The sequence below is a fragment of the Typopeltis vanoorti genome, chromosome 10 (genome assembly GCF_054136105.1).
Source record: "Typopeltis vanoorti isolate ZY-2024b chromosome 10, IOZ_Tvanoo_1.0, whole genome shotgun sequence".
In the NCBI taxonomy this organism is placed as follows: domain Eukaryota; kingdom Metazoa; phylum Arthropoda; class Arachnida; order Uropygi; family Thelyphonidae; genus Typopeltis; species Typopeltis vanoorti.
Window position 1 is genome coordinate 77,234,715 of NC_143558.1, and position 144,179 is coordinate 77,378,893.

Consider the following 144,179-nt stretch of genomic DNA (forward strand, 5'->3'; position numbering starts at 1 on the left):
TTAAGAAAGAATTCCCTATCGAACTGCTAAGTTGTCTAGTTTAAGGAGATAGTATTTATTTAACATTTCTCATAAAAGTGTGTAATCTCTAATGAGTGAAACATGAGTGCAGTTATTTTCCCTGGGAGAAAACATTGAGGTATTGAAATTTCTTTGATTGATTATATATGTACTTATGAATTTTATGATAGAGTATGTTCCTGATGTCATACCATTGGAATGTTTGAAACTCAATGAGGTGGATTGTATAAATATTATTGCCTAGATATATGATTAAGTACTTGAAAGGAATGAGATTCTGAGAGATATATTTATATACATGTATGTTGTATTTTGATAGACACTAAATTGGGAATGTTAAGCGCACCTAACGAATTCATGTTATGTGTATAACTTCCTGATAGTTTTAATATAAAGTATGCTGTTTAAAAGTCTAACTAAGCAAGTGCGAGAGAATTCAATAGAAACCAAAGTTGAGTGATTGAGAAAGATTAAGAATTACCTTTCATAAATGAATCTTGTGATTTCACGTGATATGTATAATTATTTGATCAGAAAATAAACTTGTTGTTATTATTGATACAAATAGTTGTTCGATTCAATCTTTTTGCAATGCACTGATTCAAAAAATAAACTCGGACCTGATAGCAGAACCCCAGTGATTAGTAGTGATTTATGAGTAAATTTTGCCATGACTGCAAACCTTGGCTAAAATAGGATATAAGTGATTAATTGATCTACTAGGGTATAAAATCTTTCTTTTGCCTATAGGGGAATCTCAGAAGCGCAGTCTTCAATCAATAAATATCTGGAGATATCCCAGGCAAGAAAAATTATACTTAAGGTAGAACAATAAAGAAGGGAAATAATAGAAAACGAATATTAAATTGAAGAAACATTTAAGATACAAGAATATATATAGTAACAAACCTCACGGTATTACAGTACATTTTTAGCTGTGGCTTTATAACTTCAGTAGGGTGGAACTTATTGCTTTGAAATAATTGTCAAACATGGGACTCTTCGCTGGTCATTTGCTGCTATATCTGTCACCGTCGGTTGCGCATTTCGTATTTCAATTCGATCTTCTTAATTACATGATATGTAATGGGAACACAACGATGGGCAAATCCTTTTATCATTTCTGGAGAATTTTTATACGACGGCAACTTAATTGAGGAATTTAATTTCCAAATATTGTAGTTATTTAAGTAACTCTTCAAGACCAATGTCTTAAACATCGATTTCCTTACCAATCTCTCGTGGGTTGAAAATAATCCAATGAATTCCAATGCTAGCTAAACATATTCCTGTGTGTAAGAAAAATCTTACTTCACTCTCCCATTACTTGTGATAATATTCAAATCTCACGACGTCATCGTTCTCCAGTTTTTTTGAGTTCACTTTCATATCTAAATCTGCCCTGGCACAATAATATTGAACGAATAGTCCGCTCAGTCTTCTGAACTGACCACTTCCATTCCTTCGTTTCCTCTGTTCATATAAGAAATCGAATTAAGAAATAGCTGCTGGTCAAATCCATGTGCAGTTCAGCTCCAGCGCACAATTCTGATCCTCTACTTTCATTCCGTCTTTTTAATTTCTTTGCAACTGTCTTCCTGATACTTTTTCCCAATGACTACAACTTTCAGCTCTTCAAGAAACACACAACGGTTTCATTATTTCTCCCCGATCACTTCCCCACACACACTGCACTATTTTTATAGGTCTTTTGACTCTTGTGTTGTGGGATTGATATAAAAAATAAGCTGGAAATTAATGCGGCATTGAATGCCTGCCTTTTAGATGTTAATGTTTCATTAATTTAACTTCTTTTAATCGATTCCCTGTTTGGCTCTTCATTTGTTTGAGCTTTATATCGGCTGTGGACAAATGTCCTTCGCACTGTTCTCATGCTTTGTGATATCATACCACTTTTCTCGTGAAGCATTACCGTAAGAAAAAGTGATCTTTCGATTTAGCACGTGCTTGTCATTATCGAATAAGCTTCTACTGTCACGCAGTTCGCTTATTCTGTTTCCATTGTTGAGAGAAGCTAAATATTTTCATAATCAAAAAACAAACATTGAAATAACCGCTTCTAAAGTCAAAAGCTCGTGACAATCCGATATCTTCCCTTATTGTTCAATATGGCTTGCAAATGTCATTTAGCAGTTTCGTCGGAAATTAATGAAAGCAGATCAAATCAATGTGATTTGAACGTTCGTAGTGGTTCGCATAGTGCAATGCAGAGATATTATCGTGGACAGCTTCCTCGAAATATATATTTACAAACGGATCCTAGTATTTTTGAAATGTCAGGGAGAATTGTGCCAAGTGTTGTGGGCCATGATGCATGGCTCAGTTGGGGATTGGGTTTAAAAATATAATTTAGATCCACTATGACCTAGTCTCCTGAAATATTACATAGACTAAACAATTGAAAAATATTTTTTTATATTTTATTCAACTATCCTAATAAATTTTCTTCCAGTTGCGCGTTAGATCTCACTTCTTTAATACTTAAAATTCTTTCCTTTAAATGGGTGTGTGTAGATAAAAATAGCACTCGATAAATGATATTCCCTCGATACTTTAAGAAGGATGAGAATGAACAAGTGCAGTAGAGTGTTTCGCCGTCTTCTACCTGTCCTTTGAGAGGAGACTTAACACCCCCCCCCCTGGATTTCACTCATCGCCAAATACCTAAAAAAAGAAGCGGAAGGAAGCCGCAAACGGCAGCCATCATATAAGATGGAAGAGTTGCCCGAAAACGACTCAGTCAATATTGAGCTCTCCCCAAGGAGATTTTATGTATCAGAAGGAAAAACTTTATGATTAGAAGAAAGCGAAAGTCCAAAATATTTTTATTATCGAGGCTTTTCCGTTCTTAATATCATTTTTTTTTCCCGAAGCAGTCCTGTGTGTTTACTTTGAAATACGTAATTGCTTTGTGTTATGATATGATTACAGTTCCGTTTTTTGGCTGATTTCTTTATTTTAGCAAATTCTTGTTACTCGGTGATAGAATATTGATATAATCATATTCTAAACTTCGTTTAAAAATTGTTGTTACTGTGTTTTTCTCAGAAAGAAATGAGAACAAGTCTAATCATCATTTAAAAATCTCGTCCTGTACTTCTGATTCCTTCACTAAACACTTAAAAGAACCCGTATGTATATATTTATTAAATCATTCTCTGCATCGAGAGGCAGAAGTTTAAAAAAAAAGAAAAAAAAAAAGAGTGACCTTCAGCGCTTAGAACAACGATTGCCGACGGGTTTAACATTTCATCAGTATTTGCTTCTTAAAGATGTTACACAAAATCCGAACTTATTGCTACGGGAAAATGCATGTGCATAGTCACAGACATATTTTTAGCATTCGTCTCAAGCATAGCACTATTTTTTACAGAAAAAAAATGGGCTTCTATGATACGTATAAAATACCCTCTCAAAATACCCCGCCTAGTTGAACGGGCCGAATAATGCATTCACTGGCTTTAGTTTCTAGGTAGCCTTATTATGTTTTTTTTTCTTTATAAGAGGGAAGGCTTAACGCTAACATTATCCGTAGTGCTAGCAGCACTTTCTGTAAGTCTCTTTAATCATCCTCTTCTCGATTCTTGCGGAACTAAGTTACTAGAGGGAGAGGTTTGCTTAAGGAGGTTGCTAGAAGTGGAGGAGATGTTTAACTACTGCATATTCTTGCAGTGTGCTCATTAAATTCAAGTCGCGACAAGAATTTAATGAGATTGGGAATCATCTCCTGGAATGAAAGTTTAGCCTGGCTTCATTATGTTTGTAGAAATTTGCTTTTTACGACCACAACTTCCGTCTGATCGGATTTCAGAGTATAATGATGGGATAAACATTTATTCTTTAAGCAACACAAATTACTCACTAACTTTCTCCGATAGTCTATTTCCTTTATTCCATTCCTTCAAAACGCTCATGTCTTGAAAATAAATCTTCCTGGTACCGAACGACACGGTAGTTTTCGCTGAAACTGCAGGCTTCTCTGAGTGTGATTATTTCATACAACTTTCTTTAAATATAAATCTTATATATCTCGCTTATTTTCGGTTCCGTGGTTACATCTGACGATCCAAGATGTTCTGCAGTAGCGTTCCCGTCCTGTTCCAAGTGATGAACAAAAGAACGACTTGACATTCCAAGATACTTATTACATAAACTTACTTTTTCCTACGGAACTTCATTCCATCCGTCGACCTCGTCACCGGCGTCCAGGACAAAGACGCCAGCACCATATGCTAAAAGCCGAAAAGACGAAGAAACTGTCAAAGAAAGAAGTAAAATTTTCCCTTCGTTTGTTCTTTATCGCTTTTACGGGCGACCCTGAACGTACTTTCCTTGTCAATACGGAGCTTGACAGTAACTTTCCCCCGTCTTTCAACCCTCTTCTCTCTCTCTCTCTGCACAAGGTGTCATTCGGAAGCTTGCCTCACGAGCTTCAACGGAAATTGGTTCACCGATGCCTTAGGGTTTACTCTAACAGCTTTAGAGGTGTTTGTCGTAAAGACGACCTACGAAGTCTTTTGCTTCTTTTTTCTTTAATCTTTCGTTACGCCTGTGTGTGTGTGTGTGTGTGTGTGTGTGTGTGTGTGTGTGTGTGTGTGTGTGTGTGTGTGTGTGTGAGAGAGAGAGGGAGAGGGAGAGAGCATTTGATGGACTTTGCCGGTTGGTACGCGTTTTGTGCCCAACTTTCTCCAAAGTGTTAAGCAGTGCCGACGCAGGAGTTAAGATAGTCTGAAGAGAATATTTATTCTCCTTAGAAAGTTGGACAATTTAAGCACATGAACGCGTGATCTGAGATCGCAGATGGCAACCGAGCTTCTGAAATTGCAAGGACGTTTTCTGAACGGATCTATCATGCCGATAAGTCAGGTCAAATGATGAGGAGGTTTAAAATAAATCGTTCTGCAAATCCGTGCAGTGATTTCGAACATAATAAAGTCAGCTTCCCCTTTCATCATCACTTCCCATCATGCATCGTTTAAAGAATCGGCGGAAATGCGATCCTAAAACAGTCAAAACTGCTCTGCAAGTGTGTTATAAATATCACCCTGCTTTTCGTTTACGAGGATCACCGTATTGATCGATTGTATCGATTTTGTATCTAAATACAGAAACATGTGACTCATTTACATGTATATTGAAGTAACAAAATAAAAGAAAGCATTTTCAAAACAACTTTAGAAATGACTGTAGACAATAAGTCATGCATATTAGACCCGTTTTTAGGTTTGTACTTCGAATATGCAATTGTGTTTTGGCGCCTTTTGTCACTGTGAATGGTCCGAAATTAAAACAGAGAAACAAAAAAAAAAAAATAATAATAATAAAAATGCAGAATGTTATTAATTTTTGTTATTAAATCCCATACTGAGCTGAGTTTGAATAGTTTTGTGAAACCATAATTTACTTTCATGCATATCTTCTTAATATTTGTTATAAATCCAAAATTTTATTAAATTATTTCCAGCCAGAAAAATAAGTTATATTTCTGACCAGTGTTTCCTTTCCCCGTTATGCTCCTGCAAATGGTCCGGTCGAAACAAAAATTGGAATATCTAGACATAATTTTTGTAATAGGAATTTCAAGGGCTACATTTCAGTACGATCCATTCAGACAATTTCTGAATAACTTACGTACAGAACTGACAGACGTAAAGAATTTAATAAGTGTTATAGATTTTAAGAAAGGAGGCCTAAAATGCATCCTTTTATGATGCCTCTAATTTCCAGTCTTCGCAATTATTATATAAAAGTTACTTATTTTGTTCGATAAGTTAACAATAACCGTTATATCCCGCTACCTAACTTTTTTTTCTTCCATGTAGCAGAGACTGTTAAACTTTCATTTTTATTACAGTTTTAGAATAATCTAAGTAGTCATTTATACTGCATTTAGCTCACCTTGCAGTAGATTAATGAGACGCTGATGCCCTTTAACTATGCTAGCTACAGACTGGTAGAGGATCATGGACTATTTTATTGTTAAAAAATAATAAATACGTGTTGATTTTTAAGTGTGAAGAAATTTTTGAGTAGTTCTTGGATTTCTAACGTTATTTTCAGTCACTATACGGAAGAAATAAATAGACAACGTAGACTAAAGTGTTATCGATTGTGTTGGGAGAACCAAAATTATCAGAGACAAACAGAAAGCTGTCAGAATGGTGGTCATGGTAGCAGACATAGCAACTGGCACAATCCCAAAGTCTTCGCTTAACAAGTGCAGTTAGCGGAACCACATTAGCTGAAAACGCCTTCACTGCTGACTACCCGTATACCAAGTACGTTTGGGACTAGTGATTAGTTTTTATACTTTGTCCCCAAAGTAACAAAAAACACTTCGACTCAGTGCATTTCTTTCATAATATAAGAGAAATTTTATGGGTGATTTTTACAGAATCGCTTAGTGTCTTTGCTCACCAAGTAGCTAGAATTGATCGTACTGAAAATGACCTCCTTCACCGGCAATTATATTTTAAGTCCAGGAAGGCATTCATCCCTTCCTTCAAAAAAAAAGCATCTTTTTAGATTAAATAGCATTGTTGAATTGTTTTATACTGTTGTTGGAGCGTGCGAGTAACATATGATACTCAAATTCTCAAACTATAAGATTCCAGTATCACATACGATGTAGAACCGCGTAATGCACGCTCTCGCTTGCAATGTTAGCTTTCGAATTGTAAGGGTAGTTAACATTAATAATGGCTTAGAAGTGCGCAGACTGGCAATGTTTAATTTAATTGCTAGATAACCTTCTTGTATTTTTTCTTCTTTCTTTCTTTACTCTATCGCTTGTGACAGTGCTGTTCATATGGCAGAAGAAAGCATGGTTTGTACCCAGAACTACGATTTCTGTCAGCTTTTACTGAAAATCTTGTCTTCGGTACAAATAACTTTCCACATCTCCAGTAGATTACTTCAAATCATGTCACATGAAGAGGTGCGATGTGTCTGTTAACCCTCTACACGATTTTTGACTGTCAGTGCTAGCTAAATAATACGTAGGGAATTTTAACTACGTCTCTAACCAATACAGGTATCAGTAGTCTTACGATCTATTGGAAGTGAAGACACGTTTCTAAGAAACTTCCACATAGGTTAAAAATAATTTCTGGTCGTACATTTTGCCGAGCAAGCATAACTTAAGTCCAGTCATCTTGAGAAGTTGCTGACTATATCTCGAATCCATCCACGGAAGAATGTGGCACAGAAAGACGTGTACAGAATGAGAAATCCGTAACGGAATACTTATTTGGTCATGCAGCGATCTCTTTATTTTCGAGTGGAACGTTACTTCGTTATTTATGAAGACAATAAAAAGGATCGAGTCTGTGATAGTTCATTTCTCTGTTATTTCCCTGCGGATGACATCCGAAACGACCAGCGATATGGAAAACAGCCTCCAATGAACTTAATATTTTAGTGAAGTTTGAGTACGGACGTGGCATGAAAGGAAAACAACTGATCCTTGTCTACATATAGCGTTTGCCTTCTTCCTCCCTCCCGTCCTGAACCGACGATGAAATGTCAGATAACTTCGCAGGAAACCGCTATTTACGAATGGTTGAAAATTAGCCGGAGAGTAATGAGCGGATTCCTAGAGCCATTCAGACCGTGAGTGGAATCTCAAGTACATCCTTGATCCCGTATATGCACGTTAAAGAAATTAAAAGAAAGAAAGAAAGTGAATTCCCTTGACGATAGTCTAATTAAAACTACTAAGTATTACCATTAAGCCCAGTTAACGCTAAACTCCACCGAACATCTGAGTTTCCTCTGGAGTCAAAAATTCTTCACAGAACGCTAGATAAATAACAGAATTTCACTAACACCCATTAGATGCTAGAAGCAGAGAAATTAGTCCCTTCAGTGGGCTTTTAGGAAAACACTCAACTCTTTAATTAACTCGACGAAAAACTTAGACTCAGGAGGGAGCAAGGAAGAGTTAATTAGTCCGTGGATAGTGGGAGAGATAACAGTTCCATTATAAACATTAGCCGCTACTTTGCTTGATCTGCTCTACTGGAAAACTAATGACGATTGTAGAGATGCGCTTGGAAATACAATGAATGCGCTGGAAGATTTCATTTAAAAATGAAGCTAAGAACTCACCGACAGCTGTAATCTTCCTGCCGTTTCGTTAGTAGTTACATCAAAGTGCAGTACAAGAGTAATGAACTCCGTAATCGACGCAGAACCCACAACTCTCCACGTGATTTTTGACTACGCATACCACATAAAACACTGTGACCATTACTTTGCTACTACGCAGCGTGTCATTCTTTTCGCTGCATCAATGTAGATGCCATAGAGAAGTTCCTTCACTGAATGTCATGGAAACAGCAAGTCTGATAGAACAACGTAGTGGTAAATATGAATAAATAATAGAAGTGTTAAGGAGAATGTTAAGATTGGTTTCGGATAGCAAGTATAAAGAATAGTGAGAAGCGAAATGGTGGAACAAAATAGGAACACGAAAGTGGCGGAGAAATTGCGATATAATCGATGATTTCTTGTGAAGGAGCGTTGCTTTCTGTTCCCGCTTTATATGGCGAGCTGTCTTTAGATTTAATGCCCAGCGAGGGGCGATTTCAAAGCTGCTGTGCGCTGGCAGTGATCAAACATTTACTGTTTACGATCCCTGCAAATATCAAAAGTTTCCATCTCGTAGTAACGACACAAAACACGTAGAAAGGTAGACGGAGTCCATTTATTATCAATCCCTTCCCCAACAGCATTGTACTGTGTTCGCTGTCTCTTTGCGGTTCCGCCCAGGTTGTCTTCGTGCCGTTAGAACGCCCTTTAATCATCCGGATCATATTAAATGTCCTCGCCAAGCGTGAACACTTCGAAATCTTAATTTTTTTTATGCTTCGAACATTCAACGATTCGTAATGCGAAGCCATTTCCAGTGTCAAAAGAAGATATAACCACGCCTCGCTAGTGACGATCTAGTTGGTGCCCTCTCGACCCTGTCAGTCGTCTCGTGTGTGCGATGTGCTACCGAAGCTTGCCCTACTTTCTCGAGCACTCTTTCTGGGTTACGATAAGTCGGGGAATATTTTTTTATTTATTTGTCCCTAGTAGGGAAAACATGCCGTGCTTATTGACAGGGAATGAATCTTGCTGTTGGAGTGAGATGAGATTGATCAGATAAGTGCTGAGACTCATAGGAAAAAAATGTGACTTAACATTTTTATCGCAATTACATCAGGCTCGCGTGACATTTTTATTAGGAAATTTTCCTTTACAACTGTGCAACAAGTTATAAGAGTTTCTCATTTCTTCGTGCTCTGATCATTCTCTTCTGGCATCTCTTTTAAGATCAAAGAATTTCATGCGTAGAGATTTGCGGTATCGTCTTCTGCTTCTTTTCATCCACTGCTGGATGACATCCCTCTCCCATAAATTTCTAGTTGTTTCCGTCTTCACCTAACGTCAGTCATCTTATGTCAAATCTTATGTAGATCGCCCTTCCATCTTGTTCTTTGGCGACCTTTCCTTCTCTTGGTATCCACTCGCTGCTGAATTTTGTCCATATTTCATTAAATGGTGATTTTTTGAGATGATGTTTATGAAAGTTGTTAGATGAATTCGGTAAAACGGGTGACAAATAACTATTCGAAAACTGAATAGGATTCTTCTCTCATGCTCCTCCCCCCCCTCGTTTTTATTTCAACCCCGATTTTCCTGAATTTCTCAGGAGATCTTTAAAACGCAAGAAACAACTTTATATTAAAATTTCATTTGTCGTTGTTCGACCGATTTCGAAATCGGTTGAAAAGTGTGACCTGCAATGCCTACGAAGGACACGACCTTCTCTTTTCCACATCTTCCGTTTTGTCAGATTGTGCTGACATTCCGATAATAAAAAACCCACAGAATAGCTTATTACATTGGTGAAGGGTACTTGATAAGTTTACAATGTTATTTCCAAATTTGGTCGAAGTGGGTTGAACGATGCAATCTGTCGAGTTTTCTACGGAGGAAGCTTTCATTTTAGTCCGATTAGGTTGACTTTCTCAGCAGAATTTCAGCAGCATAAGAAACAACTGTATGCTAGATTCGGTCGAAATCATTGAAAGAATCTCATCTTCCACTTAACATGATAGGCTCAATGGAATGGCACGGCCAAATAAATTGACTTCAAAGAATAATTAAATCTATGACTGGGTGGTTAACTCTGTTTGCATAGTTTGCTATGTCTTCCAGTGCGTGTAACCTCTAGATAGCGCATCTGTTTTGGAGAAAACACTCATTTCTCTATTTTTAGTGTTCTTCTAATTACTATTGAGTCAAGGTAGTGACTCCTAATTGTGATGAAGTACTCATTTTCGTTTCTAATAAGGTAAGTGTTTCATGGTCATGAGAATGCACCGAAGCACAAATGTTTATCCAATCTTTAAGATGTCCTGAAAATCCTTATCCAAGTTTTGATGCTTTCCACTTCCATTGTAGGTGACAGGGAGCGTTGAAATTAAGCCACTCAACAAGTTCTTGAAGAGTTGCTAGGATTCTCTTCCTGTGCGACGAATGTACCTTATTGGCTAAGTTGTAGTCACTAGACCTGAAATTCTTTAATCCACTGTTGGCAGATTGTGGCCCCCTTTTTCCAACGTCTTCGATGCTTTTCATGCAGTTGTTCCTTGAATTCATGTGGCATTGTCTGCTGCTTTATATACCACTGTTAACTTGTCGAAAGCTTGCTTAGATTGGCGACTATCGCGAACATACAAACGAGGAACATATTTTTCCCCTTACACCACTGTTTTTATATATTATTAGATTTCTCTTCTGTTATGACTTTATTTTAAATAAATGCCACTATTTCAATCTCTGTAATTATAATGATGTAATTGCTTTTCATACTATAACGAATTTTGCGTGCATCTAAGAATACAAAAATACGAGAACTGCGATTCTAGCAAAGTTCGAATTGAACACTGAACTTCTCAGTCGTATATTTATTTGCCTTTTACCTAATACGCATAGTCAGGCTTAACTTGACAAGAGTTTGCGGACATTTCCTGTTATCTTTCTCGAGTGTTGAGGTAATCTGGCTATTTCAAATGATCTCATTTGAAATAACACCCGGTTTAGCGGCGATGCATGCCGGATGTTATTTCTAATTAGGTAATTCTAATTAACTGGTTCTTCACTTTCATTAAATTATTTAAAGTAAATAGTATGCTTGAGTTATATTGAACTTGGACAGAAGTCCGTAATGTTAACCAGATAATTGCATTACACCAAACGGTGAATCATCACGAGTATGGGTAGAACTCATGTTACTGATCTAATAATCACTTCGCTGCATCTCTCCATCTGACACAATGCATTTATCTGATCGAACGTTCAGACCTCATTACGCATTTTATATGTTGTTAAATCTCATTAAATTTTATCTCAATTATTTCACTAGTTCTAGATAATGAGAAGTATGAGGGATCGAATATTACTCAACGCCAGTAGGGACGACTGAATTATAACAAGTTGACCAGTAATACTCATCTTGTTTCCCATTAACATACTAGGCTCATTGGCCTAGCACTACCAAATAACTTCCCTTTAAAGAACATAATTAAAGCTATAACTGCTCAGTTAACCTATTTGCATAATCCACAATGTCTGTTACTACCTGTAATCTCTGGATGGCTTGTCTGTTTTACAGGAGAAACAATCATACTCTGTCGTATGAGGTCGGCTAACTTACATAGAAAAGCTTTTATAAAAGATTCTTCATGTCCTAGTCAGGATTCGAATCCAGGTCTTTCGAACAAAGGGGGGGTGGGAATCGTCGTTATAGACTGAGCCATGAAGGCTTTTTACACTAATTACTAATCAGTACTGCTGTTTATTTAAGTTACCGTTAACAGTTAGATTCCTAACAGTGTTTCAAATGACTTGATACTGCGAGAATGCGTGGAAGTATTTTCGAAACAACGTGTCAGAATGATTGCAAAAATTCCTAAGGTCACATGTCTTGTGCTTGAGGAGACCATCGGGAAAACCTTTCTTTACTTCTAACAGTTGAAATGCTGTTGCCTCGTTACTTAATTGAGATATTTGATCATCCTATTAGTATATTTACTGACGTTGTTTTATTAATATTTTTCTGATTGTTCTGCTTATTTTAAAACCTTAATAGAATGCTGATAAACTTTCCTTTTCTTTCCTTTCTTTTTCAGAATACTGATTGAGCGCACACACTCTCTTGCTCTGTTTCTCGTTGAATCGTATTTTAGCAAATCTTTTGAACTAAGCTTCAATAAGTTAACGTAACTATAGCGAGTCTGATCTAAACTTACTTTTCTGTGATCCAATTATCACAATCGCAGTCGATTCTTTCCCATGTGATACTGTCTTCCATTTTATACCATCACGTGAATTAAAAAATTAAATAGAAATAAATATTGGAAAATACTTTCAGTAATTCATGTTTTACGAAAGTGTAGATAGCAGTTTTATTTCCCAAATTTGGACCGAAAAACAAGAGAAGTAATAATCAAATTACTAATAGCTGTTATCACCATATACAAGAAAGTTCATATTAAAGGTATAAAATATTAGTTACTTCTCCCCCTCCCCTTGTAAGTAGCGATGCTGTGCGCTTGTTCGTTTTGCTGTTACTTGATTACAAAGAGGAAGTAAAATCCCTTTTACAAAATGTTCCGAATGGCTTCATTAATTGTGTTGGAGCGAAGAGCGTGCTAGCGTACATCTCCACTGCTTCTCGTTTACTTATAATTTCCAATTTTCTTCTCTGCTCTTTCCTTAACGAATATTCCTTCATATGTTTGGTGTCTAAATTAGGTTATCAGTTTTTGATTCTTATAGCTAGAAAAATTTTCTTATTTCGTACTGAATGAAGAAATCCTTTGCAAATTTAAGTTTTTTTTTGTAATCAGATAGTCGTAACTAATGTACGTATAAAACGTACCTTTGTTAGAAAACGTCTTTCGGTGCTCTCATCTATTTTTTGCTAGGAGGATGTCATTTGTGACTTAAGCTGAACTCGTGCAGATCTCTGAAAAGTAAATACGCCCATTTTATCACCGAACTACGGCGTTTGTTTAATTCTAGACATCGAAACATATTTCGAATATTATGTCTCGTAAGTGGACATCGTTACCATGGTAACATTAGGTCACACCCGTCTTACTGGAACCAAACTATTTCATTATACGATGAGACGAGTATAACGTTGTGAAATTTGTTATTGACGATCAGTGCAACATTAAAATGCGTGAAGCTACATTTTTATGTCTCTCTGCACGTTTATTCGAAGTGTTTTTTATATGTATTTTTGCATAATTAAAAATACCTGAATTTATTAACAAAATTCAGTTTGACTTTAAATATTCCTCAATGACAGTTATTAAATTTGTTCTTATATTCATTGCCTTTTCATGTTTGTAGTCTGTTAGTGATTACTTTTGCGAGAGAACGATAAATTATTGTCACGTGTACAGCATGCGTAATGAAATTGAACGGAAAACTTTGCCAGAAACTTGGAGAACCGAAGTTTTGTATTTTATGCAAGACCCAAAGCAAGAAAAAGATGACTGCAGTTTGTTCCGGGAAAAAGTTGCTATTACAGGCGGACATGCTCCTCAGCAAAGTGGTTGTCATGATTTTTATATGCGCATTGTTGTTCACACCAGGTTTTATTGATAAAGCATTTTGGTATTTTGATCGGTGAGTGTATTACATGCTTCAGACGTTCTTAAAATTTCTTTTGTAGAGCAAACTAATTTCATTGTGACACTTCTTTGAATTTGACACATTAACGTTGTTATTTGTACAACCCGTGGAAGTAACACTGGTGTATGAGTATTATGACCATTAGAAACTTAAACGACTCTCCAGTTAGGGTAATTTTAGATATGAAATTATTTCAGTTTATGCATATTTATTGTTTTACTTTCATTATTCATTTATTTCTTCCGTTTTACAACTTTTCTAATTAATTAAATCTTGTAAACTGAGCACCTAATTAAAAGTATTTTGGTTAAATAACCAGTCAGATATACCCAAAATCTGAATACTTATATAGCAGTTTGTCCTCATTTCATTACTTATTTGCAGTCTAATTATTATATCAAAAATATTTTGAGAAAATTTGGAGAAAAGAGCAAAGCTAATAATAATAGCAAATACCTGTTCGATTTCTGCTCCGGACATGGACTGGTTATTACTAACGCCATGTTCCAACATAAAAATGTGCACAAATTCACAGGAGAGAACAGTCAAGGAATAAGAAAAAGTCTCAATGACTATGTTATTGTTGATAGTGATGTTTTCTTCCTGGTGCAGGACACCAGAGTGTACAGAGGATTTGAAATTGGAAGTGATCACTATTTAGTCTTGATCAGGATAAAATTGAATTTCATATTGAAAAGAATAACATGTAAGAAAGTTTTAAAGCGAATAAAAGTTGAGCAGCTCTCAGATGTGAACTGTAGACTAAAATACACAAAGATTATTGAAGAAAAAATGAAAGAGTTTGAGAACAAGAATCAAACCTTGGAGATTCAGTAGCAAGTCTTGAAGAAACCCTGATTGATTCAGCCAGAGAGGCATGTGGTGAGGTTGTCTGCAAGGATATAAAAATCAATACTCCATGGTGGACATAGGAAGTTAAAGAAGCAGTGAAGGAAAAGAAGAGAGCATATCAAACTTCCTGGTAAATAAATCAGCTTGTGCTCTTAGAGAATACAGAGACAAATGCAAGAATGCTAAACACTGTATAAAACTAGCTAAACAAACGTCATGGGAGGACTTTGGCAAGAATATAGAAAATAAATACCAGGAAGGTGGCAAAATATTCTGGAATTAAAGAAGCTTAGAAATGGAGGAAAGACTGCTGTAAAAGGAGTTAGAGATGATAAAGGTGACATGAAAACAGGAGAAAAAGATATCCTTGAAGTATTATTATTATTACTATTTTGACACCTCCAGGGAGTCCAAAGACTCATCGAGGGAGAGTGTGCCGACAGCATCGAACGATTGGTCCCCTTCCAACTACTAACCGCGCTCAAACTTACTTAACTGAGCCATTAGTAGAAGAGGCTCTACCAATCGACCAACCTTTGCCGGCTGGAGTAATTACTTTGAAAACTTGCTAAATGAAACAAGCAGTGATGACAGCACAGTGGTAAAAAACACTGCCCAGGCATGCAGTCAGGAATACATATTCATACTTGAAGTGGAAAAAACCATCAAAGGCTTGGAATGTGGAAAGGCAGCAGGAGTAGATGATATTCGACCAGAAATGCTGAAGTATGGTGGTATAAAAGTCTTACAGTGACTGCACTGCATAGTTCAGAAATCTGGACAGAGAGACGAATTCCCGATGATTGGAGTAGAGCTCTAATAGTGCCCATATATAAAAAGGGAAATAAAACTGAATGTGAGAATTACAGAGGTATTTCGCTACTGAGTGTTCCTGGCAAGATCTATGCAAGTATACTTGAGAAACGGTTGAGAAGAATTGTGGAAGAGAAGCTTGGAGAAGAACAACCTGGATTCAGCCCAGATAGAGGCTCTTAGTATCAGATCTTCATGTTAAGACAAATAGTTGAGAAATCATGGGAAAATAACAATGATCCTTATTTAAGTTTTGTAGATCTAGAAAAGGCATATGACAAGTGGCCAAGACAGAAGCTATTCAAAATGTTACAGTTATATGGTGTCAATGGGGCATTATATCAAGCAATACTTAAAAGATATATTTCGGTGATTACACCACATTTTTTATTATTCAGTTATACAAAATGCTGAAATAATAGTTCCCGACAAGTTTCGTAAATCGTAGAATTTACATCTTCAGGGGGTAAATAGTATAACTTAAAGTTTAAACAAGAGAATTAATAAATACAAATCATAACTGTCTGTTATTCATAAAACTCAAATAACAGAATGCAGATATGAAACGTTATTGACGTTGAACAATACTGGACGATGTCACGTGTTCTTGTTCTCTTTCATACAGTCCGAGCTCAGATTGAGGTAGATTTTTTATTAGAGCTGACCACAATTGATGGAGAATTAAACTTTGATTTTTATTGCATTGGGTTGGGTTTTTTAGCATATTAGCAGCTTCTTTAAATTTTTTTATATAACTGTTGTTTTCTATGTATGACATCGTTGTTTTTTGCCAGAGTACATCGTGTCCAGTTGAAGTGGTATGGAAAGCAAGACCCGATTTTTGTTCTCTTTTGTATTGTACGTCTTTTTGGTGTTCAGCCATGCGTATTTCTCCAGATCTTCCTGTCTGTCCTACATAGCAAATCCCGCAAGAGCAATGGATTTTGTAGCCTCCTGGTTTTTTTTAAGAGGATGATGAGGTGGTTTGGTGGATGTAGGAATCTTGAGATTTTTTCCATAGGAAGGCTACTGTTATGTTGTGTTTGTTCATTAATTTGGCTAGCTTATGTGTAATAGTTTTGATATAAGGAAGAGAGATTGCGTTTTTGTAATCCTGTTTTATTGTGTTGTTAGTTGGAGGCATTTTAAGGATTCTCTTGATGGTTTTTGTTTCATATCCATTCTGTTTGAGGATTTGTGTTAAGTATTTTAGTTCTTCATTACATCTTTCTTGTGTGCTGAAGATATTGCATGCTCTGTCTCGAAGAGTTTTAATTAAGCATATTTTTTGTGAAGGATGGTGGTGCGAGGTTGCATTTAGAAATCATCCAGTGTTTGCCGACTTCCTATATACTGAGAAGGAGAGTTTACTTTCTTCATTAACTTCGAATAGAATATCCAGAAAAGGAAGTTTTTTATTTTCTTCTTGTTCTAAAGTGAATTTTATGGAGTTGTGCAAATTGTTGAGATACTCTTTGAAATTGATAAGTTCATCTGTTGTTCCACTGAATATGATGAAAATATCGTCCACATAGCATAGCCATATTTTAGGTTTTTTTATGGTAATTCTTAAGAACATTGTTTTCAAATTTTTCCATAAATAGGTTTGCTAATACCCGTGATAATGATGAACTCATGGCCAGTCCTTCTTTTTGTTCCCAGATTCTGTCTTGATAGGCGAAAAAAAGTATTGTTTATACAATGTTTAAAAAGATTTAAGATGTCCGGAGGGAAGAGGTCTTCTAGGAGATTCAAAATGTCTTGTCTCGGGACGTTTGTAAACAAGATGATAATGTCTAGACTTGCTAAGATGTCTGTTGGAACAATATGTATATCTTTCACTTTTTCTATGAAATGTTTACTATTTTTTTATGAAGGAAGATATTTTTCCTATATGTTGTGAGATCATGTTGGTGAGGTATTTCGCCAAGTTGGAAGTCGGTGAATCTCTTCGATCTACTATTGGTCTTAAAGGTATATCTGTCTTATGGATCTTTGGAACACCATATATTCTTGGTATCAAAGGATGTTTTGATTGTAAGTATTTTTTAAGTTCTTCCGTCCAGAGAGGCACTTTTTTTATTAGATCATTTGTTTTTTTTTGTGTGCATGCCAAGTCGGGTCTCTGTCCAAGGGTCTGTAGGTGTTTGTATCTTCCAGGAGACTTTTCATTTTGTTATCATATTCTGTAGCATTTAAAACAACAGTTGCTTTGCCTTTACCCGCTTTTATTATGACAATATTTTTGTAATCCTTTAACTTTTTAAGGCAAGCGTATTCATTGTAAGGTAGATTCCTAAGAGGTAATCTGCTTTTTAATAGTAAAGCTGTACTTTCTATACGGATAAGATCTGCCGTGTTGTCCGGTAGATTTCTAATTGCTTTTTCTATTTGCGCTATGATATCAATTTTTGGTAGGAAACATCGGGTTAAGGCGAAGTTAAAACCCTTAAGTGAAAGGTTATTCTCCTCTTTTGTTAGGACTCTCGAAGAAAGGTTAATAACTACTTTTGAATGATCTGGTTGTTTTTTTATGTATTTCCTTCTTCTGAAGGAGTACGTTGAACTTATGAATTAATGTATGTTTCTTCTGTTCTGAGATCGCTATTGCTTTATTGAATGTAACACTATCGATGTTGTTCCATAGGTAGGATGGAAGAGATGTGGCCAGTTCATTATGAAGAGAAAAAGTGTTATTACTAATTAATGCTAATTCAGCTCTAGTGACTGTAATTCTTTCTCTTAGAAAAGCTAGTTCCATTTTATGATAAATTCTGGAGGCCTTGTTTGTATGGAATATGCGTTTGATTTTGATGAATTTCGTGATGACTTCGTTATCTCTGCATCGGATGAGGAAAATTAGACGGTTAATGAAGTTCATATGTTTAATACGTAGTTTCTCTAGTTGTATAACTTTATGCCAAAAGCACTCACCGTAAGTTTGTAATTGCAGGCGTAGACTTCTGTGGCTAATTGGTTCAAAAGATATATTTCGGTGATTACGCCACATTTTTTTATTATTCAGTTATAAAAAACGCATATTCCATACAAACAAGGCCTCCAGAATTTATCATAAAATGGAACTAGCTTTTCTAAGAGAAAGAATTACAGTCACTAGAACTGAATTAGCATTAATTAGTAATAACACTTTTTCTCTTCATAATGAACTGGCCACATCTCTTCCATCCTACCTATGGAACAACATCGATAGTGTTACATTCGACAAAGCAATAGCGATCTCAGAACAGAAGAAACATACATTAATTCATAAGTTCAAAGTACTCCTTTAGAAGAAGGAAATACATAAAAAAAACAACTAGATCATTCAAAAGTAGTTATTAACCTTTCTTCGAGAGTCCTAACAAAAGAGGAGAATAACCTTTCACTTAAGGGTTTTAACATCGCCTTAACCCGATGTTTCCTACCAAAAATTGATATCATAGCGCAAATAGAAAAAGCAATTAGAAATCTACCGGACAACACGGCAGATCTTATCCGTATAGAAAGTACAGTTTTACTATTAAAAAGCAGATTACCTCTTAGGAATCTACCTTACAGTGAATACGCTTGCCTTAAAAAAGTTAAAGGATTACAAAAATATTGTCATAATAAAAGCGGGTAAAGGCAAAGCAACTGCTGTTTTAAATGCTACAGAATATGATAACAAAATGAAAAGTCTCCTGGAAGATACAAACACCTACAGACCCTTAGACAGAGACCCGACTTGGCATGCACACAAAAAAAAAAACAAATGATCTAATAAAAAAAGTGCCTCTCTGGACGGAAGAACTTAAAAAATACTTACAATCAAAACATCCTTTGATACCAAGAATATATGGTGTTCCAAAGATCCATAAGACAGATATACCTTTAAGACCAATAGTAGATCGAAGAGATTCACCGACTTCCAACTTGGCGAAATACCTCACCAACATGATCTCACAACATATAGGAAAAACATCTTCCTTCATAAAAAATAGTAAACATTTCATAGAAAAAGTGAAAGATATACATATTGTTCCAACAGACATCTTAGCAAGTCTAGACCTTATCATCTTGTTTACAAACGTCTCGAGACAAGACATTTTGAATCTCCTAGAAGACCCTTCCCTCCGGACATCTTAAATCTTTTTAAACATTGTATAAACAATACTTTTTTCACCTATCAAGACAGAATCTGGGAACAAAAAGAACTGACCATGGGTTCATCATTATCACCGGAATTAGCAAACCTATTTATGGAAAAATTTGAAAACAATGTTCTTAAGAATTACCATAAAAACCAAAAATATGGCTACGCTATGTGGACGATATTTTCATCATATTCAGTGGAACAACAGATGAACTTATCAATTTCAAAGAGTATCTCAACAATTTGCACAACTCCATAAAATTCACTTTAGAACAAGAAGAAAATAAAAAACTTCCTTTTCTGGATATTCTATTCGAAGTTAATGAAGAAAGTAAACTCTCCTGAGTATATAGGAAGACGACAAACACTGGATGATTTCTAAATGCAACCTCGCACCACCATCCTTCACAAAAAATATGCTTAATTAAAACTCTTCGAGACAGAGCATGCAATATCTTCAGCACACAAGAAAGATGTAATGAAGAACTAAAATACTTAACACAAATCCTCAAACAGAATGGATATGAAACAAAAACCATCAAGAGAATCCTTAAAATGCCTCCAACTAACAACACAATAAAACAGGATTACAAAACGCAATCTCTCTTCCTTATATCAAAAATATTACACATAAGCTAGCCAAATTAATGAACAAACACAACATAACAGTAGCCTTCCTATGGAAAAAATCTCAAGATTCCTACATCCACCAAACCACCTCATCGTCCTATTAAAAAAACCAGGAGGCCACAAAATCCATTGCTCTTGCGGGATTTGCTATGTAGGACAGACAGGAAGATCTGAACACCAAAAAGACGTACAATACAAAAGAGAACAAAAATCGGGTCTTGCTTTCCATACCACTTCCACTGGACACGATGTACTCTGGCAAAAAACGACGATGTCATACATAAAAAACAACAGTTATATAAGGAAATTTAAAGAAGCTGCTAATATGCTAAAGAAACCCAACCCAATGCAATAAAAATCAAGGTTTAATTCTCCATCAAATGTGGTCAGCTCTAATAAAAAATTTACCTCAATCTGAGCTCGGACTGTATGAACGAGAACAAGAACACGTGACATCGTCCAGTATTGTTCAACGTCAATAACGTTTTATATCTGCATTCTGTTTTTTGAGTTTATGAATAGCCAGACGGTTATGATTTGTATTTATTAATTCTCTTGTTTAAACTTTAAGTTATACTATTTACCCCTGAAGATGTAAATCCTACGATTTACGAAACTTGTCGGGAACTATTATTTCAGGATTTTGTATAACTGAATAATAAAAAAAATGTGGTGTAATCACCGAAATATATCTTTTGAACCAATTAGTCACAGAAGTCTATGCCTGCAATCAATACTTCGTCTTTTTTTGAGTTGTAAGTCAGCAGTTAGAATTGAAGGAAGTACAGGAAGATGGTTTAACGTTAAATTTGGTGTCAGACAAGGATGTACATTATCCCCTCTGTTATTTATTATCTATATAGATCATATTATGAAGGAAAGTGGTATTAATCATGATATCAAAATTGGAGATGTTAATGTCAGATCTTTGCTCTATGCAGACGATGTTATACTTCTAAATAAATCCGCTACAAGTCTGCAAGATTCCCTGACTACATTGAATAGCTGTTGTAATAGATATGGTATGAAGGTCAGCAATAAAAAGACAAAGACAATGAAAATAGGCAGAATCATTGAAAATGTTAACTTGTTTTGAATAGGGAACCTGTGGAACAAGTAAAACATTTCAGCTATTTAGGCACGATTTTTAGTGAATCTGGAAATAGACAACAGAATCAGCAAAGCTGGTATGGTGGGAAGTCAATTGAATAAATTCATATGGAATAAGAGAGAAATTAGTCGGAACACTAAATTATCTCTATACAAGACAGTGTTCAAACCAGTTTTATCTTATGGATCTGAGAGCTGGGTCAGAAGTAAAACACTTGACCAAAGACTAGAGACCGCAGATATGAGAGTCCTGAGAAAGATTATAGGCGTGAATAGATGGCATCAATGGCAATATCATATTAAAAACGAGGATATTGGGAAAGAACTTGACATTGTCAGCATACAGGAATGCATTAGCAGAGCTAATCTTAGACAGAATGGGCGAGGAAAGATTAGCAAAACAAGTGTTCTCTGCCAGGTTGGCAGGAAAACGACCAGAGGAAGACCAAGATATAGGTGGATTGATACGGTGCAAAGTGCCTTAGATGATAGAAATAAGATCTGATAATGTTGGAGTCTTGACAAGTAACAGACTGATTTGGAGGAAAATTGTAGATAGGAAATTAATAATGATGTAATTTTTTTCATGTGGTACTAACATATCCTGTAGACCCCTTGATGTACATGGCAGTAATTTGATGATGATTATTCTAACATTGACGTTTCCTGTAATTGCAAGTCATAGGAACCTATGACTGACGTACTCTTATAATGCTCGAACCGGTTGAAATAATTGACGCAGTTTGATTCAAATAAAACACGTCTGGAAGTAGACTCCAGCACTCACCACAGAGCTGTTTCTTTCTTGACAATGCAAGTTGTCTTAAAAACATGGTAGTATTAGCTTTATACATTTGTCTAAACGCAAATTATTTTATTACAGTATATAGAAAAATAGTGCTTTTAACGCTATGTTTATCTCTGAAAGTGCTCTAATGGTGTTTATGAATGTTTTCGTCTGTTGTCCATTAAAATGTAAAACCGGATGATTAAAAGCATAAAGTAAGGAATTTCGAAGAGATGAATTGAAACTGAATGATGTAAACTTTTCATGCAGTACTATGATCAGTATGCTGTACAACATATCAGGAAGTTTATTTGAATTAAATCACCTTAAATGTGCTTGGTGCTATTACGATCAGAATTTTACGAATGGATAATGGTTTATAAACACTTTTTCACTTGGCTTTGCTACTAATTATATATTGGGTTTTATCCAAGTGTAAGCAAACAAAGTTTGCGCCTGAAGTACTTTCAGGACTGGGACACCTCGTGGTAAAGTTGGTATAAGTGCTCATCACTTGCCTTAATATCTCCCATAATGAAAAGATAAAACCAAATATCTAATTAGTAGCAACTAATTGTATTTGATATAATGATATCGCTGTTAATACACCTCCCGACATTTATACATTTTAATGAAATTTGAACATCATTTTCTTTCTTGGTGTCAGCTGAACTCAAAAGTGTTCTTGGTCACAGAGAAAATGTTTCAGGGATTATCTGACACCCCTTTCAAAAGCGCGTCAAATGTCTCTCACATTTGTAGTTTCTATTGTGTTCATGTCAATGCATTAAGTTATTTTATTTTAAATGTACTTATTCAAATTTTCTTTTCATTTATACAGATTAGTCCTTTTTAATGAAGTTCCCGTATTGTGTTTTGAATGCACGTTATTACGGTATAATTTCACAGACGACTTTTTGTTTTGATTTTGTCCTGCTGTGCATACCTGTAGATATCGTATGAGTGTTTCTTATTGTTATGATTGCAAGAAGTAAGCTTGTTCTTTATGTTCCGACCGAGTTAACTGGTCTCGTGGTATTGAGAGTTCCCCTTCTCCAGAAGTTTTAGATTTCATCCCGCAAAACAGCCAGCTAGCTGGAGAACTCGCGTATAACATTCACGCTTAATTCATAGTTTTGTAACCATAATGATGACTTAAATCTTATTGTTTGGCTTTGTAGTTTAGACAATTTATGAACAGAAGCAGTCAAAATGTGCATTTCTTCCCGATGTTCTTCGCTGTTGCTGTCCTTCCGACTTTCCCATTGTTTATTTTATCTTTATTCAATGTTAGATCAGCAATTTCAATCATAGAAGAAACCTCGCACTGAAATGAGAATACGCAATCGACGCACACACACACTCTCTCTCGGATTCTTTATACGAACTAGAAATTAATGAAAAAAGCTCCGTTACTAAATTCTCAACGGATAAACCTTAAACCATCAACTTAAGATGGATGAGAGACCCTTTCTTAACTTTATTCTGCTCTCTGTATCTTATAACGTATGCGGGAAGCATTAGCAGAGAGAGCATTTGCACCATCCGAAGAAGAATCGATTGTTAATTTGTAGTCGCGGCCGCGCTTGGTTATCATTTTTTAATGCGTTAAGGCGTCCATTATAAGTAATGCAATTACGGCGATGATAATTCCAGCAAAGTGGACAAGAATTTAATATCAAGTAGTCCACCAGCCTTGAGAAACCGAGATTTTTTCCACTTCAAGAGCACACATGAATATTTAATTTCTTCTCCGCTCTTTCGCCATCGTCAGTTCCTATTTATGATCTCTCCTTAGTGCGTATGATAATCCTCAGAACCTCGTGATAATAAAAAAAGAAAATTGAATTTTTCCCTTCAGAATAATTCATACACTTCCTGATGCACTGTACGCATAGATGTAAGAGAATAGTAAATTATTCAAAAGGCAGGAATTTGGGGGGGGGGGGTGAGGGGGTTAATGAATTGGTGTTTGCTTTCATCTCGCTGCAGATTTCTAATGGATTAATTACGGTCTATGAGAGTGTTTAGGAAAGCTTAACTGAGAGGTTATACAATAGCTCAAGTAAAAATATTAATTGTCCCCTTCATCACTTCATTTTAAATTTCTAACTGCAGTGCGTAGCCTTTTATTCCCTTATTATTTGCTTGATTCGTTGCAGAAAGAATTGCGATCATTTCTCATCGAGAGAATTTCTTCCTTCTCAGTTTTCGTTCTTCTTCGTACCCCTTTCGTTTTCTCCAAAAAAAGAGAAAACAACTCATGGAAGATAGCATCTTCATTCCTGTGATTCAAGCAGACTACCCTACGTATACCCAATATTTCGATACTTTTGAGCATTTTAAAAATAGTTCTATACTTTTGAGCATTTTAAAAATAATTTGTTTAATTGCGTATTTTTCTGAGTATGTTCTTTACATTATTGCGTAATAGTGCAATTTGTAAATGGCACGTTGTTGTTGGTTTGGTACAGCATGCACACGCCATCTTGCACGTTCTTTGCTTTATAAACTGCCACGAGGATGCTATTGTTGGTTTCTTTGTCCAGAAGATAAATTTATACATGACATTATAGAGGAGATGTTATATATTTTCAAGTATTTGGCGTGCTTTGGATCCATAAATATATTCTGGTTTCACGTTTTATAAAATTGCATCAGAATTTTCCACAGTATGTATATCTCTTTTGTATCTAAAATGCCAGAATTTTTTGCCTGTTTTATTCTGTACACATAATGCAGTGTTATTAAATACGGTTTGCATTGTAAAAGAATTATAATAAAACGTACTTTTGAGTGTTAAAATTAATTGTAACTTTTTTCACCGTTTTCAGTAATTGAAAGCTGTTAATTAAACTTATTTGTTTTATTCATCATCAGTTTAGTTAACATGGTTTAATATTTATTTATATAATTAGCTATATCTGATACACCCCGTTAGTTAAGCTGTAAAAGGGAACTAGTTACATTATGAATTGGAAAATCAGTTTTTAAGTTTGTTTATCGGACGATATCTCATATGAAATGCCAACGACAGTCCTGTATCTCATTCACTGCTTTCTAAATAGTTTGCCAATTAACGAAATTGCGAATAGTATAGAGGGTTTTGAAAAGGCAGTTTTTGTATTATTGAAAGAAGAACGGATACAAATTAATTGTTATTTTTTTACGAAAGTTATGCGAATTTTTTCATTTCTGTTTTTTTTTTTGCAATAAGTTCTTTCCGATCACAGTTCTCTTAATATCTGTAGGCACACTTCTGTAAAGAACTCAATTCTTTAACAACCTTCGCTTTCCAGAGGTATGCCTATCTCATTTCTTACATTGCACCATCAAATATCTAAACATGCTGATAGCAGAAGAGAGCTGGACGATCAGGATCGATGAATAAATAGATTAAAATATTTTCGTTGAGGATAAATACTAAAATGTTAAGTTCAAACTGGTGCATACAGTTTGAACTTAACATTTTACATATATATATATATATATATATATATATATATATATATTATATATTGCTGGCTGTATTATATATAATATATATAATACAGCCAGCAAACAGATAGCATCTCCGCTCTTTCAATAGCAAGTTATGGGTTCTAATTCTTCTGCGGTTTTTATTTTAATGTGAATATAGATCAACTTCATAATCTGTTTTCTTCTTAATCTATGATTTTTGAATTAATGACTTTCCTTTTACTGAAGGACGTTTCTGCTTAAGCCGGAAGTGACCACTTTTAAATATTTGCTTCTTTTTTTTTTTCGAAAAAGGCTTACAAAAAATAAAGCATGGAAACTCAGCATAATCTCAAATGATTCCAGGTCTTTTCTCTCCTTGATACGACTTATACTTGTTTAGATACGCGACGATAAGTGACAAATGGATTGTGACAAGCATACTTTCCAATGCACAGTTCCAGTATTGGCAGTGTTGTCGTATACACATACGGCCAAGGAGTAACAATTCCTAGAAAAGATCGCATTATTTCATTAGACTACTAATACTTGACATTATGTTAATCATTACATCTTACATTGAGGGTGGACTGGAGAGATGCTTAATACTAAGACTTCAGTTGATGGACTGTATTTCAGTAGGGAACAACATTCAGCTTTACAGACCACGAAAATGAATTTTTATATAAAAGTGTTGAACAAAACGAAGTACTTTCTGAAAGACATAAGGACACGAAGCAGCATTAGTTCGCAAATTCAGATATTCTTTCTTTGTTTCGCGCTTGTGCACCTTTTTTTCTACAACTTGGTTTTCTTGCTATAAGATATCGGAATGCCTTCGATCAACCTGGACATCGTAGTTCATAAATTTGCAAATTATGAAGGAAACCTGTTTGAATTAATTTCAGAAAGGAAATTAAAAATTACAGCACTCATCATTTTTAAATCTAATTTATCTACTTTATTTTCTCGTCGTCATCATATAAACGCCTTACATTGAGAATGACCTTCGAGTTAAGATACATTTTCGGGATTGTGTGTTCCTAAGGGGGGTACCCTCCACGGAAGGGACGAAACCAGGGTTGCTGACACAAGTCTGTAGCAGCTCTGTCATTTCTGCACTTTTAAAATGTTATTCTCAGGGCAAAGTGGGTGTCATAACGACGTCTCCACGGTCACGACGGAGTGCAGGCGATCCACACTGGGTCTCCTCTGATCGGACGGTAAGCTGCGGGCTAGGTCACGATCTGTCACCGAACGTCTGAGTGGCAGGAATAGCGGCCGACTGACCAGGAGGGCATCTTCGTAACTGGGCGGATTTTCCTGAAAGATAGCGATACACCTTGGACACGTGAAAGTCCTCCTCAGGCAGTTGCCGGTAGAGGGCGTGAGAGGTGACACGTAATACACGACGTGCCCATTAGAAAGAGACGAACGACTAATGGACACGGGAAGACCTGTTCTTTGGGCCGAGAAACGCCTGTTGAGGTTATCTGTAGTGTGCCGAATGTTCGAGTGTCGCCTACCCGTCCAATTAGTTTCCTGGGTGGTCCCGTAGTTGTCGGTGACTGGGGACAATGCCACGTTGAGGTTGGAGTCGGTTACACAGATTGCATTAGGAATGTTGCCGTTCGAGTCGAACAGCAAGGCCTCCGAGTAACTGGGAGCGAGGGTGAAGTCGTTGGCGATGTGGCGTTCCAGCTCTGAGCTGTCCACAGTGCTCCCGCGAGACAGCCGACCGGGGACGAGAGTACTGCTCGAAGGCGTGAGGTAGTTTACTCCGAACAGTTTAGTGACCTGGTAGTGGACGTAGGCGGTCTTGCACTCGATGACCACCCTCAGCGGCCATGACAGGAGGAAGAAGGAGAACAGCCAGAACACCATGTGCGACACGTACCACGGCAGCTGATCTGGATCGGCAAATGCCACCATGTACTCCTGGAAGTTGACTCCAACAAGGTCCAGGCCTTCCCTCATCTCCATGTAGTCGTCCAGCCGTTCATTGTCCTGGAAGAACCTCATTCTTTGCTCTTCGAACTCGTTCGCGGCTTCCAAGTTGGCGAATGCGAACCCTTTGCTGAAGCGGATTTTGGTGGCGGGATGCTTCTCCAGATCTACGAGTTTTTTGGAGATGTCCTTCACTCCACAGTTGGTGTACACGAAACATGAACCGGACGCGTGCGAGTTGATACGCTCGTAGTAGATCTGAGTGGTGGTGTAAGCATCTCCGTTGCGATATCGGGTGACTTGACGCGTTCGACGGACGTAGTGGTAGCAGATGGCTTTCCACCAGATCATGGGCTGGGAATCGCGCATGTGCTGGATGTGATCGTACACGGCGGTGGCGTCCACCTTGTACGTGAGCTCGAGGCGCGTGCTGCAGTGCCAGCATTCGACCAAGTACACCAGGTACAGCATCACCATGAAGGCGATCGGAATGTACACGTAACCTTCGTCACACGGACTCATACGACGTCTGGTAGTGATCGGGAAGCTCTGAAAGTTGACCACGAGTCGAGTCACCTCGGCCATGCGGCACCAGGCCAGTGCAGCAAGACAACCCAAGATGAGTAACGTGAGCACCAGACACTTGATGTGGGCGTCTCGGCGGAAACTTTGGCACAACGTCTGCTGCTGAGGTCTTTGCTGTGGGAAGAGAAAAGAAATGCATTTGAATACTAAGAAACACAGAAACGCTTAATAACAGTTACTTGCTGACGACAAGCATAAAAATTATTACACTGAACATAATCAAGAATAGAAAACAAACTAAGCTGAATAACTGATTTTAAACAATTCGAGTCCTTCACATTGAAGAATGCATATTGTTTACGTAATCTTTATGAACTAAAGGAGTGATGTGACCAAGAATTGTTTATTCATTAATTCATTTGGTTAATATCAAACATTCTCGATTCACTATTGGTTCGTCAAGTCAATTTTTTTGTGAAACATTTTAATATATTAAAATTTTAAGAGTGAAAAAAAAAAATGCAATAGAAGAATATAAACTGTGAGATGTATATTTTGTATGCAGCATCTTTTAAAATAAGTAGGAGTTTTTTTTTTCAATAATATTCTATATAGCAGCAGACATATTCTTGCTATGGATGCTGCTTCGCATGGAAAGTTGTACTAAAAGCAGAGTAAATTTACAATGCGCTGAATCATTTACTATCTTGCATCAAAAATGGGAAAGAACTTGTAGAAAATTCTGTTGTAGAGTTGCGATTAATCGACCTTTGTTTAACCGACATAAAGAATTCAAGAGCTGTCGACAACATATGCATTTTTTACCAGGAGCTCGCCGAGAATGTATTTCTTCAGAGACGATAAATATTTCACTTTAACCTTCAATCTTTAAAGTTTTCATATTCGTAATGATTTTGTGGTTGAAATAGAGCTGTTGTAATTTGTGTATACTTTGTATGCACAATTTGCAAATTGTGCCTTCTTTACTAGGTTTATCTGAATCCAGACCCGACTCGCTAATTTTAGTTAGTTTTCTGCATAGTTCATATATCAATCTAAATATAATTCAGCCCGAGATATGCAGATAGTTTGTCCTTTAGATACGTCATATGTTATACTGTTCTTAACCATTGGCACAATCTTGCATATTTTCAAGAACACGTTTCTCAAAGAAACCATTTAACTGTTTCGAATAACTTCAAAGAAAGGGAATGCAAAGATATATTTCATAGAATCCAGAGTTTCTTTCAATGTTATATAACGCTTTGGCGACTCCCCAAAATGCTTTATTGGGAAATTATTGTCCGCTGCTGGAAGCAACCAGCCATTTTGGATCTTTGCCCAGAAACGATTAACGATATTATGAAGATCGCATTTGATTTATATCGTAGCTGCCTGTGATGGTTTAGTGTTTATTGATTGTCCTAATTTATTTCCTCACAATGCCATTTTTAAAATAGATAGCTTACGACTTACAACTGTCATAGTTTTAAAGTTTTTAAATCGATATCGTTACTTCCGCTTGGTGACTTGGAATAGTTTCTTGATAGTGTACTTTGAATTTTGCTCGATAATCTTTTTGTATGATATAGGGTTCTTATTCGAGAACCCTATATCATACTTTTCATATTATTAATATTAATATTTTCAAAAACTGCATTACAAATGAGATAGCGAAAAGAAACAATAGATTTATTTATTGCTAGTTTTTGACATTATTTCAGAACGCTATTTGACCTAACAGTCAGTATATTCCCATTGTTAAACGTGCAATAATGAGATGTAATGAAGTACCAAGCGATTTCCATTGATGCGTAGTGTAGTAGATGAGAGAGAGAGAACTCATTGTAGTTTAGTTTTGTGAGTTTTCACTTTCTCTTTAGTATGGTGGTTAACTTAGGTTCTAAAAAAAGATATATCAAATATTATTATAACTTAAATATCTGCTTGAACATCATACTGTTTGATTCTATTTTTTTATTCAGAGAATCTTCTGTTGGTAATTCCTCAACTCCAGTAGATTTATTATATTTTTGAACTTTTTAATATATTTAACCTTCATTTTTGTTCATTTAAGTCTTGTATATAATTATATAATTTTGAGGACGAACCATCATATAAATAGTGGAATTAGGCAACAGTCCGCTGAGGAGTTGTGTTTACAACTGGATATCTTCAAATTTTCAATTTACCTTTTTCCTGCAATTTTTTTCTCAATGATTGACACGGTGCAGTCTAATCAATGTCTTTTGCCGCTGTTTGTTGTTCCGCCCTCAATTTGGGCGCTATTTTCAGACGTAATAGTTTGGACAATACCCGTTATTGGTTGCCCATTAAATAGGACAACTCTCTATGGGTGAGTGGTGATTTTCAGTGCATCTTGTCGCCCTATCAAACAAACGACGTACAAAGAGTTACGACTGTAATGTGTATAAGGACCTCCGGGAGTAGTTATCGTAACCAGTCGTAGCCACCTTCATTTTCTCACTCCACTTTCGCATTGGAAATTAATTTGCTCACTACCACCAGGGGGACGTATGACTGACGATGGCAATTATCTTTACTTTCCTTGAGGGACCTGCCAGCCAGAGTTCAAGCAGTCGTGAGAGGTTGTAAAGTGTAGGTGAGTTACCAGGTAATAATAGAAGTTGATGACTTTTCTAAGATAAGGAGATAGCTGGAGATGTCATCTACATCCATCCATCCATCCTTCTTTCTCGATCACGTTAAGTGAATTTATAGCACGCTACTTTGTTCTATATGTAGACCATCATTTTTTCTTATATTTTTTTAGCATTTAATCTGCTTTTTTCATACTTTTAGAAACCTCTTTTTTATTATCTGCTTTATTCTCCATCTCTTCCATCACTTCACCATCACTATTAAGATCTTTACTATTGCAACACGCAGCTGTATTGAATCTTGCTTTTCTATTTACAATCCTTTGTCATTAGCACCATCTTTGTTTTCCAGGGTATTATATTATGTTTGTATTGGATCAGCAAGCAAAGCTAAAACGCAGACGATACAAGATTCATTCTTGGACACTATTCTTGAATAGATAATTGTCCTGATTCAACAATTGGACATATTATTATTCGCTTGCTTCGTTTATTTTTTGTGCTGCTTCTATAGTAAAATATTTAATCATATTTGTTTATCTCTACAGAGAGGTAATATCTGAGCCATATAAATAACGTAATCATTTTTACACACACATTAACTTAATACGACCAGATTTCTTTAACATAATCGCTTCGCAAGGGGAACAGCAGTTTTAAAATATTCGTGAAATCAAGTAATCTGATAATGATGAAACATTTAATTATTGGGTTCATGAATGTTCCGCCGTCGTAATTATTGATATTCTTATCAAACAACCAAACGCAAAAAAGCTGTCTTTTTTTTATTTATGTAACCGTATTGTTTAATTTTCTTTTTCTTAATATAATTGGTTGTATTTATGTGAACATGTTTTCTGCCATAAAAAATATTTTACACACTTTTTTAAATCTCTCCTCTGCAATCGGACAACGTTACATACTAAAAACTTATCTACTTTTTCTTAATTTATAGAATTGTAGAAAAGAGCAAACATTTAATTATACAGAATAGTTATTATGGTAATTGTTTCATAACTCTTTGAAATTCAGTACTGAAATATCAGTAAAAGAAAATATTTTTACCCGTTAGATTATTTCTAAAAATGTGTTTGGATTTGACAGACATTCTTTTATAATTTTATAGCATTTCGTGATATAAAAAAAATATAAATAAATCCAACCTTTAGAATATTTTCAAAATCAACGCTGCAGAGAAATGTAAAGGGACTAGCAAGGGATCGATAGCGTCGTTACTGTACTACCTAACTCAGACTTTATTTAAAACACATTTTGATGTCTGATTTTTAAATAATTGTCTTTGTTTCACTTAATTTCGCAGATCAGTTAAATTCATATCTACATTCTTATTAGAACTATTTACAGCATCCTATCTTTTATGTCCAATTTTTGAAAATAAATTCAACTTTTTTCCCCTCTACGACTTTTAAAATTTTATACAAAAATATAAAATAAGTTTTTTAGAATGCAATTTTGAAAATTACAAAGATATTTCCATATAGGAAATATATCAACAACCAAAATGAGAGAAAGAAACGAGGGAAAGTCTAATATCTCCAGACAAACAGCTCCTGTCATGACATCAAACTGCAAAACTGCATTTATATAATGAAAAAAAAATCGTATTTTTATGTCTCTGTCATGAAAACATTTCATGCCAACAGTTCTATATTTCCATGACAACAATGCGTATAGTGTGTGACATCTATCGTTAATAAATGGAGTTAGAAGATAATTTCAATGCACTAGGCACACACAGAATCCGAAGTCATCATCTGTACAGATGATGCATTTATACCAACATTTTGTCATGGAAAGAAAGAGAAAATGAAATGCATTTCCTTCTAATCTTAGTCTACAACCGTCTGGTAATTTACTGTGATTTTGTTAGAATTAACATTTCGACTCTACTTTAAATATTGGGATTCACAAAGCAGCTTTTCCTGCATTTAAATCTTTCCATCAAAATCGATACATTTAATAGTCACGTTAGTTAATTCATTTAATTGCTAATTTTATTACTTTCTCCATCTACGTTTGGGGACCTGTCGCTCGTGAATATTAATATATCAGTAATAAACACATCAAATATTCATCACCAAACCTTTCACCTCACATGTTCATCTCCATCACACCGTGCGCCTTGTTGCTGCATCCTCATTTAATTACTCACCATTGCCGTAGTTAATCTTACTGAAATCTGTTGATCTTAACTGACTTTGAGGGAATTAGACCACGTCCTGATGGTTTCAAACGATGCGATTAAAGTTCGCGAAGTTTGCAGCTAACATCCGGGAATCCTGCGGTTAAAATCTCTTGAATGAATGCAAATACATTTCATTGGTTCAAGTAAGGGAGTGAAAATAAAATCAATTTTATGCATTCTCTCACTCTTTTTTTTTTTATTTAGAGCATTTTCGAAATAGCTACACATGTAGGAAGACACGCTATCCACATGGCTTGGTTGTCGGTGGATAGCGTACCCGCTCTCCAACGAATAGGCGCGAGTTCGAATCCCAGCATGGGCGTGGTTTGTCTGTGACTGTCTTACTAATTCCTTGTGGGAAAGGACAGCGGCACTTTTTTTTTCTTCTAGAACAGACTTCAATCCCAGCACCCTATAAGTTTATAGCGGTAATCATACGGCGTCTGATCGCGACGTGAAGTCAAACGCGAAATCGAATAAGTAAAAGAAGATTGGACGAAACATTTACTAAAGTATTAACGTTTTGTGGTAGGCTTGAAACAACTTGAGGAATCCAACTACTCCTTTGGCATTATCACATCTTTATAATTCCCTCCATATCACGCTAAGGAACCTTCATATTATATGAAAAGAAGACAAAAAAAAAAAACTTTTAAGCTAAATCAATCGCAGCAGTCATCTTAATGGTTGCTAAGTTCTCTTGCCTGTAATTGTTTATTATGACACGTTTTTAGTTCCGGATATCCGGAACAATCTGAAAGTGATTGTTGTTAAGGGCTGTAATATGATGGAATGGCTCACAATTTGAAGTAAAATATTTTTCATTTAGAATAGAATAGCAACAACCGCCTGCACCTTCTGCCGCGGGTTAATAAGGTCATGTGTTTCATATGGTGATCAAGCCCATGGCTACTATTTTGTGGATTTTGTTTTATTCTGCGATGTTTTTATAATTAATGAATTTAAGAGTCCCCAGTCGGTTTCGATGATGTCCTTTGGCTGAAAAGATCAAATCCCCGTGCAGGACGCGAAAACCCTTTATTAGGACTTTTCAGTGGAAGGTGAGTTAGCCCGTCTCATATGGAGCGGAGAATGGTTTCTTTCTTGCAGAACAGGCAAACCTGCCAGAAGAACGCACACACCCATACACACATGGCAGATTATGGGAATAAACATCAATCACCTTACTCCGTCGGATCTGGTTTCGAAAGCCTGCATGGTACTGAGTGGGTCTACGCGTAAGCGTAAAACAAAAGAGGAGGTTTTGATACACGTTAATTTTTTTGAATAAATACTACTTCAGATTTGGAGAGAGAAAACGAGTAGAAAAGACTTCTTTCGAATAAAATATTTTATTCAGTTTTGTAATTTGTTGAGAGATATTTTTAAAATTCCAATTCACGAAGCTATTTAGATTTATGGCATGACGTCTGTAAGTCTGCTTGTACGGTTCATTTACGGCTTATCTGTTCCTTTTTTTTTCAGTTTATTTTGCCACTGGAATATTTCAGTGAAGAAAGAATCCGTTTTTACGCTTCTGATCTTTTGACTAACAAAATGCTTGAAACATCCAACGCGAGTTGCCTTTCTATTAAAAGCTGTAAAGAACTAAACACTTCCGAGTACTTCAGAAGTGAGCTGACTTTACATACTTTCAAAGTATTTGCAATGCTTAAGTATTTAGGCAATATCAAATATTTTACAGTACTATGCATTGCCTTTTCACAATTACTTCAAATGCTACTCGTCTTGGAGCTTATGTAAGTTCGCATTTATCCGGGATACTCTGCTTAACTCTTCCCTCCAATCACATCTTTATTTCACTTTCTCGTACGAAACGCTTTTTTGTACCTTAAGACTATGTTTATTCTTTTTTCTTCATTGCATTTGACTAATAGCTGCCTCATCCTAATGAGTCGCATTTAGCCAATAATTGCTCTTTCTAATTATTTTGTCTTTTTCACATTTGGCCAGCAGTTGCTTCTTTCTATCCCGATCGATTTTTGGTTTACGGCCTTGTTTTTCTCCTGCTCCATGTGGGGTCTGCTTTGATATCACATATTTCCATATGTATTTGCCTATGTTTATTCAGCATAATGTCTTGTCTGTTCCTCTGTGTTCCCATTTCTCACGCTGACTGAACGCCGGACTACTGTACCTTCAAACTCAGGCGTCACGTCGCCACTCCATTACATGAACTCTAACACGCTCCTGCTTCCCCTTGTTGCTGGAGTCTTTAGGGAATTAAACCATTTTTGCTCGCGCCAGTTTCTCGTAGTTGCTTTTCAGATGCTGTTACTCCAGGAGAATTTTGTTTTGATAGCAAAGTTTAAAATAACTAATCCTTTTTAGTAAATTAACTAAAATGACTACTAGTCTCCAGTTTTGTTTCCTACTTATTTGTAATCTAATAGTTGCCGTCCGTAAACCTAGAATTTATTCCAATAATATTGGTAAAAATTCCTTTTTTTTTAAAAATGATTTACACTGTATAATAGTATCTTGTGAACTACTAACAGTTGGTAACCGTCTATCCGAAACAGTTTGATAGTAGAGAGAGAGACTGACTAAACTGGAAACAGAACTAGTCAAGAGACACTTAGAAAGAAACTGAACACTAAGAGAAATAAAAAAAGGAAAACGAAGAAAAGAAATGTAGATTTTAGAATGTAACAGATGCAAATAGAGGTGAATATATAGAAATAAAATGAAAAACAGGAAAGTGAGCATTGAATAATGTGTTAGACATGGACCAGAAATAAGTGAAATGGAGAGATATTTGATAGCAATGGAAACAAACTTGTTCCCATAGCTACCATTGTTGCGATGTACTTCATTTTACAATTATGTCCAAAACCTCAGGATGAACAGTATTTCTGAACATTGCAACTGCAAATTCAGAAAAATAATCAGGTTATGGTGATTTGGATAACCGACGATTTCGAGTAGAAACCGGGTATACATTCACATTTTCGAATCGCACGCAAGGGGGTCACGTGGTAGTATTCAACAGGATAAAAGGCAAAACGCTAAGCGAACTGTGTTTGAAGCTCTTTTCGTGAAGGAATAAAGTTGCAAACTTGGATGTCTTGTAATGCATCAAATACATCATCTAGATGATTTCACGCAGGGAAGAATTATTGGAAAGCTTGAAGAAGGCGCAGAATTACTGATATTACCAGAGACTTTGGAATTTCACATAGCGTTGTATCCAGGCTCTGGGCAAGCGTTTCAAACCAATGGAATGTCTTCCAGACGTTTGCTAAGTGGTCGTCTTCTCTCTTTCTCTTCCACGGAGTATGAAGACAGATTTTTGGTGATAACAGCAAAACATAATCAACCCACTAAGGCATGTCAGCTCCATTCAGAGCTTAGGTATCTTAAGAAACTCTCGTAAGATGTCTGCCACAAGTATCTGTATACGGCGAAGGCCTGCAGTCTGCGTCACTTTATCCCCAACTCGAGCACTCTAGAGTTCCAGTGGTGTTGTATCCATAAAAATTGGACAAGACACTAATTGGTTAATGTACTCTTTACAGATAGTCATTTTAGTCCTTCCTCCGATTCTAGAAGACACTTGGTCTGGCATGAAAGTGGCGTTGCTTACCATCGCGAGAATGTTCTTGAAGGGGATAGGTATGGCGGTCATGGTGTGTGGGTGGCATTATGCTTAATGGAATAACTGAGCTACAAATGCTGGAAAAAGGGACTGTGACTGGTGAACGATTGCAACAAGTTCTTCAACGTCATGTTCGACTGTTCCATGGTACTGTAAGCGAAGAATTTATTGTTATGGATGACAATGCCGCACCACATCGTACACGAGCAGTGGAGATACTTCTGGAGACCGGGGATATTAATCGAATCGAGCCAGAACGCGCTCTCCAGATCTCAACTATGTAGAACACGTTTGGGCAGCAATAGGTAGACGCACTGCTGCTCGAAATTCCCTCTCCCCCCCTCCAGAAAACAAACAAGGTCTTATCCTTGCTCTGAAGGAGGAGTGAGCCACTTTTCCTCAAGAACTCTTCAATCACTTGGTGCTAAGCATAGTATGATGTTGTGAGAGGTACATCGCAGTTTTGGGTGGACAATTATGTCATACTGAAATGTCTCTCCGCTTAGTTTTCGTTAAGCACTGTATATTAATTCCTTAAGTATGTCCTTAAGAAATTTGTAACTTTTGCTAAAAACGTATTGCAATTTAATTTGTACAAAATTTTCAACACATTTTTGTGATATAATTTATTAGTATGCTGACAATACATTTATGCCCACATTTGTATATAGTCATGAAAATGTTTTCATATATAGAGGTAAAACATGTAGTTCGTCCTTAGTTTTTGGATACTAGTATAGTTTGGTTTCCTGTAACAGTTTTTGAATTTTATTGCCAATCTATTAATCTCAAATTCACATAACTTAAAATAGAATTGAGCTTGAACTGTTGCAATAAACTTTGGAAAGTAGAAAGCATTTTATCTTGGGTATAATAAATGTTAAAGATACTAAGATATTTTAAACCTGGTTTTACTCCATTTCCCAAGTAAACAAACAGACAAACAAGTCAAGTTTGCTCCTGCAAGTGTTGCAAGTCTAGCTGACCCTACACGTAGTGCATGACCAAGGCAACTCATGATAAAGGAAGAATAAGCTCTGATCACTACTCTTAATATTTACCCTTAATGCAAAGCACATCTCCTGGAGGAGATGTATGATGCTTTGTATTAAAGGCAACGGGCCACTACCCAGACCGGTTTCGACCTTTATTGAGGTCTCATCAGTGGGAGCCAGGCTAGAAATACCAAGATTTTAGTAATACAGAGCTTATAAGTATTTTACCTTTAATACAAAGCATCATACATCTATCTCCTCCAGGAGATGTGCTTTGCATTAAGGGTAAATATTAAGATTAATGATCAGAGCTTATGCAACCTTTACCACGAGTTGCCTTGGTCTTACAATACCTGTAGGATCAGCTAGACCTGCATCACTTGCAGGCGCAAACTTGACTTGTTTGTCTGTTTGCTTACTTGGTAAATGGAGTAAAACCAGGTTTAAAATAGCTTGGTATCTTTAACAAACTTTGGAAAGGTTCATGATCGAAGGTTTCCTTCGTATTCAATCATATTGAGAAAAACAAACTACAGTATTTTAATTTCAGGAAACTACTCCAGCTGCTTATTCGATCAAAAGGTAATTTGATCTGAGGATGTTTGTGTTCTTAGTATTGCTGAAAGCTGCAAATAATTACAAATAAATACATGTTGTCTTTCATTAAATTCCGTTTGTGAATTCTATGAGTCAGTAGTGTTTTTCACATGTGTGTGTCTCCAAATTCCTAAGTACCTATTTGATTCGTTTTTACATGCATTTTCTGAACTCTTACATTGGAAGGCTTTAACGAAATTCAATATTTGGAATCCTTGGAAAACTTTATTAAGCATCAAATTTTGTTCCCAGTCGAACCATATGCAGAGGAACAAACGCTAAGATGTTTCGAAAGTGTTCACGAACTTCCGTATCGCTTGGATGGATGTTGAATTGTATTCCGGATATACACTGGAATGTGACCATATTGGTAATTTTGGTTTCGATCTGGTTGTTTTGATGACAAACATTGGCAAAGCATAGTCGATATTATTATTATCTGAGACCTCCAGGGAGTCAAGGACTCATCGAGGGAGGCGGTAAATTACCCAACCCAGCTATCATACCTACCCTTGAATTCATTCACACTAGATGCCTCACTACCCGTAAGGGCAAATTATTCCACTCACTCACTGCTCTCTGGGAGAAAAACATAGCTGTTAACTCTTTCTTGACTGAGAACAACCTTAACTTCCATGGATGCCCCCATGTTCTCTCCTCGCCTTTCATATAACGAAAAATTTCATCATTTGAAATGCTATAACACCCATGCAAAAGTTTATAGACCTCTTCATATCACCCCTCTTTCTCCTGTTAACCAGAGTCTGCAATCCACATACTCGCAATCTGTCCTCGTAATCTAAATCCCATAATCTCGATACAATCTTTGTAACTCTTCTTTGCACCTTTTACGCAGCTTCTTTATCCTTTTGGAACCCGGGAGACCAAATCTTCGTACAATAATCCAAGTGTTGTCTTATCAGAGCTTTATAAAATGCAAAATTACTTCCTTATCCTTACATATCAAGGTTCGCTTCAACATCGCAATTATCGTCGGAGTTGTATTTGCAACTTTTGCTGTGTGACCTTTGAACTTTAAATTCTTATCCACCAATATACCAAGATCCCTTCTTTCTTCCGTTTCTTGTAGCATAACCCCGCTAATATAATATGCCGCTGGAACTCTAATCACGCCAAAATGCATAACTTTACACTTACTAACATTGAACTGGCAGCCATTTTCGTTTCCCAGATTTCCAGTCTATTCAAATCATTTTGTAATTTCAGTGTCTTGCAACTGCTTGCTGCCTATATTCGCATCATCAGCAAGCAGTTGCAAATCGGATGATAGACCCTGCTTGATGTCATTAATGTATAGACTGAACCCTGAGGTACACCACTGGTTACCTTAAATCTGGCAAATTCGCACCCACTGTATACCACTTTTTGATATCTGTCTGTCAACCATCTCCTGATCCAAGTCAAGAGATTATATTCCAAACCCATATTCTCCAGTTTACGCAACAGCCTATCGTGTGGTATTCTATCAGATGCCTTAGTAAAATCCAACATTATCATAGTGTATCCATTCCCTTTATTCAACTGTGCCGTAACATTGTTATAAAAGATGAGCAAATTGCTAAAACATGACCTTCCTTTAGTAAATCCATGCTCTTCCCTGCAGAGTATAGAATTCTTATCTACCCATTTCTGTATGCGAGTTCTTACGAACTTCTCTAAAATCTTCTCGACCACACCAGAGATACTAATAGGTCGGTAGTTAGACACATCAGTTTTTGCACCACCCTTGTGCAATGGAACCATCATACATTTCTCCCATTGCTGGGGGTATCATTCCTGAGCTGAGACTCGAAGTTATACAAACACATCAAAGGCCTTGCCAATTCAACTGCACATTCCTTTAGCAAACGGGTTGATATTCCATCTGGCCCCATTGACAAATTCTTATCCATGTTATGCAAAAGCTCTTCAACATCATTTTCATGAACCTCTAACTCATCATCCAACGTAGCAGTAGCACCATGCTGCATACACCTGGTTGATATACCTTAGCAAAGTGAGCACTCATTAACTGAACAATCTCCTTAGCTTCCGACACTCGTGTACCATCTACATTCAATATTCTTCCACATTCATTCTTTCTTTTGCTTGCGGCATAGCGATAAAATTCTTTTGGAGTGCCTTTAGCTTGCATGGCCACTTTCTTTTCATACTTCGATTTAGTTTTTCTCACAATACTCGTTACATTTCTGGCCTCAGCTTTATATATTTCATAACGTCTCTCTCACTCTTATTCTCACGATATTCTTTACACATCATAATCTTTTTGTGGATCTCTTGCTTAATAAGGTTGCACAAGAATAAATAGGTTGGGAGTGAAATGGAATTTCAATCCTAACCTATTTTTTCTTCGAACACTAGGGATACATTCAGATACCGCCTTATTTCAGCACTTTTTCAAAGATTCCCATGCACTGCTGACATTTTTCCCATTCAGTAACTGATACCATGGGACCAAAGATAGTATTCTCCTAATTTGATCATAATTTCCAGCTTTGTAGTTCAGCATGAAACCTGTTTTAATCGGAGCATCAATACAAGTAGATGCTTCCCAAGAAAGCACACCATGATTACTGTCACCAGTAGGTGGTAAAATCGCCATATTCTTGACAGAGACCCCTTCTGACGCTATGAGCAAATCCAACACTCTTTGACCTTGAGTTCCTTCTTTCACATGCTGCTTGAGAAAGTTGTCTCGCAAGCATTCAATAAATTCCTGTTCCTTCTTATGAGATTTCTGAGAGATCTGTCGAGTACTGAAGCCTAAAGCAGTCGACGTTTCATAAACCGGCACTAATTTTTGATATCGTCTTTGGATTTTTACACACCCTTCCACCACTTGATATTTATTTTGAAAACTATGAGGTTGTCGGAAGTATTGTGAGAATTCTCACGAAAAAGTCGGAAATCTCGATATACAAATTATAACAATGTATTTAATGCAGTTTATATTTGATCTGCGCATATCATTATACACTAATGATAAATTATTTCAATTTATTTTTGAAGCCATTGGATTTATATGCAAAACGATTAAAAGATGGCCGTATTACTTTCTCTCTGGTTTGATGGAATTTAATAACATTTAGAATTTATGATCGCTGTTAAATTCTGAGACATTTTAGTTTTCGTTTTTTAGGCGATTTTGGTTTTTAGTAGCGGAATGAGGCAAAAGAAAGTTGTCCACAATGCGCATACAGGAAACAGCCCCAGCTTCAATTCTGATAACGAATTATTACACTCGACAAGAATCCTATTGCGAAACACACCTTTCCTATGATTGTCTATGACTGCTTCCTTTCACGTTTTTAATCCAACTCGATATTTCTTTTCGAGAGAGAATTCCACGAGGAATGAATGCATTCAAGTTTGAACTGTGCACATCTGTTTGTTCCGAACTATCCAACTGTTAATAATGAAAATTCCTAGAAATCTCCCATAATCCTTAGTCTTTATCATAAATTTTCTCGAACGTTAAATAGGCGGATAAAATATTGCCGCGCTCTATTCTTTACAAAAGAAAAGCAATTTCTATAAAGAATCGTTTTCATTATCGCCTTATTCCTTTTATATTTCTCCCTTCTGCAGCTCGTCTGCTGCAACGCCTTTCTGAACAAAGAGTAAAAGCGTCATGAATAATGAAGGCGGGCACAGAGAGAGAAGAAGGGAGACCTCTTTCCCTGCTAACAACAAAAGGAAGAACGATTAGGCACCGTGTTGCTGGTCCTAATTTCGATTCTAATACGCCTGTGGTCAGAGAATTAGTGGACCTCCCGAATCAATCTTTTAAAATGATCAAAAACGAAATATTTCTTTGTGTTCATCATACAAGCCTTGAAATGAGAATGTGTTCAATGCAATAAAACAAATTGCTGCGATGGTGAAATCAGAAACAAGACAAAATACTGAAAAGAGACCGATGTCGCGGGGGGGGAGAGGGGAGGACATTACTCCTGAACACGTTTGGAAAGAAGTGCAAGACACTGAAATGCGTCTGAATGCAAATAGCCGAGGGGAAAAACAGTTTTTGGAAAAAAGAAAAGACGACAGTTAAGTTGTGAACGATGTTAATTAAATATGAAATTTAAACGAACAGCGGAGAGAGAAATCAATTTTAGCTGGTGTGGTAATATCTCTGCAGCCAAATTGTTTAAAATTCATTCGTAACGCTTCAATCAACCGTACTTGCTCGTGATTGTTTTAAGGTCTTTTAACTTTTCACTTGCTAGACCGAATTTCATCAATACTTTGTTGCTAGTGGTGTTTTTTTTTCTGTTCCCAGCACGATTCTAGCCAATGATAAATCTTTTAATGATATCCCAAAGGAATAATCAGAAAATACGAAATTAAACTTGAGCGATCTTGTTGAAAAAAAGAGCAACATTAAGTTCCTTCTGCATTCTTTTCAGCGCTTTAGCCTCTTCAAGTATTTAATTGGGTCCGAATTCTGTCTAGGGTGTACAGGATATTTATGCAGTGAGAGAAAAAAAACATACTGCAAATTAATTGTTGTATTTGTGTTTTATTGATATGTTAAGATTTCCTATCTGATTTATATTTTGTTATAGCAAGAAAGAATACCGCGACAAATAAACACAAATGAAATGTATATATACATCGAAATATCCATTTGAAGGTTACTCTCCAGTTCTCGTGTCCGCTACTAAAAGAAGAGAAAACAATTTTGTTTTTTAATGAGGGTAAACTGAATTTGTCATTGCAGTTACGAAACCTCATTCAGCTTAACACAGTAAAACGTGACTCATTGAAGTAAACGGAAAGAAAGAACAAGTTTTTTTTATTCTACGCAAAAATACTGAATGTTTTGGTCATTGTTGCTAATATAGTTTCATATTATTACGTTATTTAAAACAATGGACTTGAAGAATGAATGGCTTTATTAGAAAATTCCGGATATTCATTTTTATTTCTCCTTTAAATAAAGTTTCCGAAGTTTCAGCCTGAAGGAAAATCATGCATCGATCACAGCGAATGCTCACACTAACGATGATTATTTATGATTTAATTAAAATCACTTATTCGAAACGTAATGAAGCTTCCTTCTCGCGTGCCGCTTCTAAATCAAACGTTAGTTTTACGAACAGTATTAAATAAACTTCGCATATTTAAACAAACTTGACGTCTGAAATAATTAAGAAAATTCTCTGTGGTGTTTTGAAGTGAACGATTTTGTTTCTCAGTTCTATTCCGTTACGTCGCTTTCACTTCTCCCCAACCCCTAAGGAGCTTAATCGATCTTACACTAGATGTGTTCGTTTAATGGCATCCATAGTCATCTTATGGATCGCGTCTTACATCCCAACTCTTCAAAATAGCTCTAGAATAAAAGAAGCGAACAAAAGAAATCGTTAAGAAGAAGCCGTGGGATAGATCTTCAGACTGCTTCTTCATTTAGAATACCTCGATGGTGACGAGATTTTTTAATTAGAAAACCTGAGCTCCATTCCTATCATAGCGCGAGAAGAACCTTTGTGTGGACTTTCAACTGAGTTGAACTGTCTCATACTAAGTAACCACAGTTTTTCATGCCGCAAACATAAAAAGTGAATTCCATTCTAAGAATAGTCAGGACTTAGAAATACGTTATTCCCAATCTTTAGTGATTCGGATAAACACAAAAAGATCCAATCTAATTGCTCCTCTTAGCAGCTAAGCAAAATAAATGACTCTCCATTAATCTCGAACCAGCCAAACTTCTCTTAATGCATAACATTAAACCACACGGCAGGCTCTTAGTCAGTTTTTGACTATTTATAATCTGATGACGATTCCCACGAAACGGCCAGCACACCGTTATCTTGCACTACTCTAAATTCATTTGCCTAAATCATAATTTAGTTCAAGTTGAACTGTGCAACGCTAAGCCATTTTGTTTCATCATTAATTTGTTCCATACATACATCACATACAGGAATGGCATCAGGCAGGGTCTAACATCAGATGTGCAATTGTTTGCCAATGATTCGAAGATAGGCAAGTCAATCAGTCTATTCAAATGATTTGAATAGGCTGGAAATTGGGGCAAATGACAGTGGTTACCGGTTTAATGTTAGTAAGTATAAAGTTGTGCACTTTGGCGTGATGAGATTTCCAGCGGCATATTATATTAGCGCGATTATGCTACAAGAAACTGATAAGGCTAGGGATCTTGCGTATTGGTGGAAAGGATGCAAAGAAGAGTATCCGGATTATGGGATTTAGATTATGAGAAGACATTGTATGTAGATTGCAGTCTCTGTTTAACAGGAGAAAGAAGAGGGGGGGTGATATGATAGAAGTTTATAAACTTTTGAATGGGTGTTATAGGATATCGTCTGATGAAAGTTTTCGTTATATAGAAGGTGGGGAGAGAGAACACAGGGGGCATCCATGGAAGTTAAGTTTGTTCACAGTCAAGAAAGGGAGTAAGAGCTAGGTTATTTTTCCCCAGAGAGCAGTGAATGAGTGGAATAATTTGCCCTTAGGGGTAGTGAGTGCATCTGGTGTAAATGAATTTAAGGGAAGGTATGATAGCTGGGCTGGGTAATTTACAGCCTCCCACGATGAGTCCTTGACTCCCTGTAGGTCTCAGATAATAATAATAATAATAATAATAATCCTTTATCGGGGTAAGACCTAATACAGAGAGCAGGAAAACTAGATCATCATGGGAGGAATGGGAGTTTGTGTAAGTTTAGCTACTCAAATGATGATACGAATGCCATTGAACACGGAGTTGGAGAAAGCGAAGGGATGGAATTTGAGTGTATTTGGGGAGGGAAGACAGTTCCCCAACGGCCAAGCAGACTGTAGATTTAAGTATAAGTTGGTAACTTGTTATGTCTATATACAATTGCTGGAGTATCGGTAAGAAAGAGATTAAGTTTGGAAATACATTGGGGTCTAAGATTGTTGGCATTAGTGAAACTTAGCTATCAGAATCATATGTAGTAACTGGTATCGATTGTATGGGCATAGTATTTTTAGAAAGAAGATGAGGGAGTAGGTGGAATATAACGTTACACGCAGCAGTGAGTTTGAGGCTATTTAGGGTGAAGAGGCCAACACCATTAAATATATGGTGAGGTGTGACTACAGACCAGATCTGGTGGTTCATTTGATGGAGAGGATGAAATGCAGCGACAAATTATCCTCTGGGTACTAAGCGAGTAATCTTTATGGATCACTTAAATTATGCCAACAATGGTTGGACAGTAGGTGAGTTTATGGATTATGAGTCAATAAACTTATTGTCTCATAAGTTTATTGAGCTGTTGCGAGACGATAAGGAATCTCAGTTAAGAATGGGAATGTTTTGCCACCAGTTGGTGATAGTGATCATGCCAAACTGACCTATGTGGAAGTGCTAATTAGGAAAGGTTACATGCTGAGCTACAAAGCTGGAAATTATGATAAACTCAGAAGAATGATGCTGTGTTCAATCTCGTGGTATTAAATGGGAAAGAGATCAGCGACGGGAAGCTTTAAAAAGGTACTTAAATTAGGCAGTATCTGAACGTGTCCCTAGAGTTCGAAGAACAAATAGGAGTTAAATCGATGTGCGACCTTATTAAGTAAGATATCTATAAGATGTGGAATATTGTGTAAGAAGCAGATGAAATTGTTCAAATAATGAGTTCTCCATTTAGATCTATCAACCTGGCGTGTGCACCATAGCGTACAGTGTTACATTAGATAAAGAGATAGAAGTGCATGAGAAGGGGGGGGGGGTTCTAGAGCATTGAATAACCTGGATGAGAATTCGAACAGATGGAATATCAGCAGATCTACTAAAGGAGGAATCTTTGGTAGAATTTGCTAGACTTTTGACGTTTGTGTAACTTGTCTCAGCTCAGGAATGATACCAGAGGAATGGAAGGAATGTATGATAGTTCCATTGCACAAGGGCGGTTCAAAAACTGATGTGTATAACTACCGAACTATCAGTATCTCTGCAGTGATTGTGAAGATTTTAGAGAAGTTGGTAAGAATTCGCATACAGAAATGGGCGTGCAAACAAGCTATTCTCTGCAAGTGGCAGCATGGGTTTACTAAAGTAAGGTCATGTTTTAGCAATCAGCTCCTGTTTTATAACAATGTTACGGCTGAGTTGGATAAAGGGAATGGATACACTATGATAATGTTGGATTTTACTAAGGATCTGGAGAATATGGGATTGGAATATAAACTATTAATTTGGATAAGTGGGTGGTTGATGGACAGGCATCGATGTGGGATTGCCAGATTTAAAGTAACCAGCAGTGTACCTTAGGATTCAGTCCTTGGACCATTGTTGTTCAGTCTATATTAATATTTTGAAGGATCTGACAGCAGATGTCCAGTTCTTTGCTGATGATGCAAAGATAGGTAGCTCAATCAGGGAGCTAATATCCATCGCTTTCAGAACGATTTGAGTAGGCTGGAAATGTAGATAAATGATAGTTATCAATCCAATGCTAATAAGTGTAACGTTATGTACTTTGACGTGATGAGATAGATATCTCATCACGTCAATACCGTAATACCGCCAATATATATATATATATATATATTGGCGGTATTACGCTAAAATACTGATGAAGCTAGGGATCTTGAAGTTCCAAAGGCCACACTACAAAATTGCGAACAGAACTCAGTTGTTAAATCAATGTTTAAGTGAACTAACATGTAATGAGAAAGTCGTTTGGTCTCTTAATAAGACCTTGGTAAGAACGCACCCGGACTACTGTGAACAGATTTGGTCTCATGGGTTTCAGGGAGATAAAGAAGCTGTGGTAAGGATGCAAAGAATAGTTGCAATGATATCAGAATTATGAAATGTAGATTACGAGATTTGAGAGTATGTGGGCTGCAGACTGTGGAATAGGAGAACGAGGGGGTAGAGGTCTATAAACCTCTGAATGGGTGTTATAGGATATCGTCTGATAAAATTTTTCGCATGGAAGTTGGGGAGAGACCACGGGGACTCCACAGAAGTTAAGTTTGTGCGCCGTTAAAAAAATGGGTTAGCGTTTTATTTCACTGAGCAGTAATTGAGTAGAGTAATTTGTATTAGCGGTGAGTGCATCTAGTATGAATGAGGTTAAGAGACGGTATAACAGCTGGCGTGGGTGATGTACGACTTCCCTCTGAGTCCTTGACTTCCTGGAAGTCTTGAATGATAATAACAATAATAATCCTCTAAGAAAAAAACAAAGTCTTGTGGTTTGAAATTACAGTAAGCGTATGTTGTCTTATCATTGACATTTCCAGCAAGATCAGTTTCATTCGTCAGTTCTGTGAACTGCAGAAAAACATCACCAAGGCAATATGGTTTCCTGTAGGTTTATGATCCATCTCTTTCTGTGTGCGTTTCGGATTACAGGTATGCGCTGCAGTGTTAGCTGCGTAAGATCTCGGCAGATTATTCATTAAATCAAATAAGAATGTTGCGACGGGCAGTTGAAATTCCATACAACAGAAAAGTGTCGGTCCCAATAAAGTTAGGGAGTACTTCCAGCTATGTAAATAGGCTTGATGAAGTCCAATTATTGTCTGGTCTTTATTATTTGGCTTCAGAGATTAATGAATGCATACATTTCCGTAATGATAGATCATCAAAACTAATTAATGCGAGATCATTAGGGCTAATTAGTGTTTACGTGTTTCACTGCTTCCCAGATAAAAATGCAGCAGATTAACGCGCTGAAAGTATGCAGCATCTAGCAACTAGATGCGAACCTTAACAAGTTCAGTTGAGAGATCCCAAAATATTTGAAGTGCTTCGACAACATAATGAGTTATCGCATCGCCACTGAACCTTAATATCGGGGGACCAGAGGATGCTCTAGCAGTCATGGGCGTACATCCATGGCAGCACTTAAATAATGCCCTATAATAATTATGTTCATGCAGGTGGTAGAGAGAAAGTTCTGATAGAGAGAATGTTAAGGACGTAGTGGAGATGACAGCCAGTCAAGGATTAGTTGTTGAGGGAATGTCGAAGTATTCTCGAATTGTGGTGGAAATCATTCGTTGAGCACTGATACAATAAATATCCTGCTTTCATCAACAGATTAATTTTTCATCTTATCCTTACTTTTTCCCATCATCTCCCATGACATTGATGTGTTGTAGATCTTGCATCCTTTCTTGTGTGTACAGTGTTAAAGTACACGTTCAAAAATATGACATGTGGAAACGCATTGTTTTCGTGGGGGGAAGGGATAGCTTTTGCGCCGTTTCTTCATACGATCACGAGATGGTGTTATACTAGGAACCATCAGTTGATATGTAGAAGTATGAATAAAATATGGTCATACATATAGGTGCACATCGTGATCCGATACATATTAAAGGGTGCATTTAACAGCGTAACCGTAAAAAAAATCGTTAACATTAGCGCCCATTGTTTTCCCCAGCAAAAATTATGAAAGCAACGCTATGCAATAGCAACATCATAAGTATTTTAGGACCATACGGATGCGACTTTTAACTAGCGCGATAGTGTAAATCTATCTATCTTTCGTGGGCATCTACAGATGCCGTATGGTCACTCCGATGCTTGATGTGCCACAGCGGACTCGCCATGTAGTTCTGTTATTTGCTTTACTGGAGGCTTCAACTCTCTGAAGATCAGTCACTCCACACACACACACACCATCCATCCATCCATCTCATAGAGAAGTCCCCCTTCCATCCTTTCTATGTGTCCAAAATATTTAACTTTTTTCTGTCAATTAAAGGCGTACAAATGAATGGGTGTTAGAAAAGGTCAGTTCTACTGACCTTTTCTAACACCCATTCATTTGTACGCCTTTCACTATATGATATCCTCAACAGCCTTCTTTAACACCCATCTGAAAAGCAGATATCCGTTTCTTATCTGACTTCTTTAGGTTCCAAATCTCACATCCATAAATCGCTGTTGGAAAAACAACTGCATCCAAAATCCTAAACTTTGTTCCAGTAAAAATAGATCCATCCTTCCAGAGTTTAGACAAGACAAGTCTCTGAATGTTGTTTCAGCCATTCATAATCTTCTTCTGACGTCTTCTGAACAGCAATTCTTCACATTAATAATGGATCTTAGGTATTCAAACTTGCTGACTTCCTCAATTCTTTTCCATTGAAGGACACTTGTTTCTCAAGAGCTTCCCTATTTTGTATTTCCTTTGAGAACCATAATCTTTGTCTTGCTAGGATTGAGTTGAAGTCCTCTGTTATTACTGATCTTGTTAACGTTGTCAAGAATTAGTCCTAAATTTTGAGGAGGTAGATTGATTAATGATCAATCTATCTCCTATCGTAATTCCTGTCTGGAGCTCATCCAATGCTTCACGCATGATGTCCTCCGGATATATACTAAACAAGTGAGGAGAAAGTAAACATCCTTGTCTAACTCATTTTTCAACTTGAAGCCAGTCAGTCAATCCAACACCTGTTCTTACCGTGGCTTTTTGCTCCTTATACAAGTTGGCTATCAACTTGATAGTGTGTTGAGGAAAACCCATTCTTTTCGTTACTTCCCACAGTTTCACATGCTGAACACAGTCAAAAGCTTTAGAGTAGTCTAAGAAACACATTACCAGAGGGAGTCTGAATTCTTTATATTTTTCTATAATCTGTCTAAGGCAAATGATCTGATCTCTGCTGCCCTTACTTGTCTTAAAACCTGCTCGTTCCTCAGGCATCTCTGCTTCAACTTTGACCTCAATCCTATTTAGCATGATCTTCAATAAAATTTTTCTTACAGTATAGTGTAGATGCTAAATGTTAATGTTACTGCAACAAGGTTGCTCAATTACGATAGACATTTGTTGCGTGGAGGCGTTATGCTGTATAAGGCTGTGTGCTACATATGCACGTGATGCGTGTGGTGTTTAGTTCGTTGCTGTAGTGCTATAAGTAAGAAGTTCTGCACCATCCCCATCACGGTACTAATCTTGCACCAGTGCAAGAATACACGTATACAATGAATACACGTTCTTCTATCAGAAAAGTCATACATACGCTTAATCTATTTTTGAAACACTCTTAGTTAGGTTAGAAACTTGGGTGTGTTCATTAATTTTCCTAATTATTTTAATGAGTGTGGTAAAAATCATAAATATTAAATCAGACTGTAGTTTTGACTAGTATTAATGGATAACGCTTACTCCGATAATCAGGATTTTATTTATTAACATGGATAATTGTATTTTCGTTTTGACTAATTTTTTTACTAAAAATGAATGATCTTATGTGCAAAATTCAGATGCCTCGATGATTATTAGAAAGAGCCTGATATTTCAGGATCAAAATAATTCTATTGAAGCCACATTTGAGGTGACTAGGAAAATTTTAGATCTCCAGTGCCATTCAATAAAACTCATCCAATAGGACAAAGTTCTTATATGCGTATAGAACCAATTTGCACTTTTTGCGCATATGAAACGTACTTAGAATTTAAGAACAGAAAAGCATTAAAAACATGCCATTTAAACTCATCACTGAACATACAAATCTATATACTCGCGCGAGTTCGCATTCTCTCGCTCTCTTTCTCTGACTAGTTAGTTATGCAGTTGATTGTGCTTAAAATACACTCACGGTCTCAGCAATTGGCTTCCAAAGAAACTGTCAAAACAGTCAATAGTCCAAACTGAACGGAAACCGCAACCTGGCACGTGCATATAAGAATAATTCATCATAATCTAAGTATGCTTATATGCCAAGGAGTATTTCCTTTTAAATCTCTTCTCCGAAAGCTATCCAATCCATTCGGTAACGTAATATTAAACTAAGAGAGTCCCTGTTTTACCAAAAACTAGAAAGAGTGCGATTTCTTTCCTTCTATACAACTATTCGCCAAACTATTTTAACGAATTTACCAGAATAATCATGCACTATTAAACAACACAGCCATCGAGTAATGCCACATTTTTAAAGTTGGAAAACTATGCAATGTCGCATTTGCCTCACTGACCGACACAATATTCGTAGAAGTGCTACCTTCCCACAACGAAATTGACGCTATTCTCTACTTCAAATTTCTTCATTATGTATATATTTAAGAACATTGTTTTCATATTTAAATAGTCATTGCATCCGATCATCGTATAAAAGTTGCACCAACACTTAAACACAAGGAAGAAGAGAAAGTGGAGCGAGGAGAAAGCGGAGATTGACTTAATACAGCGCAGCGTTTGACCACAATGAGGAGTAATTGGGATACACATGCGCTGCATGTTTCGTGAAGCGACATTGTTCAGCAATTAATTGAAACATGACTTCGCTTGTTAACCATCTAATCGATTAAGTTAAACAATCCGCCATGCACCTTGACCTTTGTTCTCTCCTTTCCTCTTGCCGTGGTTACTAGTGAACAGATGTACAGGTGACGTTAAGTAAACCACATATTAAGATTCTTAATCTATGGAGCATAAAACTTTTTCCGTGCGCTGTTCAGAAATCAGGTGTGTGTGTGTGTGTGTGTGTGTCTGGTTTATCAAGTGTGTAAGGTAATCGTGTAAAATAAGGCTCAAAGAACTTGTCGACGGCAGATTGACTAAGAATAAAGCTCTAAGGAGTTTTTAGGTTTGGAAAAATAGCATAAATATATCTTTTGCCTAAATACATAAGCTGTGTTGTAGATATCGAACAGTAATAACAATCATTGGTCGATATTTTCTTGTAACTGTTTACAATAATTGTATTATACTCGTACAATGCAAGCTGTTTCCTTTGCATTAATTCTGCTGATTTTGTGCATGTTGGCCTTCTAATTATGAATTATGTTTTTTTTTATTTATTTATCATTTTTTGTTCATAAATTTACATTAACATCGCACTGAAAATACCCATAACATTGTTCAAAGACGGCCATAATACACATGCAGAAAGATTGGGTCACTAGGCGAAATGTATTCCACAACAACATATTTCGAACGAGTCCATAATAGATGCGATTTTTTTTGTTTTATATTTAACTGAGTTTTGTTGGAAACTATTAAATAGACGTTCTCTTGCTCTTATTCAGAGATTTAATTATTTGGGGAATGAATTTTTAAGGATATGATAATAAAGCTAAAATAAAAGAGGACATTTTATTGGCCCACAAATACGGACGATTTTGAAGGACACCACGTTAAATGAATAAATAATAATAATAATAAAAAAAGAAACTCATCATGGGTTGGTTGGCTGTTTACTCGGTTTATTCGACCTTCATTGGTAATATTGAGTCTGTTAATACTGTGAAATAGATGATATCGTTAAAGTGCATTTCCTGGTTCATCTGGATTTCCGACAAACCGATAAGCACGGCGAAAGGATTCATCAAATGATGGACACCACTGGTAAAACAAGTTACAAGGAAAAATGGAATTCCAGAAGTTACATACTTATGAAAAACATCAGTAGACAATATGATTTGGTTCATTTGGTAATAATTATATTACTTTTTATTAAACTTTATTTGTATGCAAGATTTTCTGTTGGCTCACACAGAAATGTTAGTTAGGAATTAGTGCATCGGAACTTAATCTCACCGAGTATCAGAGCAGATGTAACAGAACGGACTATGTAGAATTCATTTCTGCGATTTTTACGATTGTGAAATTGTGTGATATTAATTAGTAATTGTTGTACGATATTAATAAATATCACACAATTTCATAATCGTAAAAATCGCCTGAAATTCTCTGTTACTGATACATCTGCTGCATAGGTATACGATGCCATGAAATGGTGTTGATTATTATCTAGAAATAACATCGCTCATTCTAATTAATTTTAAATACTGCTTTACTAGACCTTACTACTCTACTTTTACTATCTTGCTTTTATCGGTAAATAAAGTGATTTAGGTATCGAGTGCCTACTGCATGCCGTACCTAAATTGAAAAGAGCTGGGTTCGAATCCTGTGTAGGACTTTAAAACTAAAGGTGAGTTAGCCAGTTTCATATAAGTAACAGGGTTTTTACTTCTTTGAAGCAAGTTTTTTTTTAACTTTTTATATGAATTCCACCTAAAGGTTAAATACCCCGAAATCCGTGTTCTGTAAATCAAATGGAACTTTTTTCTTGTCACTTCGGGCCTCTGCTAAGCAGGATGATCATTTCACACCGAGTGAAAAAAGTTATCTGCCACCCAAAGGCATGCCCGTGCGACATTCGCACCAACCTACCTGTTGATTGGAGCGTGCAAATGCTATTCACTCAGCCAAACGAAGCTGGCACCTTAATTGAAAAAAAAAAAAAGAGAGAGAAATTTGCATTAAAACAAACGCCGTTAACAGATAGTACATTGGCTTCAATTCAAGCCAACCCAGTCCATAACTAATAGTTAGTTATTTCAGATCAAATCTTTTTGCTATAAGCATCGCTGGTTTTGCCAAAGATCATGGCTGATATGCTGTAAATCGCGTGTTACCGAAACTGGGCCTCATTATGCTCCATGACCAACACCGTTATTAATGCACTGAAAAAATATTAATGGTGCGAAAAAAAAAAAAAAAAACAGGCGGCATCAAAACAACTCCTTTTTATTGTTGTGATTAAAAACAGCTGTGAATTTTCTGCATTAAAAATTGAATGTCCTTTTGCTTCTGAATATTGCTTCGCTCTTCTGATAAGAAACTTCTTCCTAAACGTAAATCCACTTGTGTGTGTTAACTCCTGTGAATACGTTATTACCGCCGAGTTCTGCAAGATTGAATTTTACAACTCTGAAACGTAATAAATGTCCGATTTTCCGGAAAATTTGATTTAAAAGCTTGCAGTTTGCTTATAAAAGCGAATAGAAACACTTTTCCATTTAATCTAAAACGAGGTGATGCTCCGATAAATGTTTATTTTGACAGTTTCCGTGTTCCGAATGAGTAATATTTGAGCATTGAAAAGAGTTGCCAGGAAATTGCGATCGGTGTTTTCTCAGCATCTTCGCAAACACAAAAGTTGGGATTGTTTTCCAAGGCCTTTAAAGGATACCAAGCCCGCTCTGCTCTGCCCTTTTACCATCTTGCTCTTAGTTCGCTGAAACGTGCCCTCCCCCCATTCGGAAAGCTGTCGGCAAGAGACCAAACGGAAAAGTAATCCCTAATACCCGGAACTGTTTTCTTTGGAGTTTCTAAGACAAATTTATCTTGGGTCACTCGAATAGCATCTTAGCTTCGGTTCGCTTTCTTTGTTCTAACTTCACCGTGAAACGTATTTAAAGGATCGGCATATTCTTGAAGGGATGATAAACCAAAGCTGGAAAAACTACATTTTTTTTTTTTTTTACATTTCGGTTTTTTACTGATTATGATCATCGACTAGATGGCTACTTTATTGTACGCATTTCTTGAATATCTATTTTATAAGCAAATAATTTTAATCTTATTAGATGCATCCGAGTTACCTCTTTCTACTTTAATACGATGTATTGTTTATAACGAAACAGATGCTTACAGTTGATGGGTCTTCCAGTTGAAGTGTTGGTTTGCTTCCTTTTAAAAACAACTAGTAAAGCAATTATATATGAAATGCAAAAATAATTACGTTACATTAATTTTGGGTGCCTTTGAAAGCAATCAGCGCCTGTTGGCCTCAGATATCGAAAACTGATACCGCAAAATAGTCTTATACTTTTTTGCACGCTTGGAATATTAATGCTGCCAAGTGAACGTAATCTCGCATCCGTCTGCTTGCCTTTTGTTTATTAAGCAGTCGTTAAGTAACACATCTTAATATTGCTAAAGTGCGTAGAGTATTAGGCTGTATGTACATTCCCTAATATATTTGGGCATATCGAGATTGGTTGTTAAGTGATAGCTGCGTATGTAATGTTATATTGCGTGTAAGAAGAGAAACGGTTCAAGTAAGTACAAAGGAGTGGATCTGATGGTGATCACAATCATCATCAGCAGAGCGAATATGCACATGGTGCTGATAACTGTACTTGTGTAGTATACAAACGTGCGTCAAGTAGAAAAAGTGGTGCGCAAATATAAAACCAGTGAAGTGAATGAAAATCGACTAGACACAGTGTTTGCGAAAGCGATATGACCGTGTGGATAAAAAGCGAAGTTGCGAGAGGACAGAATGAACATTATTGCTGGAAAGTTCAACTTGAAGCATACGAAAACCAGGGTTAGATAGATTGCTATACACGATTACACGAGTTCAGCGGAACAGATGAGTATAATGTACAACACTTTCCCGTGGAAGACATCACCCTCTGCGACCAATTCCTTTGCTGGCTACATGCAGTGAATGAGCATTTCACATTCGGTGTTATCTTCAGTGAACCTTGCATGCAGTCACGCGTGCTCTTGCAACCTAGATTTCTCTCCATGGGCGTTATCATCATCAGATAACATGGCATTTCTGCCTTCCGCAATATTTTCATTCCAAATTTTCTGGTTTTAAGAATCATTTCTATTGTTAACCATTGAAACTTCATCAGTCGAATTTCTGTAAACCCTTCCAAAATCGTCCTTTTTAAATTTCAGCGTAACTGAATTTGTTGCTTCGGTATTCCAAGACACAACACCAATGATTTTTGTAACCATCGGAGAGTTTTTTAAAAAAAAAACATAAATAAAGAATGCTAACCGGAACTGCTTTATAAAACTCTTCGCTGATCTAACAGTAGTTCCAAACAATTAATGATAACTGGAAGCGGACAGAAAAGCTCAAAAACGGTATTATTGAAGGGGATAGGTAAAAGTCTAGAAACATTTTCGGATACTTTCTAAAAGAAAAAGTTTTTCCAAAATTTCTCCCACTCATCTGAAGAAAGAGCTCTGTCAGCTTCAGCTCTTGCATAATTGATAAGGCTCTTTGGAAAGGAAGAAAGAAAGACAAATATTTGAGACTTTTCAAACTTTTTCTGACTCTTTCAAAAGAAAAAAAAAAAAACTGGAAAAAAACTTAGGATAAATATTTATTCACTATTTGGCTGTTCCATTTATTGGGATTCACCTGACTTACACCATATTTATTATTCATTTTTTATTTATTTCTTCGAATGATTTCCGATATTGTGCGCGATCTGTTTTCCAGTATGGTTCTGGTTTTAACTTACTTTAGTCATCGGATGCGCTCTGCATCCGATTTTATTCTATCGATGCTTTTCTATCCATAATTGAAACAGTTCCAAGTTCCTAAGAATTCTGTGATTATTTTTTATCATTTTACTTATCATTGTGATATTTCTATCATTGCTCTTCGATGAATTGTGTGTTAGTTTTAAATTTTCTGTTGCTGCAGTTTCTTATTCTGCAATTGCATCTGAAAAACAAAACCTGCCATTTTTATTTATTTTTGCAGTGAAACTAAATATGAGAAACCTTTTAGATGGATAAAATCCTTTGGTATCTTCCTTTAGCTGTTTGTGAAAAATTCACCGTATATCGATAAAATATGGTATTCATACATTTTATTGATCGAGTTGACCACGTTGCCAGAAAAGCATCACTCCAAGATTATACTCGACTAATTATACATATAATTATTAACTGTAAAATACATTTTGAGATTGTACTAAACTTTTAGATTTGTTTTTAACAGTAAATGCGGATTTGATAGGCTGTGGTTACTAAAATATGTTTCTGTTGATGGAGAGAAAAATCCAATAGTGCAGATGTAAAAGATTGAAAGTTTACAAGTAAAGAACTGTTTGTGTTGAGTAATATGATTACTTTTCAACATTTAATTCAATGCTGTAGTATCGCTAACCTAAATTATTTCATTCTTTTCATATTTACTTTTGTTTTCTCTAGATTTGATTAAATTATCTTCAATTCCTATGTTATTTAAAACCTCAATACCCCATTTCAATCCACTATATCTTACGCATCTCACTATGTTTATAACTAGGTCATCTTTAGATCCTCCCCCCCCCCCCTATAGGTTGGGCTGGACTAAAGGTTCACGTGTAGAGAGCCACATTTTAACAATATTTAGTATCATAAGTAGACATTAATCGTTCCCCTGGCGCATAATCTAATGTCTAGCCCAAAACTCTACCCACTAAAATCACCACGTTATTTTTATACGGGCTGAAAATTTCTTAGAATAACTAGGCAAGAAATGGAGAACAGAAAAGAGTGTTTGTCACTATCAGAAGTGCAGGGTTCACTCAGCTAGAATTAGATGATATCCCAGGGGTCGCATTACCCCTATTAAGCACAGCTGCATCCCCACTTGGCTGTCTTCGTTTGCGTGATTAATACAAAGAAATGATGACGCTGCGTTATTTTATCGCATTTCTATCTACATTATTCGGATGTTCATGAGAATGGACTTCATGCATGCAATGAATTCTTGCAAGCCATGTATGTATAAAAGCTTCATTTGTATTGATGGTTGTTTTGAAAGTTAGATTGGAATTACCGATGAAGGCGCTAAACTATGAGGTCAATGTACTATGTTTAGCTTGTTTTACGAGACAAAAAACTCGAGTTCCCAAAACTTATCCAACACAAAATTTTATCGCATAATAGAATTGGGTGTGCATCCACACATCAATGGATTGTTCTAGTCTACGATATATCATCATAAGTAAATGTAACAAATACAAGACTTCAAAATGTATTCGCCTGTTTGAACAATTCGAAATGTTTAGGACTAGAAAAATATTTTATCGTCTGCGGAAAGACCTCATAAAAGCCAAAACATGTCTGTTTAGTAATTTTGAAAGAAAAAAAACTATCCGATGTTGCCACCGTGGTCTTGTTGATAACAGCAGTTTTTCTGGAAATGAACGAACGGTTTGCATGTCCAAAATGTTTTGTTGGGTCAACTTTTCTAAATTGGTGATTCCTCAACTATTTTTTAACGCTGTAGCTTTTAAGGACCGATTCAGGATTCCTACCTCAAAAATAGTTTATTTTACATATGATCTGTAATTGGCGATTTCTTCTACTCTAAAATATCCTAATCTATACGACGGAATGAGTTCCGATATTTGGAGAGAACCAGGTGGGTGCTCCAGAGTATTGGCCACGAAGTATGGACGGGATTTTGAAGGAATCGACGTAAATTGCATAGAATCGCGGGACAAGCATTTTTGCATCCATAATCATGAAAATTTAAGTAATAATTTGTTGAAAATCGAACTTTATTTATACCAGGAGGCTCGTAAACCATTACTAACTTGATAGTAAGAACACTTCCATTGTTGAAATGGCGAACAAAGCAAGGTTAACCTTCCAATACTTATCAAATTACAACTTTTTATAATCAGTAACTTTCAGAGCTCATCCTGAGTGAAAGGGTAGAGTTTATATCGCTTCTCAAAAATCGATTTAAAAGGTATATGTAAACTAGCTACGACAGTCTGAAATGATTCCACAGAACGTAAATATTCCCTTTCATTTAAGATTTCTCCTTTCCCCTCTCCATACCCCAAAATGAAGAAAAAAAATGAAATTACAGAATGAATGCAATAATATGACAAGAAAATTCCATGGGAAAAATTAGGAGTTGAAACATACGAGGTGGGGGGGTGAAAAGTTCGGATAAATACGTAGAACAAGAATGATATTAAGGAAACTGATAAAACCACAAGAAACAACATTTCTTAAAAACCTTTAACCCCTATGTTTCATCAAATTGCAATAATTTATTCTTTTTCTTTTAGGATATATAAGAAGACATGTCAGAGGTTTCAAGAAATTTGAAGACACAGATGTGCAGGCTGTCATCAAGGTTTTCGTGTTGCAAGAAAAGATTCACCAAAACTGAGATTCACCAAATTTTGTGTGAGATTTTAGGGGACTGTGCCTCAGCGTATCCAACAGTTGCTAGATGGCCAAGTTTAAAACTGGTCATCCTGAGATGACAGATGTCCCCAGGTCAGTGAAGACCTTCCACATCGATCACACCTGAAAACATCGATGCAGTGCATGCCATGATCCTTGATGATAGAAGAATACCAGCAAAAGCATTGCAAAGACTCTGGAGATATCCAGGGAACGGGTAGGGGTCATTATCCACCATCTAGACATGCAGAAGCTCTCAGCGAAGTGGGTCCCTAAATGTTTGAATGCCGACCAAAAGAGAGAACGTGTGCAAGGGATTTTGAGTCATTTTGACAAATCAGGTGCAAATATTTTCGCTTGTATTGTGACTGTTGATGAAACATGGCTCCGTCACCATGACCCAGAGATCAATCAACAGTCAATGGACTGAGACACACAGGTTCTCCACGGCCAAAGAAGTTCCGAACCCAAAAGTCAGCAGGGAAGGTTCTCGCAATTATCTTTTGGGATATGGATGGTATAATCCTTACCAAGTACCTCACGAAAGGTGAAACTCTTCCAGCAGCAGTTTATTCATCAGCTCTGAAACAATTGAAGGAGATACTGAAGGAAAAATGCCGCGGGAAACTGAGCACAGGTGTGTCGCTTTTGCAGGACAATGCACCTGCTCACTGCTCATGAAGCCAGTGAGCAGGTGCAATACACAACTTTTGATTTCAATGTATGCCTCACCCATCCAATTTCTAGATGTGGCTCCATATGACTATTTCCTATTCCCAAATTTAAAGAAACACTTGAGCAAAATTTACCACAGATGATGAAGTCATATCTGCAGCTGAGGACTGGTTTGTGCAACAAGTTGGGAAAAGCTTTTCTCAGAGTGTTGCAAATAATGCAGCAGGATTGTAACAAGTGTATAACACTTCATGAGGAATACGTAGAATAATGTGTAAGTTACATGGTTTTACCTCAATTCCTTCATGGTGATTATCACAACTTTTCAGCTACCCCCCCTCAAAGTTGTGTATCGCACTGAGAAGTACTGCACATTATATGCCGTTGCCATTAATTTGTGTGTTGGTAGGAGAAAAATAGGTCCGTTTTCCCCCTCGTATTTCAGTAAAAATTGCAATATTGATTTTTTCCCAACCTACACACGCCTCTCCCTGAGCATCACCCGGTTGAGAAATCCTACTTAAAAGAATTTTGAAAAATTTTCTGCATCTAACGTCGTTCTATTTTTTGCCTCGCAGTTCAGTTTTAACTTTTCCATCACTCTGCGTGTAGAAGTATTACAAAACATATTACAACCTGAAATCCTATTCAGATATCTTCAGTGATTTGTGAACTTTCGCTGTTGCAGACATCTTCAAGCAGTTACAACTTTTCAATATGATATTTAATAAAAAACATGCGTAAAAATTGCTAAGAGTTTAAGGCCATCTTACGACATTTTGTCAGAATAATAATCACTGGGGAATCGCTAATGCGATATGTCTTTCTCCGAATATCAGTCTAGTCTTATTTGCTTTGAAGTCTTTTTCAAATAGACTCCATAAACACAATTCCTTAAAGACAAAACTTGAGAGCGAAGTGCTTTTCTATAAGGAACTAATTTCTTACTTCGCTCTCCGTCGACTTATGTGTACGTCGTAGCGCAGTGATCCCTTCAGGGATTGACGAAGATGCATTCCATTTCTTTATCTTCCATCATGTTTGGTCTCGGTGGAGTGCGCGAGAAAAGCTGCTTGAGAAGATTCCCGAAATACACTGAAGAAATTCAAATTGCGTACACTCTTTCTCCTTTGATGCCTGAACGTCGTGTGAGAGAGAGAGAAAAGGAAATGTCGTCATCGCCTCTTTTTTTTCGATCACCTGGAAAAGCGTCATCTTCATCGGTTTGGATTTGACGCCGCTTTCCTATTTCTCGCTGTTCTGCACTTTCAAGACTTTACGGGGGAATAAGAGACATTTTCGGTCGACTCAATAGCGAAAGAATAGCCTCTGAACACCAGACAGTAATAACCGAGTGGTTTCGGTATCATTCCGCTGGCGTCAGCGAGGGTATATCTTTGTTGTTTGAAACTGTCCAGTGTCAAATGATAGCGGTAAGAAAAGTTATTGGCAGCAGCAGCATCCCTATCGTTTATTACGGTCTTATCCTTTTCATCCCCTGTAGATGGGTAAATGTTTGTTGTGTTCCCCCCCCCTCTCCGTCCAGTACTTTCGGCTAAACTCTTTACTTAGAACAAAGGCTAGCCTCGCACATTGTACTGAAGCGAAATCTTTTGAGAATTTCAGCGGGCGGATTGTACACTTTTTTATAGCGAACCGCAGTTATGAAACTTTTAGGAGGCTGTCGTATAGGTTCGTAAGTCTTTTCTACCAAACATCTGAAGGGAGTTTAGAAATCATGCTAGTTTTATGAGTTAATATCGATCGGTTTTTCCTCAAAACTCGCCAGTTTAATGGAGAATGTCGCATCGAAGTTCCTTCTAATTAGGTTCTATGGCTTCTGTAATAGAGAGAGAAAGAAGGCTGGCCTCGGTTTACTTCATATAACTATTATGGGTATAAATTAATATAGTAGCTGTAATTAAAATTGAGTTATCTTAGTGTTGTTTAAGCGAATGTTCTGTTGCTTCGATCAGTTGTTTTAAATACCTGGTTTGACGCTTTTGGATTCCAAGGAGATTCAACGTGGATGTAGAACTTTTTTCTAAATAATTAAACGTAATAAATATAGAAGGATTTCTCATTTTACACTGCATATAATAATTATAGAAGAATTGGGAAGGCTGGCCTCGATTTCCAGTGCAGTCAAAAAAGTACTTAGCGTCTCACATTTGTGGTCTATTGTTATATTTATCTTTTTTTTTCAGGATTTTTACGTTGAAGCATGTTTGGATTATATAGACCACCACCCTTCTAAAACAATTCACAAGTACTGTCTTAGACTTTTGGACTGAGTGCACGCTATCAGGTAAAATTATATGTAATTACTTACGCACAGATATTCTACTGTACAGTACTCTTGTGGATGGTAAGGGCTGGACGACAAATAGTACTCGCATGCAATATAGGCGTAGCAGAGTTGGCAATATTGTGTATCTACCAATGCTTTTGGTGTATTTACGCTTTTGTTTTTATTTATAAAAGTCTCATAAATAAAACTTTTAAGGAAATAGAATTTTAATAGGTTAGATATAACTTTAGAAAAAGTGTTTGTTGTTGAAGGCATAAAGGATTAGGAACACCCGTTAAATACAATACTTCTCTGTACGCGGCACTGAATTCAGTCAGTCTTTGCATTTTTCGATTGGGGTGCTAGGGACAATTGAAAACGTACGTCAAAGTAAGTTAATAAGAATTCTTATTTCTTCTGAGTAGTATAAATCACAATGTTCGATGATATTGTTTTATGAGTAGACAATGAGAATTAAATGTGTCGGTACGGACTTTTGATAATTACTGAGTTGAGTGATGGCGATTAGCGACAGCTTTAGTGATAGGAAAACATAAGGGCGAGCGAGCGAGCGAACACACACTCATAATAGAAAACAACAACTCTAATTTCGACTTCAGACTAATGATTTTGCATGAGCTAATGATGTATCAATTTGAAAACGACCGCACGAGACTTTCGATCTTCATGAGCGTTCGTTGCATAGTTCGTGCTAGTGGCTGCACGTATATAATAGAATCTTGCTAGGTATACAACTGGATTTTTTCAAATACTTCTGGATTCAACATCATGTTTTGAATGAGCATTTTAGAGACAGGAGCGATCAAAAGTTTTTTTTTTTTTTTAAGGTTTATATCCTGTTTATTGTCCTGCTTGTCTTAAGAAACTGATCTTTCGGGGCTATTCAAATCACACATTGTTCCACCGGTAGTTGATTGCTAAGTCTCAGTAACTATTATAATTCCAAAACATTAACCACTGGATAAGCTGTAACATTTCAGCGATAACGAAAATGTCTGGATTTCAAAATTGAAGAGACACACGAGCTACATTGACGCCTTGCGAAATGAAATGATTATCTGAAAGCAGCTTTATTTTTGCAGCTAGGTGGCACCACAGTCGTAAAGCCTTTGATTTTAACCAGCTTCATCATCATCATCGTTATCCATCTAGCAGTTCAAACTTTTAACTGTCTGGTCAGCACTTGTCAATTGGCAATCTTTTGACTTATTTTATCTTCGCTGGGAAAAGCTGAGAGGCAACATTTCAGGTGTGTTTCACAACAGTGCATATTTAGGATCGCTTTTTAGTCCACATATAAAAACGTTGCGCGATAGGCAATCTTCTTTCTAAAACTCATCAGGCGTTTCAGTTTTGGTTTAAATTGGATCGAGTTATTTTATAAATGAAGCGAAACGGTACACAATAATACGAAGAAAGTTAATGATGGATATTGCGGCAAATGTATAAGCTGTTCACAGGCATCTAAATGCTCGGAATTGCTCCAATAATGTTATAACTGCACTTCAACTGCTGGGTCACAATAGTGCCTACCATACAGCTTTAAAAATGTTGTCAGATTATCGGGATCTAAACGCACTATTTAATAAATTTCAAAAGAGCGTCATGAGTGGGAAACATCAGAAGTTCGTTATAAATTACAGATAGTGAATACAGAAATAGTAAAATCCCGTTTTGCAAGACAATATAATTTATATCGGTTGTAGAGAGACAGCAAATGATATCAGTTGCAGAGTTTTCCGTAAGGTAATGTTTGATTTTTTTCATTTTAATGCTTGATTTGAATTTTTGATTGAATACTCTCCTTTTAAAAGTGTATTTGTTTAAATGTGTTTAAACATTTACAAAATACAAAAGAATTAAATGGTTTCTGACTAAAAAAAAGTCATTCTGTACAGTCCGTGATCAGAGCTCGCGTGTATATTGTAATAAGTGTAAATGCATTTAATTGCATGTTATCCAATGCAATTAAATGCATTGGATAACATTCTGAATTGGATCAGTGTCTGCCAGATAGGTATCAGAAAGTTGTTTATGAGAGTGCAGTATCCCGAAAAGGAAACTTTAAAGGAAGTAAAGGAGATGAGAAATCTAAGACTAATGGTGAACAACGACCTGAAATTTAGGGGCTACATTGCTCAAGTCGTGAAGAGATCACATCGTATAATGACAGTGATGTGGAGGACCCTTACATGCAGAAATAGAGAGAGGTTGTGATGCCATTGTGTAAGGCCTTGATCAAGCCTCGTATGGATTATCGTGCTCAGATTTGGTCACACGACGTCATTTCATGGACGAGGATATGTTGGAAAGGATCCAGAGAAGATTCACAAAGGCGGTCAGTGGTCTTTGGAATGTGGTGGACGAAAACAGAATAGCAGGAATGGGGGGGGATATGATTGAGAGATATAAGCTAGTCAGTGGTTGTTATCGGGTTAAAATAGAAAAGATTTTCATAGAATGAGAGAGAGAATAGAACAAGCCATCGCTGTAAATTGTATATAAGGAGGGAGTGAGCAGAAGGTTCTTTGCATGAAGAATGGTTGGTGAGTGGAATGCATTGCCTGCGTGTGTTGTGAATGTAGACGCATTGAATCAGTTTAAGGCACGGTTGGATGAGCATTGTGTGCAATAGAGACTCCAACGATGAGTCTCTGACCCCATGGAGGTCAGATGATGATAATAGTAATAACCATAATAATTCCAAGGAATACGATACACAGATCAAATAAAATCAAATGTAAACAAGTTCCTCCTTTCCCAACCCACTACCCATACACGGTACTAATGTACTGTAGGTTGATCAACCAGCCTCTCGTGTATGGGCTCAATATTATATATTATATTATAATAAATAAATAAATAAAACCCAACAGGCCTCGGGTTCAAACGTTTGCCCTTCCCACGATACAAATGTACTGTAAGTTTACAATATCCTTTTGTGGGTAAAAGTCACATATATTTATTTATTCCTTTTTGGATGGAAGTGGCATCTCTGTTAATATTTAGTTACACTTACAGAAAACTGGTTAAATTAATTATTGATTAGTATGATTTTCCGTAGGTCACACGTCAACGGTCTCTAATCCGACAAGAAGGCAAATTATTGTAGGCAATTATGAAAAGCGCATTCATTCTTGTATACGCTATTCATTAACAAAACAGTTTGCTTTGCTTTAGACATAAATTTCCTTTTGCCTAATTGTGTCACTAAAATGGTCCAATTAAACGGGGAGAAAAATCTAAATGTCATGTGTTCACTCGAACACGTAAAGTAATCTTCTCATATAATTGTTTATACATACAGTACAGTATTGCATTGATCAGATTGGAATTTTCGATTTGTTTTCCCTAGAAATTTCTCTGATTCGTGTTTTTAGACGTTTTACCAAGAGAAATAGTTTATCGAAACCGAAATTGAGAAGGATTTCAAATATCAAGTTTGAGTAAAATTTGTCCGGCCAGAGTTGCGAACGGATGGACAAAAACGACTTCATGTAATTTGCAAAATCTACCTAACAGTGGGTGTGGAAGATTTGAGTGGACTGAAAGGTCTGACACTATTCATGAGCCAACGCGACGGTTGCTAAGAACAGGGTTGCCGGAAATGTACTTCATATCATTTGCCATTATTTCATGTTTATGCCAGTGTGTGTGTGTAAGAAGATGAATTCACAAATAATGCCAGAATATGACGGCTCGTCTCTCCTGAGGCATTTATTGCGAACTTCCATTTTTATTAATAGTGAAATTCATCGACTTACATTTTTTACTCTGGTTTAGTACCATCTAAACTTTCCACTATCTAAATGTTGAACTTAAGTGTTTGAAAAAAGGTATATAAACTAAAGTAGGTTGTTCCATAAGGGCATCGAACTCTACTGTGCGATGAAGTCAGTACTGTGTGTCATTAGTAGACATCAACGTTTGGCCGCCATCCCTCTCTTGTGCTGTATATTCTTACCTAAATCAGCACACAAAACTTCACTCTAAAATTTTCCCTATACGTGGAGAGAATCACTGGATGAATTATTTACTCAATCACTCTTGTACAGCAGTGTTTAAAATGGATAATTTCATATGAAGGATGCATTGATATAGTTTACGTTAATAATCAGTTTATTAAAATCAGAAATACACTCAGTAAACACTAACCCTATCGTGACTAGTTATGAATCATTCAGGAGTAATTTATCCATAACTAAAGGTAACGTGTTCATAATAATAATAATAAAAAAAAAAAACATGTTACAGAAATTGCATCGATTTTTGTCGCATATAACCTGGATGTGTTTGCTTCAAATGATTACCTTTTGAGTAAACTTTTTCGCCAAATGATCTTTATTGCATTAACGTTTCTGAAAATCTCTTCTTGAAAGATTACATACCTGTAAAATATTACTGATACAACGTGTCCAATGGTATTTGATCTACTTAATCAATGTAAAATGGAATTGCTATCTATAACTGGAGAGAGAGAAAACTGTCGCTTTGTTTTTATAGGATTCTGTATGTTATAATTTGTAGGACATGAATACCAAAGAGAATTATTCAAGAATAAAAAAAAACATGTGACGACACATCAGCGACATTAATTGCAGCCAGTGGAATTATGGGCTGGAGCTTCAATAGTATTAGTTGATATTGGATGTCATTGCATTACTTTTTTGTTGCACTTTGATGGCAACTGTTCGAACTCAGAAGCAGCCGATGTTGCGGCACTAAGGAAGAGCGGAAGTAATTTGATAGTTAAGGAACAGTAATGAAAACAGTTATTAGAATTATAAGCTTATTCAGACTTTTTACTTTAAAAATTAATATTCCGTCACATGGTTGCTTTCGAACATCTTGAGAATAAAGCGAACAGGCTGCATTTCAAAGAATCATCAAATCAAAGTTTACTTTTTATGCAACCTTTTTTTTTTCAAATAATGACTGGAAAAAATGAAAAAAACTTTCAATGCCACTTCCATAGTAGTTTAGGATGGCATAGATCTGATAACCAATAGTAAGAAACAACAAAAATTGAAGGTGAAATTGAGTATTATTTTTTTTAATTAATGAATGGCAATTTTATTTTCCTGGCAACATACCATTCCCCTAATGCGAATTAGGGGAATGGTATGTCGGAATGATTCCCGACACAGAGTAAAAGAGACAGAAGGTGTTTTTTGAATTGTATTGTGAAGTCACAACAAGATGGGTGGCAATAATCAGTTCCACGAGGAGTGCAAAGAGCAAGCAAGGAAGGTGACTCAGTTGGTAAGGATGCAGTATGAACAGCAGTTAGCAAATGAGGACAAAAGGGAGTTTTTGCCCGACATTTGGCCATTATAAGGAAGGGTGATGTTGGTTAATGATAGATTGATGACCACTGAGGAGGATGTAGTAGAGATGAGATGTTAAATGAGCATTTCATATTTCTTCATCGTGAAAGTAACATAATGTCGAACTTGAGAACAGTGGAGAAGAAGCCACAGATGACGATTGAGCCGAAGGTATATGAGGAATTGAGTAAACCCGATGTCAATAAGGCTGTAGGACTTGATGATATACACCACATTTATTGAGGGAATGTTCCAGGGAATTAACAACAGCATTGACGCATCTCTTTAACATGAATGTTAGATTGACCCAAGTTCCAAAAGAGTAGGAAGAGGGCAGAATTGTTTCGCTTCGTAAAGTGGGTGATAAGACTAAGGCTTTACATTAGAATGGTGGTCAAGGTATTAGAGAAGCTGATAAGGATTCAGAACTGGATTGCCAGCAGCAGAATTCTCTTTAATGAACAGCCTGGAATTGCTAAAGGAAGATCGTGCTTTAGCAATCTGCTTACTTATTATAACAAGATGACAAATGCATTGGACAAGGAAATACATACACAATAGCATATTTACATTTTGCAAAGGCCTTTGATAGATTGCCACGTGACAAGCTGGTAATTAAATTGAAACAGATGGAGATTAGATAAGTGCGTTGAACTGGAGACTGCCTGTCTAATGGGCATAAACAGATTGTGTATTGGAAGCGAAATCTCAGAAGAAGAAAGTCACTAATAATGTGCCCGAAGATCTGTTTTAAGGCCACTGTTGGTTTAATTTGTATGTATTTTAAAGGACATTGGGAAGATCTGGAATGGTGATGTACAGTTGTTTGCAAAGTTGAGGAGAGCTATGTAGAGTACAACGGGTGTTGTAGCCTTGCAAGACGACTTGAATAGACTGATCGAATGTGTTGGGATGTCAATTTAATGTAGAAAAGCAAGTTTTTAAAATTTTGGATACAAAGGTGATGAAAGATCTGGGAATGATGGTGGATAGGGACCTGGAATTTGGAGTAAATTTTGCTGAAATTGTGAGAACAGTACAGCGGATTATGGCGATGATGCGGAGAACACTGACATGTAGAAGTAAGAATGTTATGAATCCATTGTATAAGGATATGATCAGACCGCATACAGGTTACTGTGCACAGATTTGGTCACCTAATTGAAAAGGATGACGAATTGTTGGAGAGGATTTAGAGACGATTGACTGAATCGCTTTCGGGTCACTGGACTCGAGTATGAGGACAGTCCCAGATTAATGTGGATGGTATTTTTCATAGAATGGGCGGAGAGAGGGGTGAGAACAAGAAGCCATCGTTGGAAACTGTATAAAGAGGGTTGTGAACGGGGGGGGGGGGGGGAACTGGGGAGTAATTTTTTTGCGTGGAGAGTAATGAGCGATTGGAATGCAATACCTGAAAGTGTGGTGAGCGCAGAGCAGTGAATGCATTTAAGCTAAGGTACGATGAGCTCTGTGTGTGAGAGATTGGGATTTCCCGCGATGAGTCCCTTGGAGGTCTGATGATGATAATAATAAGAATAGTTAAGACATAATTCTTTCGTTGCTTTTAAACATAGAAATTAACATAAGTGATTCATCTTACAAGAAAATAGTCTGGAGATTAGTTATGAACGAGCGTCTTAATTTTTTTTGAAATGCTTGTCAGTTGGAAAAGAAGAGTTCAGTATTGTGTTACAGTAGAATCGTGAATTAAGAATAGGGTACAGTTCACACTTCGTCTATATTTTTGTATCATCCGAAAAAAGTAATTCATGTGTCTGAGAAAGAAAGAACTGAATTTGAGGTATTTAATTAGGATGTTTGAGAATAAAGAATAATCTTTACGTAATTGCTAACTGATGGAAATATCGTTTTTAAAATAAAAAAAATAGCGAGAGCTGTTTAACTCTTAAGTTTTTCATAACATATTTCATAACAAGAATACTGGTTTTCAAAAATACACTATTATTTGAAACAGGGTGAATACAAAGTGAAACAGCGAGAGCTAACGATGGACAAGGTTTCTTAAGGAAGGAGGCATTTTTCTATTACCATGGCCGACCGAGTAAAAGCGTCCTCTTTGCCAATTATTCTTTTTCATTGTCCTGAAAATTATATAAGAGGTTATTGTTTCTTATTGGAGACTAAAGTGGCAAAATCATTTGGACTCGACAGTAGTTAACGTTTATTCACTTAAATGCTTTAGACGCCAAGAATCAAGCTTTTCGATGATGATGGTGAGACGAATACATTAGTCATTGTGCTAGGATTTGACGAAAATAATGATATACAATAGAACAGCTTTGTTTTTTAGATAAATTCGAAATAAATCAACAGAATGTTTCTTCTAACATTTTCACATTTTCGTTTTCTGCGCAGAATTCAAAAATCAGTAAGACCTTAGTGGTGGACACAAGTTACATTTTTTTTCCTCCATTTATTTTCTTTTAAAAAGATGGGGTCAAGTTTGATTAAATAACAAGTTTGCAGTTACGTTTAAATAGGAATAGACATAATCTTAAGGCATGTTAATTATTATATGTTTTCTTATATCGAAAAGCAACGTCACATGCATCGAGAAACTAAGTTATAGACGGAGGAGCATTTAAAGTAGAATGAGATGAGTTTTCGTCTTTATGTTCAAGATCTCACTTTAAGATAGTGCGACGAAGAAAAAAATTGTTATTTTTTTTCTCTTTGATATCAGGATAGTACTAAGCAACTCGTCCATGCTAAGTGAGCGTTCAACCCAGTATTGTATGAGAGAGCAGAATTTTCTTCCACAAAAATGCCACATCTCGAACTTAGTCCGTATTTTTTCACTTTTTTTTTCTAGAATAGAGTTACTAAGCATTAATATGTTGTGTTTTACTATCTTTGTTTCAGAATTTGATGATATTGTAAAGATATAGGCAACGATGTTGATAATAGCAGGATTGGAATAGATTGGATTTTATCGAAATTTTGCGCACACCTCCCTGCACTTAGCCCCCTCATACGTTCATGCACTTTCTTCATAAATAGGCTGTGTTTGGGTGAGAACTGAAAAGTACAGAAAAGTAATTACTGCAACGGGGGTGGGGGGACATATCTTGATAATGCTTGAGTACTACACTAGTTTATTTTATTTATTTTATTTTATTTTGTCAAAATCACTGGATATTAAAGATCAGATCAGTTATTAGTGAAATATCACTAATTAATGAAATAAATATTATCCATCTTTCAATAAAAGGTTGACAATTCTGGAAGACAGTGGAAGTTGGAATTTTAAAAATGAATTCTCCTATCATTGAAAACAAGATAGTTTGGAAAGCGTTCTTTCTCTCTGATATTTGTATTGATTGCTCCCTGCCATACACACCTACCTACCCACGCGCGCGCACAAATTCGTTTATGAATCTAAGGAGCTCATTCTTCAGCAAACGGAATGAATCGTATTTATCGTCATCCGGTTGCTGACACGTGAAACCTTAATGATATGGAATAGCTATGACGCTGTCCTCTGCTTAAGTGGAAATTCACAAAAGACCATGAGAACGAGAAATACAATGAGATTAAAGAAGTTTTTAAGTTGGACTTTTAAAGTCCAAACCTCCTGCTTGAAAACAGTATTGAAGAAATCTGTTTTGAAAGATTGCACCACACGTTACCATAGAGATCTTTGTCTATTTTGTTTTGAATTTTTCTATTGTATCTTTGCCGTACTATATCATGAATAATATTAAATATCAGATCGCTGCCGTCTCGATTCCGCACGCGCGAGAATGAGACCACTTTTGTCCTTTGGTTAGAAACATTGGTGTCCTCTAGAGGTCATGATTATTCTTTATTAGGATTTTCGGCAGAAGGTGAATTAGCCAACTTCGTTCGCTAGTCGATGTTTTTTCCTCCACAAAGTCAGAAACCGTGCGTAGAATCTGCTCAATTAACAGACATTATAGCTTCAGTTGCTTCCGTTGTAAGTCGTTCGAACAATACCAAAATCAGGTCGCCATTTACTCCCGGTGACGCAATATGCTTGCTTCATTAAGCGGAAATCAATCAGTCAGAAAATTAGCGCTAAGTTATTTAAACGCCAGAAGTATTGAATTGTAATTATTCGGTGTTCAATGTGCTCCATTTAAGAAAGGTTTGCGAAAATAGTAAAACTACAGTGCGTGCTGCGTGTTTCAGCCATCCTTAATGTGGCCTGAACTATGTAAGAACCTCGACTACTGGTACGCCAGACACGTCGGCGTACTAGTAGTCGAGGTTGTTTTGATAGTTGCTTGTCATTGCTTAATTGTAATATTAATATATTAGAAAATATTTAAATATTGTGATTTAAATGTGGATTACAGATTATAAATACTATTTCTAAGAGAAATTAAAAAAAATAAAAATACGGAAAAAAAAATGAGCCAAAGGCTTCAATCCATGTAAAATATCCATTCAAGTTCTAAAACCAGATTTAAAATTTCCTGGGAACTTATGAGAATATAACGTTCGCCATGCCAGCTGCCTCTGCACTAATTAAAAGGCATGACCTCAGTCCACGAGCCCATATATTCTCATTTTATTAGTCGGATTATGTTTCACTGGTCTGACAGCTGTTTAGTTCTCATCAAAGATCAGGAAGAAACCAAAGAGGGCAAAAACCTCTTTAAAGTCGAATGGATATATCCATTACATGAAAGAAATTAAAACATTACATTGAAAATGTGAATGTTGTGAAAAGTTATCCCATTTGAGATCCTGGAAAATCGGGCTTTTCATCTTTCAAAACAGACAAATGGAGCCAACTAGAAAAACGCACGCGATTCACATGAAAAATTTAAAACATTCCAAATTGTTAAGGCCGAATAGTTATAATGGGAACATTAGCATTTGAATATTGATACAATCTCGACTTGGCAAGTTAGAAATATTTGGATTGCTTTCTGGAAAGACTTGATAACTAATCACAATCGTACAATCCACAGTCGTATTTGAGCCGAAAGTGTGAATGCATCATCGTACAACCAAACTGATAACACAGTTCTGGAAAACAGCGGACCCTGCAGGATAGGCTAACCCATTACGCTGTCCTTCAGGAGTGGTGATATGCAATCGATTCCTAACGATTTGTGGCCAACAGGGGAGGCTCGTGCATAGGTACTGCGGAACTGCAGCACCCCCAATTGTTATATGGAAGGTGGGGAGAGAAAACGGGGGCGTCCATGAAAGTTAAGGTTGTTCTCAGTCAAGAAAAGGGTAAGAGCTAGGTTTTTCTCCCAGAGAGAGCAGCGAGTGGGTGGAATAATTCGCCCTTTGGGGTAGTGAGTGCATCTAGTGTAAATGAATTTAAAGAAAGGTATGATAGCTGGGTTGGGTCATTTACAGCCTCCCTCGATGAGTCCTTGACTCCCTGGAGGTCTCAGATAATAATAATAACAATAATAATAATATAAATATATTAATTTATTTATATTTGCTTGTAATATTTAATTTTATCATCAACAATCCTATACAATTCTCTTATTTTGTATAAGAAATAATAAAAATCCATCTTGTAGCACTTAGGACGGCGAAGGACGCTAGCAGCACTGTGTTTACCACAGTGTCATATTGCTACGCGCGCAAGCATATGCACATCATAGTGAGATGCGAGCTATTAGCGTAATGCGGCACTGTCTGTCGCGCAGTTCCACTGTTGTTTATATGTAGTTTGCGCCAGTAGTAGAGTGTTCGTAGTGCTTATCGTGTTTACTCCGTCTCTTTAAATATTTCGACATTACAATTAAAGACATAACATTTGTTATAGTTTTTATTTTAGAACATTATTGGGGTTATGACAATGGATTTTATTTTTAAGTAATTTTGAATTATACTAAACTGTATAATTTTATCGATTATAAACAATATTTTTTCGTGTTTAATTTTTATTTAATTTTTACCATAATTTTGATATTTTATCCAAACACGTATACACTGTACTTACAGTGTGTATGCATATTTCGAGCAGCCACTGGTGGCCAGCATAGCAATTTGATATATAACTGTCAGATATAAGCTCGTCATTTATTTAAATTATTGTCAAAACAGGATTTTAAAGTAGTGCTAGCCTAAACATTTATATGTTTTGACGCAGACTGTAAAACAGCAGTTTGGATAGTAAGTGTTGTTTTGTAGACCGGCGTGAAACTACCACCTTCCTTATCGTTGGCCTAAAATTGCCTTAGGAGCGGAAAGAAGTACCATATTTCGTCTCTATGATATTTCCAGTGGGTTTTACAATATTTTGTGGGTGACATTTCACGCATAAATAACAGTTATGTTAATTTGGTGTGCATGAACTTAATGGCTGTTTGTCACGATGTCGTAAGACTGTTAAGCATGATATTACGGGAATGAAGAGATTGTGTATGCGTGCGCGCGTGATTTGCAATATTAGCAAAATATTAGCTTAGTCTTGTTCATTAGTTAAAATTGACGTATTTCTGTTTCCAGCATTTACAAAGGAAACAAGAAGTACGATGGTATTGCCACACCAATTTCAATCTATATTTTATTTATTTGAAGTATAATTATATAATATTGATAAAACCAGACCATGCACTGATAACTTCCTATGCATCCTCTCACTTAAATGATAAAATAAAAACATGTAGCTTAAAAGCATCTACGTATTCCAGTTATAAGTTCCAAGTAGATTCAGCAGTGTACAGATGTATTATACTGCGTGCAATAGTCGTTTTTTTAACCCCAAAGCCTTTAAAGTTCAGTGTTAGGTTAATTATTGCTGGTCACTCAAAAATCTACAAACTGATGAGATTTCTGAAGCATTTGTTGTTGCATAAAAATTACCAGTATTTATAAATTGATAATGACATAATGTGAGGGAGTTCTTACGTGACGGAAATGCTATGTAGTACTATTGTTATGTTTGATAACATCCAGTATATTGATTTAGTCTGTGCCTCATATAAGTCGCTTTTCATGAATCTGTTGCAGTCCCATTCCTTAAAAAAGCGCATTCTCCATGCATCAGTGATTTCTGCAACTCCTGTGCATTTCTGTGTCTGCCACTAAGTTGAAGAAATCCTGACAAATTGTGATCCTTCATCATATCCCTCAGTTCATCTTTCTGTAATCTCTTTGCCATCTTTCGGAATTTGTCTCAATCCTTCCTTCCATTATTATTCAGATAAAAATCGTTTTGTCTTTATAATTCTATGCTTTGTCAGATATTTTCTATTTCTTTCTTTTAGAGAAAAAAGTCTCTCTTGTTTATAGTGATTTCAGCTGTCAGCATCTCAAATGACTCGGTCATCAATCAAGATTTAAAATGGGCTCCGTGCCAGATTATTTTTAAAAAGAATCTTTGTCTTTTTCACGGTAGATACCGTAATAAGAGAATAGGAAAAGAGTAGGAGACTGGCGTGTCAGTGAATGAACGTGTCTGTTAGCATGTTATTAGAATTTGCTGTCTGCAGGGTGTAATGGTCATTAGGAAACGAGTCTGACCTACTATGCGTTTTATCATGCACTACTTCTATAATAGTTTCATGTTTAAATGGATGGAAATTTTACATAATACCCCAGAAAGAATTTGCCAAACTTCAGGGATTGATGTACGGGGATATGGTAATCTTAAAAAAAATCGTTTTATGTTTTCGACTTAGGAGTTAAAATGCTTTAATAATATCTCAAAATTTACTCATAAGTTGGAAAATCAAACAGTCACTTTAAAAAATTAATAAAACTGATGTACTTGTTACCTTTTTTATTTCTCTGAGCCTCAGACACATACTGTAACGGATAACATTGTGACGTCAGTATTCTATTATTGGTATTAACAATATAAAATAATGTCAGTAGTTCTGTCAGCAGTTATCTTGCATTTTTTCCTTTAATGATTGAGTTGTTGACCTTCAACAAAATAAACTAATAGTGTCATGATATCCTGTACATCCTTTGAGGACACATGCCGGAGAATAAGGTTGGTTGTTTCAGGTTTGAAAGTTGTACTTTAAACTCTTAACTTGACTTATTGTTCTTTACCTATAAGGTGCATGAGGCGACGAGTTTAGCGTGCCATCCTCTTCGGTCCAGTGCTGCTTCTCTTGCTTTTCCCCAGTTCTACCATTCTAGTTTGTTTCGTTCTTGGATTACCATCCGGAGCCATGTCATTTTGGATCTTCCCCTCTTCCTTTTACCATCAGGCGTCCATGTCAATGCTATTCTTGTGTGTTCTGATGTTGGCATTCTCAATACATGGCCTATTCATGTCCATCTGCGTTTCTTTAACTCTGTTGTAATGGATTTGGTTTTGTTGTAAATTTCAATATTTGAGATTTTACTTGGCCAGTAAAGTTTGAGAATTCTGCGAAGACATTTTGTTTGGAAGGCATCTATTTTATTTTCTTGTTTTTTGGTTAATTCCCATGATTCACTTCCATAAAGTAATACAGATTTAACAGTTGAGTTACAAATTTGCACCTTTAAGTTTGTTTTTATATTGGATGATTTCCAAATTTCAGTAAAGTTTTAAATGCATAGCAAGATTTTTTTATTCTTATTGCAATGTCTTCGTTGGTACCACCTTCCGTGTTAACAGTTGCTCCGAGGTAATTAAAAGTGTTTGTCACTGCTACTTGATTTCCATTTATAAAGATTGGCTCATGCTTTCTACTGTTGATTTTTAATATTTTGATTTTCTTCTCATTGATGTGTAAGCCTATTTGTTTAGCAGTTTCCTCTAACTTAATTTTCATGTCTTCAAATCTAGATGATAATAGTACAATGTCGTCAGCATAGTCCAATTCTTCTAATGTGGTGTCAATGTTTCATCTTGTTCCAGTTTTCAGGTTTTTCAGGGTATGCCGCATTATCCAATCTATGATAATGATGAAAAGTGTTCCAGACATGACACAACCTTGCTTAACACCAATTTTGATGTAAAATCTTTGGGAAGCTGTTCCATTTAATACAATTTGTCCTTTACTTCCATCATACAAATCTTCATAATATTTATTATTTTGTCAGGAAATCCATAAATTTTCAGGATTTTCCATAGACATTCTCTGTCTATGCTGTCGATAGCTTTGGCAAAATCAATAAAACTGAGATACATAGTTGAATTTAGTTCAACACTCTGTTCAATTTTGTTTCTAAGAATAAAAATTTGATTCATTGTGCTTCTTCCATTTCTAAAGCCTGCTTGTTTTATTCTCAGAATTTTCTCAGTACTATTTTTTATTCTGCTTATTATGATTCTAGTGAAGATCTTTGATGGTACTGACAATAGGCTGACTCCTCTTCAATTGGTTCATTCTGTAAGATCAACTTTTTTTTTGCGATTTTGACTATTTGGGATTCTTTCCAGGTGCTCGGAACCTTCTCAGATGCCCATATGATATTAAACAGTTTATACAGTATGGTTGCTGATGTTTTTAGGTCAGCTTTGAGCAGTTCAGCACTAATGTTATCATTTCCACCTGCTTTTCTATTCTTTTGGACCTTGATTGCTTACATGATTTCTTGCACTGTGATCCCTCCCATGTTTGCATGAAATTCGAATTGATTTGGCATCTCGAAAGGGGATTCGATATTTGGATTTATAGAGTCGTGTTTAACATTTAATAATTCTTCAAAGTACTCTTTCCATCTTTGTTGGACTTCTTTGAGTTAGTAGTTGACCATTTTTATCTTTAATCCTATATTCATTCATCTGATAGGTTTCTCCAAGTTGTCTTATAATTTTATAAACTTCTCCAAGATTTCCAGTATCATTCGCTCTCTGAGCATCCTAAGCCAACAGCTGATAGTAGTTTCTCTGGCGGAGCGCTTTACCATCTTATGTACTTCTTGGAATTGTTTCTGATATTCTCCACGTAATCTTTCTTATTGGCAGGTGTTTATTTTCTCTTTTATCTTCTTCCTTTCTTCAGTTAGGTTTAATGTCTTTCCTGTAATCCATTCTTTAAGTGACTTCCCACTTCTCACTGCTAAAATATCTTTTGCAGTTTTATTGAAGGCTTCTTTATACTTTTTCCAGTTGGCTTCAATCTTATTTTCTTCATAATTTTCATTTGATTCTTCCAAAACTGAGAATCGATTCTTCAGTTCATTGGTAAATTTCTCGTTTATTTTATTTTTCTTCAGTTTATGAATGTTATATTTAATTTTCTTATTCTTTTTTTTTAGTTTTGAATTTCTTGCTAGCTTTAATTTAACTATCGCGTTTAGCAGAAAATGGTCTAAAGCTGCATCAGCTCCTCTTTTAACCCTTACATCTTGTAATGTCCTTTTGAAAGTATTACATCATAGCAATGTGATCAATCTGGTTTTTGTTTTGCCATCGGGGGAGATCCATGTTAGTTTGTGAATTTCCTTATGTTTGAAGATACTATTAAATAACCTCATTATAGTTCACAGAAGGGTGTAAAAAGTTCTCCATTTTCATTTTGCTCACCACGCGCTTCGTTTCCTATAGCACGTTCATCCTCCGTCTTTATTTTCCCTACTTTCTTAAATAACGAAACCTGTGGTGCGTTCATAATTAGAAGAAACACACTTATAAACCACAGTGAAAATTATTTAATTGTAAATATTTCCAAAAGAAATCTGGCATTATTAAATCACTTGTTTCCAGAGCACACAAATTCTGCTCCTCTGAAGAATCTTTAAACCAGGAATTAGAAGTTGCAGCCATCCTAAATGGATATAATCCCAAAACAACTCAAAAAATCATCAGTAGTCACTTCTGCTTATATCAAACCAGACAGGAAGAAGTGCATAGGATTCCCATACCTTACGTTAAAGGCATCTCAGAACGTCTTTCTAAAATTATGAAGAAATACAATTTTGCCACTACTTACAAACCTATCAACCAAATTTACAACTTATTACCTTCTCCTAAGGAAAAATTCTCACCCTTGATGTTACCTGGTGTTTATGAGATTCCATGCTCATGCAAATTATCTTACTTTGGAGAGACAGGTAGGTCTGTTCAGAAACGCATCTCGGAACATCAAGACCACATTCGTCGTCTTAAACCGCAGAAATCTGGCCTCTCTCAACACGGAATTGAAAATCCAAACCATAGGATCCATTGGGAAAAGGCTAAACTTTTACATAGATCTTTATTTAAACATGAACGTTTATACAAAGAAAGTTCTGAAGCCCTACTACACAGACCAAACCTAAACCGCAACGACGTTCTTACTATTCCTAAAGTATGGGAAATTATCATACAAAATTGTGTTAAATAATTAACGATTTTTTTTGTACTACTTTAGCACATTATGCACGTTTTCATGAGATTCTATTGTAATCATGCGCCCTAACTGTATGTTATTCCTAATTTTGTTTAAATACTGTACTGATGATGTCCTAAGATACTTAGGATGAAATATTTACAATTAAATAATTTTCACTGCTGTGGTTTATACGTGTGTTTCTTCTAATTATTTCCCTACTTTAGCACGCATGTCTCCCATCAAAATTAACAAGTCGTGTTTAGGGACTTTATCAATCACTTTTTGGAGTTGTTCATAGAATTGTGCTTTCTCCATTTCTTCGGCATCATTTGCGGGTGCATATACTTTCACGATGGTCAATTTCATGAACCTGGAGAAATATCTAGCTTTAATTATTCGGTTATTTATTGGTTCCGATCCATCAGACGTTTCCTTGCTTTCTCACTTACAATCACTGCAACTCCTTTCTCATGTCTTTCATCTCCCAAATACAATATGCAATATTTGTCGGTCGGTCGTATCTCACCGAAACCTGTCCATCTTGTTTCGGCAATTCCTAAGATATTAAGATCGTATTTACTCATCTCGTTGACTGTCTGCCTAGTTTTTCCAATTTGGTACATTGGGCGATGCGAACGTTCCATGTTCCAATTTTAAGTTTAATTTTAAGGTGAGTGATTGACTTCATCCGCAAGTGAAGTTCCATGAGGCTTTGTCCCACCTGCATCATAGATGTTGGCTCCCCTTTAAAGTCCTGTAAATATTCGTCTGTTTGGAGACCACAGGTCGTAGCACTCTGCCCCAAGGGATTTATTGCTTCACTCGTGGTTTCTGTAATCATGGTTTTTTATGAGGATGGGTGATTAGCCCGTCGCTCAACCTTCCTCTTTAAACCGGGCTTAGGACCGGCATAGGGACGAGCATACGCTCCACCTATGGCAGAGTTTTAAATTCTTAACGGGTGTGTGAAACACAAATATTGAGGAAATTAATCTGAAAGGCTTCAGTTTCGTATCAAAAATCATTAAAGGAAAGATATGGAAATTTCCAGTATTGTTTTTATAGCTAAATAACAAAACAGCGTTTGTGTTTGAAACTTAAACACGTTTCCAAGCTTTGGCTCTTTTCTTCAAAGCTTATGTTGCACACTTCATCCGAGAGTTCCCTTATTGAAAATGCACTTTTAAGACAGATTCTGTGCTATTCCAAGCGCTAATAAAACCATAATTAAAAGCAATAATAAAAAGCGAATAATATGCAGACTCTTGGCCAGAGTTTTTCATCTTTTGATTGTTTAAGTTTCGCAAATTCTCCGTCACTTGCGAAAGTTAGTTTCAAAGGCAAACATTGCTTTTCTATGAAAGTAATTTTTATATCTTCCTTTAATATCCTGGATGTCATAATGAAGTCTTGAGAAAATTTTCTTTAAATATTTTTTGTTTTTTTAAGACGATATTTCTTCAGTGTTTTCATGGGAGCAGTTGCTTCTGTTTGCGTCTACCACATGACACGTGACAGTAGATATCGTATATGCTAAGCGTTAACAGCAGAACCTCTCATTCGGTGACGACAGTCCCCTGTGAGTGGACAGACACCAATTCGAAAATATTCGCGGGAGGACAGGCTCCCCCCCCCCCTCCTCTTTCGGAATATCTGATTTTTCCATCCCTCAAAACAAGCCTTTCAGAGAATGCACACTATTTCCATGTAAAATACATTATTACAAACATTAGTTGAATTAATACTTTACTCCTCCTCTTCTTTCCCATATATTAGGCCCTCGTGGCCCGTTACGTTCGTATTAAGCATGCCCTATTACAATTTGAAACCGCGACCGCTTCGAGGATAAGGTTGGCACGATGTGTCCTATGTTTGTGTTCACGGGGGCTGGTTTGCCTGTTCTGAGAAACGAAAAACCAGAGTTTCCGGGTGAAAAATCTTCCTACCTCCATATGAGACCGGCTAACTAACCTTTAGTCGAAAGAGACCAGATAAAGATTCCTCACGTCTTGGACGGGAATCGAACCTAGGTCTTTCCGACCAAAGGACTCTACCGACTGAGCTACGGAGGCTCAATACTGTGCTGTACCTATCCATTGTAGGCCTCATGGATGATCTTACGTTTTCAAGAAGTCAGTTGACGAGTTGTCCATAGCTCAGCGGTAAGATACTCAGCGCTACTTCCAAATGCTCTGCCTTTCAGTCCGATTTAGGATAATTGTGAAAACCGCGCTTTTAAATTATTTGTTTACTGAACAGATTGTTTAGCAAACAAGTCGTGTATGAGTTTAACACGAATTCCCATTCTGTTTATTTACTATTTATTGATATATTATTATAAATATCAATGTATATTTATAGTCTATTTATAGAATAAATAGTAGTATAATATATTTATATTATAATATATAAATATATTATACTACCATAATATTTTATTCTAAGACAAACGTTTTGGTCCGCCATTCCCCCCCCCCCCTCTGAACCAAGTGCCACTCAGTTTGTTCTGCTTTACGCTTACACGTGCCACGCAGGTTATTCTTTCGAAACTAAATCCTACGAAATGTATGAGTTAATCCTTATTTCCGTATGTCTGTATTTTGCGTGTGTACTTCAGACCTATGAAAAATTCGATTTTCGGAGAGGGGGAAAACCCTGCCATTTCTATATCAGACCGGCTAACTCAGATGAAAATTCGTAATGAAGGGTCTTTGCATCCTAGACGGACTCTGAACCCAGTATTTCCATCCAAAGACCATCGTAGAAACCTGTTGAGCTACGGAAGCTCAGTCAATTTATAATTTGTTAGTGACAGTTCGCTTTATTTGATAGTGAAATTCATAGCTTGTATGATGTAATGAGATTCTCCCACGAACAGTCACTATAAATAATTCTATATTGTGTTTGTATTTTGTTATTTTTATCTATTTCAAATTGGTATTCTCCGGGATAAAAAATATTATATGAATTACATGTACTGCATTAAAAGTAATTTTTTTGCTTGTAATAATGCTGCAGACAATCACAAAATGGAATGTTTTTGCCGAGTCGGTCAAAATCATATAACGACATCTCATTAAGGTAAATAAATCCATTCTCTGGGGGAGTCTCTGGTTGCGTATACATTTCGAAGCATTTCTTGCTACATCCATCCTAAAAAAGACAAACTAGAGATGTGCGCTCTTCCATTAAAGTAGGTACTGAACGTTTCTTTTGGGATGGGGGGGGGGGGGGGCAAGAACGTGGAAGAATAACCTACCGGTAGGTTTCCCAAGCGCGAGACTCGAATCATCCCACACATACACCTGCTATTCTCCTTATTAAGTGCATCAAAGAATAAGCAATTTACTTCGTGCTTGCAGGAAATTACTTCCATACCACCATCCGGGCTTTCCCACCATTTAATAAGGGCTAGAGAACATCCTTAGTCGAAACAACAACCATTATGTTTTGCTTGTCTTCACTTACGCTCGTGAAGTTTGGCATTCCCGGTGATGAAATCGCTTCTGTTTGTCTTCTTTTGTGCCTTCGCAGTTCCTGGAGATTATAATTATTTAGTTTCATCAAACATTATCCAGAGGTTGAAGAAAAGAAAAAAAAAACCTTAAATGTTAGTATTTATTCTCCAGTTATTACACGGAAATAAAACTCGGCGATGAATCTTTTTCCCAGATAATTCATATATTAATTTAAGTTCCCTTATTCTCTATTTGATGGTTTTAAATTAGAATAAATAGAATTATTGAGCTGTTTCACTACAATTGGTCTTAAACAGGTGAGTGGCCGTGTTATGCTCTGTCATTTCGTAAGTTACGCGTTCGTAATTCGCCAGAATCATTGATTGAAGTAACGATATCAGATAAACCTTAGCCTAAAACTGATTACCAGATACGATATCATTCAGGAAGGCCATCAAGTGTCGGCCTTTTGTAGCCTGACAACGTCATAATAATCCAGGCGAATATAACAATGTGAATGAAGCCAGTTCCGCACGTGCTTTCTGACGAATCCAAATCTGTAAGATATGGATTCTGACGAATCCATATCTTACAGATTTGGATTCGTCAGCCACTCTTAAAAAAAAGTGTCATAAGTTTCAACCATCAGGAAGATATCTGAATATTCCTGTTGGAACACAGAAGAAAGCGTTTTGGAGAGAACTTGATCAAAACGCTATTGGTTCGGAAGACGAAGTTTTGCTTTCAGTAAGATTTGCATTTGTTCGATCTCATGCAGCTTAAAACTTCCAGGAGATTGCTTACAGAAAACCTAAACATCTAAAATGGAAATTCTGTAGTGTTTAAGGATTAAGTAGTAACTTTATAAAAGCATTTAAGGATCGGAAGTATTTTAAGAATTAGATCGTGACCTCGGTGACGACGTTTAACTGGATGGCGTCCATATAACCGCAGTTGAAAAGTTCCGATTCGCACAGTAAGCGGTAGAAGTTCCTTCTGTTTCGCTTGAATTGCACGCTGGAATAGATTTCAGCGGATTGTGCGTCAGGGTTTACTCCTTTTGTCGTTCTGTCATTAGCTGACATGTTTGTCTTGTCCTTTCCTAAACCAGCCTGAAAAGGAGCTCGGAGCAATGAAAGGAGTAGTTCCTTTGCAGTCGACGTTAATTCCGACTTGGATTCTCTCCTTGTACATTGAAAGGGGTTCGCAAGTGAAGAAACCAGAACACTTTTCTTTCCAAAGAGCTAATGATGACAAAGAACCATTTTCCGTGTTTCTCAGGTTATTTCTTTCTTTTTTTTTTTCCCTTCCATCCTCGCTTTCTTCATCCGACGACAGAATGAGAAGACTTGGAAATTGTGTGTTAGGGAAAATAAATAAAGAAAGAAACGGTTTTCTCTTCAAAGCCATTCTGCCGGTGTAGCTTAGACGTAGTGATGTATTATTCATATAATCTCGGTGGCGGGCCGTACATCTGAATAAAGAAGGAACGCATTTAAGAACTAAGTGGTCTTTCGAGGACAGGATGGCACAAGAAGAAGAAGCGAAGGTGAAAGAAAAGGAGCGGAATGAATAGAGAACAGGTCGCAAGTAAATTTTCAGGGTGTTCAAAGGAATATGCAGAGTGAGGAAAAGTCGGTTTTTGTAGAAGTGGCTAATGGATGTTAGATTCTCGTGATACTGAGCAGTGTTTGCGTCAGCTTTACGTCTACGTGTTCATCTCACTCAACTTTTTTTTTAAAAAAAAACAGTTCTCTTCTTTAGTGTGTTATTTTTGTAAGAGCACCACGTAATGAACATTAATTGAATTGAAGCCAGACTAATCGTATGCGTGGATAGATTATTTCCTGTTGCCAGTACAGTTCCTGCTTAATGAAAGCAACTCTGCGTGAACTGAATGTGATTCAGTTCACGCTGAGTATTGGACAGAATTCCTTAACTGGCAAGAATGTTATGCATATAAAAACACTTCAAGCAAATGACTGTCACGAAATTGATTCCTGGTGTTCGCATTACGTTAAATAATCCATTGTTGTTATTCATCGCTTTATTGTAACAATTAAAATAGTATTCTCATTAAGCACAGTTATTCTCGTGGTATTATGGCACGAGCCGTTGAGGCTTTATAGTAAACAATATTCGTAGTATTATAATAAGTTACATAATATTGCAAAGCTTAACACCATAATATCAACAATCGTATTTTAAGTCGCGCTGAAATGATTTTCGGCAGTTTGATATTTTTAATTTTTTGAAACAGTTCTTTTTTATAATAGTCTGTGTTTGTCCTATCATTAATAGTTTTAATCTACATCTAGTGTTTTAAGTTTGCAGAGCGACCGCCTTCTTGTGTGGAAATCTGAGATTTCGCTTTGCGCCTTTAAATAAATGTACGTTTTTTTTTTGTGTGGAAATTAGCATTTTAAATATTTAAAAGCTTCCCTGGCCGTTGTAGTGAATGTTGGATGATTTATTGCTTATTTTTTTCTGTTCTCTCTCTCTCTCAAGATTGTACTAGAAAGACTAAATCAGCCTTTTCCGCACGCATAATAAGAATTCTGCATGATGAATTCTTCGCATTCTCTTTCTCCAATTCCCAGTTTCGCTTTCAGTGATGTATAGTCTTTGCGCGCGCACACACACACACTGCAAGTGCTCGGGGGACGCTTCTCTCACACTGACCTCATAAGGCGTCGTTAATGACCAGAGAAAACTCCATTCTGTTCTTCTATCCTCCCCCCTACTTATCAACTGCCGTGCGACTGATAGTTTTGTCGTAGTAATTGAGAAGTGCTCTAGAATTCAGTTGGGTTGCCATCAGGGAAATATCTTCGAATTTCTCTTATTAGATTTGCCTTTATAACCAGATAAGTAACCGTCGCTCTATCCTTGCATGCGCCGAGTAGAGGGATGGAAAAAAATAAAATAAAAATAATAAAAAAAAAAACATTCGGCGTTCCTCTGGGTAGTCTTAGTTTAATTCCGTAGCGATTCATACGGGTTTGTCTGTGCACATCGGACTTAAATTGAATTGTACGAAGGCATCTGTTTCTTTTTTTTTTTTTTAATTGGCAGATACAAAACACGCGGGTATAACGCAGGCAGGATACAAAGAATGTCATTCTGTATTTTCAAGTAGTCCGACTATCTCGAGCCTTGTTATTGTAATGGCTTCGTTCAAATTCTTTCAAAATGCTCGAAAGCCTTTTAACATTATCGTGTCTCACGAGACGGATTCACCATTTTGTTCTGCTTTGCTGTTTTTTTTTTTGTGTGTGTGTGTGGGGGGGTATTTTATATTTCCATTCACATAAGCGCTTATCAAAAATCAAATATTTTTATTTATATTCATCGTTTCTTTGGCATCCACGTTTTGTTGTTTTTGCGTAAGAATGCATTGTCTGCTCATTGTTCGTTATTTGTTTGCAATCCATTGTTTATCTCAGGAAGAAATATGTGTTTGTCTGTCGGGTAGCGAGATTTACAGACAGCTAAATTTATTTCAGGACTTGAGTGTGCATGCAGATACACAGTACTGTGGCGCATTTTTCATTTGACTAACTTGATGTTCTTGGAGAATAAGAAGTTGTCAGATGTCCTTAAACAGGGATAGTAATACAAATGTGCGAGATAGCCATCGTATTTGTCTGTAAACAACTGACAAATATTGTTGATTGTCGTTATTACCAAAATATTTATTGAAGCAATTGTGTTAACAGAAGTCTCCGACAAAGAGAAGTTTGAACCCGATGAAGGAATACGGTAAGTAGTTGAACTTATGGATTGCAATGTTGCACAACTTATAAAAACAAAGGCGCGCGATTACTTACTAACAGTCATTTAAATTATGATATCTATATTAGTATCTAATTAGTTAATACACATCTTACTTCTGTGTCATTACTTCTTGACCCAGCATTATTTTCCCTAAAATAATTCATGGCAGCATTTGTCTTCACTAGTGCGCTCCATACTATATCGGAATTTTTGAGTTTTGAAAATGTATCTAACCTTTAGTGACGTAAGGTTATAGATTTTTCAACGTCGAAGGAAATCAGCCTTTCTCGTTTCTATTTAGGTATAATATTACTTTTATTTTTGAACAATTGTTAATTCTGTACAAACTAGATCACTGTGGTCGGATTGTTTTGAATTATGACTGAAACACTAAAGGCTATGAAGGCAGTATATTTTAGCCTGTTATTATTTTTTCTTCTGGCTGGTTTGCCAAAAGAATCCTGCCATCCATAATTGACCTTCAGCTAAAAAGTCCATATGAAGGTTATTCGCGTTCTGGAATAGATTCATCCTCCGGTTTTTCCATCCAAAGTGCATCATCGTTACTAACTCAGTTATCGAGGAGACTCCCCCACTGAAATAAATTCATTTATTTCAATTGGGAGTCTCCTTAGTACTTTTTGTGGTTATTGCTTATGCCGAACAGGCCATAACACTCAAGTCTTGACTATAAATTTTAATATGAATCCTCTAAGAGCTTGCAAAAAAAAAAAGAGATAAAGAACCAAATGCTGTCCTTTCTGCAAAACCAAACAATAACAACAATTAAGGATGGCAAAAACTAAATTTAAATTATTGAATATTGATTAGAATATTCTTTTTTGGCTGAATATCCAGTGAAGAATAAGTGAAGTATTCGTTTCGGCTTCAATTTCTAGCTCTTTCATTCTTTTGGTTTTAATTAATAATTTAGCGCGTGTTTTTATTCGTTCAATATCGCACGCCCAGCTTTTTTCGAATGCAGTCTTTGTTATGTCCTCGTGTGTGGCCAGCCGAATTAAAGGAAATCTCTGAGGATGAATCAAATGGATAATCCGAAACTCTGCTCTAGATATTAAACGCGAATGTTTTTTCGAGCTGCTTCAAGTCTCTCATTTGCGGGACTGTGGCTTCACATCGAGCGTTGAAAATCAACTACCACCTAAGGATATTCGCAAACATTTGCCACAGTGGGCGTTTGAGACCAGATAGCTCTTTAGTTCGAGAGAATGATTAAGAGAAATTATTGGATGAAGGGAGATAAGAAAATTAATTGGCCGGCGGACAGGGACATCAAACAGCCTGGGGAGCATTAAGCCCTTCCCGAGGAGTCTTTCAACTGCGCTTGACGCTCTTCAGGTGGAACCATTTGGTGTAAAGTTATTTCTAAGTCTTTATAGGGGGCGGTATACTTAATTAATACTGACATATACTTAGGACACTAAGATTTCTTTTGCTACCTGCCTTATCCTTTGCAATTTCTAATAACGAAAATGTAAAAGTTCGTTATGTAGAATGGCAAAACATACTCACCTCTTCCTGTATGTCATCGACTGCAACACTCATGTCGGAGAACCGGGGTCACCAGTAAACATGGGCATCGTGGGAGGCAGCAACTGCTCCACCCTAGGTCAAGGGAACACCATTACGCAATCACACGAACTATGATGTGACGTGAGTACCCGAACGAAGAGATGGCGAGATACATCTCTGGTCAAGCTGGTCGTCATCGCGAGTTTGTGCACGGAGCGAGCCGGGAAAGAATGCGGTACGTACAGATCTGTTAACATCTCTGGATGGCAGTGAAGATGTCGAGGATTCCGGCATCGTTTTTCTGGTCAATTCCACCATCGTGTAGCAACCACCGTGTCTGTCGTTACAGGGAACACGCTGATAAATTGCTGCAGACGACGTGTTGATGCTGCAGCAGCCATCTGGCGAACAAATGTTATCTGTTGGTGTCTTTTGTCTGGTCGATATACTTGGGGCGACCTCTAGCGTGAGGAGTATTCACAATCATGGTTATCGCCAAGTGACAACAATGAACCGCTTTTCCCGTGCTCCCGTTCAAGGACTCGACTGCGTATTTGTCCACGCGCGCATAGAGCATGGATAGGGAGTTCGAGCGTGAAAGCCACAGTCAAAATCATTCCACATAACAGATCTTGAAGCAGTGCATGAATCAATAGCAGATTTTACCTTAAGTAAGCGTATTTTCCTTTTTTTTTTAAAAAAAAATATTATGCCATGTTAAAATCTCACATGTTTTTTTTTTGCTTTTCAAGCTTCTTTCCTATCACGTGACTTAAAATAATAGCCAGGATTTCTTTATGTGTGTTTGGAGCCAAATAGCGAATTCAAGAGCATAACAATTGAATTTATAGTGCGAGATGTATGATATCATGTCGATCACGAGATATATATCAAACTATGGTATTGATAGTTTGATTGTTACCGTATTGTTAGCGATGGAAATCTGGCACAAATAAGCATTCCACGATTCGGTTTTAAATGAATTTACACTACAACGATACGATTTTTGTAAGTACACATATTTACGCTATTAAGAGGGTTAATGCTCGCACTGCACAATTATCCCTATACGCTTTATTTCCGAACCACTCGTGTTTTCATTGTGTATTGTTGCTAAGCTTATTACCAACCGTATCATTCATTCCCTTACTTCCTGTGGAAACTTATTTACTACAGAGGCGCTTACGAAGAGCTTACGTCATTAAAAGTTGATTTCTCTCTAAAGACTGCTTCACCAAGTGATAAATTTATGCTACTAAATTAAGATAATTTTTCAATTGCTTGAGATTAATTAAATGGCTCACATGTTTTTGTTATAAATGCCTGCCACGTAACAAAACATCGATTTAAGGGCAGTGTTATTAATCTTCAACAAACATCATGAAAAGGTGATTAGGGTATTGTTTATTTTTTTATTATTCCTCATGCATTATTAACAAACAATGTAGACTCCGGTATCCAGTACAAAAAAAAAGTACTTCCTGAACACAAAGGACCAACACGCATTTCCCTACCTAATCTTCTGGCTTCTTCAGAGGCAATTATAAATATGACAGAACTAAAACTCTCGATCATGGCGCAGGCAGCCACGTATTCTGTTAACTGACAATGGCAGAATAAATTGAATTGAAACGTTTCACGTGTTTAGGGCGTGAATGTCAATCCATATATTGCTTCACGTGAGAGCTGCAGTTAATTGTTGTTATTCATCTGTTTTTGGAAGTTATTAACTTATATCAAATGATCTGGGTGTATTGCGCCCTTTACATTTAGTAAAGTGGTTGTATACTGGAAAGTACAATTATGACGGGTAGCAACCATTGTGCAGAGGTATGTAAGTAAAACAGACAAAAGGAACTGTTAGGCTTCGAACTACTTGATGTTCATGTTATGATTTGTTTTGTTTTCAACTGAACAAATTAAAATATTCGCTGGAGGTTTTATCGTAACATGAAGTAGCGTGATAATTTCTTGAGGAAAGAATTTTTGTGCCTGCCACATTAAATAAAGCGCACAAATTTGGGCTACAGATTAATAAGTACTTCAACCTTAAAAAGTACTTTTAGGTCGTGAGTGTTGTTTTCCACATACAGTAGTTAGTTGGACTTGAAAGTGCATGCTTGATGAACTGTCAGTAGAAAATTCCATCTATGAAGGACGCGAAGAAATTTACAAGAGCTTTAGAATGGTGGCAACACACTGGGCAGTGAACATTATTTATGACCTAAAAACTATGGAAGATAAAGATCATTATCTCGTCTTTCATGGTATAACATTCACTGAATCAATTCATGTAAGGCCACACATGAAATTCTAGCATGCTAAAAATCTGATTAAGGTAGTGACTTCTGTAGATCTTTACGACCGATCAGACTTTTAAAAAACTGCGCTGTCAGTGCCATTCCTAGTGAAACTGTTGTGTGTTCCTCGCTTTGTTAGTGGCACATCTGTAATCACGTTCACGTAGAAACATTTCCTCAAGACCTGCAGTTCATTTTGCAAAACTCCAAAACGATTTAACGTCCAATCAGCTGCTTACTGAAGACACTTCAAATTTTCATAAAACAATATGTTGTAAATTACTTTCTACTAATCCTCTTGAGTTTTCGTAAAGTCCATAAATGAGTACTTTCTAGTAATTTTGTAGCTTTTACATGCTGTCGATATGGTATTTTTATATTAAAGCATTACTGGTTCAGTGCGTGTAATTAAAAAAAAAAACTTGAATTTTTACATAAGAAAAAATATCACGAAGGACTCTTGATTGTTATATCGATGTCAGAATTTGAAAATTATCTGTGAAGTTCTTTTTACGCAGAACTGATAATGTTCATTACTGTTAGCAAGGGTAATTATAAGCATTATACTCTCGGTTTCGTTTTAAATAGAGAGAGAGAGAGAGAGAGAGAGAGAGTGTGTGTGTGTGTGTGTGTGTGTGTGTGTGTGTGTCAGTTGCTAAAGATGCAGAGCAAGCAACTTTAACTGGAATTTCCTTCCTTCGACCGATGTTTTTGTGCCGTATGTTGGTGAGATGTTGCTACACCAAGAAAATGCAGTTGCGGGTATTGTTTGTAAGCCCATAATGCGATTATTTAAAAACTAAAAGAAGTTCCGAATGTTATGGAAAAAAGCAGATTCTCTTCTGCACAACTGAAAAGGTAAACTCGCGACGCAAGTTCATCTTTTTCAAATGCACAGAAGGGAGTTTGTTTTAAAGTTTGAACCATAAAATGCAAACCTGTATAATGTAGACTACTTTTTTTTCGGGTTAATAAAGCGCTTCTTGGATAATAACATTCTCGGGGTGTTGTTACTATAGCTTTTAAGCTTTGTATTAAAACAATACCGAAATCTCCTCGTCTGACGTAATTCAGTCGTAAAAATTCCCTTTCTTAAGTAGCCTTTATTAACATTAGTGGATTTCTCTGTGTTAGTTACGATACGGTGTACGAAAGAAGTATGAAGAGATTACGTTTGCGAGATTTTTATAATCAACATTTTTATCTCTCTCTTCAATTTTTAAACACATTTTATTAATTGATTGTTGATGAAAATAGAAAAATGACTTCGCACTTGGCAGTCCATAATAAAGAAAGAATAAAAACTATTTGTTTTTATTTTATTTTACAGCCAAGTAAGCCATAATTTCAGTGTCAAGACAGCGAAATCCTTAGAAGTACTAATAAAGAACAAATATGTGCGGGGATTTTTTTTTTTTGGCATAACTCTTGTGTTTTACGAAACGTAATACCGAGGCACCTGATGCCGATGGTTCAGTTCTCCACCTTTCAAAAGTATAAATACAAGCAAATCTTGCTTCTCTTCCTTTTTTTTTTTTAAATATTTTATTCTTTGTCGTGTATTTAAAGTTCTCTGGTTTACGTCTAGTTCCTAAATGTTCGCACTGAGGCGGTTAGTTTTGTCTTATTTTTTGTAACTTTACTTTACCTCGACAGCATTTTACTTTTTCTGTTTATAGCTTTTTACAGGAACTTCTTTCAGCCTTGATTTATGATCAGTTGTTATTTTAACGTTTTACTCAATTATCTATAATTTGCTTTGGTAATCTCATTAACGAAATACAAATAAACGTAATTAAGTTGAACAATCTTTACTCTCATTTCTACCCTTAAGTTCATCCGGTAAAAGTCCTGTTCTTTCTTTATTGCCAAGAATTATTTCTTTCATGAATCTTGTGCTGTAATATTTATAATGTATGTGACTATTACCATTTCTCTTTTCTCGATTAAACTGTGTGCGCAACAAGACAGGCGCACATTTATTTCAAGCTTAAAGAAACCCACTTTCGTGCCACCTTCTATTCGCGTATTTCGTTGAATGACAGTAATTCTTAAACCTAATTTATGCTAAGCAGTTAAATGTTGTGTCTTCCTACTAATTACGTATGATTTCTGCGCTGTTTGTTTGACGGAAAAGGCGTTTCTGCGTGCATTTTCCTTCCTCCACCTCCTTACCAGACCGACTACTTCGTCTTAAAATTGAAAGCCCGTATAAATGGCTGTCGTCTTGTGTTGAATTTAATTCAGCAAAAGTTATCAATGGTCCCGAATGACGGAATGAAGGAATCAAGCAAAATCCGTTGCATCAGCACAATAGCCTCGAACCCAAATCACTTCTAAATTATTAATTGTTAATTGGCGTTTTCTCGTTTGCTTCTTGGATCATTTCTGCCATAGCATTGTCGACATAGATATCTAACGGTAGAGGTTAAGAATAATCCGCGTGTTCATCTTCAATTCCATGACCAAGTTTTCGGTTCATTTTGTGAAAGAGTAAATCTTAAATGGCGGCCGAAGACAAGGAATTATTGATGAACATGCACATTCGACCTCTTTCTAAACTGTTTGTAGATAAAAAAAAAAAAAAATTCCAAGGTTGAGTAGAAACCGGAAAACCTCTTCCTTAAAAGCAGCTTCGTATTTACTAAAAATAAAGAGCCAAAAGGCAGCTTGTTATGTTTGTAATTAGTTGAAGATTGAAATCCTCATTTTGAGAAAAAAAAGGGAAAAGTTTTTAAGATTTCAAATCATACTAAGAATTTCAATTTTCTGATCGTCCTCTGAACGTTCGTAAAAAGCTCGAAATAGCGCTGTCACCTCATTGGGAAAGTGATTCTGTGCTTTCAGAATTAACAGAAAATATGGCGCCCAAAGCAGCCATCTCATCCCATCCCCAAATTCTTCACTAGGAAACATGAATTTTTTTTTTACTCTTCTTGACTAAGCGCAATTTCACGAAGCCGTTTAAGAATTCTCCTCAAGAATAAGTTTTTGGACCATTCCAGAAAGTCATGCCAAAATATTTGTTTTACTTTTCATCGATTTCTCGTCGTTCTTCTTTGTTTTGCCACGTGCAGGCAGGCTCTCCGATCTAGTATTTTCTTAAGTTATTTATCTTCATTTATCCCCGCTGTTTGTATTCACGGGTGTTCTTCGTCAAGTTTAGTTTCAGTATTGATTCGACATTAGAAAACTTCGATTATTAAATTTGAATAAAATAGTTTTGTGTGTTTGTTTCCTGAAATGGTTCTGAGAATGATAATTTTATGCTCTGAGCGTTCTTCTGACTATTGGGCGCATATATGTTTTTGTTTATTTTTTTTCTTATTTTTGTATGATTTTATTTATAGTTTTTAGCAATGTAATCTTGTTTTCCATATCCGGAAGAGTTAGTGGACGTTTTAAATGTTTTGAAGTACCTACGTGGGGAAACGAACCGATTTGGTGCTTCTTTTTTAAATTAATATCCGTTAAAGTAAACAAATATATTGTTTTTATTGGTTTTGTATTTAAAGGGTTTATTTCTTCTATAGAAGCATTTTTGCGACGAAGTAGTTTAAGGAGGGTTTGATCACGCCTATGATTATACGGTTTTATTATTTTCAGTATTTCTGAATATCAGAAATTAAGAAATAAGTAATTTAAGAAACCCAGCATACATCTCCACTAATAATAACTATCGTGATCTGCATCGGATTAGAAGGTTGTCTAAGGGATCGTTCTTATAAGATGATGCACGTGATTGAGAACTCTTGGACTCCTTTATCGTAATCCGCAGACCGCCAAACTAAGAAAGTATTCTCCCGTTTTCCATTCACCTCATAAATTCAAAACAGAGTTCGAACCAGTTCAAAAAGCATCTCTGACAGGTGAAAGAGTGAGCCTTCACTTAGGACCGATCTTACAGAAACTTCTTATCTACGTTCATAAATATTCCATTCTCCTGAATCCATCTTGTTTTCTGATTTAGAAACTGAGATCTTAGCCATTGAATCTGAAGACAATTTTAATTCAGAATTTTATTCAGAAAACCAACTAAAATTACTTATCCTAACCACTTTTATCTGTATTTTTAATATTTCCCTTCTTCAAAAAAAGGAGGATAAACTTGGGCAATAAGATTAATTCTCTTCATTTCTAATTTCACATCCTGGACGAGATTATTTTTATGGTGATTGCGTTTTTAAGAAACGACTTGGGAAAATCATTAAGTTGGGTCTGTAGTAGAGCGATTGATTTAATTTTCTTTATAGAAGTTTTATGCGATTCTGGACGTTCCTCTTCCGGAAATACGTTATAAAGTTTGAGAAAGATAAAGCCACTATTTCAGACATGGCACATCCATAAAATGGAACGGAACAGTTCTTCAGATGCCCCATATGCTGTGATCTAGTTTGGATATGTATAGATTAAGTAAGGGGATCGTTACACGCAGCGGCCAGTTCTGATTCTATTTCCCGGAAGATAAAAACGCAGATCCAATGATTACTTGCTTGATAAAGGGAGAAAAGTCTATATTGGCTTATTTTGTTTCCCTCGCCGTGTTCTACGCCTAAAATCTTTTAACGTGGCGGGCGAAAGAAAGCTATTTGCACTTTACTATGTTCTGTTTTACAAGTGGATTAAACCTTCTTTTTGGATAAGACACAACCCTAATACTAATGCGTGTGTGTGTGTGTGTGTGTGTGTGTGTGTGTGTGTGTGTGTGTGTGTGTGTGTGTGTGTGTGTGTGTGTGTGTGTGTGTGTGTTTATTTTTGTCGCGTTGCAAGAGTACTTCCTGAAATATTACTCCTTCTATCTCTTTGTTCTTAGTAGCTTTTATAGACCATAAAATTCTGCGCGTGACTACCTCATCTCTCTTTTTTACTTTGATTTTATTTAGGAACTTTGCGGAGAAGCTTCTCTTCAGTTTCCTCCAAAATTCTGCCTGAAAAGCTTTAGAGTGCAACATTTACTGAACCATCATGCATTAGTATTTACTGACCTATTTATCATGATTGGTTTAACTTTTACTGCTTACATTGCTATCTTTCTTCTAGTTTAAGAGTAAAAAAATAGTCTACCACAAGATTTGCAACGCAGTTTAGAATTTTCAACTTCGTTAAATTTAGGATGTTAATAAGCTTAACATTATCGTTTATACTTCAATTTTAGGAACTTATGATTCATTAATGTTTCGAACTTGTGATACTGTTGTGTACATTTACGAGTAAAAGCAAAGACAGATCTCTAGAATAACATTTAAAAAGCATTGAATGTCGCTATCGTGTTAGATAGAAAAACTGTCGAAGTTTAAATTTCGTTTATGCATAATAACACTTTGAAATTAATGTTATTAGTAAAGATTTTTAGTAAATATAAAAATGAACGCGAGAAATTGAGAACGTTATCGAAATCAATTTTAGATGTATTAAATTGTCCGTTGTATACACTAATTAAAAAAAAATAAACAGTGTTATTAGATTGAAACCATCTGGCGAATAATACTGATCCTAGTGATGCCAATGGTGATCAAGATATTTGTTTTGATCCACAGGTTTGCTTTAAACACGCTGAAATGTTAACTTGATAATCTGCAATGGTTCGTGCAAATCCAAGCGGTCTGAACTCATTCCACAGTCAAGAAGGTCCGCCAATCTCATACAAAGGGTGGCAGGATTCTTTCGGCCTTGAATTCGGCTCTCACCCTGGTTAACAATATGATGTACTTGTCATGGCTTCGGCTTCTTCATCGTAATCCAAACAACCAAAAGTTGCTATTTTGAGTAATATTTATGCCAATATTTGTATATGGGCTTGTTCTTTAAGTATACGCTAAAAACAATCAGTACTTAACAGTTGAAAAATGAGAGGAATGCGGTTAGTGTGTTCCTCTATTAATGCAGTAGTTTGGAACATAATTTGAGAATAATTCATGATCTGTATTGATGATAATTAAGTTAATATTGATCAACTAAAATATTGACGTTATCGTACAGCAGAGGATACTTAAATGATCAAATACAATTCAGTAATAGTAGCTAATATATTTCGAAACAAATTACGTTTGGCTTTAGATTTATATTATTTGAAAAAAAAAAATAAAAGGAAAAAAATAGCCTCGGTACTAATGTAGGTTTACAACCTGCTTGTGAGAGTCGCCTAAAAATTAATTAAGGTATTTTTAACGCAAACGGATGTATCATTAGTAAATAAAACTGTCTCTCTAATAATATTGGAATAACTGCTTCAGAGAAGGTGAACTACATTTATAGAAATTGCCTTGTTTAATTTTACCACTTTGTTTGCGTTTTTATCACAGTTATATATTTAAACGCATTTGCTGTGCATCGCAACAAGCATGTGATTCAAATACATTGCGAATTCTGAATAAAACGTGTGATGCATATTAAGCTCTGTTAATCGCTCAATTTTGTCATCTAATCTTATTTTTGAAGATTAAATTTACATAATTTCACATGAAACCATAGACAACCTGCAATATTCTTTAAAGAAATGATAGCAGCAATATTGCCGTTATTTCTTATTTCGATGCAGTTGTGGTCGTTTCAGGCAATTTTTGAAGCGAATGAAATTCATATTTTAATGGATGTTATGAAAAGTGCTTCATTTCACAAAAAAAGAAACGTTAGCCATTACAATAAAATACGGAATGAACAATACGGCTTTCTTTCATTCAGCGAGTTATTTCTAGGGCCCTGCGGATAAGCAATTCGTTGTTTAAATGCAGTTGGAACCACTCCAATAGATACCCGAGATTTCTGCATCTTCCCAAATGCTCTAAGAAGATTACGGCAGCAACATCGTAACTTTGTTCATCCGCTTCCCCTTTCCCTGCGTGGTCGCTCCTGATCGCGAGTCCACTAAATCATTTTAATGGGGATTCCTTTTAAATTAAAGGATTATTTACGCAGAGAATAGTGAAGATAGTTATCTCATTATTGATAGGAAACTCGGGCCGTACTTGAGGCTCGAATAAAACGCCGCAAAAATATTCCAGAAATTCTTGAAACATCCCATCTAGCAGCAAGAAGTGATAAATATGCCCAATAAAAGTTCGTGCATGCGCGCACGCACACACATGAATAATACCCTATACTCTGCGACAAAATTTACTTTGCTTTAAGAAATAGCATCTTAAGAATTCGATAATTTCAATCGTTTCATTCATACGTGGGTTTCATGTTTGTTGAAGATCTTCGCTGTTATGAAAGTTTGCTGATAGTTTAATAGCGATTGATGTTAACAGTTGTTTCGTTATTTAACAGCTGTTAACATTTCTTTAAGCAATAGCTAATTGCTACTCGATTTCAGTGAGGAAATCTCTTTTCTTTCAGAAGAATCTCATCTTTGGGAACTGAAAGAAGTCGCACAAGGGTACTTGTCGAGTGTAGAATTGGTTTTAATGCTGTGCTTAGCGAGAAACTAACAGATAAGGTAGAATGAGCGTGAGCATTGTAATGGTTGCGAAGGCAGTTTCCATTTTAGTAAAATTTCACGTGAGGACTGTGGTTCGCTTTCCAGCAGAGACCCATAAACCTTCTCGTATATTTTATCAAATCTGCGCAAACGTTAATGTCCACAGCTGTTCTAAAGTCGGCATGTTGGAACACGTAGGCAGCGCTAATCACAAGTATACAAAAACAATGCCAAAATACGACCAAATCAACGCAGGCATGTAACAACGGATGCGGCGACTCGTACTTTATACAAGTGCAGTTTTATGACCCTGTAGCAGTGTTTGTATGAGGTTTAGAACAAATCCGGAAGTTTTTGAATAAAATCTTATTCTTGGACACTAAGAAATCTTTAGTTGGCTTATATCGATAATATTACAAACTATAAAGCGGATTATAATGGACATATGTAAGTTGTTGAGGGAGTCGGTGGATCAAACTTCATGCGTTGAAGCATATAATATGTTGAATAGAGAAATTTTGACATTCACAGCGTTCTTTTGAGTTACTATATGAACAGATTTCATCAATTTTGATTTCTGGGTTTAAAATTTTGTTGAAGTTGTTATAAATTTGGTATGCAGTCCAGGCTTTCTCCCTTTCCTGAAAGCAAAGACTCTGCACCGAATTTCTTTCTAAAATTAAGTTACTTCTATGTTTAGCCGTAAACTAATCCTTTAAATGAGAAACGTAATAGTTTTTAAAAAGTTAAAATGTGATATTTTAAAAAATGACGAAATTCTTGAGCTCCTGAAGCAAGAAACAGTTGAATTCATTCAGCTGAATGAATAACTTCATAGAGCTCCAATCCCATATGGTGTCCTATTGACAGTTTTTTTTTTTTTTCCTACAGTAGGCTTCGCATGTAATTCCATCATATTGGTAAAGCTGTTAATTAAACAGCTTTCCCTCAACGAAAGTACTGCGGACGATGTTTATCAAACAAACCGTTGATTCTGATAACCTTAGGAAATTCCCGTACTAGACGAGACCGAACTCGGGGGGTGGGGGGCGTCGCAGTGTCATCTCTACGGCCATTGAGTGGATTACGTTCTGAGATCGCTTTTTAATTACTTGTAAGATCCTCATTACAGGATGCGATCGCCTCTTGTGGACGTCACCGTGAGTTCAAACGCCAATCTGCCCACATCGCTTGCACATGCCACTTTCGCTAATTAATTGCGGCAGCTCCGATTTTAGTAATGCGCGTACACATACACATAGCTGTATAGTAGCAGACAAGAGGCGTATTAGTTGAGCGAAATCGCAGACTGATGCATCGTTGTTGGATTGCGTAATTTGAACAACGTCGGCTTTTGGTTTAGCGAACGTGACGATATTTCTAACTTTAGTCTTCGGTAACCCCTTGTTAAGTTTCCCTAAATGCCTCTCATAATTAATGCCATTAGACGGGGAGCACGTTCAATACGAAGGGACTATCATCACACCCTCCCATCGCGGCCAAATTACTTAATCACACCTTCGTTCTCTTTGCTGTAAACCTTCCCTTTCGAAAGAAAACATCCCATAGTGGCGATGGGCGGTGCGGTTGCTTCGTTACAAATGTGATTATAGGCTTTGGGTTAATCCTAGAAGGCTCTTTAAAATGAAATTATGCTAAAAGGCTTCGGCGAAAAAAAGCAAGCAATTTAGCGCATCTTTTAGAAGATGCTTGCTTCCTTTTATCGCAACCATGAGAATTCAGTCTCTGCGTGTGCATACTCAATTTTATTCCGATAGTGGAAGTTTATTTCGTTTGACTATTTTACCGCTCTATAGCTTTCCTCATTTAAATGACTGTGTTTAGATTCATGCAGAAACATTAACCGTAAATCATAACACCCGATCAAGTTGACTTATGTAATTGTTAAACTGAATGAAAACTTTTATATCTTAATAATGGGTTTGAGTTCATTGTTGCAACGTCTGTATTAAAGCTTTTGTTTTTTTTATATATTAATAACATAAAGTTATAGCTGTGATTACCAGTAAGCATCCACGATGCAATTCCTATAAAAACATCAACTTTTTCAACGCTAAATTTCTGCAGCTATATATTTCTAAAAACATTAAAGCACTAGGTGTGTAACATCACTTTAGGATTATTTTATAGGAGAGTGGGAAATTATAAACTATAAATTGCTGTGAATGTAAGGATGTGCGTGCGTTATGGAGTGGAGTGAATCAAACTCCCAGCTTGGTTAAAAACCTTACTCTCCATACAAAAAATAATAAATTTTAGGGATACTATTCTAGATTGTATATGTGGATGAAGCTGATTTCTTGCAAGAAATAAAATAGAACTGCGGTTTATTTGAGAATTATTTAATTATATTTGAGAATTGAGATCAAATGAAAATTAGAGAAAAAAAAACACACACTTAAAATTGCTTTTTTCTGATTTTCATACGCTAAGGAGTATACGTTTATCATTTAGATATTTTTCTCACATCATTTAATAGATCCTAGCGATTAAAAAAAAACAATCGGCAGAGAAGTGTGAGAAGAGAACTGATCCAAATGATGTTAACTGGCTGACATTGATATGCTCAATACCGATATCCGAGCGCACGTGACAAGTATTGTTTGACTCGATGTAAAAAATAAATAAATAAGAAGAGCAAAATCGAAGTAGCGCCAAGGAAACAACATTAAATCGGATCTTGATTGTGCTTTGTTGGTCATTGAATGCGAGTAAATACACTGGACGTTTACTTAAATAAGTTTCTGTTGTCACAAACGAGAAACTAATTTTTGATGACTTGCTTTCCCTGCAATTTTACTAAATATATTTTCCTAAACAAAGCGTCACAGCAGACACTGGTGTTCCAATTGCTTCTTGACATTCCCGGATGTTATCGATTTCGGAATGGCATTGTAATCTCTAGATGGCACATCAGTTTCGATTTCTGACTCACAGCTTCCATTTTCTGAATGTAAACGATTGATCCTCCGCTAATGTTGAAATTATTCAACTGTTTGTTTTTGACGTGGTAAGACACTTTGCATTAGAACTGTGACGTAATCCATTTGAAACATCTTTAGCAATTTATGTATGCAGACTTCATTTTATGCTGTATTTGCTATCAGATCGGATATCACTTTCTATTCGTGTAAGCAGTTTATTGGTTTTCCATGTCTGGGATTTCAGCAGCAATCCAGAGGAGTGCATCGAAACATTGCTATTATTAAAGTTCTGCTACAGAAATTTAAAAACTCGCAGTTTTTTTACGATCCTACAGAATATCATCTTAAAAGGCAGGTGTGAAGAGCATTTCTAGAGACAGGTTGAATCACTTATTTTAACGAGGTCAAAGGTCATTCTTCACGGTCTTGATAGCGGGATTAAAATTCTGCTAGCATCTTTGCTGTTTTCCTTTCGTGTCACAAACAACTGAGTGAAGTTGGTTTGGGGACATTACGGGGGAAATATCGATCGATTGAAGCTGATTAATTTTTTTTATTATTTCCTATTCCTGACTTTTGCCTCCATTTATCTTCTCCGTCAATGAATTTCTTTTATCACACTGCACGTTGCTTTCGGCTGATGGAACAGTTTCACCAACGCTAACGCTACGTAAATGTTTATTTTACGGAACACGCGCCGAAGATTAATCGCAAGCGCTTCCATCACTTTTCCGGAGACTTAACGCTTTTCGCTGGACGAGTTAAGAACAGGGGAAAGCATATCAGTGTTCGGGCAAACCTCTTCATTTAGAGCTCTGTATCCCATCTGTATAAATAAACAGCCGACCTCTCCACCGTTCTGTCCGTCCGTCTCTTTCTTTCTTTCTCGTGTTCATCTCCCCCCCCTTCGGTTGTACAGAACGGATCATCACTCTGATGGTTCAAGTCCGTAGTGTGAACTCTAACAAAGTGATTGTTTTCATAGTGGACCATTACCAACTTGATTTATAAAGTGACCGTAAAAGTACTTCCTTGATAATGTTAACTTAAGGTGCTAACACGTTGATTATTGTGCGTGTTTGTTTGTTTATTAAATCCGTTAAATGATTTCATCGTCTGGTGTGATATCATTGCGAAGTGATTTAAAAAAAAAAAACATGTTGGATCAAGGAAATCCAATCCAATTCAACCACGATGTTGACAAACAATATGTTTTAAAACTTGGAAATGTGGAATCGATATAATAAATAAGTTCACAATACTACAGTGCTCGGGGGATAGCTCACAGTGATAATGAAAAAAATGTCGGATTTCATAATAATTGTAATGCCATTCTTTATTCTGTCTTCCATTGTTATTAATTCATTGTCGATAAGAATGAAAATTGGGGGCTAATAATGTATCTTCTCCTTATGAATGTTTTAAAAAGCAAATAAATATTAATGGCGTATCTCATTTCATCCAGTTTTCCTTTGCATATTGAGCCACACAGCGCCTTAAGTCGAGTAACTTGGTCTGCTATAAACATATGTTTGCTAATGATGGGGGTATTTAAACCAAACGTCGTGGTCTGCTATGTCTGTTAGTGCGTATTCAGGCTGGTTTGCCAGTTTTCAACCAAACTTTCCCTGAGGAAAATCTTACCACCGCCAACACCGGATAATTTGCCTTGGGCTGATTTTTTTTTTTTTTTTTTTTTTTAAATAAACGTTCTTCATGCATACACTGAAATCAATTCCTCATAACTATTCTGTAATGTCTTCGACACTACGGGGCTGAAAACGTATTTACGGAGTCATTATTTTTAGGGTTTATTTCTGATATTGCCATGAAACGAATAGAAAAATTAAGTGACCAGGAATTGTCTGCTTAGAAAATATGTAGTATAATGTTGTATCATAGCATTATGTGTGCTGCCTGTTTATCGTTCACATCTAAGTGAAATGCTGTGTTCTTCCTTTGCTGTAGTCGCCAGATACCTCTAATCTTCTGCGACAAGTCAGACAGCAAGAAACAGTCATTATGGCAACTTTGCCTGAGGGGAAAGTCTTTCTTCTGTTGCCTTCTTATCTTAGCAGTTCTCTAGAACTGTTTACGTTTGAATAAATTTCCTTCGGTCGCTATTTTTCTTCCCAGGTAACGAATTCGTAACGTATTTCTAGCATTACCTTCCTGTTGCTGTTTGTGTAATTCAAGAGTCATTGAAATTTTTTTTTTGTAAATCCAATATCGTGGAGTAAATGATAAAAACAAGAACTTCGTCTTTTGTTTGATTATCTGTTGTGGGAATATTACTTAGGACTATTTCAGAGTAATTTACGCAATACATCGTATCGCTTCACTGCTTTCCTTTCTTTCAACCTGGAGCACGTTATTAATATAAGTAACAATTACATTAAGTGAATTTCTTGATATTGCTTTTCTGATAAGAGCTCCTTGGATTCTTCTTGAGAATAAAATTGAACTTCGGTTATATTACGATATATTGCATGACGTGTAACACGATTCATACCCCCTGTCTTCCTTTTTTATTACTTGTGGAACTCGGAGACGGACTGTGACACTGATGGTATCATTTTAGTTTTGTCTTGAAAAGCTCGACTGTTATTCTGAATCATTGCATTGCTATGATCGGTTCGATGTGTTCCTCGGCTGGTTTGTCTGTTTTATTGAAGGGGAAAAACCTGAGTTTCCTCAGTAAACACATTTTTTTGTTGTCTGGGACTAGTTGATTCGTCCTAATATAGTTTGCGTGGCTCCCACCGGAAGCTTTTTTATGTAAACCTATAGTACATTTATACCGAGGTCGACTCAGAATCTTTTTTAGAGTTTGTGTTAATTTTTATAATTATTTATTTTTATTTTTTACATATTTCGAAAACCCTGCTCCATAGATCGAAATACGAAACAACTTTTTCAAGCTACTTCAGACGTCCAGAAATGTAACAAAATATTTTTTACAAAATACACAGTAAATTGCAGTTGGAAGTAAGTGTGAAGGATTTCTTCTCGGAAACCTTTTAAAACTGAGTGTTTTAAACACTAGTCTCATAACCTTTCACCGTAATTCGAAATAATAACCCAGCTAACCCAATTTACCCTCACAATACTCAACCTGAAATATGTATTGCACTGGAAACCAAATAGTAATGGAAAGAAAGAGACGTTTTGTTAATTTTTTTCCGGATCTCTACGATTAGCCAGCACCTCTTGATTTATTATTACTATTATTAAGAGACCTCCAGGGAGGCTACACGCACCAGCTATCATACGTGTTTACACTGCTTGCACTCACAACATCCAATGGCAATCCATTCCAGTCACGCACCACCCTATAAGATAAAAATCTAGCCCCCCCCCTTCTTAGCTTCCAAGAATGCCCTCTCGTCCTTTCCCCACCCTCCATAAATTGAAAACTTCCATCAATTGAAATCCTGTATGACCTTTCAGCAGTTTGTAAGTCTCAATCACATCCCCTCTCTTTCTCCTGTTTTCAGTCTACAAATTCTCAGTCTATTTTCATAATCAGTATTCCACAATCCTGATATCATTTTTAACACTATCCTTTGCACTGTCTTCAATATATCAGAATCAGAACGGAAACCAGGAGACTGGACCTGCGCACAATAGACTAATTGAGGTCTTATCAAGGCCTTGTAAAGAGGCAAAATGACATCCTTATCTTTACACATGAAATTTCGTTTCGGCATTGCAATTACATCTCACCAATACAATACGATATTGGATATCTAATCACGCCGAAGAGCATGACTTTACATTTACTGACATTAAACTGACCTCCGTTTTCACATGCTCACACTTCCAGCCTATTCAAATTATTCTGCAAAGACTGCATATCAGCACCATTCCTGATAGATTACCCTACTTATCTTTGCATCATTAGCAAATAGCTGTATGTCGCTTGTCAAACCCTTCCCAATATCATTAATGTACAGATTGAATAACAGTGGATTAAGCACTGATCCTTGTGGCACACCACTGGTTACCTTACATCTTGCAGACTCACATCCCCTGTAGATCTCTTTTTTGATATCTGTCAGTCAGCCATCCTCTTATCCATGCTAATACTGTAAAACCCAAACCCATTTTCTCCAATTTATGCAGCAGTCTCTGCCATGCTGTATTCTGTCAAAAGCCTTAGCAAAATCCAAAAGTATCACGGTGTATCCATTCTCCTTGTCTAGTTCAATGGTAACATTGTTCTAGAATGTGAGCAAGTTGCTAAAACACGACCTTCCCTTAGTAAACCCATGTTGTTCATTGCAAAGTAGAGATTCACTGTCAACTCATTTCTGAATGCGATCCCCTAGCAATTTTTTCAAAATCTTCACCACCATTCCTGAGATACTGATTGTTCGACAGCTGGATACATCAGTCTTCACACCACCCTTGTGTAATGGGATTTTCATATATTCCTTCCATTCCTGCGGAATCTTCCCTGTTCTGAGACTCGTGTTAAACATCCTGGTCAAAGGAATAGGCAATTCAGCTGAACACTCTTTTAGCATCCTTGCTGATATCCTATCAGTCCCTATTGCTGAACTGTTATTCAGTATGTGCAACAGCTCTAACACCTCGGCCTCATACACCTGAGTTTCTTCATCTAGTGAACAGGTAACAGTAAGCTCAATGTTGCATACACCAGGTTATTAGCTTTTAACAAAATGGGCACTCATTAACTGAACAACCTCTTCTGCATCTGTAACTCTCACGTCATCTTCATTCATTAGTTATTCTTTCCTACTTATTCTTTCTTTTACTTGCAGCATATCGATAGAGGTCTTGTGGGTTGTCTTTAGCTTGCAGAGCCAGTTTCATTTCATACCCAGACTTAGCTTTCCGTACAACAGTTGGGACTATTCTAGCCTGCTGCTTTTAATTTTCATAACGGACGTCATCCTTATGCACGCGGTGTTTGTTACGAATCTCTTGCTTAATAAGATTACACATCCATTTGACTCCTACCTTTATATATTCTTCCAACTCTCGGAACACATTCTGATATCGTATCATTTAAGTATTGTTGAAATGCTTCCCATGCACTTTCGATATTCTTTCCATCCAGCAACCAATCCCATTCCACCGAACTCAGTATACTCCTCAGTTGGTCATAATTTCCTGCTTTGTAGTTCAGCATGTAACCTTTCCTTAATAAGTAATTATATAATGCACCTATGAAATATCAACCACAGTAATAATTTCCACAACAATGTTTTCCAGTCTCAACGTGATATCAAAAGTTAATGGTTTGCTCCTAAGCGAAACTGTTTGAATGTTGCGTGTGCCACGAGGTTCGTGAACTCTTACGCAGATCGAATATTGAGTGAACTCATGGCACGTCATACGTTTTGTTTTATTTAAAGGTGATCAAATATCACTTCTATGAATATTAAAATTCAAATACTAGCCGTCTGTAAGCTAACATGTTAATGGCATAGCTACATATTTAGACTCGGTATTTTAAAACCATATGTGATCTTCAATTACAGATGACGTTAATTACTGCAGAGTCGCATGTCGCGCTTACTGAATTTCAAAAGGAGAATATACAGTTAAAAATTAGATGAAAGACGCGTAGATATATACACGCATTCCATGTATCTCAGTTATTAAAATCTAATATATTTGAATATTATAATTAAAATAATTATGTTATAATCATGTACGTCGTGTAATTAATAACTTGAATATTCTCTAATAAAGTAGAACTTCTCTCTCTTTTCTCTGAAAGGGCGAAGGAAGTATCCTTCAACGTGCTAGCTAAGATCCATTGTCAGGAGTAACTGCAGCTTCATAAATAGCGTTTAAAAAAAAAAAAACCGATCTAAGCGCGAAACAGATACAAGTTCCGTTTTAATGCTTCTAAAGGAGAATTCAATTCTGTACAGATAAATTATGTAGTGCGCTATGGAGATAACCTGATACATCCAGGATATTGCACAAGAAAACACGTGAATCACTTTGATCTTTTTAAAAAAAATACGCATTGATTTTGTATGATTTGTATGTGAAACAATACAGATTGCGTTGTTTGAGAACATCTTGCGCAAATGTGCGCAGTTTAAATAAGGGCCCACACAGGAGATGGTGTTATCTTTTTTGGTAGTCATTTATTCCTCTCACTCGAGGGGGGGGGGAGTTCTGTGGGCGCGCGTGCGATGTCAGTCCTCACATAGATAACAGCGCAGTAATAGTAACAGAATGCCTGCGAGTATGACAGAATTTCCTCATTCGCTTATTCAAAATGTGACCGAATTCGACTGATAAGAGACAGGAAATAAAACAGTAGAACTCGTTAACTCGGTGATTTAACTGAATTTCCATAGCTGTGGACGAAAAAGATGCGTCATCTGCTATCTCCAACCAACCGGATCGCAGAAAATAGATTTACGCTACTCGCCCGTTATGTGCATCAGTTTTGTTCATTTTTCTGTGTTTTCAATCTTCCAGTTATGCAAAAATGTTATCTAATGGATTACCGATGTCATTGGTTTCCGCTATCTTCTGCATTTTTCATGTCTTATATCAGAATATTGCTTGTTATAGTGTGATCTGATGTTCATTAGTTCCAACCTCACTTGTCAAAATCGTGTTTGGCATTATTTAAATAATTGCAACCTTTGTGTTCCTTACCATACGGAAAGGGCGCTTATTCTCTGAGAGATTAAATATGAAATGAGTTTATAACATTCGATTGGGACTTTTTTGCTGAGTAGTTTTAAAGGCGAAGCCGAAGCGGAATTTGACTGAGATAAGAAGGGAAATAATTTCTGAAATTGCGCGGGGGAAAAAAGAATATCGTGGAATATTCCGTAGGCATTGGGGAAAAAAGAATATCGTAGGAATATTCCTCGCGATGCGAGGCAAATCCCAAACGAATAATTTGAAAAATGAACTTGTTATGAATACTAACGAACGTGCTAAATACTTCAGTAATTATCACAAAATTTCTTTGTCACAATAAACAAATCACAGTATTTTCTACAATGAGGAATACCTTATTTCTTGATTAGACACCATTATTATTATTATTATTATTATTATTATTATTATTCCGGGCAACTCCAAGGAGTCGACAGACTCATCGAGGGAGGCCCTAACATCATGTCAAGAACAACTATTCGACATTCACACAGTATCCATCATAACTTGCCTTGAACTCATTCACGGTCGTAACACCCACAACAGACTCTGGAAGCTTATTCCACTCATTCACCACTCTCCAAGTAAAACACCTAGCTCTAACACCCTTGTCAACCACATTCTTGCCCAGCTTCCATGCATGGCCCCTAGTCCTCCCACCACCAGTGCTATTTTCAAAAATATCTTCTGGATTAATCTTATAGAAACCCTTCAGTAATTTGAATGTCTCAATCATATCACCCCTTTCCGGCTATCGACCAATTTCTGCAACCCACAAATCTTCAACCTATTCTCATAAGGTTCATTCCACAGACCTTCTATCATCTTGGTCACTCGTCACTGGATCCTCTTCACCTCCTCCCCATCACGAAGAAACCCTGGCACCCATAACTGGGCACAGTAGTCCAGATGGGGTCTTATCAAGGCTCGATACAGAGGAACAACAACTTGTTTGTCTCTGCATGTTAAAGTATTTTTCAGAAGCCAAGTGATTTGATGAGCAGATTTAGCCACTTTTGCAATATGCCCCCTAAACTTCAATTCCATATCCACCAACACTCCCAAATCCCTGGCCTCATCAATCTCCTGGAGTACGGTTCCACCAATGCGATATACTGCTGCTATTCTTTTCACCCCAAAGTGCATAACCTTACACTTTGCCACATTAAATTGACATCCATTTTTCCTAGCCCAGTCCTCCAAACTATCCAAATCATCCTGTAAAATTTTGACATCCTGTGCACTCACAGTTGCTCTACCCAACTTTGCAGCATCAGCAAACAAGTGAACACTTCCTCTCAGATCCTTTCCTATATTGTTAATGAACAAATTGAACAGTAGTGGTCCAAGAACAGAGCCCTGCGACACACCACTAGTCACAAGCCGTCTTTTAGACTCAACTCCTGAATAAACCACTCTCTGCTATCTCTCCAACAAAAACCCTCCTATCCATCTCACCAACCCTATATCCATCCCCATCTGCTCTAGTTTACTGATTAGGGTTCCATGTGGTATCCTGGAAAAGGCCTTGGCAAGGTTCAGTAGAATCACCGTAAACCCATTACCCTTATTCCGTTCAGCCGTCACTGTGTTATAAAACGTGAGCAAGTTACTGAGGCATGATCTACCCTTCACAAAGCCATGTTGTCTCCCATACAGTATCCCATTTTCATTTATCCAATCCTGTATTCTTTTCTGGATTAATTTCTCTAAGACCTTGACAACGATTAATGATATGCTAATCGGTCGGTAATTTACAACAGCAGTCTTGGAACCACCTTTATACAGTGGAACTATTTCCCTCCTCTTTCCACCCCCTCGGGACTAACCCAGATCCGAGACTCAAATTAAACAAAATGGTCAAGGGTACTGACAATTTTTAGCCGCTTCTCGTACGACACGAGCTGGTATACCATCCAATCCCACAGATGTATTGACATTGAGGTTATGCAATAGGCTACTCACCTCCACTTCATTCACCACAATTCCCGTATAATCTACTGGTTCATTCGTTTCTGCAATGTCACCACCTGGATGATATATTCTTGCAAAGTGCTCACTCAGTAACTTAACTATATCAACTGATTCAGTTACCTCCCTACCATCGGCATTCTTTAACACTTTCATTGCCAAACTGAAAATTGGAATTTCGTGTGGTGGCCAAATTTTTTTTTATTTTTTTTTTTATTTAGTTAACCACGTCCACGCGATAACGCGTGATTGGCCGTCTGGTGGGAGCTCGCATCGCGCGATATCGCGTGATTGGCAATGAACGTGTTAAAATCATTCTGCCATATACATTTTTCCTTTTACTTGCAACATATCGAAAAAACTGTTTAGGATTCTCTTTAGCCTGCATGGCCAATGTTCTTTCGTAATCCTTTTTTGCATTTCTTACCACACTCGTTACCCTTCTGGCCTGCGCTTTATACCGTTCATGTGCCTGCCGGTCACCTTTCTCCTTAAATTCCCTCCACAGTTGTTTCTTTTTTTGCAGCTCAAGCTTAATGGTATTATTATTCCATTTAATCCCTACTTGATTTATTATTCGGACTCTAGGTATACAGTTAGCCATTGCTTCATGCAAACACTTCTTAACTGCCTACCATGCACTATCAACTTCTAGTCCTTGCAGTTGTACATGCCATGGCACTGAACCAATCAAACTCCTAAGCTTGTCATGCTTTCCAGCCCGATAATTTCACATGTACCGTGTCTTAATTGTAAATGCCACACCTTTAGCCACCTCCCAGTCAAGACCCTATGATCACTCTCACCAATTGGTGGCAATGTGGTCATATTTGTTACAGCCAAATCCTCAGATGCAATTACTAGGTCAAACACTCTCCGACCCCTAGTATTTTCCATTACATGCTGTCGCAGATAGTTATCCCTTAATAACCGCATAAAATCCAATTCCTTCCTCCCGTGTGTCCTCTCCTCACTCCAATCAATGCGACCATAGTTGAAATCTCCCATAATAATTACCCTCCTTCCACTCATTTCTTCTATTTGCTTGTGCATACTGTCACCACCATCTTTTCCATCACCTGGTCTATAGCAGCACCCAATTTTATATTTTGTTCTGCTAGCCACAATCTCACGCCAAATGGCCTCAAATGTACTCTTTTCTCTATCCTGCAATTCAACTTTTATTCTCCTTGGCTGCAGCTCATCAGCTATCATCAACAATACTCCTCCCCCATTTTATTCTCCATGTCATTCCTGAACACACTATACCCATCACATTCAATCCCACTAGTTATATCATCTACAGTCAGCCATGTTTCACTAATGCCAATAACCTGTGGTCTGGAAGTGCCAACCATGGCCAAAAACTCTTCCTTCTTGTTCCTAATACTCCTAGCAGTAGTGTACATGAATTTAAGACCCCCCATTAGCCCCATCCCTACCATGATGCCTTATATTAACTATCCCATTCTGATTTGTTGTCCTTATTCGCTCGCGCATATTATACTCATTCATACATTCAACTGCCTCCCTAAGGTCTGCATATATACTCCTCCCCCACCTTAATAAATCTAGTTTCCCTGAATTTGCACATCCACTACATTCAGCAACACTTTTTCAAGTCTCCTTACACCGAATCCATTCAAATGCAAGCCATCCATCTTATACAGATCCTTTCGCCCATCGAACTCACTCCACACGTCCATAAATTCCACACCACTCGTCATACATAACCCACGCATAAAGTCATTTGCAATTACGTCCCTCCTTTTAAACACTTCACTGTTATACTGCGGCAAAAGACTAATCATCCTAACACTCTCGCTCTTTTCTTTTGCTACCTCAAACAATTCATTCAGGTCCTCTATCATTTCCATTTTATCTCCTTTCAAATCATTCGTACCTGCCACAACAATCATTTCTTTCACCCTTTCCTTTTGCTCTCTAATAGACTCAGTTACATCCTTTATGGTCGCACCAGGTAGGTACGATTTTGTCAAATCCTCTACTAAAGAAAATAATGAAAGTTCATACAAAGTATTTTTCTTTAATTATTTATGGTGCTTCAAATAATGCGAAGATTATTCCTTTAAAAGTAGAAGGAAGTCGCGTTTTCCATTTATACACATTTACTCTAATCGCAGACTCCACTAAGTGATAAGTTTAAGATACAAAAAGTAAAATACGAACGAAATCTTATTTCATTGCATAGCACCCACATATGTGCATCCTTATGAATTAAAACTTGTTAGGTTTTAATTTGTAAAGAATTATTCATATTCTTTACAGTATATCATAATTAAAATGCAACCAGCGTTTGAAACACAAAATCATATTTTTAGATCAAAATGTAAATTATTCACCTTGAGCAATACTAAGCTAAATCCGATTGTTACTACGGTAAACTGTTTCTCCTTCACCAGACGATTAAAGCTTAAATGAATTATCTATTGTTGTCGTTTTGTAATGCAATCAAATTGTTACTTACTCCTTTTCGTGTTTTTTATTCCCCAACAAACAAAACAATTAAAAATGTTCATAAATGAACTTTAAAAAAAAAAACTCTCCAGAATTGCAAAAAAGTACCAAGAGATCTAAGTATTGAGTAAATAATGGAATTAACTACCTTCAGCCAACAATAAAAAAAAAAAAAAAAACGAATCAGCGAAAACTTTCCGATGTATTTAGTAAAATCAGTTATCGTGACATTGTAGAAAAGTTAGCACACTTGCTAATCAGTAACAAATATTCTCCAGACGCCTTTGCGGGACAGTTGCCATAGCAACGATGTCCATCACTTACAAAGCCCAACTAGATGGTGATGTAGGGGAAAAAAAGCAGAGCTGTAATTACGGAGAGCTGTGACAAGAAAGAAAGAAAGTGCCGATTTGTAGAAGGAAATACATTAATAGATATTGCATTGTAGTTCATAGATTAACGCTAGCTATAAACTTCATTAGTGAAGTTTGTGTATTCGTATGTAATAAGTCCGAGAAGATATTTGCGTCTTCTCAAACTTATATACCTGATTAAATAACATGTACCTGATTATTTTCCTCTGACGAATAAGTGGTGCCTTTAGGGAATGTACGGCACCTATAAGTTTGAGTTTGCGTGACCATTTTGCGTAAAGGTCATTAAGGTATGGCTGACCAATTAACCCATGCGTTCATCCACTTGACGTGCACATCGTACGATTATGAGAAATGCATAGCAATTGTACAAATACTTGCTAATGTAGAGTATGTCACTGACACAAACACGACAGAGCAGTGATAGCATTTCTTTCTAAATAATGTCAAAACATATTTCCAGGCAGAAGAACAGTTTATTAAGAAAGTATTTTCGTTCTTATCGCCGAAATAAATGGATCAAAACTTTGGACTCCTTTGTGAGAGCATTGCGTTTTGTTTGTGTGGAATAAAAGCTACACAGCATGAAGGGAAAAAGTACTTTACACACCCAGTACAAAAGAAACAATTTCTTCCAGAAGAAATGTTCGTTTAATTCGTGTATTGTGCACAGTCGGAAGCATTTCAGTTATTTTGGTAGAAAATAAAGACCTTGCAAGTTCTTTTTAAAACTTACTGCTCTTCAGAGTTTCTTTTCGCTATTATAACCGAAACACGGTTCATTGTATCCCAAATTGTATGAAATAGTGTAATATGAAAAACGTTTTTTGGAGTTTGTTTATAGAATACAAGAGAATATGGCAAAGCATTGTTGCGAATTCAGAGAGTTTTATTGTTAAACAATTTGTGTTCATATAGAATTGAAGCGAATATTGCAATGTATTGTTGTGAATTCAGACAGTTATTGTATTCTTAAACTATGTGCATTTTATGTATGGAATGCAAATTATATTGATATTTAACAGTAAACAATATGCTTTACTGTTAAACCAAATGTTATTTATTTAGCTTTGATGTAGTTGGATGAATAGCTTCATCTGAAGCAAATCTTTAATCATTCTTCTTAATTTTTTTCGAACAAGAACTGAAATACTGATATCGTTGAAAATATCAGTAATTTACCGCGTTGCTAATTTCTACACATAATTAAAATCGTTACGTAAATCAACAACGTTGTAAATTGGCATATTCCTTCAGCTGGTGTTTGGTTTTTACATCTTCCAGGTTTTTTTTTTAAGAAAAAAGTAAATGACAAAGTAAAGTCTGGTATGTTGTTAAACGTTAATACGTTCTCGAAGTTCGGCATTAGTTTTTCTACCATCTTTTATATCATTATTTTGATAGTGAATACATTCTGTTTGTGTAGAATTTGCACATTTTTCTTAACGTTCTGGAGTTTTATTCTTTATTAGTTAATTAAGAAGTTTAAAGCTGTCTGGAGCTCAGATCCCCTAGGATTAAACATTCATAGAAACCTTTGGAAATGCATATATAGTAAATGCATTCGCTTAATAAGAGCAGAAATAATCTCAATGTTTGAAAGAGAATATGTAAGAAAAAGTTTAACTTATTTTAATAGTTGGGATAAATTAATGGAATTAATGGCTTCTGTTATCATTTGCTAACGCACACACATGTACCAATGATAGTTAACGTTTGTTAATTTTCTAGATCTGTCTGAGAAGACAGAATTCTTATGTTGAAAGATATCGAGGAAATTAGACATTAGTAGTAGTAGCTAAATTTCCTAAAACAAACATGTGAATCATTCTGTGAAACTAGCTCGATGAAAGGAAGAGAACATCTTGGAGCTATTGGATGTGAAGTTAAGCCTTGTCTTGTTAGTATTTAGACGGCATGTAGTTTCGTTGTATATTTTTTTTGCCTTTAACCTGGTTAGAAATGCAGGTGCTTATTCTGTTTCGCTTAAGTCTCTTACTATGCAAACATAAATTCTGTCTTTGCAAGGCGCCACTTTTAAAAGTTTAAGAATATGGCTCAATTTAGACCAAGAGACCACTGTGAAACACGAAAGCCTGGTCTGTGACGCAATAACATATTCAGCGCACGCGAGGAACATGTTAACAGTCGTTAGCATATTGTTGTGCCCATTTTTACTGATATCACATTATTTACCAGTCGAATGAATAAACTTTTAATACAATGGGATAATATTAAGACTCCATATGGTGAATCACCATCAAAGAAAAATTAGTGTGTTTTAGCAGAAGTTTGATAATATAGAAATAGAGGTGAATGCTTCATGAGTTAAGGTTTCTTTAGGGTTCAGGTTTCTAATACTACTTCATAATCTCGTGTTATACTTTTTAAACGTAAATGTACTGTGTCGTATTCTCAGTAAGAAGACAGTACAGTACACAAGCGAATCTGATTCTCTACTCCTAAACTATTGTGACTTTAATGGCGTTAAATGAAGACAAATTAACACATTTTAAGCTTGACAGATCAGTTATTTACCTTTCTATTACGTCACTTTTAATAACACTTTTACATGGAAACGTATGAGTATGAATAGGATGCATTAGGAGAATATGTTGTTAATGCAGGGAGTGTTAAGGATTTTAAGATTCGGTATGTATGATAAATATGTTGTCTGTTGAATGAACCTCCCGAGATGTCTGCCGACTCCATGGAGGATGTAATAATAATAATAATATGTGCTTCGAAAATTGGTGCTGGCGAGATTCTGTGTCTATATTTGGCGTGGCGGAATACTTTTTTTAAAAGTAACGCATGAATTAAACAAACATGAAAATGGAAATTATTTTCATCATCCCTATGCATGTGTTGATGCACTTCGGGGAGAGTCACGCCGTTTATCCGATGGGTATGATTTATTCATGGAAAATATCTGTCTTCGTTTCTTCTTCAGAAAACGTGAGGATGCTTCTAATTGTACGCACAGTCTTTGTTTCAACTCTGAATATACGTTCAGGCTCTGAAAGTTGCCTTCAATCGGCTTGTCTTTCCTAAGATGTCTTTCCATCTCAAATCGACTTTCAGCTTCTTAAGGAGTGGCAGATAGGACATACTTTTATATTTACTATTTTAGATGGGAGGGACACAATCCTTGAAATTTTGTAAAATGCGTTCTTATACGACGCAATAGCATTGGGACTGATTGAAGGGATCTTCCCAGTTACAGACTAAACGATCGGTAATTGTGTACAAAATTCACATGTTCTTGATGATGTCTTAATCTTCTTAACCTCGTACATTCATGTGGATGAGCAGATTTAATAAGCCGATTTTTTGTGATCCGTTGAATTATTGAGGCTATTGTTAGATTTTTTTTATTTTGACCTCTTTCCTTTATATTTCTCTTTTAGTTTTCGATTCTTTCATCTTGTCTTGATATTTTGCATTTTTCAGTGACCTTCACAATAGCGTTATCTGTTAATGTCGTAGGCTTGCTTATCTGTACTTCCTCGCACATCACAACGGTTCTGATCAGAACCGTTTTTTTGTTAATTTTGTTTTCAAATTTCACATTTATAAAATTCATTTTGGACCACTATCAGATCTCTTCTACGGAAGCTATCTCAGCACTTTAAGTCTGTACTTTAATTCGATTTTTCAGGATTTTTTTTTAAAATAATTTTTAAATTATTTTTCCACATTTTGAATTAAAATTTCCAGTTGGTTCAATGTTGCATTCTGTGCATTGTTTATTATTTGTTATACCTTTAATTTTAGCTTTTGGTTTTTAGGTTTCTTAGTATTATGTTATGTCTTTCCAAATCTGAATGTGGTGTTATGAAAATAGCCTTCGGACTCGTTGACGTTTTAATTAATTGCCCGATGAACTCTGCATCTTTAAAAAAAAAAAAAAAAAAAGCACTTCAAGTAGTCTCCAGTGATCACCACCCGTGTCCATACATATTTAGCATTCCAACTCTAACGTCATTATCCTGCGTTTGTTTCCATTGCTTTCGGTAAACACCTCATTTATTGCATTGTGCTGAATTTGGCAAACTCGTTTGTTTGATTAACTTAATGCTTATCAAAGCATTGTTGCGATAAAATCCGTTAAGTAGCATTTTATTTCGCGATAGGGGAAATAGTTTCGTTTGTTCAAATAACAGGTATTCAGTTAGCCTCAAATTATTGTTATGGAAATGGTGTTTTGTGCCCGAACCACTTAGCGATAACATCGACCCATAAAAGGTCTAAGGTTTGGATAACGATCGCACCACTAGTGAGCTCAAAATCGTCGGTAAATGCTAACTCCAGTCGTGCTTTTCGGTAAGCATCAATAGAAACGTGTTAAAATAATAAAGCTTGTCCGTTTGCATTCATTGACGTGTCCAGTTTTGCTATTGTAAATACAGGAATTAATTCGTATGTATTATTGCCTATATAGGTATTATTACGTCACAGTAAAGTGTGTTTTTGACACAGTTTTCTCGTATTGTACAAGACGAATGATTTCTGTAAAATGGTCTCTTTCACAATTCAGTGTTACGTTGTTGTTGAAAGGGGGGGGGAGGAATGGAGAAAAGACAAAGCGAGTATAGAAATAATAGAACAAGTTATCATAGAAGTCGATAAAATAGTATCAGCGGATCGGTTCGATCCGCTGCTGCTATTTGAAGTTATCTCACGTTCTGGCATTCCTCCCACAATGTGCGGGATTAGCGTTAATGCAGATTTAGATGTCCATTAAGAAATAAGATTTCCACCGAAGACGTTAAAGCTCGCATCTTCATCAATCATCGGCTTAAATTCCTTTGTTTCCTAGCGGATATTAAGACTAATGTCACCTGCAGAGGGAGCCATAGTCACAGGTCAAGTATTGTTAAGCAGAGCCATCATCAGGGAAACAGTAAGTAGTATTAATGATTCTTAGTTTCCATAAATTAGCTCAAACATTACGCCTTCCATTAAGCTTGTTTAGCTGCTGCATCCGTTGACATAAATGTAATCGCACCACTCATAGCTGCACCGAGGCATCATCGTAATTGACGCACTTAGGCCATTTCTAATTATAACCTTAAAAAATCTTATTAAAAACCGAGTATGTACGAGCAACCGACTAATTGTTTCTGTGTAAGGAAGATAAGAACAGCAATAGTATAATTCTGATTTTAAGAGGAACCTGTGGCATAGTAAATTAAATAATAAAGAAACACGTAAAAACCACAGTTACTGTAACAGACACTGAAGATGTGCTATTAATTTTAGTACGAAATATTTGTCCTTTTACTAATTAAAGATATCACTGTGGTTTTTACGTTTTTTATTATTTAATTTACTATGCCACAGGTTCCTCGTAAAATCAGAATCATCGTCCTTCACGGGGAAGGATTTTACTAAACTAACAGGAAAATTAGAAAAATTATCGGTTCTACAAGGTAAGCTTCGAGCACGGATCGCCTTCCTCAAAAAGTGCCGTGATACTAAAGTTATTCCCACTCTCGCTAGATTTAAAGAAACAATTCGGTCGCCTGGAGCCAACTCTATTTATATACGTGCAAGTTTTTCCTTAATTCTTAATCAACTTCGTACTGCCAAAAAAAAGAATTAGCTTCTAATAGCAATTCTATATCAGTTCTAGAAGAAGACATTTCAGCTGTTCTTAATGAAGATTTATTGGATATTGTTCTTCGCTTATCAAAACAGTCTTATGATAGAAATTTTCAAAATCTTATGCAAAAAATACAATTCTTTATATAGCAAGCAAAAGAAAAACCTTACCTCTGACAGTACGTCTACAAATAAATGGATTGTAAACATTTCCAATCGCCCGTTATCCAACGCTGAAACCAGTGCTTTAGCAATGGGACTTGATTTTGCTGTTATTCCTTCACGCATTCCTTATCTTGATTTCTTACATAATATAGAACGCAATCTATCAGGACTTCCTAGCGAAGATGCCAACAAACTACGGTTTGAAGCTGCGACTTCGTTATTCAAAAGCAAATTACCTCCATGCAATTTATCAAATGCTGAAATCAAAGGTCTAACTTCTTTAAGAAAAGATAATACAATATCCATTTCTAAGGCCGATGAAGGAAACGCTATTGTAATCATGAATAAGACTGACTATGAGACAAAAGTATTCAGCCTATTAGAAGACACCTCGACCTACCAAGAGATCACATGCAATCCTACTAATTCACAAATTAAACAACTAAATAAATTATTTGACGAGGTTATCTGTTGGGATCCTAACTACGTGGAAAAAATACATACCTACTTTGGAAGAACTCTTCGTGTATATGGATCCATAAAGAAGGCTGTCCTGTACGAGGTATCGTGAATTGCATTGATTTTTCCAACTTACCGGATTGCAAAAGTATTATCACGTTCCTTAAGTGCTTTCACTGGTCATTCCAGATCCTATATACAAAACCGAACAGATTTTCTTGAAAAAAATCAAGGATATTAAAATTACAGATTCTGAAATGTTAGTCAGTTTTGACATCGTTTCTCTGTTCACGAATATCCCATTAACCGACACGGTCAATTCTTTATATGAAGATTACCCTCCAGATATCGCAAGGATATTCGAATACGTCATCCACTCAGGTTATTTCATTTGGAAAAACAAAATTACAAACAAATTGAAGGAACTGCCATGGGTAGCCCTCTGTCTCCACCTTTGGCAAACTACTATTTGAAACAATTCGAAGATACTATGTTCTCATCCATTCATCCTCAACCATTTCTTTGGTACCGTTACGTCGATGATGTTTTTGCTGTTTGGCCACACACTGAAGATGAACTTTCCACTTTTCTACAACGGATAAATAACCTTCACCCACGCATCCAATTCACTATGAAAAAAAAAAAAAAAACTCTGGGACTTTATCATTTTTGGACATCCTCCTTACTAGAACGTTTTCTGGTACCTTATCTACAAACATCTTTCGAAATCCCACATTTACTGGAAGATACATTCACAAAAAAGTCTGCGCACCACACGTCTCACAAATTTGGCATTCTTAAATCTCTAATTCCTAGAGCACATAAAGTTTGCTCTTCCCCAATAATCTTACAAGAACTTTCCATCATTAAAAAGTTAATGGAATCAAATGATTACAACTCCAATCAAATCCAACAGATAATTGAATCTTATGTTCCAATACCTACAGTTTCTTCAACAGTCCGCAGAGTTCAAATCCCCTACATTCCAGGAATCTCAGAACCTATAGGTAGAATTCTGAAAAAGTATCAACTGATTCCAACATATATTCCTATCAACAAAATTTCTTCTTTATTACCTTCTACAAAGGATAAACTGTCTTCTCTATCTTTGACTGTCGTTTACCAAATACCTTGCGAATGTGATGTCTCTTATGTTGGACAAACTGGCCGTTCTTTGAGAAAAAAAGAATAAAAGAACATCAATATTATATTGATTATAGCAAACCTCTGAAGTCTGGTCTGGTGCAGCACAGTATTGACTCTACTCCTAGTGTCCAGTGGGATAAAGCAGTTCTCCTCCATAGATGCAGATTCAAATATGAACGCTTATTCAAAGAAAGTTGTGAAACTATCTTACACCGACCGAATTTAAATAGAAATGACTGTATGTCTTTCTCTCAAAGATCTGGGAGACTTTTATCTTATGTAAAAAACCATTTATCTTAATAGATTAAATTTGTTATTTCTATTATTTCCTAGCACGCGGTAACAATTGTATTGTAATAGGTGATCCACCGAACGTTTGCTTGTATTTCCATTCTCATTACTGTAACAGACACTGAAGATGTACTATTAATTTTAGTACGAAATATTTGTCCTTTTACTAATTAAAGATATCACCGTGGTTTTTGCGTGTTTCTTTATTATTTAAGCAATAGTATAATATAATAGCTTCAAATGGTGTTGAATTCAGATATTGTTATCATAAGCGGTGTACGATTATTCTCAAAACGTCTGCAAATGGAAAAGTGAGTTTGTGTGTGTGTGTGTGTGTGTGTGTGTGTGTGTGTGTGTGTGTGTGTGTGTGTGTGTGTGTGTGTGTGTGTGTGTGTAATAAACCTAGGAAGAAGAAAAAGATTATACCTAAGAGGCATCTCTGCTCTACACCCTGGTAGCAGTAACCCTGCAATATCTTTTTTAATGCTTCAGGTTACTTGTTTGCTATTATTGTAAGCAGGATTGATTAATGCGTTCTTTCTTCCATTGCAGCAATAACTTCGTTACAAATGAAATAGACTACACACGTGGTCATTACATTTGTAACGCGAGATCGAGTCTAATCTGATCACTGAACTACACACGCGCGCGTGTAGTTCAGTGATCAGATGTTTTCTATTCTTTTCATATGCTGTGTTAGACCCGATCTCGCGTCACAAATGTAATGACCACGAGTTTATCTCATGGACACATTGTTAAGATGACTGGGGAAAATAGCAATTGGAAATATACTGGACCCGTCTTAAAAATTTAGTTCTTTTGAATTAAAAAAAAAGTATAGCCTATATTAAAAAAAAAAAAAAAACATTGTCGGCTTCACTTGAGGAATCGATATCTTCAAAAGGTGCACTTTTTTGAATAATTAGTGTCATATCTCTTTGTGATCCTAGATTGCTTTGTCTTATTTCCAGAGGAAAAATTCTGTTAAATTCATCGAAGGTCAATAAAGGACTAGTGAAAAGGCTTGGGTGGTTTCATCTACAGTCGGGATGACGCCTCTCCGATACATTCAGAAAGATTAATGCACCATAGTTGAAAATAAGGACGGAGAAATTACTGATTCAGTGTGTTGCCCGTACATTTATAGACATTCGTAAATGATACGAATGTCTATATATATACATATATATATACACGGCGTGAATACTGTTGCACAGCATGGAGTCTTCACAAACGCAATCTTATTGTGTATATTTACCGTAACATACAAGAAAACGTACATTTTAACACACATTTCTCTTCATCGCCTGCATAAGATGCAGTTTCTGCATCCGAACACCCTCATAAATATCGTCTTCCGATTCCGTATAGTAAAACAGTTTCATAGAAGAAGCAGAACAAACCCAATTTTATCTTCTAATTTAAGAAACCAAGAAATGCTACTTTGGGAAACATCAATGCGCAGACCCCGCCCGACCTCTGCTGTCCCGATGCATTAATGATTTGATGTCGAACGTAGGCAGTCATTCCTGATCTCGTTGCCTTTCTTACATAACGGAGGAAATGTCTTTTGAATACTTCATCAGTGCGGTTGCCAAGGTAACTCGACCGGAACTGGTTCGCTGTACCACTCAGCACCTTATCACTCTTTTCATCGTATGTCGTGAACGTTTCTTATTTACCGCACTTTATTTCCGCTTCATTGACTCGGTATGTCCTGCAGGTGATTTCTTGTCTATCGAAACGAGAAATAGGAAATCGTTGCCATAGTAAAAGTGCCATAGCAACGATTTCATGGTTAAACAGAATACTGAATATGCCCAGGATATCACTGATGACGCAAATGCATGCGAAGAACTCGGTAGTTTTATGCACTCGAAGTAGTTGTGCTAGTAATCATAACTTCAGCTCAGCTTGACCTTTTTCAAATGTTCGGACCGTCTTTGACTCTTTGCAGCATGACTTCAGTTTACGACCTGACTAAAAATTGCCCCACTGTTGATACTTTATATCGTCTGATTATGATGAAGAAAGAGCTGATGACATAAAAGAAAAAAAAGGTCTGGAAATAAATTTAAAAAAAAAGAGGAAAAAACTTTATTTCTTTTAAGCCACACACTCTTCTTTCCCCAAAAGTGATCATATTATGAAAGATAATGAGAACTGTGTGTGTATACAGAAACTCACGTGTTTGTGTGTGACATTAATTACTTTTCTCCGACTGTCTTACCAGCTTGCTGCCGGAGCGTTTCATTTAAGTGCGCGTAAACAGAAACTTAGCGATACGTGACACTGTCGGTGTCTGTTATACGCTCAAGAAGGAAGAAGCAAAAGGAATTCCGATAAATGGGTCCTGAAGGAATTGGCGTGGCTGTGCATCTTCTCGGGTGGTCATGTCTAGTTGCCGCCTGATCACGTGACATCGTCGTCGGTACGAAAAGCGTTATATTCACACCAGCTCTCCCTCCCTGATGTATTAAAATTAAATTAAACGAGTAGAGGGCAATGCTTGAAAGGCACACGAAAACACCCCGCCAGTTTCAATATCGGCCGTAATGATTCAAAGGAGTCGCCGTGTGTAATGCGAAATGCAATATTCTGCACAAGTGGAAAGAAAATCGTATCGATAACGCCAGCAATAAACAAAGTCACCATTTCGATTCATTTTTTTTTTTCATTACTTGAACGCTGTGTATTGGTGGAATAGTGCAATGTATGTGCGACGTATTATTGCGCATGCTCAGTGACTACAGTGATGCAGTTCTGTAATCGCTATAGTTCACTGAGAAGAGGAAGGGAGACCGCGGAGATTGTCTCATCCGAATTACATAGATTTTCTTATTTATTTCTGACGAGCTGTAAAAATTGGAAACGAAACAGCTCTAAAGATGGAAGTCTGAATTGTTATTCAATGTTTTCTTCTTGATTTGTTGTTGACTATGAATGGCGATTCGCTGATGCTCTAATATCTTCAAAATTGATTTTATTGATAATGAACTTAAAGTAAATTTTCTTTAATTTCCTCGGGAATAAAGATTTGGGATTTTTACCTTTGTCTTACAACGGAAACATTTATCAGGCATATTTCAAACATTTCTTTCCTAGGAGCCGGCAGGGTTTTTCAGCGTGAGTTGGATATCCCATTCTCCGCAAAAAAAGACAAACCAGTCGATTAACACACACACACACACAAAAGATTGGTGTAGGAATAATAACCGCTAAATTAGGTTAGGAATCCTTATTATCGCCAAATCGCAATTACTTCTCATGTGTAAGGCTTTAAATAGACATTGAAAAAATTCTAAAGAAAATCTTAGCCATTGTGTATTATCTGTAATTAAAAAACGAGTCGGCTTAACAGCAACTGCATTATGCACTTGCTGCTAAGCCAACCGGATTTTTAAGTAAATTGATTTTGTCGTTTAAATAGAATCGACGGGAATTGAATTGGTTATATGGTTTGTGTCAAGATAACGAAAGAAAGACGAATGGATTTTAGATAAATCTTCGGATAGACTGCGGAAGGAAGTATTTCGGGCATTCTCTAAAAGCAAGGTCTGGTGAAGAAACTCCCCTTGACTTGGGAAATAAAATACGCGATTAAGTTAGGGAGTGAAGGGGACCGACTGGGACGGCTCTGGTGAGTTACTCGTGTCAGCGGTAGGGAAAAGGTCGTTCGCATCATCCGAAAAAGTGTCTCACCTGCAAGTGCGACATTTACTTTCATCGCCAGACGACTTGACGGAAAGTATTTTTCCTTGGTCGCCACTTCCGTGTCATCGCCTTATCATGGTTCAACTGTTTCAAGGGCTAAAAACGATAAGTGCCGCGGTGCGCGTCATGCTGTTAGCTTCACAGATTCCTGGAATGACTTCCACATCCGATCATGGAAAGAAAAGGCGGCGAAAAGGAAGAAAAAAAAATGCACGGCGAACATTCTTTTCAAGTTGAAATTACTGCCGCAGAAGATCACCTCTTTAGAGATTCTCGGGTAAAAGTTGGGATGTTGCAAGGTGCTACGGAATTCTGACCTGATATGTAATTTTCTGCTTTATCCACTTTCTTGTACGTAAAGACCGGTGCTCCCTCTGGTGGCACATTATCATCAGCGGACTTTATTAGTGTAATAATAAGGCTAAATATTTTCGTTACACCACTTTTGGAATGTGCGTGAATGGGGGGGGGGATGCATTGAGATCTTTCCTGGAGTAATCTGACGTGTACGCAAATTGGCTGTGGAGAAACGAATAATTTTTAGAATAAGGAGCTCTTCTGCGAGTATCTTTAATGCCGAAGTAAGCATCGTGTGTAATATTCAAGGAGTGATATTTATTCTTTTACTATTTGAAGTAAGAAATCTGATGTTTCTGCTGTTCGAAAGAAAAACAAATAGACGAACTGTTGTTGTGAATCGGGAAAAATGATTTTTAAGACACGTTTTGGAAAGATTTTATAAAAAAAATCCTTTTAGAAGAGTGAAGTTTCCTAATCTTCAAAATTTGCAGTAAAGGTTTTTGCGTTGCTTCATTTACTAAGCAAATTCAGCAGCTGTAAAATCATTAAGGAGAGTAGTTCAGTGCTTTCTTAAGGACATATTTATTTTCGATATACATGATATAAACAGAATAAATATAAATCCACCGAGAAAGTAAAAAAAAAACTTAAAGAGAATTATTCCGTAGTCTGTGAAGCCTGGCCCAAATTGACATTGAATGTTGCGTTAGTAACTCCATCTGTCTACACATTCTTTAAGGAATCACACGTCTGAGAAATACTTCTTAACAATTATAAATGTCGGGCTTCAGTTAAAAATATAACTTCCAGCCAGCACCTTTCTCCGTGCTTTGTTTGATCTCTAGTGTTCAAATTAAGACGTCCTCACGAAGAAAAGTACGATGGCATGGAGTGCTTCAGGTGAAAGTTCAAGGGTTTGAAAGGATTAATTTTAAACAGTTCTCAGCATATTAAACTATCTTCTCGGCTCTTCTAAGTTTTCCATTTGAAGCCACAGCAACGTTTCGAAGCCGTGTGCCACTCCGACCTTGCAGTAGCAAGTTTGTATCGGCAGTCAGCAGGGCGTTAAGAAAATAGTGCGCACTTCCAAAGAGATGTGACAAGACACTTGACAGGTGTTTAGGTGGCTTCACTGAGCATGGATGAGCGGTTTCGCTCTGGGAATTCCCAACTGTCAGTTGATGCTAAAAATAACTTCCCTTTGGCAGCACTGATTTCTCGAGATGAGAATACACTTTGGTGTGTTCCTCAAAGTTCTACTTGAAGTAATCAGTTGAATCAAGTGTCCACGAAGTCCTTCAAGTAGGACTTCCACTCACACTAATGGGGACGTTCCAAAGGCGTTTTATTTTCCTCCAGACATTTGAACCTTTTAGTTGTGATGAAAAATGAATCTAGTCAACTTCAGCGCATGCTTGACTTGATGGGTCCAAATTGCTATCCGATACTTTTTCCTGAAAGCTCTCGGGAATAAAACTTGCATTTTCACAATATTGAAGGTTGGATCGCTGTAGCGCTCTCATGGTTTTATACAAAGGTTTTCGAATATTTTAGATCAAATTTCTATCCATTGGTTTCTGAAAAGGAAATTGGGGAATGTGATCAATACTTAGCGCTGGAAAAGGAGATCATTGCAATCATTTATCACTAAGCATTGATGAAAATCGAAAGTGTATTCAGTAACTAGAATGTTAACCAGATGCTAAAACACATTACCATTAAAAAGCATAGACTTTTTTTCCCTTTATTTTGTGTTGCGCATGTTCAGTTCATACTATTCCATATCAAACGACTCGTGTGGAGTCGGACTTGATTGTAAACAAATCTATTTGAATGCATGAAAAACAATGATCGAATAGACGCCAGTACTTCTTACAAGCCGAGAACAAACATCCAACTTCGGCGAATTCCTTCTAGGGCTGGCACATCATACTACCCTCATGGGTAGCATAAAAAGACTCGTTTTTCATCTACGTCATTCTCGTGTGGGTTTTCTTTTGTATCGCGTATAATTGGCAAACTCCTCTGCATCGAATCGTTTTTTACCACAACGTTCCCAGAATCGTGACGTCACACTCTATTCCCACGCGTTCAGACGAACGCTGGCATAGCAGTCACCATTTATATTGGGTACTTAATGTGTCAAGTACTATGTCTCGAGCAATCTTCAACTCTACCAGCTGGTGGTGGTGCTTGATGCAGCCTACGGAAGATCTTCATCCGATTAAAAGGACAGCCTGTCACCGTCAGGTCATGCCAATGTCGTCAGCAGCCTCGTTTCATGTTAGCGTTCTGTTTGTGCCATTAGAATCCCGGCGTCGCTATGGCGGCGTCCTTCAGACAGAGCGAACTCCTTGCGCAGACTCCTCTTGCCCTTCTACTTGAGAAGAAAAAAAAGCGAAAAACAGTGAAAAGGAATAAATAATTCAGGGAATGTTTAGGATTAGATTACAAGAGAACTCTCAGCTTTCTGAAGATCATTGAAAGAGTTTACGAAGCTTTGAGCTGTCTTTAATTCTAGTGGAAGTAGAATGTATTACAGTCGACCACTTCACCGGATTTCTGTTTTCAATTTTGAGTTTTTTTCGAGTTTTTCAGTTATGAGTTGTGTTTGTCAGAAATGTTCATAATTCTTCTGACCAGCTGATGTCGCTTACATTCCAAAGCAATTTAATTTTTTATTATAAAGATAAGAATGCGAGAACCCTTTTTTCTTCAGGTTTTGCTAAATAAACGGGCATAAATAGTAGGAAGTGGTGTGGTTTTGAATTAAAAAAGTTGTAATAATATTCACCTCTGCATCGAATCGTTTTTGCTACCAAGTTCTTAGAACAGTAACGTCACACTATTCCCAAGCGTTAAGGCGAATGAGGCTCCTTCCCATCTGATAGACTACATCATTTTATCCTCCTCTGCAAAGGCAGTAACCTGAGCCTGTAATAGTGCATAATTTGCAGACAGTGCGTCCCTCAATCTGATGTCCTTGTTTCTCCTCCCTCGCCGATCACAAAATATTGAAGTATTTTGTTATAAAAAATTGAATGGCCTTTGTTGGGAAGGGGGGGGGGGGGAGGGGGGTTGATGTATCGCTTTACTCCGTAACGCCATAAGTGGCCATGACCACTCATAACATAATCTGTTTTGGAACCATATATATATATATATATATATATATATATATATATATATATATACTGTATATGGCTACAAATATTCTTTGAATTGGAGGAATAGTCCTATTTTAAGCCTTAAGGGTTAATTGTATATACAGAGGAGCAAAGCCTCTTTGACCAGAGATACAGAGGTATCCAATCCTAGTTTAATTCTTAGTATATTCTCGACATTCCATACAGTAGAGGATATTTGGAGCTGTTTGCTTAGAGCCTGTTAAGAATCTAGAACTAACCTTGCTTTGGGGGGGGGGGTTAGGAAATGCACATAACGTTTCAAACAAGTTCTTGGTATTAAGGTATCGCTGCCTTATAAACCAAAGGCGATCTGCTAGTGCAAGATTATGTTCGCTGGTTACAAATAATATTCAAGGGAGAGTAAAATTGGTTGCCCCTATGAGTAAGTTGCTGCATGTTTCACTCATTTAATGAAGTTCGTCTCGTTTGTACAGTTAAGATGTAGTTTTTGCCTTTCTGTAAAGAGGGATTTATTATTGTCCGATTTTCACAAACATTAAAGTTGCTCACCAGTTTCTTAAATTTTCAAATATTCAGTTTCCTGAAAATCGGATTTTGAGTTGAGTTCATGCAACATAGAGACCTGACGACGCTAATGGTAACTGCTGTTTCATCTTAAAGTGGAGAATCGCCGACCTCTTAGATACTTCATCCCACCTTCAGTTCAATGTACCATAATAGGTTTTGTTTACCATTTTGAATATAGCATGACGTGCATCGAAGCACGTCAGTGGATCACCAACAGTTTTGAAAAATCGGGTATTGTTGATTTTCTCCTAAAGGCATCTCTAAAGAGGTAACAACAACTTCGCAGGTTATGTCAGTGAACGCAGTGTTTGACGTGTTTTCCTCGAAACAAGTGGAAAAAAAAACTTCAGTAGCAGATTGGCCAACTAAGGCAGTTGTTCGAAGAAATTTCGAGGTCTCCATTTCAACGAGAACATCTTGATTTGAAAAAGAGGCGCGTAGCTGGGCTACGAAACAGGGGATTTCGACCAAGTTACATATCTGAGAGAAGAACTTATCGGTACATAATCCTCCTATTCGAAAATAAATGCTCAGAATCGTTTTGCTGTGTTTGTCACACTCAGACGTTTTGCGATTGAAGACATCGTTGTTTGAAGGATCATCTTCAATTTGCAATCAGTAGCCAGTAACAAAACAGTCTTATGATGCTCTGTTTTAATCTTGAGATTAGAGAATTTATACTTATGGAGTTGAATTTTCTTTCGCTTGTTTATTTTAATAAATAAAAAAATTCGCAAAGTCAAAGATCACATGCATTTGTCCCGATTTCATGTCGCTTATTCACCCGAGTCGTATGTTAGAGCATACGAAGTATCAAGAAGCAAAACTATGTCTGATATAAATCTTCTGTTTTAAATCTATTTTAAAATTAAAAACGCATTTTATGCAAACCAGGCATACACTAACCATTCTCAATCTATACAAACGTGCATGAAAAAGTTATAAAATCTCGGAATCATACGAGGATCGTCGAGGCCTTTTAATTAATATTTATTATTTAAAGAAGATGGGAGGGGGGGGGGAACTAGTTTTATCTGTGGCTGCTTACTGTTTGTGATGGCGCAAGACACTTGAACTTCTAACTGTTCTGAAAAATACTGGAGTATCAAGTCCTTTCCAATTCTTTCCTTTTGCATGTCACTTACTTTTTTTTCAATTCACTACGAACTTCTTTCGCAGTTTTGCTTGTTGCATTTTTTTCTCATTTGGCTATTGTTGCAAAAACAGACATAACTTGTAGAGTTTGCAAAACTGATTATTTCAGTGCCGATCTGCAAAACAAGAAAAGAGGGGTAACGGCATTAATTACAATGACATTACCTTCTCTTTTTTTATTTAGAAAATATAGTTATTTAAAATAGTTTAATATTTGAAAGAGTCAAGAATAGATTCTTCTATGTAGAAAACATGAACCTCGAACTTTTCTTAGGAGAAACATTATAGATTTTCTGATTTGTTACTTTTCTTTTCAATAATCTTTTCAATTTTTGTTTTGAATTCTGTTCCGACCTAACATACTATACAGATAAGAGGGATTAGATTAACCAGCGATATTTATACTTCAGCATTGCACTGCAAGGCCAACGCGACGGTTGCTCTTCGGTTGTGAAAAGCTAGATTTGGATCATCCTATCTAGAACGAAAGTAACATTTATGAGAACTTTTCATCTGAAGATGAGCTGAGGTGGTATGCTTTCCTTCTGCAAAACATAAAAGCCGTAAGAAGTTGTTAATCTCTTCAAATGTATCAATATGATGTTTATTGTTTACTGGTGGTGCATAAAATATTATGAATAAAACGAATATTGTTAAATGACGGGATAGATAAAATAGAACTATTCTCGATCACAGAGAGCAATAATAACATTAGATTTGTTGAGGAATTACGTAAGAAGAAGCCGTAAACGCACATGTTACTTTATACATGGACACACTGATAGCATAGCCTTCGTTGCCTTTACATTATTCCAACTAAACTAGTTGGTGGATTGTATTTTGCATATCATTTAACACATCATTCTTCTGTCGGAAGGAAGGGACTGTAGTGGACTTTTATGATGGCTTCCAGTTGTATCAACATTCTGATGATTCCGATACTTTCTTCTGAACTAAAACAAGTGCAGCAATCATTTCACGACTTCATCATACTCATCGAAGTAAGATGCCTTTTCTTCATTCACTCTGTTTCCATTCTTTTTTGCGTTTTCTATTCTAGTTCTTGAAGTTAAAACTGCATATATTTAAATACATTGATAATAACTTTTCTTCTGAATTTCCTACGCAATACACCAGCACCCAAAGGAAGACTGAAACGTATCAGATTAAGGTTTTTAGAATGGATCCGATGCATGCTAAACATGGTTGTTTGACAAATGTGTACGGAACTAACTCTCCATGCAGTCAACATTGGTTTTAATGGAATATTTTGGATTATTTACAATTCATTTTGGTGACCAGAAATTAATTCCATCTCCGGTTGTATTTGCTGAAGAATTGCATTTTATAACGTAGATTGTCGAAATTGTAAACGTTATTATTGCTCTCTGTGGTCGAGAATAGTTCTATTTTACCTCTCCCGTCATTTAACAATATTTGTTTATTCATAATATTTTGCGCCACCAGTAAATATCATAGCGATAACTTTGAAGAGATTAACAAGTGTGAGCGTCTTATCTTTTAATTTACATTAGAAACAGCTGATAAAAACGCTTAAATTGATAGTTTTGAAGAAACAATCTACGGCATTGTTTCTTCAAAATTTTCGAATTCTTCAGCACTTTGAAAGAGACGTATTTATACTTCATGTACTGGGTCAAAGGTAACATACCCTTTAATGCGGTACTGTAATGTAGTGATGCATCTCTCCATGTCTTAGGAGGGTGAGGGGGGAAGATTGTTTTTTTATATATGCTTTATAACTTATGTTATTGATATGTTCATAGCCAAACGCATACATTTCTACTATAATATTATACTTGTGTCTGTCAGATTCAGTTAAGTTAAAAATAAATTATAAGGTATTTCTGTCAAAATGGTTCATGGTTCGATTCCCGTCCATGACGTGTGGAACCTTTATCTGGTCTCTTTCGACTAAAAGGTGAATTAGCCAGTCTCATACGGAGGTAGAGGGTTTTTCATCCGGAAACCCGGGTTCTTCGTTCCTCAGAACAGACAAAACTGTCTCGTGAACACACACAGATCTACAATCAAAAATATATAGAGAGATTTGTCCCCTGCACTTGGTTCTTGGGGGCCCCTGTGCAGTATTAGCCCCAGTGTTGTTGAAATCTTAAGGGTAATTTTCAGAACTCGGAATTTATGATAGACAAATGGCGAAGACTGTTTTTGATCACATGTTTTCTGTCTGTTGTACGTTGACGCGTAAAACCACGCCGTACCATGTAGGCTTTTAATAGATTCGACGGAGTAGTGTGGTTAATCCTTATTCCCGTTGTCTTTTGTGTGTGTAAATTGCAAGTTTTCTTCTGTCCGATTTGCCTCTTTTGCGGGATGAAAAACCTGAGATTTCAAGATAAAAAAAATTCCTGCCGCTTTCATACGAGAGAGCTAACTCACGTTCAATTATGAAAAGCCACGATAAAGGTTAGCGTCCTAGATGGGTTTCGAACCCAGATCTTTCCAACTAAAGGGCATCTTCGTCACTGACTGAGCTACTGAAGGCGATTCTGTTGTACTAAGCAAAATAAAAAAAAAATAATAATAATAATGATGTTCGTAAAACTCATCGCTCTTATCTGATGAAATATAAGATACCCTAAGAAGCAGTGTCTGGAGAAGCTACATAATACTTTTCCGTTAAATAAAACCATTTATTCTGTTTGAATAGGAAGGATTATTCTGTTCATAATCAATGCTAGAAACATTTCCTTGTATAACTGCTCAGAACCGATTATTCTGAATCTCTTGGATTCAGCTATCGTAGGACTTTTTAACGCCTAGGTTCGTGTCGAGAGGAATTATTCTGGTTGTCTCTAAATAAACCGACAAATCAGTCTTGAAACAGGGTGCAGTTTATAGAGTTGAATAACTCGTGATGAATAATTAACGATAATTCATTCACTAAATATTCTGCGATTTTCTGTTTTCTAAATTGCATTATACGTTATTTTAGTGTAACTGCGCGTGGTTCTGCCATTTGTATCGCACAATAAACGAGGAGCGACGCGGGTTAGGAAAGCACATTTTTAAACATTCTTTCCAGAGTACGAAGGAACAAATTGGATGTCCGCTATCCTTCAGGCCACGGCGGGAAGAATGGATGGTTGCTTTTTTCTCAAAACTCGGTCTTGAGGGAAGCAGGAAGGGTGTGCGTCGCTTGACAGTTTAGTCCGTGATCATGAATAAAATGTCAAGACTTGTAGACTGAGAAAACCTAGAACAGCTACAGACTTCTTCCTTCCTTGTCATGGAAAGCACGCGGAAGGCCAGAATTAAGTTACACGAAGCTGTAGAGACTACCCAATCTTATTTTATCTTCCTTCACGAACTCAGAAGTGGATTACTTATTCGGTATAAGAAATGTCGAAGAAAGATTACCTAAGAGGTTGGAAAGATTGAAATCTGCGTACAGCACGAGAAAACTAAAATTTTTCGACGTCTTCAAATAATGCTAACTCTAATGTGACTAGGTGAGAAGGACAACTGATAGATTTTGTTAGTGTTACCAGAGTCAACCGATGTTTTACATGTATGAATATAAACAGCACTGGGATAGCTGTACTAGCGTGGTTTTATCGGTGTTTCCCCATCAGCAGATAAATCACAAATTCGATGCTATTTTGCAAAAGGGGATAGCTTTTAGATAGTATAATAGTGTCCCTTAGTTCTTCCAGGGTTTTTAAACCATACATGATCAGCACTCATCTGCATCCAATTAGATAAGATGCAGTTCGTTGCCTCTGTTGCACGAATATAAGAACTACACCACGCTTTATTTTATCCTTCCTTTATAAAAAATTGAAATTGTTACTCTGTAAACATAGACATGTCGCTTCAGTCTGGATCTGTTTTTTTGTTTCTTGTGATATGCAGCATACTTTAATCTCATTACATCTACCCACCACGTACCTTTTTTCCCTTTTATTTGCAAACATGACAAATCTGAATTTTCAGTATCTCATTACCGATTTCAATTTTGAATGTTTTGTAACTCTTAGCATACATGTTTTTATATATACACTGATTGCGCTTTTATCTAAAAAAATCACTTTCTAACAGAGCAAATATGTTTACTGACCAATTACGTTTTGAATGGTTTACACTGGAATCTTACGCCAGAGAAAACGCTGAAATGGATTCGGAGGCTTTTCAGACTTGTAGTATCTTTTTTACTGCTTTTGTATGTTAAAATGCTTTTATGCCTGACTCTTGGGTATTCCGTGACCGAAATGGAGACGTCACGTAGAAAGACAAATGCTTTTTAAATGTTAGTAAATAAGAAATAAGTGAATATAAAACTACCGATTCATTTTCTTACTGTCTTTCGTTTAGTTTTATCGGTATTTTAAAAGCAGTTGATGGAAGATTAAGTTACTTTCCTTTTAGCAATCCCCTCCCGCTCTGTTTTTCTCTCTTAAGATAAGTAAGAGAAATCAACGAACACTTAATGCTAGGCCCGGAAGAAAATAAATATCAGAAAATTGTTGAAAATCAGATTTTGTCAAACATGCAGCGAGATCAAAATGCATGCAATAAAACACACACATTATCGGAATAAAGAAAACCATAAATCTTTCGGAGTAATAATTTCAGGTTACATTTAGTTTAGTTGTTAACTTTAAAACTGTTTTAGTTTTTAAAATATTTTAAAGCAAATTTAAAAAGAAACGAACAGTGCAACAATTTAATTTTTGAACGAAAAATATTCTTACACGCATTTTGTATTTGCGTTCTCTAAATGGATTTTTTTATTAAAATTAATTTATGTCAGAGTACTTAATTTTACAAATTTGTCCAACAATATTTCGTTCAGATTAGTTCATTCAAGGGATTATCTGTTGTTCTTCTGTTTATGTCGTTCTCTGTCGTTCGAGTATTCTATGAAAATTAGCCTGGGAATATTAGCCCAAAAGTAATTGTTTCAGCTCTCTGTGCTGAGTTAAAGCACTTCTAAACTGTGAAAGCCGAATACCTGCTATACTTCAGAGTAATGCGGCAAAGCTACGTTTACAGAGAATCTGTCAAACGAGTCTAGTTTGTACCATGCATCGAGGTTTATGAGGGAGAACCAACATAGAACGCATCAAGCATATTTACATTTCGTACATGTTTGACGAATGCTTAATTCACGTACATTAACTACGCAGTTGTTTAGCAAAGTTCGTGTCACACTAAAGAGTATGACGGCCTCGTATCGAAGAGGAAATTTAAGTTGGGGGTATGGATTCCGTAACACTGAAAACCACAAGTCGACTCAGAATTATCTTTCAAGAACATAATATCATTTCATTGTATTAATTACCGAATAATTAGTCTATATTTAAAGAAATTAAATTAAATATTGACTAATGAGATGATTCAGGTTGTTATTTACAGTAAGGTACTTTAAAATGACATTATTTTGTAAGAATGATTTCTTTATTTTTAATTATTTTTTGCGAGCCTGTTAGAATTACCAAATGTGCCGGCTCATGAATCCCTATCCCCCCCCCCCGCCAAAAAAAACTACAACATAAAGATATCGGCAAAACTGTGTTCATTAATCAAAAGCAACATAACATACTGGTATCCGATCTGCTTTATGTAAGCACACAATACCCGATAATGATGGCGAAAATAAATTTTAATCTTATTTTCACTCTGGAATGTATTAAATTTTTGCTCCTCTGCTTCGTGTTTGGAGAATTTCATAAATCATTTTATCAAAAACGTCATCCAGAAATTTTTTCCTTAGGGTTTGGTTCTCGCTATTAAGGGTAAAGTACCACGCTTGATCAAGAATGCAATCAAATCTTTGAAAGGTGGAAATAAATTAGTCTGTTTTGTGATTTTTGAGCAGTCCATTTGACTGTTGAAGTCTGTCACTATCTGCGTTGATAACGTAAAAAATGTCGATGAAGAAGAGACCAGAAAAAATATACATTAAAGGGGAGGCAGGAACTACTGTGAATTTTCAGGAAAGTGGCCTACTGAATAACTGTGTATATGCAGCAGTTTTCAGTGGGATGAGTAAAATGCTACTAAGAAACAAAAGAATAGGACAACTGTGATAAAACTGTTTGTAGTTGTCAATTAAGTGAAGGGTTTTATTTAATAACAAGCCGTAAATCTTGCATATTCAGGAATGAGCATTTAAAGTACATGATTGCCTTGCTGTTGAATTAATTTGATTAAATATGTTCCATAATTCTTATGAACTAGACTCGTAAAGAGTTAAAAATTTTTCGCATCGCCTACCGAAGTGATTCAAAACAGTAAATCGAACAGCCAAGAGACCTCCAACATTTAAAAAAAATGCCAACTCTTACTAAAAAATTTCAGCAACTTGTCACAAAGAGCTTTTTGTAGTGAAACCATAAATAACTTATCTGTGAAGAACTTACCTGTTCCAGTGTGTGAAGACTCTCGGGATCAAACTGTGTGAACAGTCGGAGACACAGTGGGCGTTCATATCCTGTTGGAGTAAGGGACGCCTGACACGCAAATCTGCTGGCTTCTACACAACACCCTCCGCTCCGGAGAGGCTGCATAACGTCGGACAAGAGCAGTCACGGCTCTCCGCCAAGAGCCGTCTAAATTCTCAGAGATGCGAAAGAGAAAATACCGCGCGCGCACACATACACGTATGAAGAAAAAAAAATCTCTTCCTTTCGTGTTATAGGCCAGCTCCTTTTTTTTTTCTTGTTGGATCACCACCGAGAAATCGTCCTGTAGGTGCTGCAGGAATGTAGAACACAAGAAACAAAACTAACAAGTTCAGTGTTTAAACATTGAGGCACTGTGCATAGCGCCATCTTTTATCCATAGTTTCTGCACTGAATATCAGCTGTTGTAATGTTTGAGAGGAAACGAGTTAAGGAAAGGCTATACATGTAGCATTGCTTTTAAGGATGGAATCATATGATTCTGTATACTGTGTAATTATAAATACTTTTATTAATTAAATTGGGGTGTTATAATACCCCTTATAACTTATTTAAAATACTTAAGGAGTATAATTAATTAATGATACTCCTTAACATGAAAAATGGGTCAGATTAAATAGTTTGGTTGGCAAGTTTTAAAAGGCTGTTTACAGTCAGTGAATATAATGAACTTAAAACAGTTTTAGTTCATTATATTCATTATATGAGTTCTCAGTCGATGGCATTACAAGCCCATTTCTAATTGAACGAGATTGTTCAACTTTCCAACATTTCGTACAGGAATGCAGTGTTGTTACCTTAACGTAACAACACTGCATTCCTGCAGTGTTGTTACGTTAAGCAACTACGTGATGGCAAAGTCACGTCTTTGCATACGAAATAGCGTTTTACACAAATGAAGGGTTGCTTTTGTTTTGCGTTAAATTGTTAATGACTGTGACCCGCGTATATTTTCACGGTTCAACATAATGAAATTAAACCCTGATGGAGAAAAGAGACTGCTGAAGCTTTCTATCACCTCAGGTCTGACAGGTAGTTAAGATGCACGAGATTTTAGCATTTGTAGTAATTGCTGAAGAATGTGTGTCGCACAAAATTGGTAACAGCCGCATCCATTACAGATGATTGGAATCGGGTCGTTCTGCCATCAGCACGCGGAATCGTCTGGTCCGATGAGTGTTTAATGATGACAACAGATGGAATTCGAGCTGGACGTGACACTACTAAGAAAAAAAACTGCAAGATGATAAGCTGAAAGAAAGTGGTTTTATGGAAAATGCTTTTCACTTAGATCATTTTTAACTTCTCTTTATAAAAGTATTATAGTATGAGTATCCTTATTTGTAATTAAAGTCGTGGCAGGTGAAACGTAATCAGCGAACCTATCGGTAAGCACACCCCGACTGATTCATTGAGTCCGAGAAAAAATCCACCCACTGTCGTCCAAGACTAATAAACCCAGATTTAGTTAAATAGAAATACTTTTCGCATCTGCCGTCCAGTTATAAATTGACTACCATAGAACGCACGCACGCACTCAAATGATCTGAAAATGCTGACGTTGTACTTTTCAGAAGCTGAAGAATTTAATTTCAGTAACTAATAAGCATTGAACATAACTTCACAGCTGCATCGGCGAAAGGACACAGCGGAAGACCATCGGGGTTTATAATAGATTACTGCATACGCTGGTCTGTTAATTCTGGTGATTTCATAATGATTAAGGTAAATTCAGCCTGACCATGAAGATATTTTTAACTTCAATGCATTGGCTATGATTTACAGTTTAAATTGCTTACTAAATAACATTAAACGATACTCAGTCAAGTATTCACAAATTCACTGAATTATTCACGGAAGAATATGCAAAAAAGTTCTCAGCATAAAGTGAATCACTTTATCGAATCATAGCAACGTCTTACACACAGCATATTGATCGATACACAAGAGTGTAATAATAATAGACGACGGCTTTCTTCACGAGTTGTTAATCAATCCAAAATACCGGGATAGATTGACGAAGATTAAAAAAAAATTAAACAAACTCATTTTATAAACACATTTTGACATGAACTCATCTCGCAAATATAACCAATGCCTTGTCATGTTAGTGAAACTGTTCCAAATAGGAGCCCAAAAATATAGAAATATTCTTTCAAAAGAATATTTCTATTATTTTTTCAGCTATTTTGCCTGCTTTATTTCTGATTTCTTAGCTATCTTTTCATAGAACCATCAGCATATAAAAATATTCAGCTTATATAATGGAAATCCAGCTGAGTTAAAAATTAATTTTAACCAAGAGAAAAAACTCAATTTGGTATTTTTCTAGATGACTGATTAATTATGTTTCAAGTTTCTGTTTCTAATGCAACAGAGGGCTGTGGTTTGGGTAATACAGAGCCCGCATCCACGACTTGCACACTTACAGACTCAATAATAATAAAAAAAATCTCTGTGTGTGCCGCTCTGCAGTATACTGTACAGTATTCCCACATATTTACTCGCATTTGGGCGCTTTTTTTACCGTTAAGCACCACCTACATGGCAATTTCTGGTATTAACCATTGCGGTAATGGAAGATTTAAGTGCTTGTCGTGTATAACACTTGTTTACTTCAGAGGAGGTAAAACGGATGTTATTCCCTTCTTTAGGGAATAACATCCGTTCTTAAGGTCAAACGAAATTCTAACCTCAGAATCCTTACAAGATTTAACGCCCACTGATTACAAGTTGAACGACCGATTGCACTTTTAGAAGCCATTTTCAAGAAAACGTACAATAACCTGTTAATCCTTCAGATTGTAAAAACAAAGTTTTCGGAATAAAACGCCACCTGGGGAGTAATAATGATACGAAAAGTATGTAAATGATTACTGATGCGTAATTAGATCCTTAATGCATGTCTAATGGGATGTGATTAAGATATTTGTACGCCTATTCGTGGTATAGGCATATCAACATCTGAACAGGTCATGTAAGTGATCTCGAACTTTCTCCGAGTATGTGTTATACGTACACACTCGTGCACGCAACACACCCGAGTAGAGATAATAATTATATATGGTGTCCAACGTATTCTAGCTAATTACGTCCATTCGTATTAGTCGAACGACGTGACTAATTGGATGAAACTTGTCGTTCCCCCCCCCGATTCTCGAGAGAGATTCCATTTTTCATTCGCAGCTGCAAAATCTTTATTACATTATGCCTAGTTTACTTCATCTGAAGGATAACAAAGTGCTCCTTCCTTTTCGCGTGGGTGCGTGAAGTTCATTATGACGTACGCTAATGTACTCCCATTTATTTCACGTAAAAAGGACAGCATTAAACAGAATTAAATAGCTCACCTTCTGTTTAGTTTCCTCCAAGATGTTTGCGCTCTCAGATACAGGACAGGAAATAGTTCAGTGTACGTTACGTGTGCATCAAGAAGTATGTGATAACAGCATTAAGAAATAAACTGTGTCTGTGTGTAGATAAATCACATCTCTTGAAATACACGCATGGTAAGCAATCCATACATTGTAAGTTCCTGCTTAGTCCTTTTATTTGTGATTGACCTTCTAAGCGGAAACTAAATTACAGATGCATTGCTTCCTGAAGTAATCGGAGGAAGAACGACACCTTCCCGTGTGGTTAGAAGGATCTGGATTCGAATCCTGCAGATGCACGAAACGTTTTGTAAATACTTGTCAATTGATAGTGAGTTAGTCGGTCTTACATTGATACGTATTCGTACACCATCGACAGATCTGCGATACCTTCATCCTTTGGCTTGGTATCAAATACAAATGACTTTCCTTTTCAGAAAGACATTAAAAAAGATAATCACTTTCCATTTAAACTTAGATAAAAATTATGACAAAATATAAACCCAAGTTAATAAAGCGATTCTAATTAAAGTTGCAAAATGAGATTATGGTCAAAAGTAAGATAAAAGCAGATTATTAGATTTGAATCCCCGCCTGGTTGGTCAATTAGATAGCGTCTCTGCTGTCTATCGAATATGTGGGTTCGATTCCAATATGAGCATCGATGTTTTGAATGTCTTCGTGGGAAATGAATTTCATCGCCCATTTGGAGATCATCTTAACAAAGACCATGTTTGGTCTTGAATGGGATTCTTGGCGTTATTTAGCCATTAGTCTAATCTATAATATTAATGTGCTATGGGTTACAAACCTGCAGATGAAAGTGACAAAAATAATACATAACTGTTGTAAGTATATACATATGATGATCTTTTACATATAATACCTATGTGAGCTTATATATTCGCTGTTTGTATAGTTCAGTTGAGCCTCTGTAGCTTCCTTGGTTTCGACGGAACCCTTTGGTTGGAATGACCTGGGTTCGAATTCTGTCTATGACGTGAGAACCCTTTATCAGGGCTTTTCAATCAGATAGTGAATTAGCCGGTCTCTTACAAAAGTGGGTGGTTTTCTTCTCCCTGAAACTCGGGCTTTTCGTCTTTCAAAACAGGCAAAGGAATCCCGACAACACAGTTATACTGTTGTCGGGGCCCCTTTGCCTGTTAATTAAAACTAACTGGAGATGCAGCAGAGAAATGGCAAGCAGGCTGCATTAATTTCCTTTAACCTCTAATCGGGAGAATCAACTCATCTTGGAGGGACGAGGATTGGATGATGGATGGATGGATGGATGGATGCCTCAATCTTCTACGTATACTGCTCACTGCAGCACGGCAAAAATTATGTGACGTTATTTAGCATATTTTTGCTAGAAGTTTAGACTAATTTTAGATACTTATATTTAGAATTTTAGACTAATGGCTAAATAACGCCAAGAATCCCATTCATGAGACCAAACATGGTCTTTGTTAAGATGATCTCCAAATGGGCGATGAAATTCATTCCCCACGAAGACATTCAAAACATCGATGCTCATATTGGAATCGAACCCACATATTGGATAGACAGCAGAGACGCTATCTAATTGACCAACCAGACAAAAGAAGCTCAAAACTTCTTTTGTCTAATACGAATTTTGTAATCAGGTATTGCTTTGGTTAAATGTTTATGTCCTACAAATAGGACATCAACATTTAACCAAAGCCGTATCTGATTACAAAATTCATGCGTTTGTATTTTGTTAGACAAAAGAAGTTTTGAGGTTTTATTATTGAACAAAATCCATCTGATTGGATTTTAAGCAGGTTATGCGCTGCATATAATTTAGATTTATTCATTTCTGGGATTAGTTTGTTAAAAATCGGAAATGGTTTGGCGGCGATGGTATCCATCTAAATCCTGGTGGATACATTGAGTTCATTAACGCCATAGAATCCTTAAGGTATTTAAAAGAAACGAAACCAGAAATTTATAGTAAGCTACTGGATGTAGATTTGAAAGGTATCACAAGTAATAATGCTAAGGATGTTTTCTCATGAACGGTAGAAACTTTAAGGTGTACTTTGAACGGTCATGCATGCTCTTATATGAATGATCGAAGCTTGAATAGCTTATGTCTTGGCTTTAATGATGAGGTTCATGATATGGGAGAATGGAAGAATGCAATTTATGATAATACATTTTAGAGCAACTTCGTGGCACTTATTTGAAGCAACATGTACGAGAACCCACTACATGGAATAGCATCCTGGATTTGATAATACCATCGGAAGAATTAGTGATACGACCATATTAATGACCTTAAAAGGTGTAATTAAAACTCAGAAAAATGATAATTAGAAAAAAAGCGTCAAAAGTAGTATTTCATGAAAATTGTATATTTTTTTTAAAAAATAGCTTTTTTTAAAAAAGCTAACTTTGTTGATTTGTTAAGAGAATTAAAAATTATTAACTAGAAGATATTGTTTAATGGAAGAGACACTCATGAAAAATATATATTACTGAGAGACATCTTGCATAATTTAATATACATAATTCAATGTATTTTATAGAAGTATTAACTATGATAGATATAAGCGACATCTAAAATAAATTGAACTGTTAGAGTATGAAGCAAAATTTGAATTACAACTGGCCAGGAAAGCTTTTATAGATGTCGAAGAAAATGATAATATAAACGAATTAAGCATAATCAGGTCATATGGAACAAATTTGAATGATTGATGCAGTTGTAGAAGAATTCGATAAGTATTTTTTTGCAAATGTATATGTAAATACTGGTCAGTAAGGAAGAAAGATTACGACTTGAAGGACGATATTTACTGAATGCTAATACAGGAAGAGAGAATATTTGATGCCTTAAATACTTGACACTTGATAAGGTTGAAAGTGTGATTGATATCGCTCCGTTAGAGGTATGTCATTATTAATAATCTGTTTTTGATCATCTTCGGTGAGTCGCTGAGACTGGAAATGGTTCCTTCTGACAAAGTTTGCAAGAGTTATTCCACTTCATCTTCATAAACGTAAGTCGTCACAAACCGTAAACAATTATAAACATATTATTAACGAAGTAATGGAAAAATTAATTAGGAATCGTGTCCAGGATATGTCCCTTTCTGCCTTAACAGGGAACAGTTGTTGAGGCAGGTATACCATTGTTTCTTCAACGGGAGATCGGTAATGCCGATCTGCTTACATTTTATGAAGAGAACACGATGCAAATAGACCAAGGTAATGTTTATGACCTGATTTATTTGTATTGTAGGAAGCCTTTGATAGCATTACACAGATTTAAAATGTACGAAATAGATATTGATGAATATCTGAGAAGATTCTTCATAAAGCGACGTTAGGAGCAGAGGAGAACTACTAGACTCGCTGTTCGGACTCTTTAACATATTCAAAAATGATTTAGGTTCAAGTGTTTATTAAGTAGAATTTCTCTCTTTAGTGATGGCGCAATACTGGACAGAGAAGTTATTTGTTCGGATGACCTGAGTTAGGTTCTTTACAGGATGATCTTAAAACATTGGAAGAACGGATGGAGAAGTGGATTTAAAATGGAATCTAAACAAATGCAGGTATATTTGATTAGGTAAGAAGATAATATTAGTGCATAATAAGTTGAATGGCCAGTCACATTGGGATATTAATTAAAAGAAGCAGCTTCACCTGTAGAAGAAATGAAATCATGATAAGTCTCTAGTCAAGCCAGTATTAGATTATGGCTCCTAGCTTTCTTCCCTTTTTAATGAATGTCAAGAAAATCAAAGGTATTCATAGAAGATTGACGATGTGTACAGAGTGATTGCACACGTAGTCAATTCTCATAATAATGAAAATCGGTTGCTTCGTCGCACTGAAGAATGTAGCTTAAAATGAGACCTGAAAGGAGATTCCGTTGTTTATACAAATACAAACGATGATACTGTGTGGTGTACGTGGATGTAAAGCATAAATTCGATGTCATGTAAATCAACAGTTGTTGAATAATGCTATTCGTGCTGACCGGGTGAGGGTTAAGACTTACTGCAAAAAGAGCACTAAGTTGAAAAATGCCAGGTGAGTTCTCGTTAAATGGAGTTATCAGCATATCGAGAATCCTCAACACGAATTGGATGTCCGTTTCTGATTTATTTGATTTGTTTTAAACCGTCTTACATCAGTAAATTTATACCACATTTTTGAACATCTGTATAGCAAATTCAAGATTTTGAATTTGCTTTACTCGCTTACACCAACGCACATTTCCCTGAAATGATCGTGATTTTAATTTAAATAAACGGATCCCCCAGATATTGGTTGGAATTGCTGCCAGGCAACCAATATTATGGGGCTGTATGTCTTAACATGCAAGTTTATTGGGAAAGAAAAAACTTGCGTCCCCGTATGAGACTTGCTAACTCATTTTCAACTAAGAAAGCACCTAAAAAAGTTCCTCACCTACTGGGCAGGATTTGAACCCAGATCTTTCTAATCAAAGGGCACGGTCGATTTTATGACGACACTGAAGTCGACTGTACTCCATTACTTTAATATCATTAGATTCTTTCTTTAAACTGTTGAGTACTAATATAAATGTAGCTCCACCTTTATATTGACTTAATTTAAACATTTCAAACCAGCTTTTGAATCCTTCCTTGAAATTAGAATATTTCTGCTTTGATGTCCTCCAGCACCTCTTCTCTTAAAGAAGAGGAAAACCATACACATCGTCTCATTTCAGGGGTTAGCTGCTTTGCTCTTGTTTTCTTCCTGTTTTGAGATAAACATAATGCTTGTTAGAAGCACTTGTTAGTCGATTTTAGCCATTCGATGAAATATTTAGGAGTGGAGGATGTTTGCCAGATAAGAAGATCAGTCTACGTGTTTCCTCTACTTAGTTGGTAATCTTATGGAGGTATCTTATCTGTTGGGCAAATAAAAGTGTGACCTGACGATGATGAGATCGCTGCTTTCAGCTGTGGCCATGCGAGTAGAGAATAAAATGCACTCTCAGAGATGCTGTGGAATTGGAACTGTGCCAAGTACCTTGACGTGTGAGTCATGAGCCAATCACTCCAGAAACCATGGCAAATGAAATCCGAGCAACCGAAGAAACAGAGAAAGATGGGAGAAGGGTGGGGAGAGGTAGAAAAAATTAGAGAAAGAAAAATAAAAAAGTAAGAAAAGAAATGAGAAAACAAAACCAGATCTTATTTTGTCAAAAGGAGTTTACAAAGGATTCATTGCACGTTTTTTCATTCCCTCTCTCTCTCATCCATTACACACACACACACACACACACACACACACACACACACACACACACACACACACACACACACACACACACACACAATATTCGAGTAGTACTCATTGTAAAAATATTTTATATTTTGTTACTAGCATTGCAGAAAAATTTTTAACGTTTAGTCTCATATACATTAAAATGAAGATCTATTTGTTTCTCCCGTATATAAATTTGCACGAGCTTGCCATCACGGATCTGATTTCTGATTTGACGATGAAAAGACCGTGGGCTATTTGGATCCAAATTTTTTTACACTCCAAGGTATCAATCACTACGGATGCTGTTTTTTTTTGCAGCCTTTGATTTATTATCACAACCACCATTTGCTTTGATAGATATGTTTCTCTTTTTTTCTTATCCACTAGGCACACGATAAGCTGAAATAATGGTTTCTAGCAGTATCTTCGGTCGTCTTCAAAATCCTATTAAAACATGCTTTTCATCTTAACATTTATTTTATTATAAAGTTTGTTATTTAAAAAATGATAATAAAACTGAGTTGGACCGCTGTAGATGCGCTTTTCAATCAAAAATCATAGGATATGTGAAGATATAAACAGAACGTTTCTTTATTCAAAGCAAATAATGATGTCATGTCTACTGCTGTAATGATTGCTTTTATGAGTTGTTGGAAGGTTTTTCTATTAAGTCTGGTAAAAAAATTCCGCATTTAAGACGATCGTCTTAACTGTTTCCTCATTCTACGTTCCTTTTACGGTTCTCTGCTAATTACTGCAAGAGTCTTCTGGTATATTATACTCATCAAACCTCCAGGTTTGTTTTCATTACAAAGTAACGAAAACAAATGCACTGGAAGGTGTAGGTGTGTCGGTCCCATAAAACTGTGGCAGCGTAGGATGGCTCAAGTATTAATAATTCCTTCACGACAATCAGTGGATCTAATCCATACCACAAGCAGCAATCAACACTTCCATCTCCAGACTTCATCGTTGACATAACACAATGAGGTGAAGAGTTGTATGGCTGCTCATCGGGTCGTGCTTTGAGATCTATTGTTCCACGGCTCGGGTTCTGCACACTTTGGCCATTGCCAATCGATAATGTGTAATCTCTATAGGCTGCAGTTCTTTCTCTAGAATTCGTGGAATGCAGTTCCCATCCCATTTTATCGTGGATTCACGTATGGGATTGTTTGTTGCTATTCACAATCTCCACACATCGATTGAGTAACAGTAAGATAACGTATCTTACCTTCTGGACGGGCGCTGGCTCATGACAGTCGATATTTTCTTTCCTGCGTGGCCATATCGTGTTCTTCAGC

At 36.4% G+C, this 144,179-nt stretch overlaps 1 protein-coding gene across 1 annotated transcript; it reads right to left on the reverse strand.

The window, feature by feature from the left end:
* Nucleotides 1-26,545: 26,545 nt before the first annotated feature.
* LOC150102527 (transmembrane protein 151B-like) lies at nt 26,546-87,371 on the reverse strand. The gene is made up of 2 exons (XM_090399471.1): nt 87,075-87,371; nt 26,546-28,172 (listed from the first exon to the last, which is right to left on the reverse strand). The coding sequence occupies exons 1-2, from the start codon at nt 87,105-87,107 to the stop codon at nt 26,682-26,684; spliced, it is 1,524 nt and encodes a 507-aa protein (XP_090255597.1). The 5' UTR covers nt 87,108-87,371; the 3' UTR covers nt 26,546-26,681.
* Between the last annotated feature and the right edge of the window lie 56,808 nt (nt 87,372-144,179).

Bases quoted from the DNA above. Each gene is read 5' to 3' on its own strand.
- LOC150102527 (XM_090399471.1), bottom strand. From the start codon at position 87,107: ATGAGTGTTGCAGTCGATGACATACAGGAAGAG. The intron at 28,173-87,074 runs GTGAGTATGTTT...CTCTTCCCACAG, and splicing joins TCGATGACATACAGGAAGAG to CAAAGACCTCAGCAGCAGAC.